This window comes from Taudactylus pleione, unplaced genomic scaffold, assembly GCF_031769625.1.
Source record: "Taudactylus pleione unplaced genomic scaffold, aTauple2 ptg000642l, whole genome shotgun sequence".
NCBI classification, from domain to species: domain Eukaryota; kingdom Metazoa; phylum Chordata; class Amphibia; order Anura; family Myobatrachidae; genus Taudactylus; species Taudactylus pleione.
In genome coordinates this window covers 5,563,150-5,707,328 of record NW_028285044.1, presented here as the reverse complement: position 1 = coordinate 5,707,328, position 144,179 = coordinate 5,563,150, and the positions used below count along the sequence as shown (strand labels likewise).

General features: G+C 43.8%; 2 protein-coding genes across 2 annotated transcripts; both read right to left on the bottom strand.

The window, feature by feature from the left end:
• Positions 1-9,864: 9,864 nt before the first annotated feature.
• On the bottom strand, positions 9,865-30,292 carry DNAL4 (dynein axonemal light chain 4). The gene is made up of 4 exons (XM_088455053.1): positions 30,102-30,292; positions 18,351-18,534; positions 16,322-16,405; positions 9,865-11,379 (listed from the first exon to the last, which is right to left on the bottom strand). Exons 2-4 carry the CDS (start codon positions 18,420-18,422, stop codon positions 11,215-11,217), a joined length of 321 nt encoding a protein of 106 aa, XP_088311179.1. The 5' UTR covers positions 18,423-18,534; positions 30,102-30,292; the 3' UTR covers positions 9,865-11,214.
• Positions 30,293-62,469: 32,177 nt separating this feature from the next.
• On the bottom strand, positions 62,470-120,477 carry NPTXR (neuronal pentraxin receptor). The gene is made up of 5 exons (XM_088455069.1): positions 119,710-120,477; positions 73,758-73,989; positions 70,861-71,102; positions 64,218-64,397; positions 62,470-64,113 (listed from the first exon to the last, which is right to left on the bottom strand). The coding sequence occupies exons 1-5, from the start codon at positions 120,268-120,270 to the stop codon at positions 63,889-63,891; spliced, it is 1,440 nt and encodes a 479-aa protein (XP_088311195.1). The 5' UTR covers positions 120,271-120,477; the 3' UTR covers positions 62,470-63,888.
• Between the last annotated feature and the right edge of the window lie 23,702 nt (positions 120,478-144,179).

The following is a 144,179-nucleotide window of genomic DNA, read 5'->3' as shown; positions in this document are numbered from 1 at the left end:
AGATAAGGACCATATGTATGTAGTAACCGGTGAGTGAACCTTTGTAGGGCCCAAGTGTTAAAGTGTGACTCAATTGTACAGTAAAAAAAAACCAAGGTTGGATGTAACTGTCTCAAAATTAGAGAGCTCGTCTTATGGGCTAAATTTCATATTATGCTAGTTTGAATCTTGTATCCTTTAATACTCTTTGCCAAGTGACACAACTATTATGTGAACTATTAAAATGCTGCAGGTGTTTGAGTGTGCCTGATTTCCAAAAGAGAGACTCTGGAACCAAGAGAGAGGAACTAGTGATCAGAGGTGATGGATGGGGCGGCAGGGATGGTGGGCGGTGATGGGTCTCTAGCACCATCGCCGCAGCTAAGCAGGACTGTGGGTGGGTAAAAAACTGTGTGGACAAATCATTTCCTATTGGTTCACATGATTATACCAACAAACTTTTTGCTGAGGCCCTACACACAGCCTACTCTAAGGTAGCAGATGGAGGTGGGAGGTAACCGGTGGCGAGATGTGCTTAGGAATAAGTATTATAGTGCTAAGATGCAAGTGTTATGCCGGGTACACTAGACGATATGTCGTCCAATCCAGCCGGATCGGACGACATGTGGGCAGCATCGTTTAGTGTGTACCCTTAATGTTACAGACGATGCGCACTACCACGCATAATCAGCGACATCGCAGGTCTGACGGGCGACATTGTTAGCGGGGGCCATGCTCTCGCCCCTGGCATCGGCATCACTAACAAGGTCGCTAGACATTAGACATCAGCCTTTAGATAGTAAGAATCTAGATTAGAATGATGGGATAGGAATATATCACACTAATGAGCACATGGATTATAAAAATGTTATGACGTTGAAGAGAATATAAGTAATGAAAAGAGCATTGAATAATGATAAAGAGCAGATAATTGTACCTCTTGGCAGCCCTGCCAGTTATAGCACAAGAAAGCGTTAAATGTAGGTAGCATTGAAAAATTATGCATACACCACCCCACTGTGCAGCAGTTAACAGCTGAATGATATTTTGAAAATAACAGAACAAAAATGAAAAAGATTCTAGCGATAAGAAGAGGATAAAAGGAGAGTTATGGCAAAACTTACCCTTGTTAACTCTCCTTCTTTGAAATCCATAGGGACCACAGCGGAGACAATGGGGTGTAGGTGGGACCTGGAGAACCGACACCAACAGCAAAAGCTTTCAATCCCAGGATGCTCGGGACCTTTCCCCTATACCCCGCCCACAGCCTGAGGGCAACTCAGTTTTGTGTGAACATCCGGTAGAGGAGCAATTCTGCACTGGAACCAGATGGACAGAGTGGAGACGTGCAATTTCAGAGATGCCAGTCAGAGTCCAAGATCCAATCCAGCCTGAAGAAAGGCAAGTATTCTAGAAACCTTAAAAACTTGAGGATCATAGTTTCTAGGAGCACAACACTGGAAATATGTATGCCATATTCGGTGATAAATTCTGGCGAGGCCGGTTTATGTGGTCTGAGCATGGTCTGGACCACAGAGCTAGAAAGTCCCTTAGCCCTTAGGAGGGATGTCTCAAGAGCCAAGCTGTTAAAGACAGATGGGCCAGGTCCGGATGTAGACAGGGAACCTGAGACAACAGGTCTGGTCGAAGTTGAAGAGGAGCGTCTATGGAGAGACTTTGAAGATCAGAGTACAAATGGCATCTGGGCCAAGCCGTAGCTACCAACAGGACTTTGCCCCCTTCCTGTTTGAACTTACGAAGAACCCGAGGAAGAAGGGATATTGGAGGGAAGAGGTACGCCAAATGGAAGGTCCACCTCGCAGATAATGCGTCCACGAAGGCTGCGTTGGGATCCCTTGTCCTGGCTAAAAACACTGGAAGTTTTTGATTGTGTCTTGAGTCCAAGGGGTCCACATCTGGTAGACCCCATTTGTCCACCAGGAGTTGAAAGACTTATGGATGTAGAGACCACTCTCCTGCATGCACGCCGTGACAGCTGACAAAATCCACTTCCCAATTGAGAATTCCTGGGATGAACGCTGCAGAGATGGCTGGGAGATGGCGTTCATTCCATGTGAGAATGCGGGACACTTCTGCCATTGATGTCCGACTTCGAGTGCTTTCTTGGGGATTGAGGTAGTCCACTGCGGTGGCGTTGTCTGACTGTACTTGTACTGGCCTGCCCTGAAGAATATCCTCAGCCAGAGTGAGAGTTCTGTAGATGGCTTGGAGTTCCAGGACGTTGATTGGTAAGACCGCCTCGGCTGGAGTCTAGTGGCCTTGGAAGGAGTGCTGGCTGGTCACTGCGCCCCATCAACGGAGGCTTGTGTCCACGGTGAGGAGTGCTCAGTCTGGGATCCAAAAGGGACATCCCTTGTCTAAGTGTGCCATCTATAGCCACCAGGCTAGGGACAGGCGAACCTCTGGGGAGAGGCCCATCATCTGGGATCTGAGCAGATGGGGCAGCCCGTTCCACCTGGAGAGGATCAGGTGCTGTAGGGGCTGGGAATGAAGCTGAGCAAACTCCACCATGTTGAAGGTGGACACCATGGATCCCAGGGTCTGCTTTGCAGAGTGAATTGACACTTGGTGACTGTGTAGTAGTCTACACACCTGGTGTTGTAATACCGAGATTTTGTCTGCTGTTAGGGAGATTCTCTGAACCTGAGCACCAGGAGGGCTCCCATTCTTTGAGAAGGTGTCAAGGAAGACTTTATCCAGTTGATCAGCCAACCGTGCGTTTGTAGAAAGGCAATGGTTACCTGTAGATGGCGGAGAAGAGTTTATGGGGAGCTGCCAACAGGAAGAGGTCATCTAAGTATGGGAACAGTAGGATCCCTTGACAACGAAGATAGGCTGCCATAACTGCCATGATCTTGGTAAAGACCCGAGGAGTTGTTGAAAGGCCAAAAGGCAGAGCCTGAAATTGGTAATGTTGCTGTATAGCAAACCAGAGATATTGTGGAGAAGGTACATGTAGGTAAATGTCCTGAATGTCCAGAGACACCATAACATCCCCAGGCTCCATAGCCAGGATAATAGAGTGGAGGGTTTCCAGAACCTGGGCACCCTGATAAACTTGTTCAGAGACTTAAGGTTGAGGATAGGCTGATGAGACCCGTTGGGCTTCTGAACCAAGAAAAGGGTAGAATAATAGCCATTCCCTCACTGTGAGGAGGGGACCAGAATTATTACTTCTGAGAGCAGTAAGGACTGAATGGCCTTTTGGAGCAGCAGGGCCTTGCTTGGGTCCGATGGGGGACCTGTGTAAAAGAACTGCTGGGGGGTCACCTCAGGAAGGAGAGGGCATATCCGTGGGAGACCAATTTTCTTACCCAGGCATCTGATGTGGTCTGACGCCAAAACTGAGTGAATTGAAGAAGTTGGCCTCCCACCCTGGGAGCCCCCAGGGAGGCAGGCTGAAGGCTTGTCCTCAGATTTGGTAGGTGGACGTCTAGTAGCTTGATGCCTGATGCCTTGGAAAGGACTGACCTTTAGCTTTTCCTTGAGGATGAAAGGACCGAAAGGCTGACATCCGAGGCTTCGCATTAGTGGGTAGTAATGCCGTCTTGGAAGCTGCCAAGGTAGTCACAATTTTGTCTAATTCTGGGCCAAACAGGATATCCCCAGAATAAGGCAGAGACTCTAATGCCTTTTTAAAGTCCGAAACTGCCTTCCATGAACGGAGCCAAACAATACGGCGGGTTACTACAGAAGTGGCAGATGCCGGAAGCTAGGAGAGCTGTATCCATAGCTGCTTCACCTAAATAGGAGGCTGCATCACTAATGTGAGATATGTAGGAGAGCTGTTCCCTCGAAGCATCAGAGGGAAATGTCTCTTCTAGGGCCTCTGCCCAACTCTTAATGGCTTTTGCCACCCAGGCTGTAGCCCTAGCAGGATGAGTAATAGCTCCTGTAAGAGAGAATATAGATTTTAGACAAGCATCCATCCTACTATCCGTAGTCTCCTTCAAGGAGCTTGCAGTATCGATAGGTAAGGTAGCATTCTTGACCAGACTGGTCACGTGGGAATCCACTGCAGGGGGAACTTCCCATTTAGTGCAATCAGTAGCGGGAAGAGGATAAAAGGAACTTAAATGTTTAGGAAGCTGAAATCTTTTACTGGGCATATTCCATGCCTCACTCATATGATCAGATAGCTGATCAGAGTGAGGAAACTCTGGTAAAACTACCCTTTGTCGCTTAAATACTGTCTCTTTTGCCTTAGGATCAGGTTCTGTCTCTTCTACTTGAAGAATAGATTTTACAGCTCTCACAAGTGAAGGTATATTCAATTTAGAGGAGGGTTCCTTGTCTCCTGAGAGGGAGTCAGAGTGAGATAGGTCTGCATTTTCTACCTCCCCAGATGATAATTCAGAATATGATAGCTGGGTGGACTGGGAAGATAACACAGCACGCTTAGCAGGTTTACTAGGTAAGGGTCTCTCCTTTTGCAGCTTTTGTTGAAAGGCTGTAGTGGTATCCACCAGACTCTGCACTGAGGTAAAAAGTACCTGCTGTGGCCATCCCATAGGGGGAGCTAACACAGGGACCGTTAGGTGGTCCGCAATTTTTGCCAGCACTGTGAAAAAGTAGCCCAGCATGGGTCCTGGAAAGAGGACACGAGGGCTGATGGGCCCGGGGCATTATCACAAGATGCACAAAGACCATCCTGAATGAGGTCCTCTGAAGCTAAGCCTGCTGAGCAGGACTTACAAGACACCACAGTGGGACCAGCAGGTTGCTTGTTATTCTTGCCTCTGCCAGACATAATGTAACACACAATCTGACACAGTGAAAAGGGTAACTTCACCGCACTGATCTTTTAGTTGAAATCAAAGAACAATTAATATAAGGGGATGCTATAGCCACCATTAATATCAATATCAGTATTAAATTATCAAATAAATTAAATGGTGGTGGTGGTGCCACCTAGAGTAGGACTAGGAATTAAAAAAAAAGTATGGATTAGTAGAGAATCCAGACAGAAGACTCTATACTGGTGCACTCATTTAGCGCAATTAATAGTTTAAAACATAATGTTTATTGATATCTGAAATGGTATAAAAAGGACTTACAAAAACATAACAAAGAATTGACAATGGATGTGATAGGAAGTGAACCAGCTCCAGCTGGTTCCCCCGTGACCAAGCCCACGAGGCGAAACGCGCGTCGGTACAGTTCCAGGGTGATCCTGTGACTGCGCAGCACAGGACACTACACATCAGGTCATGTACTCTCTTGCAGTGTACTTATAACAATTAGTTTCTATTGCAATACCGGCTAGCATGCAGTATGATGAATAGTATTCCTCCTTCCATCACAGATATGCACTGCGTGCTAAACTCGGTTTTATAGGGTTACTCTTTGAATTACCAAGTAATGCACTGTTAATTTATAATTCTTTTGATGAACCCAATTTCCTGTATCAGGTTTATTATATATTTTTTCACCAATCCTTAAAGTGGGGAATTGATTCTTCTATACAAGTACCATTGTAGAGCAATTAAGATTTTCTACTAAGAATAGTCCAAGATTTCTTAATTGACTATTTTAACCTCCTCATCTTGGCTTACATAACATTATATGGTCTCTATTTTCTATGTGCTGATCACATTTGATAACACCTTATGTAATTATTGAATCTTTAGGTGACCAAGGATTTTCACCACCGTATTATACGTACTGTTATAATTAGATTTTTCCTTTACTATTGTATGCTTCATCTGACATACCAAGATTGCGTATCAAGTAGTCCATTTGCCAGTATATCTCTTGTAAGGTATTTGTGTTCTATCAACTGACTAAACTACTCAAACATAATCAGGATATCTGAGCAAAGAATGTTTTTGTTGCCAGTATGTTACATACTACATGAATGGTATTACGTGAACAATATGTGATCATCCTTGATTTCTAATGGCACTTTATTGCGTTTATCTTGTTATCACTAATTGAACTATACTAAATTTGGCTAAGAATATTCAGCTGCTTCTCCTAATATTGGATTTATATGTGGAAAGTTATATGATGTTCAAACTGCGCTGACGGTAATGTTCATCAAGAAAGGATGATGGTCGTTCAATGTACACCAGTGATGCGTGTGATGTTTTTGTGATAATTTATTGAAGTCATTTATCTTCATTAATACTTTCATTCCAAGTGGTTCTCATACCAACCCTATAGTTCTCTCATTGATTGTCCAATTCCTAAGGGTATGACTACCAACAGCAGAAACTGGGGTTGACGACGTGAACCTCTTCTTGACTATTTTTCTTGGGACTACTACACCAGCAGATCTCTCACTCCTTCTCCTTTACGTATGAGTATGAGACTGAGCAGCAGAGCCTGGTTGTGGAATCTTCAGCCCCCACTTTACTGTAGCTTTGCTACCCTACCATTACCCTGATTGGAAAACAATAAAGTACACTGCCAATCCAACATCCTTTTGAATACCATTAATAACATATACTGACTTGATGTTTTTTGTCAACAGTATATGTTTCATGTTGTATTGTATGTCTTATGTTTTTCTATATTTCGCCTATTCTATCTAGGTTAATAAACCTAAGATTGATTTGTTCACTTCCTATCACATCCATTGTCAATTCTTTGTTATGTTTTTGTAATTCCTTTTTATACCATTTCAGATATCAATAAACGTTATGTTTTAAACTATTCATTGAGCTAAATGAGTGCACCAGTATAGAGTCTTCTGTCTGGATTCTCTACGAATCCATACTTTTTTTGAAATTCACAGTGCAGTGAGCAACTCAGATGTATGTGCAATATGGCACAGTGTATTGCGCAACAGCAATAGTATGTGATAGCCCTCACAAATATAAGGAGATGTGCGGTACAATTAACCCCCTATACCTAAGTATGCCAGGGTTATAGTAGAATAAAGGGAAAGGTATAAGCTGACAGTAATAGGGAAAAAAGAAAAAAAAAAAGAAAAAACAAACATACAGCAGCTCTAGCACAAGTCACATACAAATGCAGAATATACAATATAACTGCAGTGGGCACTAAAATCAACTACACAAACAGCAGTGGTTGGTAGGATATAGCGCTGTACAAACCTGGCCCTTGGGAGAGGTATACAAGGAGACTGGACCCAGCATTCCCAGAGACCTGATGCAAAAAATGGCTGCCGTGAGTCTCAGAGGGGGCAGAAGATGAGGGAGGTGCAGCTCAGGGAGCAGAAAGACCGCAGTGGAATGGCACCCTGAGCTGGAGGAGGGGATGCAGGGAGAGCACCGTATCCTCTATGCTGACATTAACCACCGGGTCCCCTGGCCTTAAATCGTGCCCTGCGCCAGTGTTTGTATTGCTCTGGTGGTCTAGTCTAGTCCCAGACGAACCGGTGTCCACATCAGCGAAACCGGTCTGTCTCCCAAGATCGGAGGCAAGACTATGCAATAGACGCGGTCCTCGCAAGCGGGGATCCGCCATACCTGTCCAGTTGAGTCTCGGCTACAGGCTGGGGTCCAGGGAGTCTTGCTAGCTAGGTCCCCCTCAGAGCCCCACCGGGAGTACCTAGCCGAGGGCTGGTGTCACGAAGCCGTGGAGGGGTGATGGAGCAGCAGTGCAGTCATCCAAAGGACTGTTTTGTGCTAATGCTCAGCAGTAAAATAAATGATCAAATCATAAAAATAAGCTTGGGCTGCTTAATAGCAGCCCCACTGTTAAAACGGTGAACCAGCGCCTGTCTGACACCAACTAAACCGAGTTGCCCTCAGGCTGTGGGCAGGGTATAGGGGGAAGGATCAGAGCATCCTGGGATTGAAAAGCTTTGCTGTTGGTGTCCGGTTCTCCAAGTTCCACCTACACCCCATTGTCTCCCCTGTGGACCCTGAAGAAGAAATGTGGGTTTGCTTAATTTAACATAATGGGGTTTATTTAACAAGGTGTGACTTTTCAAAATCTTTTATTTTCAGTGATGTTTGTGCAGGATATACTTTAAAAAAAAATAAATTGCTGCTTTAAATGCTGACACAAAAATCACACCTAATAAATAAACTCCATGAGAGTGGCTGATCTATAATGGGTGCAGGCAGGGTTGGACCGGCCCACAGGGATACAGGGGAAATCCCTGGTGGGCCCCACTGCCTGAGGGTCCACCCCCCTCTTCTAGGGGCTGGTTCCAAACTGTTGATATGTTACATTATACTGCATTTCCAGGATTATGGTGTATTCCCTACAATGCATTGTAGTTATCAATTTGGTACATTATCATGTAAAACAGTATTTACTATATATATTTATAAAGGGACCCAGCCCATGCACTCTTTAATGGTCATCCAAGCTCCTGTGGTGGCTGGTCACAGCCCCTTTGGAGCCTAGTCACACCCCATAAGCATAGGCCCCTACCACTTCATTCCCCCAGTGGGCCCTTCATACCCCTGTCCGACACTGGATGCATGGGGGTAGGGTCTGCACCATGCACCTAGAACAGACTTACACTGTGCCGTGCGGCAGCCTCACAACCTACACCAGCTGCCGTTGGTGTTATTTATCAGACAATGTCTTCAAAAAGATGTTGCCTGCACAGGAGACAGCAAAGACTATGGCATTGTGCCAGAACCTTTGTTATCTGCTGCCCATGTGCCATCTTTCCTAAGACATCGCCAGAAACATGGCCCTGACAGTACCAGGTATGGGGGGGAAGAGGGGGGGGGGGGCGCTGCCTGCTGCAAGGGGGAAGAGATCTATTAACAATAACAGATTTATTAAAATAAGGTGTATTTGAAAGCTACTACTCAAAGTAGCATATTCTTTATGTAAATTTAAAATAATAAGAACTATAACACTTAACACTATAACACTGTATAAAATAACACTTTTGAAACTCCTATATCATATACCAAATTTATATACACTGTTACTCCCTCTTAATTCAATGTACAGTGTAATATTAACACGGTTGTCTACTTTTGGACAACTCTGTCTTCAGCAAGTACGGCTAGCGCCTCATGTTGAGCAATCACCTAAATAACTACAGCTAAATAACAATTCTTGTCAACTTTTTACCCATGATGCCCAGAAGATAACGCAGGAGAGGCCAAGGGTTGTGATGCCATAAATCACATCATTATGCCCATACCCCGCTGCACAGTGCCTCCCTTCACGGCATTGTGAAGTGGGGGGCGATGCATCGTTGATGAAATTCTCTACAAATCATGTCAATGAGCCACCAGACACCCACTTTTCTGGGGAAGTGGGTGTCCATGAGAGGCTGGTCTCTCTGGAGTCGCTCAGAAGATAAGTGTGGATAAACCAGATTACAAAGAGCTGTCTGTGCCGATACACTGATCCTGTCCTAGCTATTCAGGCAGTTATGGGCACCCAATTAAATTACCTGTTGCAAATCTCCTGTCCAGTCACAATCACTTTTACTGCTGTCAGATGCAACAGTACAAGAATCAGAGTAGCTACAGATGTGCATTGACGACAGAGATGCTAGTTTATAGCTGGGTACACACTATATGATGTATTGTACGATATATTGTGCCATCGCTGATCGAAACGATATATTGTAAACATCATATAGTGTGTATGCTTGATCCGTCGTTTTCGACGGTTGTTCATTGTATCATGCCATCTGCTGTCCTGCACTTCAGGTGGAACGACTGAATGCAGTGCTGTTACATGCAGCATATAACTAACTATACATCGCGCCTTTGTATGTCGTATTGTGCAGAGCATACAGCGTGCACGATGTAAGGTTACATTGCGGCGGCGCTGAATTGCACCATCCTATTGGTAGGTCTCTTTACTGTATTTATCATCAATACCATATAAATAAATATAAAAAATAGGATTTATACTTGTATACAAGGTATTATCCTTATAACTGGAAATAAATGTACACATCAGCAGATGCATTCTTTAAAAAAATCTAAGGAAGTTTATTAGTGACAAGTAGAGTAACGATTTATAACCAGAGTAACATAAAAAACAGCATACTTGAAGTTCCAGCAGAGTATAAAATCCTTCCGCGAAACATGGCTTCATGTTTCTGCCACTGAACGAGAGGAATTAAGAACTAGTGCCTGGCAGGCTTCTCTGTGGTATCCGAAATCTCCTGATCTATTATTTATGGCTTGTGGATAGTCTATAATGCACATGTACGTCAAATGGACAAAGGGGAAGCTAGTGATGGAGAGAATAAAATGCAGCCGGAGGGATGAGGGAATGATAAATAGAACAAAAATCACAATCATAATGATCACACAAAAATTGTGATGGAGGAAAAAATCCTTGAAAGAACGCATACGTGAATATTTTACTAAGGTGTAACTATGATGAACAGTAAAACTCTGCCTAGCAACCAAATCTGAAACAGTTCTAAATATTATTATCTAACCTATAGGTACTAAAACGAGGTACAAAATTCAGAAGCCCACCATTTGTGACCTCCCTAACACAGCATTCAATACAAATGATTTGATCTCCATCAGTGCAACGGATTTGCATATAGCTTAACACCAACTAATTCTGAGATCACAGCAAAGTTTATTTTCCCTTTACATGCTGGAACTCAGCAAATGTCTGGATGAAAGGTCCACTTTAATTACAAAGAGCCTATGTGGGTGTATGAGAGAGAAAAATAGATCAGTAGGAGGAGAAACAATATATTTAAGTAATAAAACAAAACATCTCTCCATGGGGAGATTGCAGGACTTTTGTTGAGAGAAGAGGAGAACAATGAGTCATACATGCCATAATGTGTAATATAGAGAATAGAAAGAAGGCGAAATGTCAAGGAAACCTTATGAGAGAGAGATGTTCCTCTAATACTCGGTGGGAAAAGAAGATGAGGGATGACGTGAATACAAAATATATTCGGGAAACCAGAGCTGCGGTGCCAGTAGGACGGTAAACCCTGTGCATACTTTATTACTGGATACAAAAGCCTCTGAGGGTCACGGGGTCGGAAAAGGTATTTGACGGTTGTTCCTATTCTTCATTTAGTGTAATTGCTTGTTCCAAAGCTCTGAAGGATCTATCTAGTAACAAACTGCAAGAGCCGGATCTATTCCCTTTTAATTCCACGCCAGAGGTGACTGCAAATCTATTGCAAACCCCTTTGATTCCCAATAAGTTTAGAGGAGACACCCAGACACCCCAAAAGATAAATAGAGAGCCCAGCTGGAGACTCTTTCCTGAGCGAGGCCTTGTAGCAGCACATCCTGAGTAGAAGTAGAATGGGTGCGTCTGGAATAGGGTCCTTCATGAACATTTCCAGACGCAAATAGCCAGGCTGCCCCCAAAGAACATGTACAGAAGGTTCTTGACTTCATGAGTGATCTCAAAACCAAAGCCCTCTCCAATCACGACATGCCATGAGGACCCAAACTTCTTGTCCATTGTCTCTTTAATCATCTTTGCAGCACTCTAAGAGAATAGAGATTGAACATGTCAGAATATCCCAATTCTCAGCTGATAAACATACAAGGTTGGATGAATGACAAATGCACTACAGGGGATATAAACAAAAACTGTAGTTTTCATGGATAGATTTCTCAGGTCACTCACAACCTGTATATTATATCAGCTGAGCAGATGGAGTTGCACAGCAGAAAAACAAGTTTGAACATCACAAATCATACAATGTATAGAACAAAATGAGATTAAAACTAAAACAAAGTTTAAAAGGCATAGCAATTTTAAAATACATTTAAACTAACAAAAATATGCTCTGCTGATAAGTAGAAGACACTGATGGCTAACAAGTGGACTGCATGTAGTCTTTCATTTCTCCATCTGTGGCCGTTCTGCAAACATAGGATTTATGAGGTGGAGGGGGTCATAGAGGATGGTCTGTAATGCCCAAGCGGTGCTAATGTCTCATCACTTGTAGCGATGTAGGGCTATGTGCCATCAGTTTCTAATAAGCTACAGGTTCTCAAACTCAGTCCTCAGGACCCTAAACAGTGCATGTTTGCCAGGTTTCCTTACAGAATCACAAGTGAAATAATTAGCTCCACCTGTGGATCTTTTAAAATGTGTCAGTGAGTAATGAATACACCTGTGCACCTGCTGGGTGACCTGGAAAAATGTGACCTGTGTGGGGTCCTGAGGACAGAGTTTGAGAAACACTGCAATAAGCTGATGGCAGCAGCCAAACAAAAACTGCTTGTGCAACCAACATCAAGTCAAATGAAGAGAGAATGGGTAATGCTGTTGTACAATGACAGCCATAATGATGGCTTATTGATGGGACTGCTGTACATTTTGCTGGTCACTACTACAACTACTGCTTTAGGGACACATTTTATTGTATACTGCCACCACTACTGGTGGCACACTGCTGAATACTACAATGACAGTTCACATTACTGTGGAATACTCATAGAGGGACATCTAAATGGGCAACACCACTCATATTACTGGGCACTAGTACTAGTGGTGGGATAACGACATTACTAGTGGAATAATAACTGGGGACTATTATAGCAGATGGCATATTACTGGGTAATATTACTATGATGACATTATTTGGCATTACAATTACTGTACATACTACATGCCATCACTGCTACTTCTGGCACACACTAGCTAGTGGTTAGGAAGTGCCTACATGCGAATTCTCGTGGTTGCTCATAGTAACTGAAGGCTGATATTAGGTAAATATATTCTTATTTATTTTTGTAATCCATTACATTTTCTGGTAAAGCAATTAAAAAACACAACACTGTGCAAACCTTTGGGACCCACCAAACAAAGGGAGCTACACATCGCGTAAACACAACGTTAATAATTGTGAATAAGCAATTTACTATGGTTGACAAAAATGGCAGTTTGTACAAGTTTATTGGTAGAATGAATGGCCGTAGTCTGGCTTTCTCCCTAAGCTTCAACTACTCTCTTTTCACTGTAAACATTAGGTAGATTTTTTGGTTTCAGCACAGGAGTATTCCAGGGTTCCCATGCATCAGCTAAATAGGAGTAAGACAGTAGGATTTGAACCCTAAATGTCCCTTACTTTTTTGGGGAATCCTGGGCACCATTGAATAAAATGCAAACTGAAAGCAGTGAAACTGTGCCTGAAAAAGCCTATAAAAGTGCATAAATTCTTGTGAGCTATAATATAATTAAAAACATATTTACAATTTTTTTCTGGCTGAAATAGCCCCTCTTAGCTTTTATAATGATGTCCTCTTAAACTTTGTCTTTATTATGTAAAACCTCAAGCAATAATTTGATCTATACAGGAAATCTGCTTTCTTCTTCATGACTCCCATGCCTGCACAATAAATAGCCAAGCCACGCCACACGTTTGCCCTACTTAACAAGAAAATATGGGCACCTTCTCTTAGGAGCAACGTAATGCTTATTTTGTGCAGCTGCACCTGAAAGCCACAGCTAACCATTCTCTATTCTGAGCTGCTATTCCCTATTCTGAGTGAAATTCAGGGTGCACCCTTCTTCCTGCCCCAGACTCCCAGGAGTATATTCACTGAAGGTTGTTTTGTTAAGTGTTCGTAAATGTATGCTTTAACCCCAGAAACACATCATCAAGTTGATCGATTTTAAATTGACTTTTAGTAAATATACCCCCTATGCTCTCATTTTGTCTTTTAGCCTGCTAGATTAGCACACTCTGGGACCAATCTGTACACTTAGCTTGCTTTCCCCTGCTCTTTTCTGTACCGCTGCCCGTAATGCTTAACCCATTCGTCCACCTCTGATGAAGAGGTGGAGGAGTGGGTTCAGCTAAACTCTACGACTTCCACAGATGTGTCCTCATACACTGTTGCTCAAGTCACAGCAAATAGCCATCTCGGTGAGCCTGCTTCCCCAGGGACTCGGCCATGCATATTTCTTGCTCAAAATATGCGTCTTATTCGCATAAATAAAACCATCTGAGAGCAACAGAACTGCATTACTAGATTACACTGATCAATTTGATGTGCGACATTTATGTGTGCAACAGAGTCTGTGTAAATGCACTGATGCTGCTTTTTTATACGTCAAGTTCCATTGAGATTCATCTGCGACTTTATACGTGTTTAAAACTAATTCATGTTTTGTTAAAGTCGCAGTAATTAAAGGATATGTGCTAAGCGCTACACCTCTGTGGTATATGCAATATGTTAATTATGGAATAAGCTGAATTATATATCACACTACAACAATGTATGAAGAGTGTTTTAATTACTGATATGGAGTCACAATGCTCCTGAGGAAAAAAAGATAAAAATAAAGTAAAAAGTCAGAATGGAATAAAATAAATTTGAGTTCCACAATGGAACAAGTGGTGATCCTATTAATGTCCTTTAGAGTGGGTAATGGTAAGGGTGTTTAGTAGGCTTCTTTAGGGTGCCACACTATCCGTAGTATCCTTACAACTGCTTGTTCCCAATCTACACATGTAGTGCATACCATGAGTGACCCACCCTAATCTAGTTGTCCCACAAGGTGGTGTTTAGTAATAAGTGTGCCCTTTGAGGGGGCTACTTTCCGTATGGTCACTTGTACCTACGTCACCTATGTCCATTTGTGTACGTGCTTTTATTAAGGTGGTGAGGACCCAAATTAAGGTAAATTTACCGTATGGAGAGATGTCATACGTTACCCTTGCACTCTTATCATATATACACAGTCTAAAGTTCAGTCTACAGCCGCGGCGTCCCGCGCTGTGACTTACCCATATAGTCTGATGTGTTATTCCTGCACAAATGTGCGGTAGCACTACATCGGCAGAACAGTCAGACCCCTTCCTGCTGGTCTGGGACCGCCGTGATTGTCAGCACCGATTGTGCTGGTTGTTAAAAGTACCGCCGGGTCCCAGCCTTAGAGCAGATTGCCTGGTGAGCAGTTTAGTGTGTCACGCTCAGTTCGCCAGGTAGCATCGTCTGAAAGGAGTGTTATGGATGTCACATGCCCAACGCGTTTCGGCCTATCACAGCCTTTGTCAAGGATGGCGATGTGCTGGAGAGGATGTCCTTTATTTTGCTCTTAACCAGTAGAAATATTGTGGGTGTGGTTGGAGGAAGGACTGTATAACCAAACCATCCCATTGGATTGAAATTAATCATTACATGCAGTTAAGATTGTTTGTGCTTCCATTCATCCTGGCTGTAACATAAACTTATTTATGTATATATGTCATCCCAAGCCTGTAGATATCCCTTTATGCAGAGTTGCTATTTTTGTTCTGCGACTCTGTACACAATTTATTTACAAGGTATATATCTGCCATATCAAGTATGAATGCTATCTACTCTTTATGACACTTTGTTTCTTTATTGAACTGTATTATGTAGGTGGCATTAAATTGATAGACTGAAAAGGAACCAATGTGTTAAATAATACATAATTATAATTCTAACCATATGGGAAGAAGTATGTCATTTGAGATGAGATAAAAAAGGGGGGCTATATGTTGCTCTTATCTGGTTATATATAGTGAGGTATGGGTAGTGTTAATACCGGCAGCCAGCTTCCCGACTGTCATATCCCGGCGAGGGATGAAATGCCGGGCATCTAGATGTAGACGCCTGACATTTCCCCGACGCCAGGAGACCGGCGCCCAGCATCCCGATCGAAGGGATGCCGGGCGCCGCGAGGGGACAGCCGCGGGGGGGGGGGTGAAACGTTAGGTTTAGGGCACCCGGGGGGGACTTTGGGTTAGGCACCCCCCTGGGAGGGTTAGGCTAGGGGGAGGGAGGGTTAGGGTTAGGCAACCCCGGGGGGACTTAGGGTTAGGCACCCCCCCCGGGGGACTTAGGGTTAGGCAACGGGGAAGGGGGGGTTAGGCACTTAGAGGGGAGATTAGGGATAGGCACTTGGGGGGGAGGTTAGGGGGTTAGGTTAGGTTAGTTAGTACTCACCTACCCACGATCAGGATTTCCAGCGCTGTTGGGCTTCCGCTGCCGGGAACTCTGCTGTTGTCGGCCAGGCGCTGCTGGGAATTTCATACAGATTCCATATATATATTAAAACATATACAAGTGCTCGTGTGTATATATATATATATATATATATACACACATACATACATACACATACACACACACATATACACGAGCACTTGTATATGTTTTCTCCACAAAAATACAGTACCTAACTCTGGCTGCCCCCGCCATCGGTCCAAACATTGTGTATAAAGTTGTTGCCAAAGAACTGTAGTTCAATCTGCATGTGTTGTGTTATCTTCCACACAGCAAGCTGCAGGTAGATTGCAGGTTTCCGGCAATACACGGTGGCAATGTTTCCATGAATGGCAAAGGCACCTGGTGGCGGGTAGTACTTTCTCTTACCTATTTATAGTATACACTTCATTTTTACTTTTTTGCAGAAATGCCCTTTAAGCACATTGCGCAGAAGTTACCTCATTATTACTGGCAAACTTTTCACAGGCTGTAACACAAAGCTCCATGGTTTCTACACGCATCTCTTCTGGCATGTCTGTGTGCTGCAGGGAGAAAACACCAGCTGTTAGAATGAGCCTTTGGCCAGAGAACCCTGTTATTATATACTACAGCTTGTCATTAAAATGACACCACTCGCTTTCATTAACATAGACCCTAGGGGTGCAAGTGGGTCCCAAGAGGTGGTCTGTGTATTTTTTTATTAACATTTGCTGCCTAGTGTATAAGGATTCACATATAAGGGGATCCATTGTTAAAAAAAACATTGAACACACTTTTTATGATTATTGCTAATATTTATTATATGTATACATTTCAGTGTTAATATTTAAAAAAAATAATGAAACCATATAATTTTATGGCACCTTAAGCTTCATGTCAACCCATCTGTCTCTGATTAGAGAAATATTAAACACTGCATGGATCCACGTCAACTAATATTGTCCACCCAGTGACAGATCCCAACACTTGACCTGAGTGCTGAACTGCAAACATGGCAGAATAAATGACACAGATTTGGTTGCTTGCAAACAGGATGAATGAATGGATCATGCACGGGTAGATGCTGTCATACATAGATTTACCAACGTGAGGTTTTTTATTTAAAAAACTACCAAATATGTAGACCACTCTTCTACTTATATGGTTATTAGAAGAATGAAGGATTGCTTGCTATATGTGATTACACTATACCTTGTTAGTAAATAACTCAAGGAATTAACCTAAATGCCAAGCAAGGGATAACTCACCTAACTTGCTGGCTGTAACTGGATAGCTTGTTGTTAAAATGTAAAAATGATTGTTCATTTAAGCCAGCGAGATATCAAAACAGTACCAATTCCTAGGAAATGCCCATACTGGGCATCCTCAGTTTGGCTCCTTGTGAGTATTGCAGCAGGTGAAAACATGGAGTGTTTATTTTGAACTCTCACTGAACGGTCATTGTGACCTTTATCATAATTTCTCTATTCACCTAACTTGGGGCAGAGTCAATTTTCTGTAGTAGTTTAAGAACCCATATAACTTATTCCTTTATAAAATGCATCTAAACTTTTAAGTAGCAATATTGCTATGCCGTCACATTGTCGACAATGACAATGTCAGCATTCATAATGTTGACACCAGAATGTCAACAGTTATGTCGACATGGTTAACATGTCAACATCATAAATGCAGACACATGGAAAATGTTGACATTGATAGAATGTCAACATTAGGGCTAGGTTTATGGATTAGTGTCCGGGATAGATTTACATTGTTGTCATTCTAACCATGTTGACATTTCATCAGTGTCAACATGATGAACACATTGACATGTTCACTGTCAACATAATGACCATGTCGACATTATGAACGTCAAACTAATATACGCAATCCGTAATATCTTTAGGACAAAATAACCACGCAATGAGATAGGGATTTAAATTGGGTACCCATGTAGGGATTAACAGCAGCGCATGCTGGTCACACACTGCAGGTGCGGGCATCTGACCCAAGATGCTGTAATCCTGGCACATAGATCAATGCGACTCTTAGAAGCAAGAGACTTTGGTACAGAAACAGGTATACAACATCACAAAACGCCACACGTGCTGCACAGGATCACTTTCAGAAACTACCCTTCTTATCAGGGAGAAGATGCTGTACAGAGAAATAGCCAAACATTATCCCATGGAATTATCTGGCAACTAGGTTCTCATTTTCCATTCATCCTACCAGCAACTACAACATTAAGAATCATATTAAGTTATTTTTATACTTTGTTTTCCCTTCAACCTTATGCAGAATGGTTTAATAAAATACATGTTATGCAACACTGTCTATGAGGGTTCCTGGAAAACTATGTGATCAAGGAAAGCAACGTTATACAATCCAGCATGTTGGTATCAGGGACAACATAGTGTAAAAGTAAAATGCCTCACTCGGCATACGGCAGTACTCTATAATGAGCACTGGAGACAGGGCACAGGACAGACTTATTAGCATTACCCGTATTAAAGGGAAGCTGTGCATCCTCTTGTAGTCTGCCTCATCCTTCTTGCCCTCTCCAGGATCTGCCATGACTCTTTCTCCTCAAGTGCCAGCAATCAGTATATACTTTTAGGTTGTGCAAAACAGAACATATAGGGTGGGTACGGAAGAACCAGCAGGGGCCGTGGACGCGTTCAATTTCCTAAAGAAACACAATTTTTTTTTTAACATAGCACAAATCACACTTTGTTCATATGGTATTACTTCCTTTTTTTCTTTTATTTAAAAAAGCCTTGATCTTGCTAACAAACATCGCAGCACGTCCTGTACCAGAATTACACACAGCAAGAAGGACAAATGAAATCAAAGGTTGCAAATGCTTGCCGCTAAATGAATGTACTTTATAGCCATCAATGTGCAGTATGTGTTTCATTTTACTACCAAACAATGCCAGCCTAAACATTAAAGAACACGGCTCTTCTTTGTATCACTAGGGCAACCAGTAGATTGTAGAATTTTCCCTTTGAAAAAACTCCTATGAAAGAAACCTTTTCAATTTTACAGGACAGCGCATTTCTCCGGAGAATGGTACCAGTATTAATGTAAAGAGGAGTTGTCACCCTAAATATATCCACCTCAACTTAAAAGCATAGATTGAAAGAAAGGAAAAATAAAACCTTTTTTTTCCCCTGTAGTTGTAAAGCCCATTCAGGCTAGCGTATTCTCTACTTTCACAAAATGGTGGCTAGCGGCTTACTTTGTTACCGGTTATCTAAGCTGCTTCTGATCCTATAAATATATAAAGCAAGTTACTATCCCAGTAAAAAATAAAAAAAAAACACAACTAAATTTAAAGTTTAATGAGTGTTATTGTACATTTACATATTGGACAACACTGTACACGTAAAACATGGTGCTTTATTAGAAAACTATTGTTTGGTGATCATAAACAGCCCTACCAGTAATCATTATAAGTATGTTACTAGGAGACACTGTTCTACTGAAGATGCTCAAAAAATTACCAGTGTGGAGCACTGTCACCCAAAGCGATGAATAAGGTATTGACTTAAGTTAAGCGCAAGCAAAGTGACAGCCTGAAAGTGTATGGGTGTGGATTACAGACTGTTAGCTGCACTATGTTACCAATTACACTTTTTCAAATTATCCGCTAACTCCAACTCACACTAATGCAGATATGACAGAAATTATTATTATTTTTTTTTTTTTTTTTAAAACAAAAAAACCTTCTACTTATATTTTTTACTGACCATTTACACAATACTATGCCTGTACCTCTATATTTGTATGAGGAGGGTACGTGATTATCTTTAACAAAATAAATTAGAGTGTAATAAAAAAAAAACAGAAAAAAACATTGTAAATGTGGACCATGCAATAACCTTGTAATAAATATTTAATGTATTAGTGTATTAGACTTTTTATTTCACATAGCAAATACACCTCTACAAAACATTTTGAATAAAAGTTATGTTTCCCTCTCAAATGGTAGCCATCAATGCTGAAAAATGTTAAAACACAGGAATGGGATGCTGCATCACTGTCCTTTTTAATGCACATTGTCTTGGATGGATAGATAGATAGATAGATAGATAGATAGATAGATAGATAGATAGATAGATAGATATCCACACAGAAGTGTAACAGTACAATCATATATTTCTCCCCTTTGACCTTTGGACACTACTATAATTTGAAAATGTATAAAACATGCATTATTTGATGAAGAAGGCATCTTTGCATTATATCAGTGGTTCTCAGAGTCGGTCCTCAGGACCCCACACAGTTCACAGTTTCCAGGTCACCCAGCAGGAGCACAGGTGTATTCATTACTCACTGACACAATTTAAAGGTTCCACAGGTGCAGCTATATATTTCTCTTCTGATTCTGTGAGAAGACCTGGAAAACATGCAGCGTTTGGGGTCCTGAGGACTGAGTTTGAGAACCTGCGCATTATACAATTCAAATTTGATGTTGGCCTTAATGACAGGGGCAGTGGGTGTCGTTCCCTGCACAACCCTCCTGTCAGGAAACATAAATACACTGTCTAGTAGAGTTTATTTCTCTAACAATTATACTTTAATAACAGTTAACATGGAGATATTGTTTAAATCTGTCTTTACGAGCGCCACTTCTTGGGAACCGCCAACAGGCCATATCCTGAGGATTCCCATCAGTGGAAAGAGGTGGGATAATTGCTGATATCGCCAATAGATTAACTCACCTGCAAATGATTAAAAAAATCCTCAAAATAAGACCAGTTTGGGAAATTAACTTAAGTTGAGAAACATGTAACTAATAAATGCCTACTTACATATTTACTAGCGTCTCAAAATCCCATAGGACACGTCATTTTTGTTATAAAGAGTTGCACTGTTTACAAGCATTTACAGCATATCATCATTGTTACTGACTGTCCCTAAGTCCCCTTGTTTCAAAAGATTAGTCCCTATTTGTCAATGCTGATAAACAACCCAGCACAGTCCCTTACAATTTTATATATAAATAAATATAGTTTGACCATTATTAAAGACATGTATTTAAAATGCAAAAATTACATTCTAGAGAAGAACACTGTATATGTCATGATAGGGATTGTAGTCTCCCAACATACATCTAGAGAACACTGTACATGAACACTGTAGGGATTGTAGTTCCTCATCATACAAGTAGAGAACACTGTACATGTCATGATAGGGATTGTAGTCCTCCATCATACATCTAGAGAACACTGTAGGGTGTGTAGTTCCTCATCATACATCTAAAGAACACTGTACATGTCATGATAGGGATTGTAGTCCCCCATCATACATCTAGAGAACACTGTACATGAACACCGTAGGGATTGTAGTTCCGCATCATACATCTAGGGGTAAGTTTACTAAGAATCAAGTCTGGGAGAGTTTGCAAACTCTGGAGAGTTTGGGCTTTTTTTCCCCACTCGCAAATTTATTAATGTAAAACTCGGGAGAGAGATCCCCTTTGCTACAGGAAAATACTGGAGAGTTAGTGAACGCTCTTCAATTCACCATCGGCAAAACTTGAGAACCTTTTCACTAGTGAAGATAGGATTCGGGGATTTACCAAGCAGAGAGTTTCTAAACTCTCATGAGAAGGGTGAACTCTCCTGTAAAAACTTGTGAAAAAAATTCACCTGCCTGAGATCTGTGAGTTTGGCAGAAACATACACAGATCACTGTGATCCTTGTAGGTTTCTGCCTGTAAATAGAAAAAAAAAGTTTTTTACAAAAAATTACATAGGGTCTACCCCCCTTTACAGCCCCAGACTTGCCAGGCAGTCCTGGTTTCTAAAATTACGGGGTACAAAATGTGTAGGGTTCCACCGTAAATTAGAAACCAACACCTGGCTGCAGGGCCAGTCCTGGTTTAAAATATAGGGGGAAAAAAAATGTGTAGAGTACCCCCTATATTTAAACCCAGCACCGGACCCAAAACGGCTGGGCTGTAGTGCCACAGCCCGGAGACCCTATTACCGGGGCTCCGAGGCCAAAGCATTATCAGCCCAAGCCGCTTAGGCCAAGCCGGGGATCTCAGGGGAAGTGGGGACCCCCCCAAGGAGGGTCTCCCCCCCCGAAACCCCAGGATTGGACTGAAGTCCAGGGCTCTTCCCCGCACCCCTGGAGCGTTGGGTACGGGGGTATTAAAGTGAAAAATAGAATGTAACTATTGTATTTTAAAGTGGGAATACAGGTGCCAGCATGCCTGCCCTTTGGCACTTGTGGAACTGCAAGTGCCAGCAAGCGGCCGGCACCCGTACCCCCATCTTTAAATTAAATAGTTAAAGAAAGACAAAAACACACACACCGTGACAAGTATAACTTTATTTCATACCCCTACCCACTCACACGTACTTACCTGCTGCCTGATGTTTCTGTCCTCTGTCCTCTTCTATTCTCCAGTAGAATCCTTAAGGAATAGCATCCCCGAGACTTGGCAAAAAAAAAAAAAAAAAAGAAATACCCGAGCCACGGACCAGTATCTGTATGTGTGTTGCCACACATAAAGATAACTCGCGAATGCCAGCTGACGGGACTGCACGGGGTTTGCACGTCCCGCCAGCCAATCAGTGGCCACTAACTGTAGAGCGGCCGAATGGCTTCGGCTACAGTTAAGGTGCATACACACTAGACGATATGCTCCCTGAGCGATATCGTCTAGTGTGTCCCCGGCAGGCTGTGCTCAATGTCGTTTATGACATTGAGCACAGCCGCTGAACGATATCATTAACGATATCGTTCAGCGCCGGGCTCTCTCCCCCATTCCCTGACATGCAGCAACCTGACGAGATCGTCAGGTTGGCCTGCATGTCAGCCCGATGAACGATGATGACGAACGACCCGCGGGAACGCGCGTCGTCGTCATCGTTCATCTTTTTGGGCTTAAAAATGGACGATAAAGTGGACGACTGAACGATAACGATAAGCAGGTAAGTATGTGTGAATGGGTTTTGGGGAGGGAGGACCCCTTCTTGGGGGGCTCCCCACTTCCCCTGAGATCCCCGGCTTGTCCTGAGCGGCTTGGGCTGATAATGCTTCGGCCCTGGAGATCTGGTAATATGGTCTCTGGGCTGTTGTATTACAGCCCGGGTGTGGTGCTGGTTTTAAATTTTTAAAATAGAATTGGCTGGCAAGTCCGGGGCTGGTTAAGCTTTAGTGGGAGGGGGGACCCTGTGTCATTTAAAAAAAAAAGAAACATTTAACCCGTTTTTTTTACAGTAACAACACAAGCAGCTCACACATCTCACTGATGGATTCAGTATGATTTACCGCCGGCTGCAAGGTCGGCGGTTCAAATCCCGACAGCGGCATCAGTGAAAATCCCGATCGTCGAAAGGTAAGTACTCACTAACCTATTCTACCCCCTAAGCCTAACCATCCCTTAGGGGTGCCTAACCTTCCCCCTAAGTGCCTAACCCTAATCCCCCCTCTAAGTGCCTAAACCTAACCCCCCCTTCCCCGCCGCCTAAGCCCCCCGGGGGGTGCCTAACCCTAACCTCCCCCCCGGGGGTGCCAAACCCTAACCCCCCCCTTCCCCTAGCCTAAACCTAAACTCCCTGGGAGGGGTGCCTAACCCAAAGTCCCCCCCAGGAACCCTAAACCCAACCCTCCCCCGGCGGCTGTCCGTGCCAGTCGCCCGGCTTACCTTCGGTCGGTAAGCCGGGCGTCGGGCTCCCGGCGTAGGGAAAATGACAGGCGTCGGGATTTCTACGCCTGTCATTTAACCCTTGCCGGGATTTTACAGTCGGGAAGCCAGCGGTTGGAATTCCGTCCATCGGCTTCCCCTCACTGATATGTGCAGGCTGCTGGCTCGGCAGAGTTTTGCAGAGAGAAGACACTGCAATCTCGGGTGAGTAATCTTCTGCAAAACCTGCTACTTGGGGGAGATATCTCGTTCTGCTTCACCATCGGACATCTCACTCTCAGCTAGACTCACTTCTTGGTAAATTTGAGAGTTTCAGGAGCCTCAAATAACCCGAGTTTCGGCGAAGCTAATCGAGTTGAAAAAAAAGCAAACTCTCCCAGACTCGATTCTTAGTAAATTTACCCCCTAGAGAACACTGTACATGCAATAGTAAGGATTGTGGTCCCCCATCATACACCTAGAGAACATTGTACATGAACACTGTAGGGATTGTAGTTCCTCATCATACATCTAGAGAACACTGTACATGAACACTGTAGGGATTGTAGTTCCTCATCATACATCTAGAGAACACAGGGCCTGATTCAGACCCACTCGCGAGCGGCTGTCCGCTCGCAAGTGGGTCGATGTTCTGCACTGAGCATGCGCACGACGGAGGGAGCTCCGTCGTGCGCATGCGCCAGATGCGACGAGCGAAGGACTTTCCTTCGCTCGTTGTGTCTGATCAAAGGGGGCGTGCTGTCGATGTTGATTGACAGCACGCCCCCTTTGGTGGGCGTGCCTCCCTGACGGGGGTGTTCCTAAGGGAACGCCTACCGTCAGAAGCCGGCCCACTGACATCACTAGTGATGTCAGTGGGAGTGATTTTGGCTCTGATAGAGCCAAAATCACTCCGGGCCTTGCGGTTGAAAACCTCAACCGCAGGCTCTGGCTCGCAGTTTCGATGGTCGCGATGGTCAAGACCATCGCGGCCATCAAACTGCACGCTCGTATAGGCTGTGGGTGGTGACCCACAGCTATACGAGCGTCCAGGAGGACGCTCCACAGTTATGGAAGACGGCCCTCATTCAGAGCGTGCGCTCTGCTCAGAGCGTATGGCTCTGAATGAGGGCCACTGTACTATACATGTAATGATAGGGATTGTAGATCCCCATCATCCATCTAGAGAACACTGTACATGTAATGATAGGGATTGTAGTTCCCCATCATCCATCTAGAGAACACGGCACATGTATTGATTTGGAATGTAGTTCACATGCATACATCTAGAGACCAATGTACATGTATTAATGGGGACTGTAGTTCACCATCATACATCTAGAGCAGGGGTAGCCAACCCTGGTGCTCGAGAGCTACCAACAGTGCATGTTTTCCAGGTCTCCTCACAGAATCACAAGTTAAATAATTATCTCCACCTGTGGATCTTTTCAAATAGTGAGTAATGAATACACCTGTGCTCCTGCTAGGTGGTCTGGAAAACATGAACAGTTAGTAGCTCTTGAGGACAGAGGTTGGCTACCCCTGATCTAGATAACACTGAACAAGTCATGATAGGGATTGTAGTTCATCATCGTCCAACTAAAGAACACTGTGCATGGCATGATAGAGATAGTAGTTCCCCATTGTCCATCTAGAGTACACTGTACATGGTATGTTTTGGGGGATTGCAGTTCCACGTCATTCATCTAGAGAACACTGTAAATGTAATAAAAGGGATTGTAGTTCCCCAAAGTCCATCTAGAGAACACTGTAAATGTCATGATAGGTATTGTACAGTATTTCCCCATTGTCAATCTAGAGCTGGGGGCGGCTTATTGCCCACCCCTAATCTAGAGAATACGGTGCATGGCATGATAAGGATTAAGGTACACCATCATCCATCTAGAGAACACTGTAAATTCTCCTTTTACTTTTGATTTATAAGGGTTTCAAAATAAAAATAAAATCATTGGGGGAGATTCAAAGGGTTTTGCAAGCCCCCCACTAGGCATCTATATGAATAGGCGACCAACGAAGCAATTCAATTTTTGCTCTGCTCGGACGCCTATAGCCGCGAGCGGTAGGACACATTTCTTCTCGCAGCCTCCCGAGATCCGAGAAGACGTTTAAGCAAAGTCCATTGTTTTGGGCGCCCTTACCATTTCTTTACAAGGGTTTAGCCACTTTGCACGGTCAAACCCATTGCTTTTAGACATGTTAAATACTAATGACCACCTGAACGAGGAAACAATTGCACCGTCGGGTGCCTATTCGTATAGAAGCCCAGCGGTGGGCTGGAAATATTGAATCGCCACCATTATGTTCAGAGATTACATTTTATATCTGCAATTGGGCTGGACCTATTTGCAATAGCACCTCTCCTTGTGTATCAACACCTATTTCCCTATAGATTGTAAGCTTGTGAGCAGGGCCCTCTTACCCTTATGTATGTCATGTATGTATGTCTTTTACAACCCAGTATAATGTTAATCTTGATTCAAATTGTAAAGCGCAACGGAATTTGCTGCGCTATATAAGAAACTGTTAATAATAAATAATAATATATCACATGACTACGTTTAAGTAGGTCAACATTTCAAGGTCACAGACTCAAACATTTAAAACAGATTTCCGGAAAAAAAATAAACATGGTTTAAATTTTCTAAAACTTTGTTTATTCCTTGATGTTTTAGGTTTGCCCATGCCAAATTTCAAGTTGGAATCTTAAAATTATCTCACATGTTTAGTAATTTTTGTTTGCAGTTAAGTGAAAATTTCTGATTTTGTACTATATTCGAATTCAGATATCCATTTTTTGTGCTTCTCTGTAATTGAAAAAATAAAAACCTGATAAATTGTTTGTGCAATAGTATTAATCATCATGGTATATTGTTTCAACAAATTTAAAAACAGGAAGATCCCAGGCTCTCTTTTAAGCATTGCTAATACAGTACTTTGGAAAAGTGGAGGTGTTGACAATAGCACTTTATCAGATTATAGCTATCATTTATTGGGATATAGTCATGTTGTCGACAATTACCATGTCAACAGTCATTTGACTGTCAACGCGGTTTAAGTAAGGGAAACATCCTTCACTTTTTTATGTCCTATCAGATGTACCCAATGCATCTGTATTCCTTCTCACTGTGCACTCTCCATAAACTAATGCCTTAACTTAACAATGGTGATTAGCAGCACAAGTATGCAGGTAACTAGCCAATCAACAACTATTTTTCCTTCTGCACCTTTGTACTGTATATACCTGTTTTACGTTCTGGCTTCCTTCAGTGATTTCACCCAAACATTTACATCAACAGCACTGTACACAACTGCATCCAAGACACAGTCCAGAGAGGAGATGTGTCATTTGCTGTGGCAATATAAATAAACAACTCTACATAGATCATATAAAATCTTTGCTGAACTAACAAGAGGAAGCTAAAGCACTATGGGCCTGATTTAGAGTTGTATGCAATGCCGATGATTTCGCAAATGGAGCAATTTTTTTGCCAGTGCACATGCGTCCGAGAGGCACTGTGCATGTGTTAAGGTGTATTGCCATAGTCGCACGGTGAGTCTTTCTTTGCAGTGTGACTGACAGGCAGGGAGCGTTTGGGGGAGGCAACGGGGAGTGTCAGCTAAAATCGCAGGCTTGTCTCAACTGTTTCGAGGGCGTGTCACATCCTACATCTGCGATCACGTACGCAGGAAACCACACCCAGGTTCTCAGACTCACTCAAGGAGTCAATGTTTGCATGATCTGTGTCTGACGCTGCGTGTGTGTATGTAATTGCGTACAGCTGCGATGGCTCCGGTGGACGTCTCAGTACAAGTCCCGGCGGCTGTGCCATTAGCATATTTTCGCAAATCTTCAGCTGAAAATTTGCAGCTACGGCAGCAATAGCGTACAACTTAGAATCAAGCCCTATAGGTAGTACAATTTGCTGGAGTTAAGCAGTTAGCTGTTTATTCATTATTAAACACTATGGCCATGCACAAATGAAGGATCTTACTTGCTGACAGACAGACCCAGCGTTCCTGCTAGGCTGTTCCCGCGCTGCCCGATCTTAAAAGGCTAAAATGCACCATGCCCTTATAGAAGCGCCCCGGCATCCCTGCTGTGCCTCTTCCTGTCCCCGTCCCACCCCACAGGCCTCAGCGTGCCACGGGGGTTAAAATTTGTGGGAGCAGTGAGCAGAGGGCAAATAGATGCATGTATTTGCAGTACATGGAGAGCTTGGGGTCAGCTCAGCATCTCAGTGAGTGCTGGGCATGCCCCCTAGAATGTTCCTCCAGCACAGACAGAAGTGCCCTGCCCGATCATGAAGTTAGGATTAACACTGATATCTAACGGAGCAATTCATCATTGCTTCGATGCCAGGAAAGGTACTCCAAAATGCAGCTGTCCTGCGAACCCAAACACTAACACTTTCTGTCTCAGCAGTGTTACTGGGTATGAGCACTGTGTGGGGAGAAATCCGCATGGGTCCCTCTTTGCAATCTGGACCTTCCTCTCTTTAGGACGGTGCTAGACTCAGTGGGCTAATGTAATTTGAAGATAGAGTTATTTCCGTTTTTGGAGCTTTATAACTACTAAAAATACTAAGCCCTTATTATAGGAGATATACTTATCCAATAGTGATTGGGGATGGTATAGCACATTTGGTCTTCACTGCATGCAGGAGATATCTGTGATATTGTCTGCAATACTACATACTATACCGCTGATGCTACCAAAACCCTTATCCCACACTCATCATCTCCAGCCGCTACTACTGTAGCCTCCTCCTCTCTGCCCTCTACCTTACTCACCTTTCCCCATTAAATCTGTCATAAATACTACTATCTGTATAACTGCTCGGTGTGGGCTTCCTCCCACTGTAACCTGCCTCACTGGCCTCCCATCCCTCTCACTATCCAGCTCAAACTCTGCACATCATTTGCAAAGCATTAAATCACTCTGCCCCCTCCAACCTCATTTCTGCCCAGACTCTCTCTGTCCTTCCTCCGATTGCTCATCTCCAAAATTTCTCCTATTCAGCCACCCTACTCCATTGGCAAGTCAAACTTTCCACAAGGAAAATAAGGAGGCTTTTATAGGCTGTTGGATTTTCATGTTTCTAAAAAATAAATAAATTAATTAATTAATAAAATACACCTTTAAAGTTTTCTGGTGCCGTTTAAAATCACATACCTCTGGGCCTGATTCATTACCGATCGCGACTGCGATTACGCACGTAATCAGCCAATTGTTGTGTTCCGTGCATGCGTATGCATCGCAGTGCGCGAACACTCCACTGCGACCGGGACTGTGATCGCAGTGACTACTCAGACACATCGCAGAGTGAATGACAGGAAGCAACGTTTGGGGGGAGTGACGAGAGGGTGGTCGGCGAAACGCAGACGTGCCAGTGCTTTCACTGCGTGCGATGAGGTTAGCAATTTCTGAGTAAGGTCAGGCCTTAGCAAGTGTGCATGATGCTGAAATGGTACTCGATGTTACCGATGGCTTCGCAGTCTTGCTAAATATTATAGCAAGACTGCGAAGCCATGTATTAGGTAAAGGGGGCGTTCTTATGTTAGGCTACGTATGGCATTGCGATTGCAATCGTTAGCATATCTTTGCAGTGAGACTGTGTGAGTAATCCCTATTGCGATCCTTACTGAATCAGGCCCTCTGTTAACATTCCTCAGATGTTGTACCAATACAGGACTTTACTATGGCGGTGCCCTGCGGCAGCTATACTGAGCCAGTTTGGGGGGGGTCCTGCGCTCTGGATTTGAACCCTAGTATGTTAGGGACCTACCCTAAAGAGGTTACCTGGATATGGTGGGTAGGCCTATAACCTTGGCCATGATTATGCTAAAAACCTCTATTGATTGCAAAATGTTATTGCATTTATATATTATCAATAATTTGGAGTTGTGCACCTGATATTTGTCTGTTTCTGTGCACAATAATATACTGTCAGTAATGTAGTTTTTGTTTATTTATCCTAATGTTCTCTGAGGTAAAGGCCACTGTGTGAAATGTGGGTACAAAAAAGCAACCTTACAGCATACGTCCATGCCATCATACAGCTGTGGTGCTCATCATACGTCCATGCCATCATACAGCTGGGGTGCCCATCATACGTCCATGCCATCATACAGCTGGGGTGCCCATCATATGTCCATGCCATCATACAGCTGGGGTGCCCGTCATACAGCTGGGATAATCATCATACGTCCATGCCATCATACTGCTGGGGTGCTTATCATAGGTTACCACTATCCCAATCGTACAGACTCCTTCACAAACTGACAAAATACTAGTGCTAAGACCACATGAATCCAGAGCTCAGCAAACCACGAACTCAGCCCACGGGTGCTATGGGCTATGGATGAGCAATTTTCTAAACAAAGGATATCGTGGATCGTCCAAATAGCCCAAAATTACTGCCCTGCACAAGTGCACATGCCTGTAACTTTCCCATTCCGTCTCCACCGTTGTCCAATTCTATCACTTCCACCACTTCAATGCTAACTCTCTTCCTTTCTCTATTATCTCATTCACTTTTTTTGTTGTCTAGGTCTATTCTTTTCCACTCTCCCATTTCTTCCCATACCTCATGAACTCCGCCGCCGCTTACAGACGGTACAGCAATGATATACCGGAGCCCCGTGCGGTCCACATCGATCTCTCACTTCACACAGCGTCCCTCCGCTTTCCGTTGCTATGCCGCGGCCCAGGCCTCCCCTGGCAACCGCAAGCAAACCCGGAAGCGGAGCCACCGAGTTGTAGGCCACGCCCCATCACTCCATACACCGCCTACGATTGGCATAGTAAAGGGGCCTTACTTGTGACGTGTCCGGGCTTGCACGTTAGTTGCCCGGGAGACGAGACTGCGGTAGCTGACTATGTTACTGCCTGTTCATCTCCATAGCAGCTCACCAAACATGAAACTGCGCAATACAAGGGACGGACATTTGTTTAATGACCTCTGTCTACATTGTTTATGTCACGACTATATCCTTCAGTCACTTATTTGTTTTGTATAAGCTACTCTCTATCAACATTGCAGGTTTTAGCTTTTTGCCATATATGTGACTATAGATAGATAGATAATATAGATAGAGAGCTATTTTTCAGCAGGAACCTCTCATTAACTATGACATAATGTTCTGGGGAAAAATGTACTTACCATAAGATACGCTTTATTTTAAAGGCCCCTTTGAGTGCGTTTTTTTCTATATGCGTATATGATATATATACAGTGGCGTAAGTAGGGGGGATCGGGCAGGGTGCGTGCCCTGGGTGCCATGGGAGAGCCCTAGTGCATAGGTCGGCTATTCGGGCAGCTATTTCATGTGGCCATAGCGAGCAACCGGTTGCACGTCATTTCTCTGCAAGGGGACACAATCTGGCATCATTACGGTACATGATCATTGATCATGTACCTGATTCTCTACGTGGTGGGGACCGCTCACGCAATTTATTAAAATGTGAATCCTCCTGGATATTTAGATTACAATCCTTGGCTCCGCGGGGCCTTAATGAAAACTTGGGCCTCCATTGCTTTTTGTGATTTAGTACTTTTAGTGGCATTTGAATGTGGTGGATCGTATATAGAGTTTTGATGCTCTCTCTTTCTATCATTACATCTATACTGGTATACATTCATGATTAACATGATGGTTGATCCCGTTTATTTGAAGGGATCGTGCAATCATGTGATTCATGAATGTGGATTCTATGTTTGTCTCCTTAATGTGTCAATGGGGTCTGGTTATTGGGACTCTTTTTATGTGCTTTAGATATAATTATTTAGTTGGATATGTTTAATCGTCATATATTTACTATTCCATTTACTATATGTGAGTGATGTGTATTTAGTATATTTATGTAATATATGTGGCATCGGGGACCATCATGTATGTATATGTGTTTTAATATTTTGCATTTAGAGTCCGGCATCTGAGTGTTGCCAAGGCAACGGTGATGCTGACGGGCTGCTCCACCATGCCGGATCCGACGCTGCTTGTGCGCCGAGAGGAGGGCGTTGTGTGATGATGCCATTGAGATGCACCCCGGCCTGGGCGGCGGCGTGGCGCGGACTTGATGCAACGATGTGTAAGTATAAATGTGTGTGTTTTATGTGTTTGTATTGTTCTTACCTTGATGAAGGGGCAATAAAGGGGCCCCGAAACGTCGGTGGTTTTCACTACGTACCTGTGCTGCTTGCATTTTTTCAGAGTGCCGCCTGCTGGGACTGTTTGTATGAAGCCTTGTTTGGCTTTTTCGGAGGGCACCTGCACTTTTGTTCATACTATTGGAGTGCCACCCTAAGGGACCTGTTATATTGTTGATGCAGTTATTCAGGAACTGCTGATACTGGGTTTGGGCACCCTTGAGTCTTTGTATCACATTTGTTATATATCATTGGAGGTATTAATTTTCCTGCTGGAGCAGTGAACACTTTCTGCTAATAGACCCTTGAGTCTTTGTATCACATTTGTTATATATCATTGGAGGTATTAATTTTCCTGCTGGAGCAGTGAACACTTTCTGCTAATAGTGTTCCCTCTAGCTCCGGCGGGAGGCAGAGCGCCGGAGCTAGAGAGGGCATGCCCGTGCGCGCGCCGAAGTTGCGCGCGCGACCGAGAAGGGTGCGTGGTCATCGGAAAAGGGGGCATGTCTATAAGAGGCGTCCCCTTTTCGTCACTCTTGGGGGCGTGCCCGGCACTTACGGACACGCCGGGCAGCCCCCAAGCCCTGCCCGGTGGTGACCGGGTCACCGCATGTTTCTCCACCCGCGGGACACTGCGTCCCGCGGGTGAGAACGGCTCCCGCAGGCTGTGAGGGCAGGGCGCTTTTTGCCCTCCTCCTGGAGGGCAGGGTGCTTTTTGCCCTCCAGAAGGAGGGCAGGGCGCAGCGCCCCGCTAAAACAGCCTAGCGGGAACGCTATGATAATATGGCAGAGAGTTTGCATGATGGAGATGAGCCTTATGAGGCCATTAACATGGCTTTATTGACACAAGGGAGTACATAAATTTTTTCTGATTCGGATGCTGAAGCCATTTTATATCAAAAACAGTTTTGTGATGATGAAGCCACAAAATCGCTCCAATTTTTATATCGTGACTGGTTAAAAGTGAAGCAAAAAGAACTGGACTTTCATTACGATGGTCTCGCGCTGAGTGATTATTTCAAGCAGAAACGCATTCCCCGTGGATTCCGGGTTAGAAATTGTCCTACCATAGGACGACACAATACCAATTTCTGCAAGAGATGGATAAGTATTTTGAATAAGTGTAGTTATGATCTCATGCTACATGTTATTGAGGAAGCGACACGTGAGTTGGCAATAGTAAGAGAAAAAATTTCTAAATTTGAACAAGAACATAAACCTACGTTTGAACCTGACACCGCTACACCCTGGTTAGAAAAGCTTGCCAAACAAGTAGCCACATATAAACATGAACTGATACAGTTCAAAAAGTCCAAAATGGCCAAAGTGTCTCTGGACTATGAGCAGAACAGAGTGTACAACTGGGTCAATAATGGACGGAGTGAACCACTCCGTATGGATAGGCGTGGATTCCGCAAGCCATTTGACAGTTCTGATGGTTCACAATATAATACCAGCGATTCAGATGGCACAAGAGCTGGCGGTATTAACAGCAATCGCAGGATCCCTTTAGGGAGAGCAACCGATTTGGAGTCCCCCCCAAGAGAACGAGGAGATACACCCGTAGGGGTGGGCAACACACGCAGTCGTGGTCAAAGGAGAGTGGGGAGGCCACCATTATTACGGAGACGACAGTAATTAACATCTCATCCCGCATACTTTTACCCTTGGAGGAGAGGGTTTTGAGCCATGGACTATCTTATATTCCATCGACTAGATTTGATCCCATAAAGTGGGAAATAGTAAAATACCGTCTTACTAGACAGTTGAAACTCCACGAGCACTACAAGGGTAATAGAACGAAGTCGCAACCATCGGCCCCTCCAATTGATCCATTACCTACAAATTTACGGAGATTACAACCGAGATCACATTTTGATCCCATTTCTAACAATGCTGCTATCAAGACCTATATTAGGATGTTGGATCAAGATGTGGCATCGATCACTAGAAATTCAGTGAATGATCATTCTTCCAGTAATCTTTCTTCTGGCGAATGGGGAGCCCTGCGTGATCTGTCAAATTATCAGGATGTGGTATTTCGCCCCGCAGATAAGGGCGGGGCAATTGTGGTTCAGAACTTATCTGACTATATGAGTGAGATTGATAGTCAACTTTCGGATTCCACAGTCTACAAATTGCTTGATTATGATCCCACGGAATTGTTTTGTAAGCAGCTTTATGAGAAATTGGGTGCTGCTGTTTCAGAAGGGTTGATTTCTGAGAAATTGTGTGAGGCATTGATTCCTAAGTATCCTATTATGGCTTTTTATATACCTTACCCAAAATACATAAACGCCTGGACAATCCCCCTGGCAGACCCATTATATCTGCCAGGGGGGTCTTTGTTCCAGTTGGTTTCTGTATTTTTGGATGATATTCTTCAACCTTGCGTTCAGGAACATCCCAGGATTTTACTAAATACAACTTCTTTCCTTAATGAAGTGCTCAGGTTACCCCCTATTCCACAGGGGAGTTTCCTGTGTAGCATTGAGATAAGTAGTCTCTATACTGTGATCCCTAACACGGAGGGTCTCAGAGCTGTTAGGAAGTTGATAAACAACAGCACTGTCTATTGTGGTCCTAATGTTGATCTTGTGATAGATCTGTTGGAGATGATTCTCACTAGAAATGTCTTTATGTACAACAACAAGATCTATCTGCAGCTGATTGGCGTAGCGATGGGGTCGAATGTGGCCCCATCCTACGCCAATGCATATATGTTTGAAGCCGAACAGGCCATTTTTTTCCAAAATGTCTGTGTGTCTGGCGATATTTTTTATTACGCGAGATACATAGACGACATATTTCTGATCTGGACCGGCTCGGAGGCTGCTTTCAGATCATTTATGGACGATCACAATAGATCGGACAACTCTATAAAATTTACATTTAATATTGATGCTAGTGTTGTCAATTATTTGGATGTTAGCTTGCAGTTGTATGATGGGAGACTTAATACTAAATTGTTTAGCAAACCGACAGATAGAAACACCCTGCTGCATTTTGGCAGTTGTCATCCAAGATCACTGAAGTACGGTTTGCCATATTCGCAATTTATTAGAGCCAGAAGGATATGCAGTGACGAAAATATGGCACTGGTTGAAATTAATAAAATGATCAATAAATTCCTTAATAGAGGTTATCCTTCTGATATTTTAGCACAGGTGAAAAATAAGGCATTATCAATACCCAGGGAAGATTTGCTGAAATCGAATAAAGTAAGGAAGGATACTAAACAAAAACTACCTTGGGTTAATCATTTTCACAGTCTTAGCAATCCAGTTAAGAATTCAGCTAAGAGACTGTGGCCGATTGTTGGCACAGACCCTGAACTGAATCTACAAGATACCATGATCATGCCTTGCTACACCAGGGGACGCAACCTAAGAAATTGGATTGTGAAACCTGATGTGAGTAACATGAATGCTATTGGTAGTAAGAGTTTTTTACTCCCGAAATTGGGGTGTTTTAAATGCCTTGGATGCATGACATGTCGGTCCCTGATTGTGGGAGATAGCTTTTGCCATCCGTACAGTGGACGTAGATTTAAAATAAAACATCGTGTGACATGTACTACCAAATTCATTATTTATGTCATTACCTGTCCATGCGGACTCATGTATGTCGGCAAGACCGACAGGACATTGAGGGAATGCATGGCACTGCATCGGTCGGCCATTCGGGCAGCTATTTCATCTGGCCATAGCGAGCAACCGGTTGCACGTCATTTCTCTGCAAGGGGACACAATCTGGCATCATTACGGTACATGATCATTGATCATGTACCTGATTCTCTACGTGGTTGGGACCGCTCACGCAATTTATTAAGATGTGAATCCTCCTGGATATTTAGATTACAATCCTTGGCTCCGCGGGGCCTTAATGAAAACTTGGGCCTCCATTGCTTTTTGTGATTTAGTACTTTTAGTGGCATTTGAATGTTGTGGATTGTATATAGAGTTTTGATGCTCTCTCTTTCTATCATTACATCTATACTGGTATACATTCATGGTTAACATGATGGTTGATCCCGTTTATTTGAAGGGATCGTGCAATCATGTGATTCATGAATGTGGATTCTATCTTTGTCTCCTTAATGTGTCAATGGGGTCTGGTTATTGGGACTCTTTTTATGTGCTTTAGATATAATTATTTAGTTGGATATGTTTAATCGTCATGTATTTACTATTCCATTTACTATATGTGAGTGATGTGTATTTAGTATATTTATGTAATATATGTGGCATCGGGGACCATCATGTATGCATGTGTTTTAATATTTTGCATTTAGAGTCCGGCGTCTGAGTTGCCAAGGCAACGGTGATGCTGACGGGCTGCTCCACCATGCCGGATCCGGCGCGGACTTGATGCAACGATGTGTAAGTATAAATGTGTGTGTTTTATGTGTTTGTATTGTTCTTACCTTGATGAAGGGGCAATAAAGAGACCCCGAAACGTCGGTGGTTTTCACTACGTACCTGTGCTGTTTGCATTTTTTCAGAGTGCCGCCTGCTGGGACTGTTTGTATGAAGCCTTGTTTGGCTTTTTTGGAGGGCACCTGCACTTTTGTTCATACTATTGGAGTGCCACCCTAAGGGACCTGTTATATATATATATATATATATATATATATATATAAAAAAAGTATATATAATAAATATATATAATTGTTTTTCTACAGCTCCACCCACAGTTCCTGAACCTGATTTTCATGTAAACTAGCCAAAGATGTATATATATATGTGTGTGTACCTGTAATGAGGGGGAGTGGCCTCACAAGGAGGTGAGACCTGGTGGTTCGGGCTGTGACTTATAATGGTGCATACACATGGTCAGATATTGTATCACAGATAGAAATTACAGCGCTCTAAATCTTTCGGTTAGAATCTCTCCAGGCGCTCCACTTATAGAGATATCCCAATCTCTTTAAAGAACATAAATTATATATACACAATTGTGGTGCGCTCAGAGATCTTCCTAATGAATGTTGTGCATCTTACTGTATTAGGGTGAGAAAATGTAGGCACAAGTCCAAAAAAGTAAATCTGGGTAGGGTGTTCTTTATAGGAATTGACTGTAAGTCCAAGGTAAACTTATCCCTATGTCCCTCAGTGGTGAGCGGCCAGTTTATTGGTTATATGTTCTCACAGATTACACTCATCTCCCCACACTGGTCTTAATGGACCTTCCTAACTATATCATATCTACTCATTGTGACTCATTTGACCCCATACAGCATACGAAAACCATGATGTCATTGGTGTCTGACTTTCATCACTGAAGGTAGAAACATAACCATCATAACCTTTGATTAACAGTCAGACCCCCCTATAGAGAGATGGGAACAGTATGGCTCAATATAAGTATTTGAGTCACAATGAGTAGATATGATATAGTTAGGAAGGCGTAGCACTGATATCAGAACACCCTGCCTACAGACATCACAAGTTACTATTCTGGGATTATCCACAAACTATATATTTATTGCTCCCTAAGGAGTGTTTTGGATTTTGGGACACAATCAGTGACACTTTCCCGGTTAGGGATAAGTTTACCTTGGACTTACAGTCAATTCCTATAAAGAACACCCTACCCACAGATTGACTTTTTTGGACTTGTGTATACATTTTCTCACCCTAATACAGTAAGATACACAACATTCATTAGGAAGATCTCTGAGCGCACCACAATTGTGTATATATAATACATGGTCAGATATGTCAGATGAACAGTTTTACCAACAATTTGTACGATTGAACGATTTTAGACTGTATTAAAATGAATGGAATTGTCCAAATCTGACTGCAAACACATCAGATGTCAGATATCGTTACCTGACAAGCGGGAGGCTCACATGTCAGATTTTCTTTCAGATTTGAACGATTGAATGATTTTTAAAATCGTTATCGTTCAGATCTGACAGAAAATCTGACCGTGTGTATGCACCATAGCGGGGTATGCCGCTCACGCGAGCCACAGCAGGTGGCCTCATTTCTCTGCAAAACACATGTATCAAGTTCATTCTTTACATTGAAATCAATGAGTCTGGAGGGGGGGTGGGGAGGATTGAAGAGGATTCCTACCACCCAGTTGATTACATCTTTAAGAAGGCTCCTTTAAGCCAAAACGCGTTGGTGGACAGCAGTAGGGAGGTAGTTGTTTTTTAGATCCGGACATCCATTGTGGACTTCCGATCCTGGGAGGTACCTGCATATTGTTACTAAGCTGTTAATGGTGTGATTTATACACATCTATATCTGGTACGCTGCCTCACCTGTAGGTGGTTTTTTTATGTTTTATCCACATTTTAATAATAGAATTAAGTTCACAATTAGAGTTTTCTTTGTCTTTCCCCACCTCATATGTGAAATTGGTGAAAAAACAAATACTACGAGGGAATAAAGGGAAAACCAGAAACTTACCATATATATTAAGAGAAGTGAATAATCATTGGTTATTTTTGTAACTTCTGTAAGAATGATCAAATTAATTTAACAGTTGCTTAATATTACAGAAGTATACATACTATATATACATAGTATGTACCATCCTTCAAGAGATCAGCGCATAGATTTTATCACTTATTACCTTTATATCTAAGTTACACCTACTCAGCCAGACGCAAGTGGTGATGTGGTTGAAATATGTACGAGATATGAATAATACACACAGTAGTTGCTCTAAGTTGTGTATACACAGCTATGGAGCATGTGCAATATGAAAAATCGTGCCCACCACTATGGATACGCACCCCTCTTTCCCCTAAAGAAGGAGAGCTTGACCAACGAAGAACAAGAGGCGCTAGAAGATACCACTGACCCCAGCCCACCCCCAACCCCTGCCAGAGGTAATACACTTAATAAATACAGTAATATCAACATTGAGCTTTACCAATGTTTGAAATAATCCAAGAGAAAAGCAATATAATTCTTCCACAATAAATCACTCAACTGAAGCCTGGTTAATGGTGATGGAAAATACTGTCTCAGGAGTTGTTCCCAAATATTCCATGAATCAGGGGCGTATCTATAGCGGATGCAAGGTTTTGCACAGGCGCAGTAGGGAAATCATTGGGAAAATGGCTACCACGCCATATCCCCGGTGACCTGTGCATACGCAGTAGATTCTGGGCTATAACTAGAGTCTAGTGCTTGGAGTTTGCTGCACTCAGTGTGGTGCTGGCCACCGTTTAGATAGGCGGGAGCCCAGTATTGAGACTGCACACGGGCCCCCTCCTCTCGATACGCCCCAGCCATGAATGCTTGATTAAGTTCAGATCTGAAGACTGAGAATGATATGACAAATATATAACATCAGTGTAATGTTAAACCATTGGGCTGCAACGCATGTCCTTTGGAAGGGGTAATTTTCATTACAGAAGATATCCCTCCATCAGGAAAGAAACACTGCAACATGGGGTGAAGATAATCACTCAGCACCATAAAGTAGTAATAACCAATGATCAAAAGGGATGACTGCACCTGAACTATGCCAGGAAAATGTGCCCCACAACATTGAAGAGCCATTATAACCACAAGTGCTGTAGAATTTTTCAGGTTGGTGCCACACATGCACTTTTTCAACTGACCACTAGTCTATTGCAGTTATAATTACACTATTGAACTAGCAAACGTACTTTGCCAGATTGAAGGAGTCGGTTATACATGCAACTCAAATAACATATCTCTGCAGAACTCTCGTTAGATCTCTTATAATGAAATTGCCGACTTGTGCTACAGTATAACATTTACTGTCAATCAATCTGAAGTATGCCTTCCATATCAACTCAAGCCACAGATATCCAAATCTTCATTATGCATGCCTGCACTCTGTTGATGTTCTTTCTTTGGAGTTTTATCCTGATATCATCTGAGACACCATTGCCCATGAATCATTAGCAAGTTAATGTGTTTTGTCCACTTAAGCTCCTAGCAAATGTTTTCGCAACAATCATCCGCTTTCAGTCACTTAGGTCTCCTTTTGCAGTCAAGCTAGTCTTAATAATTGGAATTAAATAAATCAAGTTCTTTTATAGATGACCCTGACTATGATTGGCCAAACGCTTAGCATATCCAGTGTCGCGCCCTGTGGTGCTTTTCTTGTTCTGTCATCTCTCCTATTAACCTGCTATTTCGCCATGCCCCGTCCTAGGAGGTCTGCTCCTGGCCCGGCGTCTGGCTGACTTCTCCCAGCCACTTAGGGTCTTGCCTGTCCGCACACCTGAGCGCCGGCCTTCCCCTCCCCCTCAGTCCACTCCTTCCCCTGGTCAGAGCTTGTCTCCACCGCCTGGCCCTTTGGCCTCTCTGGCTACCGCTGCACCATAGGACGCGACCGCTCCCGAGGCTGCCACTGGTTACTCTGCCCTGGCCCCTGCCGCAGCTTCAGTCAGCCCCACCCCTTTTGCATCCCCTGATCCATCCAGGTCCCCCGCGCTTGGGGGGTCCATCCTGCCTCCCCCTATGTGGTCCCACGGCCCTGCTTATGCGGCAGGCCCGGTGGCCATTACTACTGTGGCAGCCATTTTGGGTCTCACTTTCTTAGTGGGATCCAGCCCCAACATACATCCCCCTGCTGTTTTTTCAGCTGTGCAGGCAGCTGGGCCATCCCGGCTTCCTGTCACACTGGCCCCTGGTAGTGTTTTTGCCTCTCCTTCTCCACAGCCTGTCCCTTTACTGCCAGCTTTTTTGCCTCACAGTTCTTTTTTCAACCCTCACCAGGTCTCCCCTGTTTCTCTTTCCTCCTAGCCTCAGGCTTCTTGGAGCTCTGGCTCTGCTCCCCCTGTTTTTTCCTTTGTTTCAGCTGCAGTGGCTTAATTAGGGCAGGGCGAGCGGGGCACATGCCCTGGGCGTCGTAGGACAGGTGGTGCAGGGGGGCGCCGCCGGCCACGGTCCTGCCCGGCCCGCCCTAATTAGGCAGTGTAGCGCTGACTGCAGTGTGTGCGGTCAGCGCTACACATTTACACAGGACTGGCGCTAGGCTTCCCTTTGCCCAGTGCTGATCCTGTGCTGCACTGCCAAGCACCTTCCCTCCCCCTGAGCGCTTACCCAATAGCGCCAGGAGGAGGGTGGGAGGCGGGCTCAGGCTGTTTAGTTTAACACACACATCACCGCCAGCGCGGCGGCGATGTGTGTGTTAACCAGCCGCCAATGAGAGTCAGACAGACTCTCATTGACTGCTGCAGCGCCCACTGCAATAGCCAGGCTGGAGCTCACTCTTACTCCTCACAGCATTGAGGTCGAGGGTTCAATTCCCACCACGACCCTAACTGTGCGGAGTTTGTATATTCTCCCTGTGCTTGCGTGGGTTTCCTCTGGGTACTCCGGTGTCCTCCCACACTCCAAAAATATACTGGTAGGTTAATTGGCTCCCAGCAAAAATTAACATAGTGTATATGTGTGTGTGTGTGAGCGTGTGTTAGGGAATACAGATTGTAAGCTCCACTGGGGCAGGGACTGATGTGAATGTGAGTGCTAAATATTCTCTGTGAAGCGCTGTGGAATATGTGTGCGCAATATAAATAACTGGTAATAAATAAATGAGCTCCGCCTTCCGGCTCCTGAAATGGGTAATGGGCGAGACGTCGTGACGTCTCTCCCATAATACAGAGCGAGCCAGCCCGGGAGGACTGATGTGTGGCGGCAGGAGCAGTGGCCGGAGCCGGAGCGTGGATTCAGGTAAGTGTATTTTTTTTTTTAAAACTTGTGTGGCTGCATTGCGGGGGCATTATTTTTGGTGGGGGGCACTACTGGGGACTACAACTGGGGGGAAACTACTACTGAGGGCACTGCATCAGGAGGGGGAACCTCTATAGGGGACTACTACTGGGGGGTGGACTACTACTGGGGGCACTGCATCGGGAGGGGGAACCTCTATTGGGGACTACTACTGGGGGGGGGAAATACTACTGGGGGCACTATATAAGGGGCTTACTACTAGGGGCACAAGGGAAACTACTACTGGGGAAACTATATAAGGGGCTTACTACTAGGGGCACAAGGGAAACTACTACTGGGGACACTATATAAGGGGCTTACTACTAGGGGACCACTACTGGGGGCACTAAATAGGGAGGACCACTACAGGGGGCACTGTATAAGGGCACTGCATAAGAGGGATCACTACTGGGGGCCTGCATAAGGGGGACCACTACTAGGGGCACTGCATGGGGGGACTACTGCTGGGGGCAATATATAAGGGACTTACTACTAGGGGCATTGCACTGGCGGGGCCACTACTGGGGGCACTATATAGGGAGGACCACTACATGGGGCACTGTATAAGGAGCACTGGATAGGGCAGGATCACTGCTGGGGGCCTGCATAAGGGGGACCACTACTGGGGGCACTGCATGGGGGTATTACTGGGAGCACTATATAAAGAGCATTACATATAGGGTACCACTACTGGGGGCACTGCATAGAGGGGACTACTACTGGGGGCACTATATAAAGGGCACTGCATAAGGGGGTACCACTACTGGGGGCACTGCATTGGGGGTACTGCTACTGGGGGCACTATTTAAGGGGGACCACAACTGGGGGCACTTCATAGGGGGGACCACTTCATGGGGCACTGCATAAGGGGGGCCACTACTGGGGGCACTGAATAAGGGGAACTGATGAGGGGCTGCATAATGGGACCACTACTGGGGGCATTGCATACTGGGGGTACTGTATAAGTGGATCTAATGGGGGGCTGCATAAGGGGTACCACTACTGGGGGTACTGTATAAGGGCCTGCATAAGAGGGACCACAACTGGGGACATTGCATACTGGGGGTACTGTATAAGGGGCACTACTGGGGTTAAGGTGCATATGGGAAGGAATGTTCAGAGTGACGATAAAGTGGTGTTTCAAGTTGACATGCCCCATTTTTAAGTGACCACGCCCATTTTTCGCCCATATGTCGAGACAATCGTGAGTTCCACCGGAAAGTTGAAGTGACAAGTCCGTATACTCCAATTTTGCCCTCCTGTAGCTGTAGCTGTTTGTGGCTCCGTTCTAATCCACGTTCTGGCTCTTGCGGCACAGAATACAAAATTGGAGTATACGGACTTGTCTCTTCAACGTTCCGGTGGAACTCATGATTGTCTCGACATAGAGTGCAAAGGGGGCCCCCATACTGCACATATACTCCATGAGTACTCACAGATGTCTGTTCCAAATGAGGTCCGGCCGTCTAGTTAATTAGCCCTGAATATGAGCTGATTGCGGACATTTATTTAATTTAGTTGAATAGTCATCATATATTCTATTTGCCTTAAGACTCTATAAATTATTCTTATTTTCAATCTCCGATTAAGTTCAAAAACAGCTGAAGGCACTCTCATTTTTAGGAGCCAACATACTTATATAACCAAAAACACAGAGGGGCTGATGCAGGACGCTCGCAAGCGGGTCGATGGTGCTGAATTGCGCATGCGCACGACGGAATTGCGCATGCACGAGACCCGAATAACGACGGCCAAGCCGTCGTTATGGGTCTCGCACCAAAGGGGGCGTGCTGTCGATGGTGACTGACAGCACGCCCCCTTTGGTGGGCGTGCCGGGGGCGTGGCTGCCAGACGGAGGCGTTCCCATGGGAACGCCTACCGTCTGGGTCCGGCCCCACTGACATCACTAGTGATGTCAGTGGGAGTGATTTTGGCTCTGATAGAGCCAAAATCACTCCAGGGCTTGCGGTCACCGAGACCCTACCGCAGGGTCTCGTCGCAAGCCCGATGGTCGCGATGGTCTTGACCATCGTGACCATCATCATGGACGCTCGCTATAGCTGTGGGTGGTAACCCACAGCTATGCGAGCGTCCATGAGGCCGCTCCAAGTTGAGGGAGGAGGGCCCTGATTCAGAGCGAGCGCTCTGGTCAGAGCGTTCGGCTCTGAATCAGGCCCAGAGACCGCTGTTTGAGGGCTGAAGTTATGTTTGTTACATGGTGAGATTGCTTAACAACTCCGCAGATATCAGGATTTCCCTGTCTTATCCAGCTAAATCAACTGGCTGTATCAACTGTTACCCTGACAGGGAGGCTGCTACCTTTCTTTTAGATGGTTTCCAGTTTGGTTTTGGTTTGCCTACTGACGGTCCACTTAAGGTTAGAGCGCCCAGCAATTTACATTCTGCCAGGGAGTTTCCTGCAGTTTTACAAGCTAAGGTTGATTCTGAGGTTTCGCTGGGAAGGATGGAGGGCCTGTTCCCTTGTCCTCCCTAACGGAATCTGTGCATCTCGCCTTTGAGGGTGGTCCCTAGGCAAACACCGGGGAAGTATTGTCTCATTCAGCATTTATCCTACCCCCATGGTAGTTCAGTTAGTGATGCTATACCGGAGTCAGCTTGCAGCGTGGTCTATCAGTCCTTCAATGAAGCTTTCGGTCTGAGACGTAGTTTTGGTCCGGGCGATTTGCTGGCAAAGCTAGATATTGAATCTGCATTTTGCTTGTTACCTTTACACCCTGATGCAATGCAATATATGGGTTTTCAGTCAGGAGGCAGTTTCTTTGTGGATTAATGTCTGCCTATGGGTTGTGCGGTCTACTGTGCCTATTTTGAGAAAGTTAATTTTTACACTGGTATGTATGAGTATTGTGCGTACGCATCTGAGCGTCCGTGTATATAAGTATATATACATTTATGTGTGTGCGTTATGTGCATCAGAGTATGTGTGTGTTGTGCATACGCAGTTTAGCGCATCAGATTGTGCGATGCAAAGTAGCGTCGTGGAAACGCATCATCACACCATCGATGACCAGATCATCAGATAATAATTGTGGACCTCTTTCAGAGGCGGTCGCTAGGGCGCGATCGATCGCAACGAGCGTTGTTTTGTCATGTGCGCATGCGTGTAGTCGGCATTGCGCGTGCGCAAGCCAGTTCTTGAAAGCTATATGGAGTCTGTCGTCAGTCACTACTTGGTCGTAGCTCTAATTGACAGATAGTTCCGTTTGTGGGTGGTAACGGGAAGGTGCAATGTGAACGAGGGCATGGCGCTGCGAACGCAGGCGTGTCCATCATAAAAAGGGAGATTTAAAGGTGTGCATAAATTACTGAGCAGGTCATCGCACACGTCATACCGCAGCCTTTAAGATGCTACTTCTCATAGTGCTTGAGTTAGCCCAGGGTCTACCTCAAGCACTGCGACTGCAGGCGATGGTTTCTGCCTCTGCCGATGTATGGAGTCAATTAACAAAGTAACAGGTAACATTACATTGGTTGGTCTCGGTATATATTTATATTACATTTGTTTTCAAAACCATTTAAAATACATTTAATAATCATAATTCCCTTTTTTTGCTTCAAATGTTAATACATGTTTTTGTAGATGTTTTTTTTAGATTTTTTTAGGTTTGTGGTACTGCACATCCCAGCATGCTTTGTTTTTTTGTTTTTTTATTAATAAAGCCCATAGCCAGATTTCTTACACCAAACATCAAAAAACACATGCAAAATTTACATTAGAAGAATAGACAAAAAAAACCAAAGTGATTGCACGTTGCTTGCATCCGCATCGAAATAGGCAAAAGAACCATAGAAAGTGCAGATGTGAAAACTTGGTCACATAGCTTTGCGCCAGCGACTGACAAATTTCTGTGACTGTAGTCCTCGCTCACCCCTTTTCGATCTCAGGAGGTGTGTTTTCATTGTGATGGGAGTTTCCTCGCCTACGATGTGCGCTGCGATTTTGCTCTTCATTTGCATTTTCTCGCTCTTTTATGATGCGATCGATCGCGCCCTAGTGACCACCTCTGAATGAGGGCCCGTGTGTGATCATATTCAATTATTTGACTTCGACAGTCCACCCTTTGATCGCAAACATAAAACTATCACCTTCTATTTTTAACCTACTTAGTCATCCATAACAAATTATTATTCAATGTTCTAGACGGTGTGACACAATTTGGTCACTGAACCGTCAATAATGCATTTCGAGAAACCCTTATACGCACTCAGCGGATCTATAGGGGACCATTGGTAAGATATGGGACCTCATCGAACCTATAAAGGAAGTTTGGGAGAACTGAGACTACATTATCTAGGATGTTTAACGGAACATTTACAATATTTTATCATACATGACCAAACCTATTCACATGTTATTTATCTGATGGCACATTCAATTTCAGGATTGTAAAGCAGTTCTTTATTAACCTTAGTACCTATACCACCATCATTCACTACCATCATAATTTAATTTTCACGATTTACCCTGGTGTTACATTTTCCACTTTTTACCAAAGTAAGAACACATCTGACACATAAGTCAATTACTAAGATGACAACAAGTATAAGAATAAGAAGCTTACCTACACTAGCAACCATCTCCTGTACCCACTCTCCCAGACCGGCGAACCACTTTACAGGGTTTAACCATGAAAACCATTTCTCTACTTTTACCCCTGTCTCATACAGCAAAGCATTATGGTTCTTCCGAAACTCCCACTTCAGTTGTAGGATTTCATCCAGTTTCCGGTCTATCACCTCTTTGGGATCATTAGTATTATTGGTGATGTACGTGCAACACTTGACACTAAATTGGGTGGCCAAAGTCACACAATATTCACCAGTAACAGCTGTCAGGTAGTTTAACAGTAGCCTATGTTGTACCAATTCCTGTTTGTAAACCTGTAGCTCCTTACCAGTATACTTGAAAGTGTCATCATACATCTCGGTGATGTTGTCTATTAATTTAGCCAAGTCTTGGATATATCTAAAATGTAATGCTACCAAAATTTGGAAGCCAGTTGTTTTGCTAATCAACTGTGTGGCTATATGTTCTTCACCAGGTATCATATTTCTTTTGTCACGATGTTCATACTGTGTGTGTATGTATGGAGGTGGTGCAATTTTATGGATACCAATCATTTCATCATGTGTAAGGGTCATCATTTCTGGTACCACCCTTCTAAGATAACATAAACCTTCAGAACTCGGAAAGAGCCACTTGTACGCTTTCCTTCCACATATAATATACACATCATCTGGGAGAATGTAAGGAATCGAATGCATCATTATCATAGAACACATTATTCTGACAAAGGATCCTGCTCCTATATCTCTCATCTGACTGGTACATGTTTCTGGCTGTATAACATTTGCACAGTATCCTAATGCTACTCTGCCAACCACTAATTTGTTGTAACTATGCGTGTACCGATACCGGAAGTATCTCCCACTTGATAAAATACTGCATACAAGTTCAGAATCGAGAGCCTCATTATCTGCTCGGTGTGAAAAAGTCATTATCTGATTGTTCCCGGTCACCTCCCAATTTCCTGGTTTTCTGAAATTTGTGACATTTAAGCATACCAGGGATCTATCTACGTGGCACTGGTGGAGCTTAAGACTAGGGGGTCTAGATATATTAAATTTCTTGTCCACCGTTCTTCCCCCATATAATTCAAGTACCTCAGCTAACTTTAATGGGTATGGCACTAATCCTGAGTTACTATGTCCTTGAGATACTTGTGAGCACACCCATCATTCAGTCTGGTTTAAGACCTTACCCACTAAGGAATGGTAATCCTCTAAAGGATGCCCGCCCACATACAAATTACTCTTGGACTGGCATCATTGGATGCATTTCTCATTGACTAGGGATCCACAGTACACGCAAATACAATATTCATTAGACAATAATCCCTCACACCATCTCTGAGTTTCATGATTAACAGATCTCTTAACCATTCCTATACTGAATTTGACCATATACCGCCCTGATTGTTTTATCGCTCTCTCTCCTGACCCCACTCCATCGACATAACAGTTGGCCTCCCTCTCTGCCATCTGTCCTCCGTCACAGAAACAGGAAATCTCGAAACAAATAAGGATGAGGAGAACCCTGGAAGGAAGCAAACACACAAACCCAGCCCGCCACTCCATTGCTGCAATAGTGATCTGCAAAATTTCTATAGTTCAGGTGTTCCACTGCAGACTCTAGCTCTCCCGAAACAGGCTCGCAATTGACAGGTCCATGTTATCTGTCTCGCCTCCGCTTTGTATCTACTTCGGATAGTTGACCTTTCTGCAGTGTGTGGAATGGACCCAGGTATCTCTTTCCGCTGCCTTCAACGATGTGGTACTTGTCATCAACACCAGATACGGACCTTCCCACCGATCTGTCAAACAACCTGAGCGTAAGAAATTTCAGATCATAACATATTCTCCAGGTTCAACATCATGACAGTTTGTTTCTGACATGTTACAACATTTTCAATTTCTGTTGCTGCTGTTTTAGCTGTTTACTCATTTTTATAAGATATTTCACAGTAACCTCATTATTACACTTCAAATCATCATGTGGACTTACAACAAATGAGGTTGTCTCCCAAACAGTATCTCAAAGGGGGACAGATTAAGAGGAGATCTAGGAGTGGTTCTGATACTATGGAGGACTAGCGGTAAGGCTTCTGGCCATCCTAATCCAGTTTCAGCCATGATTTTACTCAGTTTATTTTTAATAGTACCGTTCACACTCTCCACCTTCGCACTGGCTTGCGGTCGGTAGGGGGTGTGAAGTTTACTATTAATACCCAAAAGCTTGCACATGTTCTGGAAAACATCACCAGTGAAATGAGTACCCCTATCACTTTCTATGATTCTAGGGATACCATATTTGCATACAAATTCTTGAACAATCTTTTTAGCAGTAAAAACCGCAGTATTAGTGGCAGCTGGATATGCCTCTACCCAGTTAGAAAATACATCAGTACAAACTAATACATACTTGAGATTCCTGCAAGGTGGTAATTGAATGAAATCAAGTTGTATTACCTGAAAAGGATCGTCTGTCGGAGGGATTTGGGATGGTTCGGTAGTGATTGTCTTCCCGACATTTCTCCTCAAGTCAGAAAGGACATTGCTATCTTTCCAGCTTGAGAAGAAAAGCCTGGTGAACACCAATATGCTCTGACCAACTTGCACATACCTTCTTTTCCTAGGTGAGTCAGACCGTGCGTTGCCTCAGCCAAGCTTGGGTAATATGCCTTGGGAGCAACAGGCCTACCTTGTCCATCTCTCCAGAGTCCGGAGGACTCCTGAACACATCCCTTCGATCTCCAGACTGCCTTTTCCTGTAGGGAACACAAGTTTTGCATCTCAATTCATTTCTGCGTGTCTATTGTCTGGAAGACCATCACCTTATCAGTTGTTAAGTTTATGCGTAACCCTGCTGCCCATTTGGCAGCTTCATCTGCTCTGTTATTGCCCACTGACACCGGGTCTTCTTAACATGTGTGGGCTTTACATTTGATGACAGCTACTGCCTTTGGTAGCTGGATTGCTGTCAGTAGTCATTTTATGTGATGTGAGTGTACGACTTGTGTGCCTGCTGCTGTCATAAAATTTATAAGTTGCCAAAGAGCCCAAAAATTGTGTACTACCCCGAAGGCGTACCTGGATTCAGTGTAGATATTAGCGGATTTACCTTCTGCCAGCTCACACACTCTCCTTAATGCCACCAGTTCAGCCACCTGGGTTGAGTGAGGTGGACCAAGTGGTTCAGCTTCTACAAAATCCTCATCATTTACAACAGCATAACCTGTGCATAATTCTCCTGTGTCAGTTTGTCTATGACAACTCCCATCCGGGGAAAACGTCAAATCTACATTTTCTAATGGTGTGTCACGTATGTCTGGTCTTGCAGTAAAAGTTTGATTCAAATACTCCATACAATCATGTGTGTCAGTATACCTGCAAAACTACCTTCAACCAGAGACTCACCTTCCTCCACCCTTTGTGCATCTCGAGGCACATATGGTAAGTACGTTGCTGAATTTAATGTATTGCACCTTTTAATGGTAATATTTGCAGGTGCCATCAGAGCTAGTTCCCATTTCGTGAACCTAGCTGAAGAGACATGTCTGGTTTGGGCAGAATTCAACAGGGCAGATACTGCATGCAGTGTATGGACAGTTGTATCATGCCCTAATACTACATCCTCACTCTTATTTACCAGAAGAGCAGTTGCAGCTACACTTCTTAAACACATTTGGAGTGATTTTGCTATAGTGTCCAGTTGTGCACTGTAGTATGCTACAGGTCTGCTAGCATCACCATGTTTTTGTGTGAGGACACCTGCTGCGCAGCCATCATCTTCCGTACAAAATAACTGAAAGGGTTTTTCAGAATCTGGTATTCCCAGGGCAGGTGCTCTTGTCAGACTATCCTTAAGGTTAAGGAAAGCCTGCTCTGTGTCCTCAGTGTGTATGACACGGTCGGATTTTGAGGATGAAACTAATTCCTGCAATGGTAAAGCCAAAATAGAAAAACCTGGGATCCACGTCCTGCAGTATCCACACATGCCCAAGAAGGTATCGATTTGCTGTTGGTTTTGCAGCAGTGTCATGGTCTGTATGGCTTGTATTCTGTCAGTTGTCAAGTGTCGTAGCCCCTGGGTTAGACAGTGTCCCAAGTATTTGACCCTAGTCTGGCATGGCTGTAATTTGTCCTTTGCAACCTTGTGCCCTGTTTGTGAGAGATGAAGTAACAACAGTTTAGTATAATCTAAACATGACATAAACGAATCAGAGCACAACAACAAATCATCTACATATTGGATGAGGACACGCCCATTGCTTGGTTGAAGAGATTGCAAACAGTCATGTAAAGCCTGAGAGAAAATACTGGGGCTATCTATGAAACCCTGGGGAAATCGTGTCCATGTATATTGTACCCCTATGTAGAAAAATGCAAACAGATATTGACAGTCAGGGTGAAGAGGAACAGAGAAAAATGCAGAATATAGATCAATGACAGTGAAGTGGGTTGCAGTTGGTGGAATTTGCATGAGGATGACAGCTGGATTGGGCACTACGGGGAATTGGCTCTCAACAACTTTGTTAACACCCCTAAGATCCTGTACTAATCTATAGCCCCTAATATTGTGACACTGTAAGTGGAAATGTAGTGTAATATTCATACACTTATTGTGACATGGTAAGTAGCAGTGCAGTGTAATATTCAACACATATTGTGACACTGTAAGTGGAAATGCAGTGTAATATACAAAAAATATTGTGACACTAAGTGGTAGCACAGTGTAATATTCAACATGTATTGTGATACTAAGTGGTAGCGCAGTGTAATATTCAACAGGTATTGTAATTGTGACACTAAGTTGTAGCACACTGTAATATTCATACATGTATTGTGACACTGTAAGTGGAAACGCAGTGTAATATACATAAAAAAATGACACTATGTGGAAACGCAGTGTAATATTCATACACGTAATGTGACACTGTAAGTGGTAGTGCAGTGTAATATTCAACATGTATTGTGACACTGTAAGTGGAAACGCAGTGTAATATAAAAAAATATATATTGTCACACTGTAAGTGATAGCGTAGCATAATATTCATACTGTATTATGACACTGTAAGTGGAAATGCAGTGTAATATTCATACAAGTATTGTGACACTGTAAGTGGTAGTGCAGTGTAATATTCAACACCTGTTGTGATTTTACACTGTAAGTTGTAGCACAGAGTAATATTCATACACGTATTGTGACACTAAAAGTGGATAAGCAGTATAATACTCGTACACGTATTGTGACACTGTAAGTGGAAACAGTGTAATATACATAAAAAATATTGTGACACTATGGGCCAAATGTAATAGGTAGTCTGTTTTAGTAACAGTACAAACTCGCACTTTCTCGCACTTTTAAAAAGTGCGAGTTTGTACTGAAACTCGCAAATTCAATAGCCTGCGAACTTTTCAGCTCGAGGCAACTGCATTTGCGAGTTTAGGCAAGTTTCGGACTATGTAAACTGACACCTTTTAATGCGAGTAGCATTAAAAGGTGCGAGTTTTAGAGAAGCCATCACAGATCAGTGAGATCCGTGATGGCTTCTGTGTGTGTGTAAAAAAAAAAAATGTGCACCCCCTCCCCAAAAGCATAACCAGCCCCGGGCTTTATAAAGCCTGTTCTGGTTCTAAAAATACAGGGGCCAAAATGCATAGGGGGCCCCTGTATATTAAGAACCAGCACAGGGCTTTGTTGAGCTGGTTCTGGAAAATCAGGGGACAAAACGAGTAGGGGTCCCCTGAAATTTCCAGAACCAGCACCGAACTCTTTCTAGCGGGGGGGTATTGCCACAGCCAGGGAAAACCTTTCACCGGTTTCCCCGGCCAAAGCATTATCCCTGACCGCTAGTCAGTCCAGGCCAGGGATCCCTGGGGAGTTGAGGACCCCCCCAATAAAGGGGTCCCCCTCTCCAGGGCACCCCAGGCCTAGACTGATAGCCCGGGGCTATCCCCGGCACCCTATGCCCGTGGGTGCCGGGTTGATAGTGTTAGTGTAAAGTGTAAAAATAAAGTTTCCATATTGTCTTTAGTTGTAGAACCACAAGTACCAGCAAGCCTCACCTGCATGCTGGTATTTGGAGAACCACAAATACCAGCATGTTGGGCATTACGGGCCCACTGGCACTTGTAGTTCCACAACTAAAGAAATACGTAAATAAACAAACATACACCGTGAAAGTAAAATTTTAATAAAACATACATACACACTCACACTCACACATACTCACCTAGTATCCGAAGTAATCCATAGGGGTGTACCTGAAAAAAAAAAACATACTCACCTCTCCTATGGATTACTTCGGATACTAGGTGAGTATGTGTGAGTGTGAGTGTGCATGTATGTTTTATTAAAATTTTACTTTCACGGTGTATGTTTGTTTATTTACGTATTTCTTTAGTTGTGGAACTACAAGTGCCAGCGGGCCCGTAATGCCCGCATGCTGGTATTTGTGGTTCTCCAAATACCAGCATGCAGGTGAGACTTGCTGGTACTTGTGGTTCTACAACTAAAGACAATATGGAAACTTTATTTTTACACTTTACACTAACACTATCAACCCGGCACCCACGGGCATAGGGTGCAGGGGATAGCCCCGGGCTATCAGTCTAGGCCTGGGGTGCCCTGGAGAGCGGGACCCCTTTATTGGGGGGGTCCTCAACTCCCCAGGGATCCCTGGCCTGGACTGACTAGCGGTCAGGGATAATGCTTTGGCCGGGGAAACCGGTGAAAGGTTTTCCCTGGCTGTGGCAATACCCCCCCGCTAGAAAGAGTTCGGTGCTGGTTCTGGAAATTTCAGGGGACCCCTACTCGTTTTGTCCCCTGATTTTCCAGAACCAGCTCAACAAAGCCCTGTGCTGGTTCTTAATATACAGGGGCCCCCTACGCATTTTGGCCCCTGTATTTTTAGAACCAGAACAGGCTTTATAAAGCCCGGGGCTGGTTATGCTTTTAGGGAGGGGGTGCACGTCATTTTTTTTTTTTTATTTAAAAACATTTTACATAAGTACACACAGAAACATGTACATATCTCATGGATATGTACATGTTTCTGTGTTAATCTGACCTGCTCAGGATGTACTCACTAGCCTGAAGCAGGTCTATTATTTGGGGACTTTTGGTAATCTTTTTTTTGTGAGTCTGAAACAGATACTCTATTACATTGGGCGAGTTGATTGTTTTCAATGTGAAAACATCTGGATGCGAGTTTGAGAATGGGGAGTTTTAGTAACTCTGAAAAATGCGAGTTTTAGTGAACAGAGGGCCTAATTCAGACCCGCTCGCGAGCGCAGGACGCTCGCGAGTGGGTCGATGGTGCCCTAATGCGCATGTGCACAACGGAGGGAGCTCCGTCGTGCGCATGTGCGAGATACGCATAGCGACAGCCAAGCTGTCGCTCGGGGTCTCGCACCAAAGGGGGCGTGCTGTCGATGGTGAGTCACAGCATGCCCCCTTTGGTGGGCGTGGCGGGGGCGTGGCTGCCAGACGGAGGCATTCCCATGGGAACGCCTACCGTCTGGGTCCGGCCCCACTGACATCAGTAGTGATGTCAGTGGGAGTGATTTTGGCTCTGATAGAGCCAAAATCACTCCAGGGCTTGCGGCAGCGAGACCCTACCGCAGGGTCTCGTTGCAAGCCCGATGGTCTTGACCATCGAGACCATCATCATGGACGCTCGCTATAGCTGTGGGTGGTAACCCACAGCTATGCGAGCGTCCAAGAGGCCGCTCCAAGTTGAGGTAGGAGGGCGCTGATTCAGAGCGAGTGCTTTGGTCAGAGCGTCCGGCTCTGAATCAGGCCCAGACACCCTATTACATTGGAGAGTTGTGAAAAATTGCGAGTTTAGCACCAAACTCGCAATTTACCAAAACAGACACCCTATTACATTTGGCCCTATAAGTGGAATTGCAGTGTAACATTCATACACGTATTGTGACACTGTAAGTGGTAGGGCAGTGTAATATTCAATATGTATTGTGACACTGTAAGTGGAAACGCAGTGTAATATAAAAAAATATATATTGTAAGTGATAGCGTAGCTTAATATTCATACATGTATTATGACACTGTAAGTGGAAATGCAGTGTAATATTCATACAAGTATTGTGACACTGTAAGTGGTAGCGCAGTGTAATATTCAACACCTATTGTAATTTTGACACTGTAAGTGGTAGCACAGAGTAATATTCATACATGTATTGTGACACTGAAAGTGGATAAGCAGTATAATACTCATACACGTATTGTGACACTGTAAGTGGAAACAGTGTAATATACATAAAAAAATATTGTGACACTATAAGTGGAATTGCAGTGTAACATTCATACACGTATTGTGACACTGTAAGTGGTAGGGCAGTGTAATATTCATGCACATATTGTGACACTGTAAGTGGAAATGCAGTATAATATGCATTAAAAAAATATTGTGACACTGTAAGTGGAACCACAGTGTATTATTAATAAAAAAATATTGTGACACTGTGAGGTGAACCACAGTGTATTATTCATAAAAAATATTGTGTCCCTGTAAGTGGTAGCGCAGTGTATTATTCAAAAAAAATATTGTGACACTAAGTGGTAGTGCTGTATAATATTCATAAAAAATATTGTGACACTGTAGGTCATTGATACTGCAGTGTAATATTTAAAATTGCTATTTATTGACATGTGTGCTGTACCCCACTTCATTCGTGTTTGTTGATATGAAGAATGATCAGTTGAAAGGAGAGCAGGAACCACATTGCTGCCAGTGCCACCAGTCATGATGATACTAGTCTGTCTACATCATCTACTAAAGCCAATGCCCAAGGGCATGCAGAGCTTAAGTCAGGGCATCTAAAATTTAAGAAGCAATCTTTTACAGTTGTAGAGAAAAAACATCCAACGGAAAGTTAGCTGTAGAAAGACATAAAATTGGCAACATGCTGACATAGAAATCGAGGATGCTTCTGTGGAAGTGCACCAGGATGAGGAGGATATTTGTGTATCTGATGCTAACAAGGATGTTGATGTAAATCAGGCCCCAGTGGTGTTAGGAACTGCAGTTAGCAGATCATCTTGGTGGTAGTTCCCAGTCATACAGTAGTTGTTACTGGGATATTGCATCATGTCCTGTCCTTGTTCTGGCTATTTGCAGGTAGCTGGAAATTCTGTCTTGTCTGTGTTTAGATCATAGCCTGCCATTCATGTCTGTTTTGTATCATGTGCTCACTAATTACCTAGCTGTCTGTGTGCAGAGCAGGTGCACACAAGCCTTTTGATTAGGAATTGCTCTCTCCAGGTATTGGTTCTGATTGGACCCTGCTTCTGTTAAATTTCAGCCAGCCCTTCACTCCATGCCGGTTATACTATGTCATTACCAGTGTATGTTTGCTGTGTTCAGTTCTTAAGTGCTTGCCGGTCTACTGAGTTCTTCTGTTATTGAATCTGGATCCTGTCACCATTCAGCTCTGCAGTATTATACCACAGTCCTGTCTGTCTGCATTCAGCTTGTTATCTTCAGCCTCGCTGCCTCCAGTATGTGTTACTGCAGCATCAGAATCCACCTGTCTGCTGTTTATGACCCTGCCTACACCATCTCAGCTGCTCGTGTCAACCTGGCAGCACAGGCCGCATTACAGTGTCAGCTGCTCATGTCAACCCGGCGGCACAGGCCGCACTGCAGCATCAGCTGCTTGTGTCAACCCTGCGGCACAGGCTGCACTCCAATGATGTTAGTGCACTATATGGTGCACCAACACCAGTGACTTTGTCTCAGCTGCACCTCTTTTTGCCAAGAACTACCCGGCTCTCAAAGCCGCACCTCGGCTGTCCCAACTGCACCTCAGCCTGTAGGCTGTTTCTTGTCAAGAACTACCTGGCTCTCAAAGCCGCATCTTTGCTGTCTCAGCTGCACCTCAGTCCATAGGCTGCTTACTCAGCCCAGTATCACCTGGCTCTCCAAGCCATGTCCTGGCTGTCTAAGCCGCACCACAGTCTCTAGGCCATATCTAGTATCCTGTGTTTATTTTGTGTCCAGTCCTTGTCTGTTTTTCTGTGAGTCTTGTCATAGTCCAGTCTTGTTATGTCTAATCTAGTCCTGTTTTGTTATCCTGCTATTCACATTACAGTCCTGGTCATTCCTGCCCTAGTCCCAAGACATACCCAGACCATTATTTGTTGCTGCTAGTGTACTCTATCTATTCTTGTAGTGTCATTTACTGCAACCACACTCCAGCTGGCCCTAGTAGTGTAAGGACTGCCACTCCTCCATCATACCTTGCCCTGGTCAGCGTTCCTGCGATCTCTCCTGTGTAACAGAATTGTAACAAGTGGAAACAGTTGTTGTCCATGATAAGGAAAAGCCCATTGTCATGCCTGGGCATAAAACAAAAAAATCCACTTCTTATGTGTGGAATCATGTCTACCCATATCCGGACAACAATTGTCAAGCCATCTGTACTTATTGTCATGCCAGAGTAAGTAGAGGTATGGACCTTAACCATCTAGGAACCTCCTCCCTGTTATGTCACCTACAGCACATACATCAAAAGTGTTTGCAAAATTCAGAAATTTTGGCTGAAAAATTAACAACAATCAGTCCAGCATCAGCTATCTCCCTTCTCTCTGCTAGACCCAAGCACCTGGCATCTTCACCACCAACATCTTCATCAACAATATCCTCAATCATGATCGGAACTAGTCCTGCATCCAATTTGATAAGGCTAACTCAGTCTGGTACATTGCTGCCTGACATTTTTAATTTTATAGTTTATTAAACTGCCATCCTGTCTGCCACTGCAGTGCCATTCTCTTTCCTAGATGTGCCATGTTGGTAACTGAACTGCCACAGCTGCTGAAATCTTCTACATGCGGTTGCTGAATGCCAAAAATGGCCAAAAACTTTTATGGCCACAGACAGCACCCCCTGTTTGCCTCTTTCATTAAAAAAAAAAATTCTGAACCACCAAGTTAATTGGCTGGGCAAAACATGGTAGATTTTTCAAATTTACCCAGTTTTTTTCATTGCTTCCAACCCCAAGGTAGGATAAAGATACATGAAGGATTGAAACAGCGTTGGTAACAGAGAGCTGTGAGTCAGCCCTGGAGTACACTATAGAGACTTATGACATGGACAGTTGGTGAAGGTATGCAAGATTTCTAAACACAGGTGTTGAAGTCCAGACTCTTTTTTTGATACCTGTTATAGGGGTTTTTCCTGCATGCCTTCATCTATTTTTTAATTGTTAATTGGACTTTATATGTGGATATTTTACTGGTCAAATCATTCCCTGCCTTTGTTTTTTTTTTTATAGTTTTTTGGAATAAAACAGTGTTTTTTATACACCTTCTTGTATGAGATTTCCTATTTGATACCCTTGGGTAAATAAAAGAAACCGCTATGTGCTGATCCCCACTACCATTCACGTGAGTTGGAGTATGCTTCATTGAGTTATCTGGTGATGTTCAAGTAATTAAAGATACCTTTATATGTTTACCATATACCACTTTCAAGTGTTTTGGATACGCAGAATCTAATTAAAGTTTGGTTGCGAGGATCTATCCTTTTAATTTATACTATAGAAACATCTGCAAAAGCTGCTCCACGTTTTTTGCGATTCCAAGCACAAAGGGGAATCTATCATTTGTACCATTTACAATAGTTCACATGGGTACCTTGTTTTCCATTTTTTACATGTATGGACTTTCATTGAGAAAATTGTGACCAAGTGGAAGAAACTTTATCTAGTTGTGTCCTGTGAAAACGTTTGGTATAAGTATCATCATTGCAATTGTTATTTAATTTTATCTGTATCGCCTTTGCTCCCCTTTCCCTTTGATTATTTGTTATAAATAACAGTTCAGCTCAGCTCAATAAATGCCTACCTCCTTTGTATGTAGGTGACTCTAAGCGGAATAACTGGATAATGTAGATGGTGGGTGTCATGAGAGAGACAGAAATATAAGCAGCAGCACAGAGCATCTTCCTGCCAGGATGTGTGCAATAAAGTGCAAAAAAGTTTAATACAAAAATTAGTGTATATTGGTCACATTACATACATATTACAGTACATACATATTTACATGTTACATACAGTGTGTAAAGCAGGCTAAGGTAACCTGAGGCATGACACCTATTGTTGACAAATAACTTCCAGTAGGCCCGGCAAACATCACGGATGCTGGAGTTCTAGTTCAACCGGAGAACTACAGGCTGCTTTCCTCTGTGTAAACAGCAAGTCTTGGTCCCATTATCCCTAACAACCTCCCTGAGTACAAAGTAAACATCTGTTTACAGTATGTACGAATAGCACATCCACAAGCAAGGCCACTGCATTATGAGATGTATTAAAAAAACCTCCTACAGATCAAAGATGTCTTTCATGAATTGAACAACTTGATCCTACTTTCCTCTGATGTAAACAGCAAGTCTTGGTCCCATTATCCCTAACAACCTCCCTGAGCACAAAATAAACATCTGTTATAGTGTAAACAAATATAGTAGGCGGCGCCTATAAACACAAATCAGGGAGTGTAGTATTAAATATCCTTTAATAAAATCTCATGTAGCTGAGTGTAAATGAACATTCAAGAGCATAAATAAAACTCCTTGGAGTGTAAGAAGTCTAGACACAACATATACTAAATAGAGCATAAACTCCTATTGCGATGACAAACAAATACAATAAAAACATTTTTCTCTAATAGTTCTCGGCTGATGAGTATGAATCTGAATTCCAATGCATCTGTAGAAACATATATTCAGCCAGGTGTAAAAAAGGCCCAATTGACAACAATGTGTCTGATGGCTAAGAATAAGCAAATATTGTAGCAATGGATGAAAAGATGAATCTCCCAGTAAACTAAATAGCTGACAGTGTTCCACAGTGCTCTTTTGATTTACAATTCCAATAGGTATCTGTATTGTAGTGCCGTATGGGAAACACTCAATGCTCTGCTGTACTCACTCTCCTCTGGTCAGTCCCGCCGCTCCAGCGGCTATCAAATGCTGATAGCTCCGACTTTGGCAGTGTGAGCCTGGTGACAGCACACAGCGATGCCGTCCCTCCGTTGGAAGCTCCATTCGCAGCCCTCCTAGTGTGTCACCTCCAGGGGGCTGCTTTGCTGGTCACATGGACCTTTTGAGGAAACGGACCACCTTTTGAGAGCCAAGTCCAGTCGCTGACCACACATACCATCGGGGATCACTTTCACAGACTCCTCCGGCCTGCACACTTACAGCAGCTGATGCCCCATGTGACCCGCACAGCCCCCTGGAGGTGACACGCTAGGAGGGCTGCGAACGGAGCTTCCACCGGAGGGACGGCATAGCTGTCATGAGGCTCACACTGCCGGAGTCGGAGCTATCAGCATTCGATAACCGCTGGAGCGGCGGGACTGACCAGAGGAGAGTGAGTACAGCGGAGCATTGAGTGTTTCTCATACCGCACTACAATACAGCTACCTATTGAAATTGTACATCAAAAGAGCACTGTGGAACACTGTCAGCTATTTAGTTTACTGGGCCGTTCATCTTTTCATCCATTGCTACAACAGTTGCTTATTCTTAGCCATCAGACACATTGTTGTCAATTGGGCCTTTTTTACACCTGGCTGAATATATGTTTCTACAGATGCATTGGAATTTAGATTCATACTCATCAGCCGAGAACTATTAGAGAAAAATGTTTTTATTGTATTTGTTTGTTTGTCATCGCAATATTATAATAGGAGTTTATGTTCTATTTAGTATATGTTGTGTATAGACTTCTTACACTCCCAGGAGTTTTATTTATGCTCTTGAATGTTCATTTACACTCAGCTACATGAGATTTTATTAAAGGATATTTAATACTACACTCCCTGATTTGTATTTATAGACACCACCTACTATTTTTGTTTGTATTTTTGTTATAGTTGGAAATCTGGCAACACTTCCAGTGGGTGTGCTGCTATTTTACACAAGGAGGGGAGCCAACCACACACCATCACTGGCGCTTGGGTTATACCTTTTTACAAGTTTATCTGTTATAGTGTGTACTATTTAACAGCAACTCTATAAGCAAGGCCACCACATTTCTATTAGATGTATAAAAAGCCTCCTCCAGATCAAAGATGTCTTTTATGAACTGAGGAACTTGTTCCTACATTGATCTTCCCTCATATGTTATCTAAAGAATCAAAACATTAAAATAACTAAATTAACAACTAATATTTCTGTCCTTTCCCTATCTTCAGTCCATAAACATATTCCAACTCCCTCGGGCCTCTGACCTAGTTCTTGATTAATGAAAACATTCTTAGTTTTTAAACTTCCTATGGAGTTAATTAAACTGCCATCCTGTCTACCACTGCAGTGCTATTCTGTGCCATGTTGGAAGCTAAACTGCCACATGTTAGTGCCGCCCACTGCTGTCGCTTAGCTTAGTCAGCCAGCTAGTTAGATGCAACCTTTTGGCCTAAACTGGATGAAATCAATATTGTGTGCTGTGAGGTGGTCAAAATTGACTGGAAATAATTGGAAATAAATTTTATTGAGGTTAATAATACTGTAGGAACAAAAACAGGCCCAAATAATGTGATTTTAGCTGTTTTTATGATTTTTTAGAAAACATACAGATCTAAAACCAAAACACGCAAGGGCGGTTTTGCCAAAACCAAATCCAGATCCAAAACATGAAGGAGATACAGATCCAAAACCAAAATATGGGGGTCGGCGCTCATCCCTAATATGAAGTGCTACAATGTAGCAGCAGCAGCTTTTTTTGTACAAAAAGTTATGTTGTGCTTTCTATACAGATTCAGCACACAGATATAAGTGTCGCATATCAAATTAATCAGTGCAGTCTCCCGTGAAGCTGTTTTTCACATCCAATTGTGACTAAGATGCATTTTGGGGTGAACATGCCTCAAAAAAGATGTTCGGCACAAGCAGAATCGTATGGGATGTAACTGCTCACTCGCACCAGGCATCTCACAACACATGGCATATTGAGGCTAAGTGTACAAGAACAAATATGTATATTGCGCAACAAGATTGTGCGGTAACTGGGGCATATGGTAGGATCTTTATCCTCTATCGGAAGCACCATTATATGTGCTTCTAAGGACAGAGCCGAGAAGGATCTCATGTCCAAGATATCATTGAAGACATTCAGTAAGTTAAGGAGGAGTATATCAGAAAATGTCTTAAACTGTTAGTAGAGGAGAAGCCATCACTTCAAGGACTTTAAACAATGGAGGTTTACTGAATGGGTTCCAAGATGACCTGTATAGTAAAGGGAGTCTCTAGACAGTAACAGCCGAGGTATCACCATTATTGATAATAGGAAAATAGTCTGTAATAGCCTCCTTCAACTGGGATTTACAGTACAGATCTTGGAGAAGTTGCTTATGAAGGTGCTAATTCTGAGGTGGGAGCAAAGCAACAACAGCAAATAACTTTGTATCTGGACAAACCATGTTGTAAAGCAAAGTAGGCAAAAATGTATTTTTTTGCATGCAGGATAAATACTGATATCTTTTGAAGCCCACAAATGCAGGACAGCTTTACTTTCGCACTGCAATTTAGATTTACGTTTGGACACATTTACACCTGGCTCACCCCCAGTGTAACATGGTTTTACCCAAGTGGCAAGTTGCTTTCTCTTTTTGCTTTGCTTCTAACTCAGAATTCGCTCCTTCAGTCTACAATTCCAGTGTTGGGGTAGGGGTTTCGAGGCATGAAGATGAAGGGAAAGTGCTGCATGAGTCTGTAATATGCCCTATGGAAGCAACCAGTGGTGGATTTTACCCCCTCCCCCAACAAATTCAGCCAATTCCAGAAAAGCCAGTGAGTCTGTGCACTGGCTTCACTGGCAGTGCATTCCCATATAAGCGCTGCCTTCCAAACAGACACAGGACAGGCAGTCCCGAAGGAAGATTTTTTTCTTGGGACTTCCAGGCCAGGCCAAGATTAACAGAGATAGTGCTTCAAATAGGAAGCCACTCTCCAGTCTTTCTGACAGGGCTTATAGGGGCTGCAGCCGATGCAGTGCCAAGAAGCCGGTGTTTGTGCACATTGGACGTTCCCACCACTGTTGTGTGCATGCACTGGTCCCGGTTACTGCTAGATCCATTGTGCAGGCACCGGGACTGTCTCCAGAGTCCGGATTGCAGCATGGCAGCCCCCCTCATCCAATAAGGTAGCAGCCGCTGCTGGAAATAACTGTCAAAAGGTCTAAGTGAGCATGCTCTAGAAGTTAATAATCGATAAAGAAGTAGGTATTGTGCCAAGAATAAAAAAGTAAAATCCCTCTCTGGTGGGTGGAGGAGCCAGGTGTCCAACAACAGGTAACTGGAGAATACTCCTAATTCTTCTGGTCTTCTTAAAGGAGGATCGAGGAGCTCTTGGAGATGTGTCATATCAACACTGCTAATTTTATTAATGCAGCAATTGTTTTCTTTGAAATAATAAAAACATTTTATTTTTCAGTACCATTTAAAATCTTTTCAAATAGACCACATTTTTTTCTCCGAGTAAACAAACACAACTCCATCTTTATTTTCCACACTGATATTTTACAAAATAGACACAATTAAGTTCACAAATGTACCAAAAGAACAAGCAAAGTGAGAAATATGAGGAATGAAGGGAGAGAAAAAAGCAAAAAAAAGTTGAGTGAGCATGGGCAGAAATTAACATTTGTCCCATAAGAGTAGTGTTAAATGGAAATCTTTGAAGCTACGGCAATAAATATATAGGGAATGGGGGAGGAGTTTTAGGAATGGGGGACATGGCAGTGATATCTGATGTCACAGTGTGTCAAAGTTGTGATTGCACAATACAGAACCACAGAGGTTGCATGTTGCAGTTTATAGCCCCGTGAACTTTGTTCATATGTTGGGGGAAATCACAGATCGGTCTGTAATGACCATTAATAACTGTGTTCCCATATACAGGTTTACATCTTACAGCAGCAATTTTCAAAAATAAATATAACAATATGTATTCTGCACTGACCTAAAACATGTCATGACTTATAAATACCTATATAATGTAAATAAACCAACTAGCTATATTTACATCTTCCTAACCTAAAGGGAACAACAGCTTTTATACTCCCCAGGATGGGGCGGGGGAAAGCAATGGACTGCCCAAGTCAGTAGCAGACAGGAGGACATATATATAAAAGAAGAAAAATACATTATACTCAACTTTATGTTCTAATGCCCGATCCTCACTCCCCAATGAGATGGAATGTGGAAAAAGAAGTGAGGATTGGCATGTGCCATCAGAATCCTGTATTTTGCATGGCAAATCTTCCCAGCCGCCAGAGCCTCATCCTCACAGCTATAGCCACACTGATATACATGTTGTTATCTGGCAACTCTGCTATTGAGTTCTATTAAATACCAGGGAAGAGAGAGGCGTAGAGTTAGAAGTTGCATTAAAATGTTGTTTAGTGTGAAAAAAATATTTTAAATTAAATTGTAACTTTTTATAACCTATGATTTTCAAATAAAAATAAATTATTTATATATATATGTATATAATTAGATTCCTATTAAGATATGTTTATACAAAATGTAAATTGATCAATTGTATTTGTCATATTGTAATACTGTAGTGTACCTATGACAGTTTTGTGCTTTACTTTTCCAGGTATTAATCATTTTCCAAGTATTAGCTACCTAGCCACAGAATCCCCTAGTTATAGTAAAGATACAGGATATGTAAAGGTTTATCGGAAAATATCCAAGTACTGTATCAGATAGCCTATTTCACTCTAAACCTGTTAATTGACCCCAAACACAGACACAGTTTTTATATATATCATGATAAATAACATAAGCTGGTGTTTTTTTCACACCCATAGTTTGGGAAGCTGTGAAATCCTGCAATGGTGACACTGAGGGGAAGGTAAGGGTGTGAGAGATGTGGATGCTGGTGTATGTTTCAGTGACCCAAACGTTCTTCGCAGCTCTCAAATGGACTCTTTGTTGCTCCACCGAAGACATCAACCTGACGGTCATCCCATTGGACAAGGTTGCCAGACAGAGGCATTGTGCAGTTGGCCATTCCTTCTATTTCATTGTGGGTCAAAACCCGGTCCCACATGTTGAATTGTGCCAACTCTCCCACAAACGCCTGAGTTGCATCAAAACGCCCACCTACAGCGTCCTGCAGAAAGGGAAACACTCATTCAAGCTGGTGCGTTGTTTTCAGTTGGACTAATCATTTTCCCTGGGTATGATTTTAAAAATCCAAGATTACCGAACACCTACCTGTTCTTGTCCAAAGATGATGACTCCATTAGGTTTGATTGGGTGCCATGCAGAGAGATTCTCATTCGATCCTTTCTTTTTACCATCCTGGAATGCTGTCCACATTCCATCTCTTGTGGTCCAGGCTACACAAATATGATGCCACATGCCGTCCTTTAGGCTCACTGGCAATTGAGTAACCTGCCAAGTAATGATTCAAGACCGTACATTTCAGGTAATGAATTGTATCAAAACAAAATCTTTTACTGATTCTGACAACATGGATGAAAAGAATAGGAGGGATGGTGGTTAAATAGTAAAGCAGAATTTTATTGTTGTGTTGCTCTATAAAAATGTGTCACCAGTTAGACCACACCTGGTGCAAACCTACAGTCCTGCTAAATTAGCGCTTTTAGAATTTTTAATAAGAAAAAATATTAATTAGCTTTTCTTCTATTAGAATGAGGCAGGAAGATGGTTTGTTCAAGATAAAAGGGATTTGTATAGTATATTTAGTGGCATATTATTTATTTGTTAAGAAGAATAAGTCAGAGCCACTTTAACATATTTGGGTACAGAAATGTCATAGGTGGTCTCTTGCATACCTGTTTACACAATGAGTTACTTTATCCCAATAGAATGAATCTGAACATGACATAAAAATATACTTTTACTTTTGATAAACAAAGCAGTATAAATAGCGGTACTCTCTTATGTACATAAATTATGTTATCATTTGCTTAACTGTATTTATATAATAACCAAAATCTCAATGTAGACCAGGGGTTCCCAACCACGGTCCTCAAGACACACTAACAGTCCAGGTTTTAAGGCTAGCCATACTTGAGCACAAGTGACTTAATTAGTAGCTCAGTTATTTTAATTTATCCATCTGTGCACAATCATGGATATCACTTAAACCAGGACTGTTAGTGTGCCTTGAGGACCGAGGTTGGGAATCACTGATATAGACAATCTCAAATTCAAACGAGAAACTCCAATACATATATAATAAAGTTTACAATAAAGTTTATTGAATATTTATGATGGACAAATTACCATTTGTTTATATTGTGGTGAGGATGCACCTATTGTTAAAACTAGGGATGTGCAGGTTCGGATAGGTTCGAGTTTGCACGTTGAGTTCGGATTTTTCCCTCTGAAAAATCCGAACTCAACGTGCAAACTCTAACCTATCCGAGCCTGCACATCCCTAGTTAAAACCCTTGTAAAATTTTCTTTGCTTACAGTTAAAGCATAGCTAGAACTGGTATGCACTTCTTTTGGGACTTGGACTAATGTTAGGTCTACTGGTAAATTGTAGGATTGATTTAGGATATGAGCAAATGTAGGAACTATGCAAGTTTTAGAGATGTTTCTCCTCCTGAATTTTTTTTAATTTTGTGATCACATAGCTACAGCAATTAACTTGCAGGCAGAAATAGGATTTTAAATATAAAATGGAAATACACCAGAATAGGTGCATTCAAGGCAGTTGGGACTAGGCGAATCTGATTGTCACCCCTATGCAGTAACGTAAAAAAAAGTGGGTAAGGGTTATCCTAGCACCACAACCTTATACAAGTGAGAAAGTATGTGTGTGGGTGTGTGTCTGTGTGTCTGTCTGTTTGTCCTTTATGCACGGGCAGCGTTTTGTACCTAGCTCCACCAAATTTGGCATGGTGGTGTAGTTTTACCAGGATTAGGTTTTTGTCTATGTTTGAAGTTCATCAGGGCCATGGAGGTCTACATGGTGCCCACCAAGTAGGCCGTGGTGGCTCTGTAATGAAATTTTTGTTTAAGCAAGCTCGCTCAGGATGTCTTCCAGTGCCTAAAACTGCACTGATCTGAAGACACATGCTGGTATTGACCAATGGGGGCCAGGCAAAGCTCTAATGGAAGAGTAGTGAGTCGGAGGATCAACTGTCACACTACACATGCACTGGCAATAACTAATTTCCTCCATAGCACATTTTCATATACCATGGTCTGTGCATTATCCAACTGAGGGGAGCATGTATTATAGCTGCTTAGTCTCTTTACTGAGGTGAAGCAGGAAGCACTACCGATGAGATGTACACTACCATTCAAAAGTTTGGGGTCACTTAGAAATTTCCTTAGTTTTGAAAGAAAAGCACTGTTTTTTTTCAATGAAGATAACATTAAATTAATCAGAAATACGCTCTATACATTGTTAATGTGGTAAATGGCTATACTAGCTGAAAACATCTGGTTTTTAAAGGAATATCTACATAGGTGTATAGAGGCCCATTTCCAGCAACCATCACACCAGTGTTCTAATGGTACATTGTGTTTGCTAAGCGCGTTAGAAGACTAATGGATGATTAGAAAACCCTTGACAACCCTTGTGCAATTATGTTAGCACAGCTGAAAATGGGTTTGCTCATTAGAGAAGCTATAAAACTGGCCTTCTTTTGATCTAGTTGAGTATCTGGAGTACCTCATTTGTGGGTTCGATTATACTCTCCAAATGGCCGGAATAAGAGAACTTTCACGTGAAACTCGACAGTCTATTCTTGTTCTTAGAAATAAAGGCTATTCCATGTGAGAAATTGCCAAGAAACTGAACATTTCCTACGGTGTGTACTACTCCCTTCAGAGAACTGCACAAACAGGACCTCATTCAGAGTCAGTCGAAGCGGTCGCACGGTCGTACGCCGCCGATGTTCGCTATACTGCGCATGCGTAAAGTTTGCAATGCGCGTGCGCAAACTAGCCGCTATGATCAGAAATTTCTCTCTCCTTGAACACAGCCAGGTCGGTAGTTTGAGAGACAGATTGAGGCGTTTGTGGGTGGTAACAGGGGAAGGTGCTTGAAAACGGGGGAGTGGAGATCCGAACGCAGGTGTGCCTAAGTATGTGAACAGCGTTTTATGGGAGTGCATACGGTTTATGAGGGTGCATAATTAACAAAGTAACGTCATGGCACATGTGACATGGGAGGTTTTTACACTGACATGATCGTAGAACTTAAGAGAGGGTATGGTCAACCTTAAGCTCTACGACCAGTTCCGATGGTTCCCAATGGTCTCGATTAATCCTTATATGCCCGGAGATGACGTGCAATGCGTACGAGAAGGGGGCGTATTTTTTTTTTAATTCCGGCCGCTTCCTCCCCTTGGTCGGCCAGCTACCGATCCGAACTTAGGGACGTAACTTGCGAGGGAATCATTTGCATATCCGGCCCCTTTTCCCGTACGACCGTGCGGCCGCTTCGACCGACTCTGAATGAGGTCCACAGCCTCTAACCAGAGTAGAAAGAGAAGTGGGATGCCCCGGTGCACAACTGTGCAAGAAGACACGTACATTAGAGTCTCTAGTTTGAGAAATAGACGCCTCACAAGTACTCAACTGGCAGCTTAATTAAAAGGTACCCACGAAACTCCAGTGTCAATGTCTACAGTGAAGAGGCAACTCCGGGATGCTGGCCTTCTAGGCAGAGTGGCCATGAAAAAGCCATATCTGAGACTAGCCAATAAAAGGAAAAGATTAATATGAGCAAATGAACACAGACATTGGACAGAGGAAGATTGGAAAAAAGTGTTATGGACAGACGAATCGAAGTTTGAGGTGTTTGGATCACACAGAAGAACATTTGTGAGATGCAGAACAAGTGAAAAGATGCTGGAAGAGTGTCTGACGCCATCTGTCAAGCATGGTGGAAGTAATGTGATGGTCTGGGGGTGCTTTGGTGCTGGTAAAATGGGAGATTTGTACAAGGTAAAAGGGATTTTCAATAAGGAAGGCTATCACTCCATTTTGCAATGCCATGCCAAACCCTGTGGACAGCGCTTGATTGGAGCCACTTTCCTCCTCCAACAGGACAAAGACCCAAAGCACACCTCCAAATTATGCAAGAACTATTTAGGGTAGAACCAGGCAGCTGGTATTCTGTCTGTAATGGAGTGGCCAGCGCAGTCACCAGATCTCAACCCCATTGAGCTGTTGTGGGAGCAGCTTGACAGTATGGTATGCAAGAAGTGCCCATCAAGCCAATCCAACTTGTAGGAGGTGCTTCAGGAAGCGTGGGGTGAAACTTCTTCAGATTACTTCAACAAATTAACAGCTAGAATGCCAAAGGTCTGCAGTGCTGTAATTGCTGCAAAAGGAGCATTCTTTGACGAAAGCAAAGTTTGAAGGACAAAATTATTATTTCAAATAAAAATCACTATTTCTAACCATGCAATGTCTTGACTATATGTTCTATTCATTTTGCAACTCATTTGTTAAATACAAGTAAATTTTCATGTAAAACACGAAATTGGATGACCCCAAACTATTGAACGGTAGTGTATGAACATACCATCTGCCGGAGTGGGGAAGTAAAAACTCCCCCCCCTCCAACAATCCCTGCTTGAGCACACATTGCATCAGCCTAGTGTTGACGCCATGTGTCTCCCTTCCCGGCCGGCTACAATGGGCATGCGCGGTGTCTCGCAAGCATCACAAGATCTCGCTTGTAGTTTCCGGAGCCGACAGTCGCTGCAGCAGGAACAGTACTGTCCCATTTGTGGTGGTAGGGCAATGACAGCTTCAGCTGTCGGAACTATCAGTGGCACTGACCGTTCATACATAGCCCAGTACATCGGCAATGCTATCTTGTAGATAGCATTGCCAATAAAGACAGGGGAGCATGGCGCCCCTGTCATTTACTGCCGAACCCCATTTAATACATGGGGGGAGAACTCCTCCCCCATATCGCCAGTTAATATATCTCCCCATGAATTTCTAAAACTGCCAGGAACCACCAGTTTCCTCGGCACAATTAATTTTTGAAGATCAGTGCACCAATCATGCTGCTTAGAAAACTGGATGCTCCAAAGCTTTGCAATGGTACAAGACTTTGCATAGAAACTCTCAAAGCCCATGTCATGGAAGCCACTATCATAACAGGATGTGGGACAGGAGAAAATGTGTTCATTTCTCGCATCCCACTCATACCAACAGACATGCCATTTGAATTCAAGAGATTGCAATTTCCAATGCGACTCTGATTTGCAATGACAATCAATAAGGCCCAAGGCCAATCTTTGAAGGTAACAGGTATTGACCTGCAAACTCCTTGCTTTTCCCATGGGCAGTTGTAGGTGGCATGTTCAAGAGAATGGGCTTCCAACAGTCTTTTCATTCTGGCTCCTCATGGAAAAACAAACAACATTGTTTATAACTCAGTGTTGAGGTAACAGTGTCTAAATACTCTATATAAATGTATAGATAGGTCCTTTTCACGGCTAAAACCATGTTAGCAAACAGTGGGATCCTTTTCAGGATCAATGGAATGGGGTTATAGGCAAGGACAATGTAAAAAATTAAGACAGCAGATGTACTTCAAGGTCCATTCTTCAACCTGGGCATCACCGAGTATCCTAGCTAAGGAAGGCCCAATCCAGATGAGGTTCCATCATAGTCTGCATCCTGATAAGCCCGGGAGGTTTCCACCAAGGAGGAAGATGTGTGATATGCCTGTTTATCATCTTCTGGTAGGAGCATTTAAATTTAATTGTTTATTACATATGGAATTCTTCTTAATTAATATGTTTATTTTTAAATAAGAGGTAGTCTGCAGTATGTAGTGTCTTCCTCATTCTATCTTTCATAGATTCCATGACAACAATGTTTTGGAGCTTATACTGAGGAAAAATCCTTTGTGGAGAGAGGATTGATTCATCTGCTTGTCATTCTTTTAATTCTAGTAAGTGTACATCTAAAAGGGGACTGTCACTCCCCTTATAGACAAGGAAAAAGGGATACAGCACTCACTATGATACGTATGCTGCCACGTGTGGTGGTGTATTCTTCAACTACTACACTATATTATCATTTGTCTTATATGCTGAAAGAATTGCTTTTGTCATAGAGAAGAAGTGAAAAACAGTAACCTATTTAAGGATATTGACTTTTATTGGGACTTCCTTATTTGTGTATTTAGATGGTTGCAGCACTAGATTAAGGCTTAAATGCTTTTTTCTTTGGAAATAGGTTTTTTATTTTCCTAAGACACTAAAAGAGTGTGTGCCAGATTCAGAAAGGATTGCAGTTGCTAATACGCACGCAATCTTTGGACAATTGTTGCGTACTTCGCATGCGTATGCATTGCAGTGCGTGTGTGCGAACTTCCCATTGCGATCAGGACTGCGATTGCTGTGGCTATGCAGACCTATCGCAGAGTGATTGACAGGAAGTGCTGTTTGTGGGTGGTAACGGGGAGGTGGTCGCCTGAACGCAAGCGTGCCAATGCATTTCAACGCCGTTGCATGGGTGTGTATAAATTATCCACTGCTAAGCCCTACGCAGTCTGAGGCCTGATAGCGTGCGCTGAAGTTAGCAATTTCTGAGTAATGCCTGACCTTGTGCAAGTGTGCGTGAGGCTGTGATGGTACTCGATTGTACCGATGGTTTCACAGTCCTGCTAAACATTACGGATGTGCGTAAGATAAAGTTGGCGTCCTAATGTTGTGCTGAGATTACATTGCGATTGCAATGGATTAGCATACTATCACAGTGAGACTGTGTGGGTAATCGCTATTGCATTCGCATCTACGTTCCTTGCTGAATCAGGCCCTCAGATAGTAAAACTTTTAGCACCTTTACTATCCAGGCTTCCTTACTAGAAGGTATAATGGTGGGCTTCCTCTAGACTTACCTTATCATTGATGAGAAGTTCCATTGGATTATGACCCCACTCCAGAAGCACAATCTCATTAGGCTGGCCATTGACAGAGTAAGAGAAAGGAGTCCCTGACCCTGAGGTTGTTTTGGATTTCAGCCACAAGCACAGAGTGAAAGCATAAAGCTCTGGTAACGTCTTCCTCATCCGTCCATACATGTAGTTGGTGCGGACTGAAAAGCTAAGCTTGAAGTTCTCGGGGTGGTAACCTGGATATCCTGTAAAACAAATTTTAATAAAAACAACTGTTAGTAGAAAATTGTACATAGGAAAATTATTTTTTATCAATTATTATATAATTAATGTTATTATATAGATTATTTCTTGTGTACTTAATGTAGGATGGTTCAGTGCATAGTATCTGAATGTAGTTACCCTGCTATTTATAAAGCACTGGTATTTCCAAAATACTGTGAAGACTTTGGGCCTGATGCTGAGTTGAATGTACACCTGTAGTGAGATTGTATTTTGCATGTTCTAGCACTGTGCGAGCTCCATAACAAATACGAGCTATGCAGAGCTGGCTGGAAATGTACAGGCTGGTGCACGTGTGCCCTGATGACGATGATAAGTAGCACACCAAGCATATTGTTAGGGGAGGTGGCCCACAAAGATGCCTACACCTCTGTATATGGATGGGGTGGGGTACGGGATGCTGACGCTCTGGATCCCGGCAGTGATACCAACACCTGTTGGTAGGTGTCCTAACTCTTTTCCTCTCCCTACCCCTAACCCTCCTTCCCCAGGGTCTAAACCTAACCTCCCCCCTAGTGCCTAAAGCTAACCTAAAGCTAACCTCCCCCTGCCCGCACCCTAAACCTAACCCTCCCACCCTAGTGCCTAACCCTAACCTCTCCCTAGTATCTAACCCTAACCCTCCCCTCTAAGCCCACTACTTACCTTCAGGATGCCAGTGCCAGGATTATGACCGCATCCCAATATGGATCAATATGTGCATGTATTGCATAGGTGGATCATATAGTAAATTATGTTCACTTCTGCATCACATCCTTTATTTACCAAATATGAGCCGTTATTCCTCAAATCTAATATCTCCTTAGGATACTTTTGTATAATTATCATTTTAAGTGAAGATTCATATGTTGTTTGACCTCTGACTCTAGCAGTGTTTCTTTTACATTCTGAAGCAGTTTGTCATATTCCTTATCATTCCAATTATTTTTAATATACAAATAAAGCTTTAAAGCTTGGGTCAATGTATTTTATATAAAAACAACAGAGTATATCATAGGATGTTTCATTTTTACTTCACATTTCCATCTATGCTTTCAAATAAATGGACCAAACGTGCAAAAGACAACTAAGAAAAAATTAATGAGAAACATTTCTCACATTTTTTTCCATAATCAAATTTGGACAATTTAATTTAAGAAATAAAAAACTGTGGCACTGAGTCAGAGCTGGACGCTCTGACAGAGCGCTCGCTCTGAATCAGGGCCGTCCCTCTGAATTTAAAAGCGGCCTCCTGGCCGCTCGCATAGCTGTGGGTGACCACCCACAGCTATAGCGAGTGGCCAAAATGATGGTCGCGATGGTCAAGACCATCGCGACCATCGGGCTTGCGACGAGACCCTTGTGGTAGGGTCTCGTCTGCCGCAAGCCTGGAGTGCTTTTGGCTCTATCAGAGCCAAAAGCACTCCCACTGACATCACTAGTGATGTCAGTGGGGCCGGCCCCAGATGGTAGGCATTCCCATGGGAACGCCTCCGTCTGGGCAGCCACGCCCCCGGCACGCCCACCAAAGGGGGCGTGCTGTCAATCACCATCGACAGCACGCCCCCTTTGGTGCGAGACCCATAACGACGGCTTGGCCGTCGTTATTCGGGTCTCGCGCATACACACGACGGAGCCGCCTCCATCGTGCGCATGCGCACTTGGGCAACATCGACCCGCTTGCAAGCGCTCAGCGCTCGCGAGCGGGTCTGAATCAGGCCCACTATTAGCAGATAAGAGAACTACAGAGTGTAGCACTGGAAAGGGAAAGGACTGAGCAATGAAACAGCTGTGAATGGGAATAAGTGTATCGCGCTACAGAAATCTCTTGGGACATTTAGAAAACAGGTGCACAGTAGTACGGAGAAAGGTGCTATAGAGGGAGATGTACTAAGCCTTGGACAGAGACAGAGATACAGTTAGCATCTGATTGGTTGGAACTTTGGGGTCTATGTACTAAGCTTCAGAGAGAGATAAAGTGGATGGAGATAAAGTACCCACCAATAACCTCCTAACTGTAATTTTTCAAGCACAGCCTGTAAAGAGACAGTTAGGAGCTAATTGGTTGGTACTTTATCTCCATCCACTTTATCTCTCTCCAAAGCTTAGTACATAGACCCCTTTATTTCTGTACATCTACCCCATAACCTGTAGAAACCAATCAATGTCTGTCATTTTCTAGCACAAAACAGAAGAACATGTCTGGATGTTACAGACTGCAGCATCCTTTCTTCAGTTAGTGGCTTTATTTCTTTATGTGCCAAAATGCATAGACAAGAACCTACAAAAAACACCTGCTAGACATTAAGATATATCCAAAAATAGGCCTTGCTCTCTTGCATTTCATAATTCATATGTGAATAAATTCATGAGTGAATGTGCCATCGTTACTGAAGACAAACTATTCCTGAATCTTAAGATCATCATATATGCATATTATTACACTGTAGGTTCAGTTTATGATATAAGGGGAGATTTATTAAACTTCCTAAAGAGGACAAGTGGATTCTAGCTATCATTTATCCAGTTCATTCTATAAAATGATAGCTAGAATCTGATTGGTTGATATGGGGAATTCCTCCACTCACCCTCTTTAGGTTTGATAAATCTTCACCACAGTCCTATAATGTAATTCTTACCATGCTCCAACTCTGCTATGCGGTTCTGCAAGATACTGAGCTCCTTCTCTATGTCCTGCTTGTCTCTCTCCCCGGAAGCTGTTGCCTGTTCCTTCTCCAGCTCCAAGAGTTTGGCAAGAAGTTGGGCCTCTAGTTCAAGCAGTTTAGACTGTAGGGAGTCCCGTCCGTAGAGAGGCGAAGGAGAGGTGGATGTTGGAGAGGACACATTGTTCATTCGCTGCTGAATTTCCAACTATAAAAGACAGGAACAAATCTGATATACCTGGTAGTACATTGCTTTCTTTGTTCTGTTCAGGTAATATTTTCTGCATCTTTAAGAACAAGCATTCACTTCTGTATATCTGACAAACATATTGCTATATTACTTTGAGGATCTTTATTCTAGTATTACGGGTACAATGACATAGGCCCGTATTCAATTAGAGGCGAAAAAGTTTCGCTGATGTGATGTTTTCGCCACATTCCCGCTTATCGCCCTATTCAATTCCGGAACATTTTCGCATGTGCAAAAAGTCCATAGGCTAAAACAGACAAAAAAGTTTCTCCACCCAAAAGCTGGAGAAAAGATGTGCAAAATACCTATTTTTGTGTACAAATGTGGGAACTTGGGGCCTGATTCAGCTTGGTTCACAAGGCTGTGTTCACAAGCACTCGTTCGATGTTTGCATTCTGCGCATGCGTATGGATCGAACTAGCTACTGCGATCGGGTAAGGGATCGCAGTGAGTATGCAGACCCTTACCATATTGATTGACAGGAAGTGCCGTTTGTGGGTGGTGATGCCCCCAATCACTTAGGGGAACGCAGGTGTGCCAGTGCGTTTGAACGCCGTTACATGGGCATGCATAATTAAGCCCCTGCGTTGGCATATGCAGCCTGAGCTGTAGATACCGACAGGAAGCTTAGCAGTTTGTGAGTGAAGTCATGGTCTACCACAACAGTGCGTACGGGTCCGATGTTACTCGATGTTACTGCTGTTTTCGCACATTTATGAAGGCATTGCGGATGTAAGTATAGGGAAGTGGGCGATTCCATTCATTTGCATAAATTTGCAACGGCCAGAGGCATGCGAACGCAGCCTTGCGAACCAAGCTGAATCAGGCCCTTGGTTCAGAACCCTTGGGTCACCTCCCCTAATGACTATTTAGGCAAAAAAAAAAAAATGATCTTAATACCCCCTAAAAATGTCATGTAAATTTGGGGACAAAAATGTAAAACTAAAAAGTGATGGAAAATGTGTCTAAAGTACTGGGTCAGGTATTTTGGGGGCTGTATGGATGGGGCAAATGTTTTTAGGATTGCAGGAGGCAGCAGCAGGTGTTTTTCTTAAAGTATTTTAAAATGCACTTGATTAACACAAAGATATACTAGTACCCATTTTAATGTACTCCCAATTTAACTACAACTTTTTTATTACACCAAAAAATTGCTTTATCTAATTTTTCCACACTAATGAAAAAGTGCATATAACAGCCCTTTGACTCACTTTAGGTACACAAAATACTTTTATTAGAGCTATTAATACACTTCTTTATTAATTACCAGGGTCACTAGGCTTTATTTGGGGTACAGACAAATTTCCCCAAAATAAGATGTCCATTTCGCTAGTCTCCACATTCGTGGCATTCGCACACCTGTGTTTTCGCCTGTTTTGCAACTGAATAGGGCGATAAGCGGTAGCGTTCATTGTGAAAGTACACAATAACTTTATTTACAAACAGGCGACTGAGGCGAAAACATTGCATCGGCAAATGCTTTTCGACGCCTGCTACTTTTCGCCTCTAATTGAATCCGGCCCTAAGATGGTATATTGACTAGAAATAATATGAAATAGAGTATAAATGATCAGCTTGCTTGTCTTACTTGAAACAATTAACTCAAAGTATTAAACTGTTATGGCCAAGGTACTGTGACCCCTGTGTTCTCCGTGCCACTGATTGTAGTATACAAATGGCGTATCTACCATGGGTGCAGGATGTGCTGTGCTCATGGATCCACCATGCAGTCTTTACAATGGCCCATCACTAACTGCTGCCTTTGGATTTCCCCAACATGGTGTCCCATCCTCTCCCTGTGAAGCTCCAGCACAAAGCAATGTGTGAGGGGGAAATGACTGACACCCAATCATTGATAGATTGGGAGTGACAAACTGTGACTATTATATTGTAAAAAGCATTATTGCAGCAAAGTTAGTACATAAATAAAGTATAGAGTATCAAACAATAAGAATCATTCATATTTACTATAATCAATATAACTGACAATCTTTCCATCAGTCTTTAATGTTTATGAATATTTATGAATGGTCATTTTAAATAACAGGATTCTGATAAGTGGGTCTACACACTCACCCTGCCTAACTGGACCCTTCTCTCCACGGATCTCCCAGATATCATCATGCCAAAGTCTGCATGAATGAGCTGCATGTTTCTTAATGTACAGATGTGTCCACATGCATCTATCCTCCATGTGCTACAAGCATGACGTGTGAGCACCCTGCGATTCGGTAGCACAGAGCGTCTTTTCATGCAACTTTTTCCCTCATATTGCAAAGCGATATGAATAGGACACATAAGCAGCTTCTGCTGATTGAAATTATATGCGGCATGTTCTGTGTGCGACTACTGGGTATATCTGCATGCGAAATGCTACGTTAGAGTGTCAGTGGCTGTAACACTGTAGCGTAACATTTCGCATATAATTGTAATCAGCAGAAGCTGCTTGTGCGTTCTATTCAAATCATTTTGCGAATAAGATGTATTTTAAGGGTAAAAGTTGCACGAAAATAACACTCACGCTATCCGGTCGCACCATGGCATGGCGCGACTAGAAGGGCTGTGTAACGCACAAGGAGTCTAGATGTACGTGGACACATCTGTACATGTGGCAGCATACTACTGTATCTTAATGCATCTGCGGGGGGAAGGTATGTTTAAATTGTATGATACACTGTATGCGTTAATATGATGCAGTAGAGACACCAGACTTGATGATGATTGCCATTTCAATGTAGAATTTAAAGTAAATAAAGGAGTGAAACAATGTGGCTCCCAGAAAAACCCCATCGATCATAACCTGTGGTTTTAGTGGTCATTGTGGATAATAAACAATGTGGGTCACCCCACAAAGCCTCAACCAGCACCAGGCTATTACAGACTGGGCTGGTCACACTATTATAGTGAAACGCACTGAGTGGTCTTCATGTGACACACCTCAGCATTTAGCATGGGCCGGAATTCCCTAGGGGATTCAGTTCCTCCAAAATGTAGCCCCTTCCCCTTTATGAAAAAAATCTTTGTTGAAAACACTTGACCCCCCTTCCCTCCCCAACATCCCATTCCCTAGCCATTGGGTGTTGAAGTAATAGTGTTACATAATTAAATAAAAGCATTATTGTGGCACTTATGATCCCAGGAAGCACTGGCAACCATAAATTGCTTGGGTTTGTCAGTATGCCCATGGCTGCCAGAAAATGCTGACATTTGTGCAATATAGAAAACAAAAAAAAATTCATAAACATCCAACTTACGTAACTGTTACTTTAGTATGAATGCTACAATGTTTCACTATAAATTCACTATTATTATTACTATTATTGTTGTTGGTATATAAACTAGCATAAGTACAGTATACTCTGCTTTCCAGCTGTCCAGCACTGAAAATAGAGCATACATATAACAGAGACATATAAAGTATCCGAAAAAAACACAGATGTGAAAACAAAAGGTAGATGGCTATTACATGACAGGTTTAGAGAAAATCTGAGGAAGAATTACTTTACTGAAATGGCAGTAGACCTCTCTGGGGGCCCATGGGTACAGCGGTGGCATAACCACCTATATGGTGGTTATGTGGTTGTAATGCCCTCATGTGTGACCAGATCCCGGCACAGCCCTGCCTATTCTGGGTCTCTCTATATTCGGGAGAACTAGCTAATTACATTTATGGACAAATTCATTAGCTTACATTAATTGTGGGAGAGGTGAGAGTAAAAAAGTAAAATAATTGCAATATGATATTATTTCAGTGACTGATCCCCTCATAAGGCCAAACTGGCAGCTGTAACACTGGAGGTTTCTTTTGCCTTCCTCTGGAGCAATACAGTTATGGGCCTAATTCAGAGCCACAGGCGAGGCCGATGTTCATGTAGTTGAACGATTTCTTGCAACTGCGCATGCACGAAAATTCCTAGAAAGCATTACACAGAACGTGACTGGGAGGTGGCTTGAAAAGCGCATAAAAATGGCCCGTGTAATAAACATGTTATGGGAGTGTCATGTGCGTATCAGTGACAGCAGCTGTGTACACAGACACTCAGCCACTAACAAAGGAGGCCATAGTCAGATGGAGAAACTGCACATGCCATGGGGATGGTGCAAGTTTTGATGGTGTGATCAATTGTGGCATCTAAGGACCAATTGGTATTACTGCACGTACAGATGCTAAACAGTGGGCATCTCAGTCCTTGCACATGTGGCCACATGGATGTACACAAGGGAATGAGTTTGTAAGGGCATTTGCATAAAGTCAAAGACTGGTGGCTGCCAATAAACACTGCTACATGCGCTTCTGCGTCCACCTCTGTATCAGGCAATCTACAGTATGTGTGGGTTTTTTCATGTAATTTCCATGTGGGCATAGTTAGCTGAGGGTTTAAGCAGACGTGTCACATCCTGCACTGATAGAAGCTCCACATCTCAAGCAGATCTGCGGTTTACTTCTTTGGGCTCAATACGGTAAGTATGGGGCCCAAACATCAGCTGAGATGGTTTCCCTGCAAACCCCACTTAAAACTGTAAGTGTACTTCCCTTCCAAGGATTCTGTGTTCAAAGAATGGAGTATGGGGGTGTTGATTTGAGGGAGAAAGGTCTGTGTTAAACCAGCCCTTAATTCTTCTGCAGAGGAAGTTATTGCAGCATGTTTCCTGCTCGAGGAGAGGCACACCTTCCTTCTCTAGTAATGCTAGGAGGTGGTGGTGAGGGGGATCTACAGTCAGAGTCTCCACTGTATCAAACAGCACTGACATGCACAATCTAATAGATTACACTACTGCAGCTGAATGAACACTGAAATAAATAATTTTTTTATATTTATTGAACAAAACTCTACACACATTGTTGTGGGGTCTAGGGTAACATTCCTCAAATTGTTGTGCCGGGGTCAGGGTAACTCTCCTCACATTGTTGTACTGGGGTCAGGGTAACTCTCCTCACATTGTTGTGCCGTGGTCAGGGTAACTCTCCTCACATTGTTGTGCCGTGGTCAAGGTAACATTCCTTACATTTTTGTGCTGGGGTCTGGGTAACTCTCCTCACATTGTCATGGGGTCTAGGGTAACACAGGGTAACACTCCACACATTGTTGTGGGGTCTAGGGTAACATTCCGCACATTGTTGTGCCGGGGTAGGGTAACTCTCCTCACATTGTTGTGCCGTGGTCAAGGTAACTCTCCTCACATTGTTGTGCTGTGGTCAGGGTAACTCTCCTCACATTGTTGTGCCCTGGTCAAGGTAACTCTCCTCATATTGTTGTGCCGTGGTCAGGGTAACTCTCCTCACTTTGTTGTGGGGTCTAGGGTAACACAGGGTAACACTCCTCACATTGTTGTGGAGTCGAGGGTAACATTCATCACATTGTTGCGCCGGGGTAGGGTAACTCTCCTCACATTGTTGTGGGGTCTAGGGTAACATTCCGCATATTGTTATACGGTGGTCAGGGTAACTCTCCTCACATTGTTGTGGGGTCTAGGGTAACATTCCTCATATTTTTGTGCCGTGGTCAGGGTAACTTTCCTCACATTGTTGTGCCATAGACAGGGTAACTTTCCTCACATTGTTGTGCCGGGTCAGGGTAAATCTTCTCACATTGTAGTGGGGTCTAGGGTAACATTCCTCACATTGATGTCGGGTCTAGGGTAACTCTCTACACATTGTTGTGCCAGGGTCTAGGGTAACTCTCTATACATTGCTGTGGGATATAGGGTAACTTTTAACACGTTGTTGTGGGGTCTAGGATGAATTTTCCACACACTGTTATGTGGTCTACGGTAACTCCATTCTTCACACATTGTTGTGGGATCTAGGGTAACATTCCTCACATTGTTGTGCCAGGGTAGGGCAACTCTCCTCACATTGTTGTGGGGTCTAGGGTAACATTCCTCACAATGTTGTACTGGGGTAGGGTAACTCTTCACACATTGTTGTGTGATCTAAGGTTACTCCCAACAACAATGTTGTGGGACATAGGGTAACTTTACATATTGTTGTGCTGGGGTCTAGCGTAACTCTCCACACTTTGTTGGGGGATATAAGGTAACTCTCCACACATTGTTGTGGGATATAGGGTAACTCTCCACATATTGTTGTGCTGGGGTCTAGGGTTACTCTCTACACTTTGTTGTGGGATATAAGGTAACTCTACACACATGGTTGTGGGATATAGGGTAACTCTCCACACAATGTTGTGCTGGGGTCTAGGGTTACTCTCCACACTTTGTTGTGGGATATTAGGTACTATAACTCTCCATACATTGTTGTGGGATATCGGGCAATTCTTCACATATTGTTGTGCCGGGGTCTAGGGTAACTCTCCACACATTATTGTACCGGGGTCTAGGGTTAATCTCCACACTTTGTTGTGGGATATAGGGTAACTCTCCATACATTGTTGTGGGATAGAGGGTAGCTCTCTACACATTGTTGTGCCAGGGTCTAGGGTAACTCTCCACACATTTTTGTACCGAGGTCTAGGGTAACTCTCCACACATTGGTGTACCGAGGTCTAGGGTAACTCTCCACACATTGTTGTACAGGGGTCTAGGGTTACTCTCCACACCTTGTTGTGGGATATAGGGTAACTCTCCACACATTGTTGTGGGATAGAGGGTAACTCTCTACACATTGTTGTGGGATATAGGGTAACTCACTACACATTGTTGTGGCATCAAAGGTAGTGCTACCTATTCCTCTTATTCCAGTTCTAACACATAAAGGAATTATGGAGCACTTAGAGAGGTCAGACTACTCTGTGGTGGCCACTGTGCAATTATTACTACAATGAAATACTTTGATATTGATTTAGCTTTATACATTGAGAGCCTCTTTTCTTCTCTGGCAGAGAATAAGACAGGAGGAGATGACCAGTGCTATTTCTGGCTTTCCTGGAAATAAATCCCCAGACTTAGCAGGACTGGCAATAGACAGGTGCAAGCAGTGACTCTCTAATTATTTTGTATATACAATGTGTTTCAAGCCTGGGAGAGAGATAAAGTTGTGCAGTTGTCCAAAGCAACCAATCAGTTTCTAACTGTCACTCCAAATATTGTGCTAGATAAATTACAGTTAGAAACTGATTGGTTGCTTTGCGCAACTTCTCCATTTTATTGCTCTCCAAAGCTTGATACATCTCCCCTTTTGTGAGGGAGACTGTCATATTGCTGATGTTGAAACCTAGGAAGGGCACCACAAAATGTAATGCATACAGACATATATCATTGATTAATATGGAGGGTAAAACCATAGAAATATATTGAGCTATCAATTTAAAATAAAGTTATTATGTTCTTAATCCATAAGGAACAAACAGGCTTCCTGCCCAGTAGAGGAATACATGTTGTCACTATCAGGAAGCTATTTGCCAACAAGCAATTCCCACATGAAAATCTTAGTACCGGAACAATGATGTCTTTAGATGCTTGAAAGTGTTTGATTCAAGTTGTCCTCAAAGTTTACATCTTATCCTATGACCAACCAATCCAATCTCTCCTCTCTACTCAGTTGAGCAGTACCCAAAGCACAATGGGTGTAGCTACAGTCTACAGCTACAGTTGATTTGGCCACTCCTAATGTTTTTGCTATCTCTCTGATGGGTTTGTTTTGATTTTTCAGCCTAATGATAGCTTGCTTCACTGATAGTGACAGCTCTTTGGATCTCATATTGAGAGTCGACAGCAACTGATACCAAATGCAAATGTCACACCTAGAATCAACTCCAGACATTTTACCTGCTTAATTGATAATGAAATAACGAGGGAATAGCCCACACCTGTCCAGGAAATAGCTTTTGAGTTGATAGTCCCATTACTTTTGTCCCCTTAAAAAGTGGGAGGCACATATAGAAACCGTTGTAATTCCTACACCGTTCACCTGATTTGGATGTAATTACCCTCAAATTAAATCTGAAAGTCTGCAGTTAAAGCAGATCTTGCTTGTTTCATTTCAAAGCCATTGTGGTGGTGAATAGAGGCCAAAATATGAAAATTCTGTCAATGTCGCAATATTTATGCACCTGGTGCATCAGCTAAGGGACCCTAAGGAGCCACATCTGTTGCCAGGCCTAAAGCAACTTCTATGCATATTTATGAATTATTTTTTATATATTTGAACTGCTCCCATTGTAAAGGAAGACTTTGAAGGTTCACCCTCTATCCTCTACTCTTTGTCATGTTTATTGAACCTCTTGTGATTCTAAGTAGACAATCTATTGAGTAGTGTTGACTCTATATTGAAGGAGTGGATATCTCTATATGTAAATTATATACTGATGTACCCTCTGGACCTGTTGGATAAATTGAGGAACTTTGCAGGCTCAAGTGTGAATTGGAATATATCACTAATTTTACCAGTAGATTACTCCTTCTTTTTCCCTTGCCAATGTTACCTCTTTTAAAAATCTTGGAGTGTAGGTATGGCTGCCTATTCAGTACCAGGTTACATTGAATGGCCAGTCAGTCAGCTGGGTGGAATGAGCAGCTGTTGGGTTTGTTACTTAATAACTCTGACATATAGTAAAATAAAGAATTATATTTTATAAAAATGTATGCTTTTCTCAATGGCCAATGTCATATCCCTAAAAGACTATTTTGAATGATAGACACATGTGTCCTCCTTTATGTTTGGCTCCCTCGCTTCTACTCTTTTACCAAAATAGCTAAAATAACAATGCAGACCAAATGAGAAGAGTACAACTTTGCTGACTTGATTCATGCATTATTTGGTCTTATTTCTTATATATATATATATATATATATATATATATATATATATATATATATATATAAGATCAATCTGTTGAAAACCTAATAATGCAGATGTAATCTTCCTTTGAGGTCCTAGGGAACTCCATAGTTGGATGGTGGATTGTGGATGATGTTGGTTAGATTAACTCATGGCTAAGAGGGTTTATAATGATTGACAATCATTTTCCATGTTGTAGACTACATTATATCCCACTTTTTCTGTGTGGTTTCATTTTGAACTTTAGAGATTGTAAATATGCCATACGTTCATAGATGGGCAATGTTTGGGCCGAAATTTTTCCATCAAATATTTAAAGAGCTCTCCTTTTTAATCACTTGAGAAACTATGGGCAAGTAATTTTTTTTTTGTAAACTTGGGGTACTACTGTAAATCATTTTGTGGAATTTTATGTCCAAATGTGAAATGTGCGTAACAATTTGTGGCACAGACTCTTAGAGCAAGATTCCTAGAAAGTGATGCCTGGACCTTGAACTGACTTGAGCAATGATTCAAAAATCCTCAACAGCCTTTGGGTTTCACATCATACTTCAAGGGATTTGGAATCCGTAATGGTGCGGAAGCACCTGCAGTTTGAATGGCCACCACAGGAGGTGGAACTGGTTGTACCGGAGGTGGCTGAGCACGATGCATAAACTTTTGTAGGCACTGAATAATCTGGGCCTGGTCTTGTTCTTGCTTCTCGACTCTAGCGAGGAGGTTCTCCAGCAAGTCACAAGGTAATAGATTACCAGCGGCATCCATGTGTAGGCCAGAGTATTCTGTCACAACTCATGGATGAGTAGTGTATGCTAGCCCATATTTTGGAATTGGCGAGACCTAGTACTGAGGCATGGAGTGCTGGAGTATGATTTGGGAGCCTATACTCTGGCACAGGAGTGCGCCCAAGGACTTCCTTGTATAGACAGGGGCTTACATTTGGTGCCTCCTGTAGTCACAATTGGAAAGGTTTGGCCCTTTAAATATTACTCAGGATGGTGTGAACTCCCACTGGGAGGAGGAACAGGACTACACAGCAGCAGGCACTGGGGACTCACTGTTGCTGACCAGTGTCGCTGGACACGGTAAGTGCATGACGGTGTCTGGCATGCTATGACAAGGTACTGTAATTCTCTACAAATTGCTGTGGAATATAGGGTAACGATGCAATGTTGTGCCGGGCTTTAGGTTAACTGTCTACACATTGTTGTGGGGTCTAGGGTAACTCTCCACAAATTGTTGTGGGGTCTAGGGTTGTTGTCCTGGAGTCTACGGTAACTCTCCACACATTGTTGTGGGATAAAGGATAACTGTTTACACATTGTTGTGCTGGAGTCTAGGGTATCTCTCTACACATTGCTGTGGGATATAGGGTAACTCTCTACACATTTTTGTGCCAGGGTCTAGGGTAACTCTCTACACACTGCTGTGGGATATAGGGTAACTTTTCAAGCATTGTTGTGGGGTCTAGGATGAATTTTTTACACACTGTTGTGTGGTCTAGGGTAACTCCAGTCTTCACACATTGTTGTGGGGTCTAGGGTAACATTCCTCACATTGTTGTGTCAGGGTAGGTCAACTCTCCTCACATTGTTGTGGGGTCTAGGGTAACATTCCTCACATTGTTGTACCAGGGTAGGGTAACTCTTCACACATTGTTGTGGGACATAGGGTAACTTTACACATTGTTGTGCTGGGGTCTAGCGTAACTCTCCACACTTTGTTGTGGGATATAAGGCAACTCTCCACACATGGTTGTGGGATATATGGTAACTCTCCACACATTGCTGTACTGGGGTCTAGACTTACTCTCCACACTTTCTTGTGGGATATAAGGTAACTCTCCATACATTTTTGTGGGATATAGGGTAACTTTACACATTACTGTGCTGGGGTCTAGTGTTACTCTCCACACTTTGTTGTGGGATATAAGGTAACTTATTGTTGTGCTGGGGTCTAGGGTTACTCTCTACACTTTGTTGTGGGATATAAGGTAACTCTACATCTATATCATTGATTAATTTGGAGTGTAAAACCATAAAAATATGTTGAGCTATCAATTTAAAATAAAGTTATGTTCATAGAACTGATTCAAGAGGTTTCCACCTACAGCAAACCTATAGCAAACTTATAGCAAACTTTCACGTTGAGTGCTATATGCTCACAGGTACTCGGATGCCCTCTAATATTTAGCTTTAAGCAGTAGGAGCTTGTTATATCTGGGTATTGCAGAGCAGAAGAAGTGGACAGAATACAATTGGAAACAGACAGATGGAAAGGTGCTCACCAAGTACCGACAGGCATGATCTAGGCAGAGCAAGTCCAGGATAAAATCCGAGGGCAGGCAGTGAGTAAGGCAAAGTCAATTAAACAGTTTGAGGTCAAGCACAGGAACTGGGCAAGGCAAGAATCAGTAATCGGTCCATTGGTCACACAGGCTCATAAGTTGTGGAAACAGGCCCGTACATTAGTGGGGGCAGAAGGTATCGATCCTGATTTGTCTTTATGGCATTCTTCGGCTCTTAGAGAGCTGGCCCTATTAGATTGTAGCTCTTTGTGGTCTAGGAGGGGGTTCTCTCCATCGGACATTTGTATAGTGATGGGGTTTTAAAAAGTTTGACAATGTTAGGACTGAATTTGGGGTCCCGAATACTATGTTTTTCCGCTACTTACAGCTCCGGCATGCTTTAGCCGTCCAGTTTTCTTCTGGCCCTCCGCAATTTACACCTGATCCTGTTAGGGTTATGCTGCAAGCGACCAGTGGTAGGAGATTAATTCCTCGACTTTATTCCTACCTCCTTACTGCTAATTCCGATGATACCCTAGCACCACTTAGACTCAAATGGGTGGATGATTTGGGTCCATTAGATGATGATGAGTGGTCTCTACTGTTGAATAGTCATGTGACTGCCACCTCTGCAGTGCAATTTCAACAGATACAATTTTTTTTATTACACAGGGTGTATCTTACTCCCCTATTATTGAATAGATTTGGATCTAGAGCGTCTGATAGGTGTCCTAAATGTTCTATTCCCCAGTGCTCATTTTGGCATCTCCTCTGGGAGTGCTCTGCTGTCCAGGTGTTTTGGTCCCAAGTCACTGTGTCACCAACACGGAACGTGGTATCCCCATGTTGTCCCCTAAAATGTGTATTTTTGGATTGGGTCTTGTGGACAGGGCTAATCGTTCGACGGTCCACTATGTGATTAATGCGATGACTCTGGCAAAGGTCTGTATTGCCCGTACTTGGATGGCAGCTAGGAGCCCTACTTTTGCTGAATGGTGTGGGTTGATGAATGAAGTAGTGGGGCACGAACGTTTTTTATACACTAAGCGTAACTGTATTTTGAAATATGAGTGTATTTGGGGCCCATGGATCTCATCTTCCCATTATGTTAATGGAGGTGGGGAGATCTCAGATGCTGATGGATTAGCAACCAACGAGACGGCACAATAATGTTTTGATATTTTGAGTTATTTGTAATGATTTTTCTGCTACACTGAATAGCTGAGATTTCTTCTGTGCTGATATTTTGCTCTGTATTATTTATGTTTTGATGTCGATTGTGCATTAACGTATTAACGAGACTATGGGCTTTATTCAGAGGCGGCCGTACGGTCTACGACCGCACGGCCGCCTCGATGTTTGTCTACTGCGCATGCGGACGAGGGAGCCGGCTCCTTCGTGCGCATGCGTGAGACCCGCTATGACCGACAGCGCCGGTCATAGCGGGTCTCTTTCCAAAGGGGGCGAGCTGTCGATGTTGATTGACAGCTCGCCCCGTTTGGAAGGCGGGCCGGGGGGGTGGCAGCCCAAACGGAGGCATTCCCATGGGAATGCCTGCCATTTGGGGGAGGCCCCACTGACATCACTAGTGATGTCAGTGGAGAGCTTCCGGCTCTGACAGAGCCAGAAGCTCTCCGGGGCTTACGACAAGTGAGACCCTACCCTAGGGTCTTGTCATAAGCGGTCATTAGAGCTGTGGGTGTTAACCCACAGCCTAACGACCGAAACAGAGGTGGCCGGTCAGGATGCAAGCGGCCGCCCAGTTTCTGAGCGACCGCTTGCATCCTCCGACCGCCTCTGAATGAGGGCCAATATGTGAATGGCTGTTTATTATGTGGGTTTTCTTTTTTTTTGTGGGAGGGGGTTTCATAGGGGTGGGGGGATTTTATTTTATTTCTTGTGTTGAGATTTGATGTGTGTTAGAAAAAAATAAAAAAGTTTTATAAATAAACTCAATTTAAAAAAAAAAAAAAGAATCAGTTATCGGAATGAGGTCATGGCAGGAGACAGAAGCAGAATCCAAAGAAAGTCCAAGTCACAAAAATAAATCACAGGAAGACAGGTTCAGTACACTAGATCAGACTAAACTATCACCAGCACAGGTAAACAGGAGAGAAAACCTTAAAAATTCCAGAGAATCAACAGGAGAGAGTATGGAGGTTCAGGCCTGAATCACATGGTCAAACAGCTAAGCTGCATCAAATGTGCTATTCACTGAAGCAGAAGAGAAGCTGCATCTAGCAATGAGTACAGAAACTTGGAGAGCTGCAGCGCTGGTTGAATGATGCTAGCATCCACTGCATAAATGTTTGAAATCGGAGGTTTAGTCAAGGAGGTAATTTGTTATACACTTAAGTATCGTAAGAATAAAGTCCCGCTACAGCCTTGAGGGCTGGTATACTTGGCTAGCTGCGGCTGTAGAGCAGCCTTGAGGGCTGGTGATGGCCTGTGGGCCGTAGAATATGGACCGTGTAGCAGCCTAGGCAGGCTGTGACCTGAGGACCGAAGAATAAGACGTGGTCTTTGGACCGTGTAGCAGCCTAGGTAGGCTGCGGCCTGAGGGCTGAAGAATAAGATGCGGCCTTTGGGCCATGTAGCAGCCTAGGCAGGCTGTGGCCTGAGGGCCTTAAGAATGAGATCCAGCCTTTGGGCCGTGTAGCAGCCTAGGCAGGCTGTGGCCTGAGGGCCGAAGAATAAGATGCAGCCTTTTGGCCATGTAGCAGCCTAGGCAGGCTGTGGCCTGAGGGCCGTAGAATGAGATGCGGCCTTTGGGCTGTGTAGCAGCCTTGGCAGGCTGTGGCCTGAGGGCCGTAGAATAAGATGCAGCCTTTGGGCCGTGTAGTAGCCTTGGCAGGCTGTGGCCTGAGGGCCGTAGAATAAGATGCGGCCTTTGGAGCCGTGTAGTAGCCTTGACAGGCTGTGGCCTGTGCCGCCTGGATGACACAAGTGGTGGTACGCTGGAGTGCATATGCTGGATGCTGGAGTGCCGCCTGGATGACACAAGCGGTGGTACGCTGGAGTGTGTACGCTGGAGTGCAGCCTGTGCCGCCTAGATGACATAAATGGCAGATACGCTGGAGTGCGTACGCTGGATGCTGTAGTGTGGCCTGTGCCACCTTGATGACACAAACGGCAGGTATGCTGGAGAGCGTACGCTGGATGCTGGAGTGCGGCCTGTGCCGCCTGGATGACACAAACGGCAGGTAGTAGATTTGTGGACCGTGCTGCATGGATGACACAAACGGCAGATAGCAAAAGATGACAGAACTGGGTACTCGACTGGATACAGGAGACAACACCAAACCAGAAACACGTGAACGCTATCACCGGCAGTGTTCACACCAGGAGGAAATAGCAGCAGGAACCAATCCAGATTAATCCTGGCATGATGGACAGGAGGTAGGAGGAGTTTAAGCGAATGTTCGCCCGGCGTTCACCTCGCCCTGCATACGCAGTGCGGCGGCTTGTGATAGTAGCAACAAACCCAAGTACCTGCTATGAATCGTAACACAGTTTTAAAATTTCCCTGAACTTGTCTAATAATAATATTTGTTTTAACAACCATCTGCAGCTGAGCCATGCTGTACAGAGTCAGTTTGGGTCCATAGCAATGGTGCTTAAACTTCTCATAGACCCAAAACTGGAGATTTTCTGGGATATTTTATTTAAAACAAGAAGAAAATTTGTTTACATGTCTAGTTCTAGCACTGCACAAGGATTAGTATTAGCTCCTCATTCCAGTACGGTGTAATTTGTAGTCTTTTCCAGTACTATGAACAGATAATGGGCCTGATTCATTACGGATCGTTATTGCAATCGCGGTTGCGATTATGCACACGTGTCTGCTGCGAAAATCTGTTAATGACTGCAAATGCAAAGCCGTTGCACAGCCAGCATAGAGACGCCCACTACCGCTATCTCACAACTGTAATACCTTGCAGTCATGCGTATGCATCGGGAACATCAAGTAACATCGGACCCTCATGCACAATTACAATAGGTCTGACCTTACTCAGAAATTGCTAACCTCAAGCTGCGTATGCCGTAACAGTGGCTAATTTGTGCACGCCCATGCAACGGCGTTCACACAGACAGGTGCACCTGCGTTTCTCTGACCATGCCCCATCACCACCCCCAAACACTGACGTCCCGTCCCTTGATCTGCAATGCCAACTCAGTACGCACCATCAGCCGATCTGCGTATGCTGTTGCAGTTGCGATCCGTGATGAATCAGGCCCAATGTTGTCAACTACATATGGTACATGAAGTATTTGAATTGCATGTATATATATATATATATATATATATATATATCATATAGATATTTTCAGAAAAGGTGAGTTTGGAATCAACCCAGTTGCTTGATCCTACAGCAGCTTGCCTACATGCCTGTTATACTAAGTGGATGAGGGATGTGCTCAGATTGAGAGAGGAGCACTGGGAGGAGATGGTAGACGCATTTGTGGAGACAGTAATCCATGGAAGTGCTTGTAAAATTTAAACTAGATTTTTGTATTGTACATATTACAGTTCATGCAGGTTACATTACATATGGAGACTTCCTAGTGATATATATATATTATTAAGTGATCACTGTAAACAAGCACATTCCTGCATGTTGTGTAGATGTATGTAGTGATTTAACCATTCTGGTCAGAGATTACACACATATATATATATATATATATATATATATATATAGTGGCTCTGATCTGCCTACTATGCCGTGCTTACCACAGATGTGCCTCTTGGTGATAGTAGACAAACTAATTCCTGTTATTGATGCTGATTCATGCTAAGAGTACTGTGCCAGGAGTGGATAGATCCACAGGAGGACTGACATAAATACACATTGTATTGGCTTCTTTCTCAGCATTGAGACCTTTCCTATTTTATCGTGTAGCCTTGATAGTAATAATACTGTGAGGATACACTGTATTAGTGACTCTTGTTTAAGACTTTATCTGTCTGTTAATCAGGTAAATGTTTATACTTTATTAGAGACTAGATCATGCATTTACTTCCCATGTATTGTAACTTTGATAGTTATTTATATAATTTATTAAAGGTCTTTAATATGTTAGATACTGTAGCAATATATGCACATATACTGTAGTTGGAATTTTAAATTGTGTAGTAAAAAACACATATATAAGCAGGGCCATCTTAACGTATGGGCACACTGGGCAGCTGCCCAGGACCCCATGATTCTAGGGGCCTTTGAGCAGTGGCAGGTCAGACGGGGGTATTCTCTCGGTGTGCAGCCAATTGCTCCGTGCATATGGCAGCCAGCTGAAAGAAAGAGAAAGATGCTCTCTGATCGTTCTGATTGTGAATTGAACACAATCAGAGTGGCCAGGCAGCATTCTCTACCTGCCTGCAGCCACAGAGCCAGATTAAGGGGGGGGGGGGGCACAGGGGAAAGTCCCCCTTTATCATCCTCTCTCAGGGAGCCCCCCTTACTTTAATCACAGCTACTGCACTGTAAGATGTGGAGTCTGTAGTCCCCGCTTTACATTATGTTTTTTTATGTTTAAACATTGATTTTGATGAGTGTACCAATAAATCTAAAGGTTTAATTTTATTGAATTTTTACATTTTTATTCTTGTGAATAGGTGGGTAGGGGGCCAAGTGCATTATTTTGCCCAGGGCCTACAATGCTTTTAAGACGGCCCTGTATATAAGGTAGGAAAGGCTTGGCATTCTACCCTCATTCTTTTCCCTGCGATATCCTATTTACCAATGCTCTTTGTTTTCTGTCTCCTTCTCCTTCTGTCCCAAATTCATAATATACTACATAGAATGTTACACACAGCAGAGCGACAAAATCATAATGTACCTCCTAACACTGCTGCAAATTCATAATATGCTACATAACCATGAATTATGACATTTAGCGTTCCTGTTAGGCTTCACATTCATTATTTTATAGACTCAGTGGCGCCCTCCAGTGGCCGGCACCCTTCGGCGGCTGCCTAAGGTTGCCTAATGGTAGCACCGGTCCGGCCCTGATGGTTTCACAAGAGGAGACCAAAATCAGGTAGTTGAGCACCAGGCACGTCCTAAAGACGTGACCAGTCAGCTCTCGGGCAGCTCTCTAGGCTGTATGATGCCGGTATATAGCAGGGTAGGGAGAGAGCAGAAACTGTAGCCCAGCACACAGCAGCACCCTGGATCCGCACCTGGTTACAGGTACCAGGGCAGCGCTGGTACCACTCCCTCGGACTTGGGCCCTGGTAGTGGCACCACACACATACCCCTTATGGCCCATGGTACAGTTTCACTATGAACTGCTGTGTCTTTCCCTGCACCTCATCACTGCCTGCTGACTCTAGCTACAACAAATTGCTGTACCCTTTGCCCTGTACTTGTCACTCCATCCCTGTGGTTTTTTAAGACTTCTGTTTGTGCTTTGGACTGTTTACTGTTGTGCATTGTATAGCACTGCATACACCTTGTGGCGCCTTGTGAGCTTTTTATATTATTTTAGAATTATTTAAATACTTTTTTTGTTTGTGGTCATTTTTGTTTCCCTTGTTCGTTCTTTAGAATAATATTAAATATATTTATTATCTAGTAAAATAATTTATTGGGAAGTAAGAGACAAAGCAATTTATTTACTAAGGCTGGGTACACACCTAAACAACCGGCAATCGTACTGATGTGCAGGGCGATTTGCCTTCACCCTGGAAATCACATGATTGCCGGTACACACTACACAATTTAATGAACGACGGAGTGATTACTTGTCCGTCCTTCATTAATATGTAGGGTGCTGCATGCGATATTGTGTGCTTGATTGTGCAGCACAGCCAATCACACGATAATGCATGCGACTAGCGGGAGCGCAATTGTGCATACACACTAGGCGAGATACACGATTTGCCTTCACCCTGGACATCGCATGATTGCCGGTACACACTGCACAATTTAATGAACGACGGAGCAATTACTTGTCCGTCTTTCATTAATATGTAGGGCGCCGCATGCGGTATCGTGTGCTTGACTATGCAGCACAGCCAATCACACGATAATGCATGCGACCAGCGGGAGCACAATTGTGCATACACACTAGGCGAGATACACGATTTGTTGCCTCGATACGCCAAATCGTGCCGATATCGTCCTAGTGTGTATGCACCCTTAGCTGGGGCGTTAAAGCTGATCCTCTATCCAGTGAAGTAGATTTGCAGGCCCACACATGCTCTGTGCACTGGAAACCTGCACTTGGGCTCACAGTTTCACATTTGCTAAAAGAAAAAGTAGTAACATATAAAAAAAATAAAATTAATTGTCCTGCCCCTGCTGTCACCATCCTCACCCATTCTATCATTTATTATTAATACAATATCATTGTGGGCAGCTTCTCAATATTTAGCTGGCCCATTGGTGTGAGTAAACTTGAAACACCACCAGAGCAGTCTCTTTGGATTTCTGTATACATGAGCTGGCTAGCTATCTCGCACATGCGCAGTAAAACTGAAAGTTCCATTAGTGGTGTGCATACAGTGTTCTTTGTAATGATCATTCTAGCACATATAACTGTGCACAGAGCAATACAGCAGGTGCAAATGGATTGTAAGGGAGGGGGGTTCTAGATATGTAAAAATAATAATAAATAAAAAAAAATATATATATATATATATATTTAACACTAATGTAATGCAGAGGCGGATTTCCCGCTAGGCAACAAAGGCACCTGCCTAGGGCCCGGCGGGTCCCAGGAGGCCCTTGGCCAGGGTTGTACAGAGGATATTTCCAGCGGAACGCTAACTCCGTGAAAAGTGTCAGAGAGTGCACAGCGTGCTGCGCTGGCTGGCTGAAGACTACGGTGGGTGACAGATGTATAATCGCTGCGCTAACAGCAGAGTGCCGGGTGCCGGCTCCAGGACCAGGGGCTCATTCTAGCTCTGTGTGTTGCGCATGTGATGTATAGGCGGCGTATAGTCTGTGGCAGACAATGGGCCTTATTCAGCAGTGCACGATAGGCGCCGGACCCGTACTGCGCATGTGCAGTATGGGTCCTGCATGTTCGCACGCAATCTGGCAACAGATTGTCAGTCATTGATAGTCTGCTGCCGTTTATGGGCGGGAGAGGGTGGCGACGGCTTCTGTTTCCCCACGAGTCAATTAGGCCCATACTCAATATTTTTCGCCTGCCCGACTTTTCGCCTACATCGCGTGTTTTGCAGGCGAAAAAGTATTGTGCGCTTCCCCGCTTATCCCCGTATTCAATTTGAAAGGACGCGAAAACGGCACCCGGCGAACCTTAAACAGGCGAAAAGTGCTGTCAGATTTGGGGAATTCAGCCTGACACCTCCCAAAAGATGCACTGACATGGGGGATCACTATGGGTACCCCCGAATAGCCCTGCTTGCCACTTTAAATGGTCTCAATAGGTGCTATATAGCGTTTTTGCAGAAGTGGTGAAGAATATCATTTAGCAGTGTTTTTTGAAGAAAAGTACTAGTCCCAGCAAATTTGGGGTACTTGAAAATGGAGGGTAGCACATTTAAAGTTGCTAAAGTGTAATTAAAAAAATTGTGAAAATTCCACCTTCTGCAATCGAAAAAAAACCTTGTGCATACTTGGGGACCCACTGGAGTCTATTTCACTAGTTTTTAACTTTGTCCCCCAACTTTGGCCCTCATTCAGAGCCACTCGCAAACAGCAGTACGCTCGTTGCGTTCCGATGTTGACTAACCGCGCATGCGTCGGTGTTACACTGCGCATGTGCGTACGGCAGATTGCGAGCTTTTTTTCTCTCGTTCCTAAAATAGCGTACAGGAAGTGACATGTCAAATGTGATTGACAGAACAGGGCGTTTTTGGGTGTTGACGGGGGTGGAGATGGAAAAACGCAGGCGTGGCGAGGCGTTTTTGGGGCGTACATACATTAGCAGATGCGAACGTCAAATGTGTTCGGACCGTCACATACGTCACTGGAACATCCTCTTTCCCTTCAAAATGCTCGCACAGTTTAGGGTCTGGATTACTCGACCACATTGGCGATGGCCTTCTCCTCCGTCCCGGGACTCCATGATGTTGCAGCGATTAATCGCGGGTGGTCACAAAAGCAATTAGTGTTGTATTGAAAACCGGCTTGGTATGTGTTTGGAAAGCAGTTTATTGGGATAGCACAAAACCGTACGCAGGTGGAAATCATACCTGCTAATGTCAGGATTACACAATCAATTGGCGTACATTTTTTGGGGGTTTTTTTGGCCTCAATTTGTTGTTTATGGCCTATTGTGACAATAATGTCATCATGTTTTAATTAGCTCCCCTTTTTTTTTTTAATGTGGAATTTGCATCGTTATGTGATTTTTTAAACGTTCCTTCAAGAGGCCTTTTTTTTATACAAATGAAATGGTTTTTTGTGTCCTTTTTTGCCTTTAGGGCCAGGATTAAATGTAACCCATTTGTACAATAATGTCACAATACAATGTCAGATTTTTATCATAAATTTATTGTTTAAACACAAACCAATTGGCATAATATATATTTTTTTTTTTTCTGCCAAAGATACTTTTTATCAAAAATAAATAATTAATAACTGATAACATAAACGTACAAAAATAACTTAAAAACATTTCACAAGAAAGGAGAGGGAAGTTTTGACCAAAAAGGAATATGAGCCAAGCACAGAAGGAGTGTGGGAAAAGTCACCATTGCTGTCACCGTTTTTTCGCCCGTTTGGATGGGGGAGGGTGGGCGCCAGACCGGGTCCGGGATGCCATCGGGCTGGCCTGTCCAGAGGCAGATGTTGTGGCCTCTGGACTAGGCACAGGGCTAGGCACATTTGGAGGATTGGCTGATGTTGTGCCAGAGGTGGAGGATCCTGATGTTCCGGCAGGAAGGGAGGTCGGCTCCACCATGTGCTGGCGAACGAGCTGCTCCAGGGCATCGGCGATGCGGATGTTGGCCCTGGTATTTTCCGCCAGGGCCTGACCAATGGTCACGCTTGCCGCAGCATTTTGCTCCAGGGCCTCAGCCACCCGTATCAGACTGGCGTCCATCCTCTGCAGAATCTCCGTATGGAAATCCGATTTGAAATTGAGTTCTGTGAGGAGGCCCACTGCCTGCGAGGGGGCACGCCCTGGACTGGCTTCTGCAGGGTCCTCAGCCGGATGTACTGGTTCCTCCCCTGCAGAGCCAGCAGAAATTCTGCGGCCAAGGCTTCCCTCTGGAGCAGACTCATCCGCCTGTGTCTCTGTTTGAAAAATGAGAAAAGAGTCACATTAGAATCTACATATTGGCACAATAGCATTTCAGAGTTGGTGACATCACAATACTTACCTGGGCCAACATGAGGAGCCGCAAAGTCTGGCATGTCCGTATCCATGTTGGACACGCCAAACACCTCCACAGGCTGCACACACCCCTGTGCCAGCTCTTCTAAATCCGTCAACTCCAATGACACAGGGGTGGGACCCCCACTTGTCCCCCTTGCATGCCTAGCCCTGTCCGCGAGTTTTTGCTTTAGGCGATATTTGAAGTCGCCCCATCTGTGGGGAAAAATGGAAGCCATTATCCTTTGGTTTAAAATGGGGTTTGTTTTTAGGGGGGGCAAGGGTTTACTTACCGCCGTTTGACATCCCGGGCTAGACGGACATAATCACCCACTCTATTGACAGCAACGGCTACCTCTTCCCACATTCTCCACTTCTGGCTTAGACTCATATTCCTGTCTGCCTGTGGCAGGATGTCCACACACTTCTGGATCAAAACCTCCATCTCCTTTCTTGTGAAATGTGGCTGCCTTTTTTTTTTGCCCGCTTTGGCCGGAATACTGGGCCCAGCAGCCTCTTCCATGTCATCCTCCTCACCTATTTGTGTAAATTTACAGAATTCACAAAATCACAACTTGCCTAATCTTATGTTTCAAATTAATCGTTGATAGAAAATGCATGAAAGACTTACCGCCTGACTCTTGTGCATTTTTTCCCTGGTCTGTCGCCATGTCTGAGGTCCAAACAAGAAATACACCAGAATTTGAATGTGTTTTCGTGACGTATTTATACATGCGTCCTTATTTTGCGGCCGCATCATTGATTGTGCGGCCCTATGATCCCTCCTTAATTTGTGCGGGAAACGAAACACTATTTATGGCTTGGTGTGTCTCAAGTCGAGGTGGCATTTTTGGATTGTTGGAGGTTATCTTGGCTGGAGTTTATTGATTGCGTAGAAAGGAGTTGGAGGTTGGAGATTCGTTTGTTGGTTAGATTTGCGTTTTTTTTTCCGCTATCTTTGTTGGTTTATATTTTTGGGACCTCGTTTGTTGATTTGGTAAGTTTTGTGAAGTCTAACTTTTGTTCAATTGTTGTTTCATTGTGTTTCGTATATTTTGTAATTTTTGGATCCCTAATTTCTTCTATTTTAGATTTTGTTTATTTTCGACCCCAAAGACCTTTTGATTTTGCATCTTAGATATTTGCTCTTGGTAAGTCCAGTTTTTATCTTGTATTAGCGAACTAATTAGCGCATTTTTAGTAGTTACTCTTGTGACTTGTATTAGCAAACTAATTAGCGCATTTTTAGTAGTTACTCTTGTGACTTGTATTAGCGAACTAATTAGCGCATTTTTAGTAGTTACTCTTGTGACTTGTATTAGCGAACTAATTAGCGCATTTTTAGTAGTTACTCTTGTGACTTGTATTAGCGAACTAATTAGCGCATTTTTAGTAGTTACTCTTGTGACTTGTATTAGCGAACTAATTAGCGCATTTTTAGTAGTTACTCTTGTGACTTGTATTAGCGAACTAATTAGCGCATTTTAAACAGCTTAATAATCATTCTAACTTTTTGGTGGTTTAGCTTTCGCTTTTTGAGCCAACATTTCGACCCGTTTTGATGTACTGTGTTAAATGTCGCTTTGCGGTTTTGCTAAATGGGTGTTTGGCATATTTGAACTTTGGTCTAGCACAAAATGTATAAACAAAAATGCACAGAGTGAAATGTGTCAAGTAATTTTGTTGTTTATTTTCAGTTTGGACGTATCATGACAATACCCCGGCATGTAAGCAGCAATGGATGGTATCATCAAGCTAAGTTGTTTTAATATAGTTTTGGGGTGGGTCAAAAGCCTTACTTTGAAATCTTTGAATTTCAGGTTGATCTGGGGCGGATTGTTCTGGCCATGCTCCCGGAAGCCGACCAACCTCAATCTCATCCCAGGCGTAGGCATCGTAGGCATGCAAGGCCCCAGATATTTCGAACATGTGTCACCCTTTTTGGAATGCCCGATGATGAGGTTTTAAGACGCTACCGTCTACCTCCCAAAATCATCATAGACACTCTCTCATTAATAGAAAGTGATCTTGAGCGGCAAATTGACAGTCCAACAGCAATACCACCACTGACGCAATTTATGGCGGTGTTACATTTCTGTGCCTCAGGATCGTTTCAAACAACGGTGGGAATAGTGGCGGGCATCTCCCAATCCTCCTTTTCCCGGATCCTGAGGGCAGTGATGGAGGCACTTTTCAAGCACCTCCATCATTTTATTCAAATGCCTTTGGATATGGGTGCCCTTAGTGTGGCCAAGGCCAATTTTTACCAAATAGCTGGCTTCCCACACATCATAGGGGTTGTGGATGGTACTCACATACCACTTCAGCCTCCAGCACGGCTGGAGGCAATATTTAGAAACAGGAAACACTATCACTCCCTGAATGTAATGGTGGTATGTGATGCCTCCCTCCAGATCCTGTCCCTGAATGCTAAGTTACCAGGAAGTGCACATGACTCCTTCGTCATCCGGCAATCAGGGATATGGCAGAAATTAACCAACCTACAAGCTGGTGATGCGTGGCTTCTGGGTAAGTGGAGACCTTTAGTACATAACAATGTTAAGCTTGATACACAGTGTTCCTGATGTTGTCTCTTATTTTTCACAGGAGACAGTGGATACCCTTGCATGTCCTGGCTGCTCACTCCTTATTTGGCTCCCACACCAGGCCCACAAAGTGAGTATAATTCCGCACTTACAGCCACCAGGCAAGTGGTGGAGCGCTGTATCAGCCTTTTAAAAGGCCGATTCAGATGCCTCCACCGCTCTGGTGGCGAGCTCATGTATTTGCCGGATATGGTGTCGAAAATTGTGGTCCTGTGTGGGATATTTCACAACATCGCCATAAGGAGTGGTGTCCCAATGCAGCCAGAGGATGCCTTACCTGAGGATGGCCCCCCGAGGTTGGTCGGAGGTCAGTATGTGGGGGGGCCATACGCGATGATGTGGTGGCCAGATTTTTTAGGTAAGTTTGACCCAAACTACAGTGTTTATACCTAATGTGTTTGTGTTTGTTTGCGAACATCTAATTTATTTATTTTTTTTTCACCATCTTCTGTTTGTTCACATAATTTTTGCCACTCCAACGCTCACTACTTCCTGCTACCCTTACCAAACCTGGATCTGGTGATTTTGGCCATATATTCTGGAACCCATATCGCAACGCCATGTTTGTGGAATCATGTTGGCATGGTCCTTCGTCAACCAGTTCTTGATTGTTTTTTTTAATTAAATATTTTATTTGTATGTGTTGTATTTGAGATTATCACTGTTTTTTTTTTTTGGGACTGACCACTTTGATTTCTCATTTATGTTGTGAATAAATGTTTGGAGAGTGAAATGGTCTTCCTTTTTTTGGACGTTAACAGCAAGTGTAACCAGGTTAACACACCTTACATTTGACTAAGGGGTAATCCAGTACTGACACCAGTTGATGTAAACTGAAATATGTTTGCAGGTTCCCAACCCACACCAAAAGGAAGCCTGTCCAAACCTTTGGATTTTGAAGATTGGCCTAAGCAGCTTGCACACCAACTAGGAACCTGTAAAATGTCGAAATATCTAATTGACACTACACCCAAAAAGGGAAATGACATTGTTACTGTTATGTGTTTCTTGTGGCTGTTTAACATACAAATACAAAATACAATCTAACTTTTAAAAAAGGGAAATCCTTGCAGGAACAGTCTACTTATGTCAGGGAAAACTATTTTTGTTTTTGAAAAAAAGAATGAGCCAGAACGTATATTAGAACTACAAAATTTATTTACAAAACGAAAATAAACAAAAAAAACTACTGGCGAAGGATGCCAGACAGCCGGTCAAGGCCCACAAGAATGCCAATGACATGTTGGCGCATCTGGCCAACACAATCATCCACCTCTTGTCGACGCCTCTGTTCCTCTGTGGGTGAGAAAAGTGTGTGGATTAATAAAACAATAGGGAATCCACATTAAAAAAACAAAAACACAACGAAATCACTCCTAAACCGAAAAAAAAAAAACCAAAACCAAAAGGGGGTGCTGCCAAAAATACAAGGCCTATGTGCAAATTCACACAGGTGTGATATGTGTATGTTGAAATCAGCACGGAAGAGGTAAAGGCAAACTGCTAAATCACCAAAAGTAAACCAAACAAGCACGAATAAAGGCACGACACATGATTACATACAAACAGTTTGTGGTTAAAAAAAATGAGAAAGAAAAACATACCGGGAGCCAAAACGGGAGCTCCGGAAGTCCCTCCATGTTCCTCCTCGGAGGAGCCTTCATTCCCCAAAGAACGGGGAGGGGTAATGATGGACTCCGGGGAGGGGGTAATTGGAAGAGGGGTGGGTGGAGGAGAGGGGGAAGTGGGACGGAGGGGAAGGAGGCCCGACAGTTCCGGGAGAGGGTCTTGGAAGGCTGGGGAGGAGTGGGGTATAGGGGAAATATTTGGGGTGGAGTGTTGGCTGGGGGTTGGGGATAGTGGCCGGGAACGCCGTCTGGCCGGACGGTGACGGCGTAGTCTTGGCTGTCCTCCTAAAATATGTCAAACAAATTGAGGTTAGTTTCTGGGCAAATCCGGGGCCCAAATAAAAAAAAAAAAACCACCAACAAAAAACATGCAAAAAGGAGTAGAATGAAAAAAACAGAAATAGAGGGAAAACAAGCACACGCTGATATGAGGACAAATAATTAATAGGACAGACAGGAAAACATGCACATGCAGATATGAGGACAAATAATTAATAGGACAGACAGGAAAACATGCACACGCAGATATGAGGACAAATAATTAATAGGACAGACAGGAAAACATGCACACGCAGATATGAGGACAAATAATTAATAGGACAGACAGGAAAACATGCACACGCAGTTTGCCCCACAAACACAAACATGAAAACCACAATACATAACACTTACTTTCAAGGATCTGCATGCGAAAGCATGCCAGCAAGCGGGGCGTTCGCCGTTGCAGGTCTGACCACCTGCGCTCCAGCTGCCCGATGTTGCGGCGTGAACCCAAGGACCGCAGGCGGGACCGTGCCTCCGCATACGCGGAGCGCTTCTGCCGGTTGGTGATGGGTGGAGGCTGGCTGGTGATACGGCGATCCATCACCTCCGTAAGCACCAGCAGCTCGCGCCTGGTGAATGCGGAGGCTCTCATGATGGCAATGGAGTTTTTCATACAAAACATTTTTGATAAAGTGTGCAAAAAATTTCTGATTGGCTAATGTATTTTGGAAATTAACAGGAGCAATTTTATTGGTTAGTGTATGAGTCATGTGTTCAACAGGGCCAGAAATCTCTGGAGAGTTATGATAGGCTTGATGCAGTGACATGCGTTTGCAAATTTAAATAAAGAAATGAACCCCGGAAAATATGCGGGGATCCACAGCAATAGAACAATTGTTTAATTGTGGTTCACATGTTTTTTGAACAATAAAAGCGAATGTTCCATCCGTACGTATTCTGCGGGTAAACACAAACACGGACAAGAGTAAAGTTTCTTGCATTGTGTTGAAAAAAAAACAACAATTAAGCTAATTGATACATTGATTGGCATGATACGATTGATGGAGGTAGGCAGAATAAAGGAGCAGGTAATCGACATCTGACAAGGCCACTTCCGGTTTCACTTGTGTGTGCGTTCCCTTCAAGCCATTTCGGGGATGTACGCTCGCTATTTCGCACGCTCGTTAGTTAGAGGAGGGGTCGCCTGAGTTTAGTGAGGAATTTTAGATGCGAACGAAAATACGAGCGAGCCATTGAATTTAAATAATTTTGTACGTACGCCTAACGTACGTGCGCCCGCTTGCGAGTGGGTCTGAATGAGGGCCTTTGTTTTTTTTCGCCCCCAAATTGAAAGCCATTTTTTGGGGTGTCCTTAAGTCTTTTAAAACATTTTTTTGACACAGTTTAACTTTTGGGGACTGTCTTAAGGCTGCAGGGGGGTTCCCGCAATGTTGCACCCCAAAACCGCAATTCTGTACTTTTTTCCGCCTGCTATTCATAGGCGAAACTTTTTCGCCTATTACATTGCACTGACTTTTCGCCTAGGCGAGAAGTATTTCAAATTGAATACGACGATACTTTTTCGCCTGGCGAAATGACGTCATCGGCGAAACTTTTTCGCCGATCTCGGCTTCTCGCCTAAAATTGAATACGGGCCTTAGCGGCTGATGTTATCGCAGTTTATCTGATGCTGTGTCCTTGGATGCAGTTTGGATAAGTAATACATGCAGGAGGCATGATGCTTCCTGCTGCATTACCATAATTGCAAGGACGGAATTGCAAAGCTGCTTGCATGCAGATTTAACTTCCGTCCTGTGTTGAATCAGATCCAATGTGTGTTTTTCTGTGGCGAGTGCTTATTTTGTTTTCTGTGGAGAACAATGTGTGTGTGTTTTTTTTTTTCCTGAGGCAGACAATGGGCCTGATTCACTACAGATCGCAATATTGCGTACGCACACAGTTTCACTGCGATAGTATGCAAATCCATTGCGATCGCTATGCCGCCACAGCAGTACATAAGGACGCCCACTTTACCTTACACGCATCCGTAATGTTTAGCAAGACTGCGAAACCATCGGTACAATCGAGTACCATCGCAGCCTCACGCACACTTGCACAAGCCCTGACCTTACTCAGAAATTGCTAAACTCTGTGCACGCTATAAGTCCTCAGGTTGTGTATGGCATCGCAGTGGCTAATTTATGCACGCCCATGCAACGGCTTTCAAACTCACTGGCACGCTGCGTTTCTCCGACCATCCCCGTCACCACCCCCAAACGGCACTTTCTGTCAATCACTCAGTGATGGGTCTGCATAGCCACTGCGATCACAGTCCCGGTCGCAGTGGCCGGTTTGCGCACGCACACTGCGATGCAGATGCATGCGCAGTAATCAACTTGGCTGATTGCGAGCGTATAAGCAGTTGCGTTCCTTGCTGAATCAGCCCCAATGTGTGCATATTTTTTTTCCCGAGGTGCACAATATGTCTCAAATTGTTTGCGGGAAGGGGGCCCCAACCGGTATCTTGCCTAGGGCCCAATAAGGTCTAAATCCGGCTCTGATGTAATGGCTAGTTCAATGTTATAATTCTGAGCAATAGAGTAGGGACTTGCAGTAAGGTGGGGTCCCGTGACGGGGGCTGCAAGCTTAAATGCACTGATTAATTCATGAACCAAAACCCCACTGTTTATTATGTGTATTATTATTATTGTTAGTTATTATGGTGAGTGCAGAGCCCCTGTGATTTCTATTTAAACAATGTGGTCACATACCATGTTGCACCCAAAACTAGGAATGGTGAGTGTCGTGGATTAGTGCTTTACATATATATATATATATATATATATATATATATACATACATACATACATACAGTATATATATCATACTTGCCAACTCTCCCTAAAATAGTAGCAATCTCGCTGACTCCGTGAAGAGTCTAGCAATATCCCTGATTGCACCTTACCCCCATATATAGCTGTTATATAAAAGAAAAAACAGAGATATGCATTCAAATGGGATCATTAATATTATTTCCCTGCATTGGTTATAAGGCACAATGATCCCTATGGCTACATGCATTTTCTGAAAAGTATCAGTGTATTTTCATTAACATATTGATCTTACTAACTGCTTTGGGGCTATTTTACATTTGGATGTAAATCAATTTGATGGCACGCCTCTCAGATGTAGCAGTACACGTCCACTTTAACGTGGTGTTACCCAATGAGACAATATGTAACAATAGCAATCACTTGTATAATTGGCAAATGGTAAATATGACATAAAATGAAAGTAATGTTACTCTGTGTAAAAGTCCATTAAAACTCCATTGAACACTCAGTGGGGTAAATTTACTAAGATTCGAAATGGTCCCGATTTTCAAAGTGATTTATCTCACTGGACCTTGCCAAAATTCGGGTGATTTAATCCCTTTTCTTTTACCAAATTTACCAACAGGCGATTTGAGGCTAAAAGAGTTGGACGATGGTGAAGCAGAACGAGATATCTCTCCTGAATAACTCGTTTTGCAGGAGATTACTCACCCGAGATTGCAGTGTTTTCTTTCTGCAAATCTCTCCCGAGCTAGCAGCCAGCACATATCAGTGAGATATGTGCTTGCTGCTTGTGTGTTAATACTTGTAAAAAATAGAAAAGTTATGTTAAAAAAAATGACGTGAGGTCCCCCCCCAAAACCGTCAGGGCTGATGCTGCGGCTAGGGGGCCCGGTGAAAGGGCACCCCTGGCTATGGCATCAGTCACCCGTTAGAAAGGGTCCAGGGTTAGTTTTAAATATACGGTGGAACGCAAGTCATTTTTTTTCTCCGTATATTTAAAAGCAGCTCTGTCCCTGCTGCCTTGTGCTGGTTCTTACATTACAATGGAACCCTACACATTTTTTTCCCTGTAATGTTAAGAACCTGGACAGGCTGGCAAGCTCGGGGCTAGTTAGTGTTTTTGGGGGGACCTCACGTAATTTTTTTTAAAAATGATCCCTATTTTATCCATTTACAGAAAAAAACATACACAAATCACAATGATATATGTATGTTTCTGACCATCTCGCAGCTCAGGGGGTTGAGAGTTTGAATAGTGATTTTGACTGAGAGTTTGCACCTATCTCACCCGAGCTTGTCATCACGATTTTTGGTAAATTTGAGAGATGCATGTTTTAGGTGAAAAGTACTTCCGATTTGGCCCAATGGTGATAAGATTAGAGATTGCTATCTCACCCGAATTTTACGAGTGAGATGAGAGCAATCTCTCTCTAACTCACCTGACTTTGCCTTTAGTAAATTTGCAAACAGGTAAAAAATCAATAAATTACCCGAGATGGTCATCTTGAGCTATCTCGAATCTTAGTAAATTTACCCCAATATGTGAATGAAGATCCAATTTGATCTTTGCGTTCTTTTCTGTATCACAGTAATTTGTTAGAAGATTGGGAATCCGTGGTAATCTGTAAATATACCCGCTCACCAAAAGATGATCACCCAACAAATGGCCATATGCCAAGAATTAGTAATATCAATTTTTTTAGGCATAATTAGGTTCCTCTGTAGAGCAGTGACTTTAAGTTAGATTCCATTGCATAACTTGGGCAGAGTCAAGTTCCGCAGAAGCATGATCGGAACACCAACTTTCAATGAAATGCTGTGCGCTGGAAGTTCAGCTGCACTATCTTGTTGCTTTGTTGCTATTTACCCTGCAGTAACACTGAAAGGTTGCATGTAACATAAGCAGCGACTCTATGATATGTAGTATTTGTCTTGGTGCACCATATAGTGCATTGACATTTCTACTGCAACTTCTTAATATATAGTTGGATTTTCCTGCAAAATAGATCTTGAGATATATATACTGTATCTACAGTATGTATTTATATATGCATCCATATGTAACTATTTTGTATGTGCAATATTGTATATATATATATATATATATATATATATATATATATATATATATTAGAGATGAGCGGGTCCGGCTCTCAGAGAACCGGACCCACCTGAACTTCCAAATCTGAGGTGAGAACCGAGCTAGGCTCAGGGTTTCTCGCATGACTCAGATCTCAAAATGAGGCTAAACGTCATCCTTGCACTGTCGGATTATCGCGGGTTTTGTATTCTATAAAGGTCCCGGTGATCTGCACCATTTTCCCTCCGGGTGTGGATGGTGAACTGAACAGACGTGTTGCTGTCACTGTCTGTGTGTTGACCAACTTGTCCTGTTGGGATCTGGGGCTGAAGGCTGCTGCTGTGTTGTCCATAAAGGGGCTGGGGCTGCAGTATATAAAGGGGGCTTCAGTGGGTGCTGCGGCTGCTGTGTCACTTGTCCTGTCAATCAAGGGACTGCTGCTGTGTTATTATACATAAGGGCTGCTGTTGTTGTCCTGTCCATCAAGGGGTTAGGGCTGCAGTCCATAAAGGGGTGCTGCGTTGTCCAGGGTGGGGGTGCTCAGTCAATCAGGGGTGCTCTTCCCCAATGTAAAAAAAAACAAAAGTGCTTTTTTTTGTGTGTGTTAGCTACTTAGCTGCGCTATTATTGTTTGGTGACACTGCTGGCCATACGGCAGGGGTGCTTTGTTGTACATCAAAAAGGGGTGCTGTCTGTGTTGTTCATCAAGGGGCTGCTGCCTCATTCAGGGTTGCTCTTCCCCAGTGTGAATAAAATAAAAGTGAACTTAAATTATTAATATCAATTTATCAATCCACAAACATATATATATATATATATTTTTGGTGTGTATGCATTAGCAACTCACCTGCGCTATTATTGTACGGTGACACTGCCGCAATTTATAGTCAACATAATTGTGACTCTGCAGGTGGTCTGTACTTGTGACTCTGCTTTGTTGTCCATCAAAAATGGGTGCTATCTGTGTTGTTCATCAAAGGGTTGCTGCCTCATTCAGGGGTGCTCTTCCCCAGTGTCAAAAAAAGTATTGTTCCCATGACACTGCCGGTCAGACCGCAGTGTAAGTTTGTTGATATGGAGGACGTTCAAATGAGAGGAGAGCAGGAACCACATACCAGCTGCTGCCAGCAGTAATGATGACGATGCAAGGCCGTCAATGTCATCTATGAAGGACGATGGCCAAGGGCTTAAGTCAAAATCAAACAAGCAATGTTTTACAGTGTTAAAGAAAAAAAAATTAAAAGCTACAGTAAGTTAGCTGCACAGAAACAAAAAATGGCCATATGCCATTTACTACACGAAGTGGCAAGAAAAGGATAGGGCCTTGGCCTTTATTTATGACTGGTGGTTCTGCATCTTATGATGATGTAAGCCCTTCTCCCTGTAGAAGTGTAAAAAAAAAATTAAATCGCTAAGGCACATGAACCAACTGTGTGCTCAGTAAAGTCACAGATCCCCCAGGAGAGTCCAAGTATGTCTGTGGTTGCCATGTGTGAGCCTGACCTTTTCTAATACTGTACTTGAAGATCCTCCTTCCACCATTTGTGTGCCCTCTGCAAATGTGGGGATGTGCAGCACTAGTCAACATGCTGACGTAGAAATCGAGGATGCTTCTGTGGAATTGCACCAGGAGGATGAGGAGGATATTTCTGAAGTTGGCACTAACAAGGATGATGAGGATCTTGATGATGATGAGGATGTTGATGCCGAGGATGTTGTTTATGTAAATCAGGCAACAGTTGTTGCCCATGGTAGGAAAAAGGCAAAACCCATGCTGGGGCAAAAGACAAAAAAATCCACTTCTCATGTGTGGAATTATTTCCACCCAAATCCAGATAACAGTTGTCAAACCATCTGTAACCTTTGCCAAGAAAGAGTGAGTAGAGGTAAGGACCTTAACCATCTAGGAACCTCCTCCCTGTTATGTTACTTACACTGCATTCATCAAATTGAAACGTTTTTCAAATTCAGAAACTTTGGCTAAAAAAAACGTAACCATTAGTCCAGTGTCACCTAGCTGCTCCCTTCTCTCTGTTAGATCCAAGCACCTGCAATCTCCACCACCAACACCTGCATCATCATCAACATTTTCATTCGTGATCGGAAGTAGTCCTGCATGCAATTTCATAAGAATGACTGACTCCTCTCCTATCTGTAATTCCTCAGAAGGATCCTTGAGTGCTATGCCTGTTGCTGCTGCTGTAAGTGGATCTTCATCCCAGAAGGGGACCAGGAAGAAGAGTACTTTTAGTAGTTTAACAAAACAATTGACTGTCAAACAATCCTTTGCAATGGGGAATTGTGATTTCTGACAATGCCACCAATATTGTGCGAGCATTACATCCTGGCGAATTCAAACACGTCCCATGTTTTGCTCACACAATTAATTTGGTGGTGCAACATTTTTTTTAAAATGACAGGGCATGCAAGAGCTGCTCTCGGTGGCCCAAAAGATTTCGGGATATTTTTGACATTCAGCAACTGTGTGTCATAGATTGCAGCACCAGCAAGTACTGTTGAATTTGCCCTGCAATCAGCTTAAGCAAGAGGTAGAATTCTATCCTCTTTATGCTTCAGAAGATGGAGGAGCAGCAAAAGGCCATCCAAGGCTACACAATGGCCTATGACATAGGGAAAGGAGTGGGACTGCACCTTAGTCAAGAATGAGAGTGGAGAATAATTTCCATGTTGTGCAAGGTTCTCAAACCCTTTGAACTTGCCACATGTGAAGTTAGTTCAGACACTGCCAGCTTGAGTCAGGTCATTCCCCTAATCAGACTTTTGCAAAAGCAGCTGGAGAAACTGAAGGAGGAGCTGAAATGGTGTGATTCCGCTAAGTATGTCGGACTTGTAGATCAAGCCCTTCATTCGCTTCACCAGGATCCAAGGGTCATCAATCTCTTGAAATCAGATCACTATATTTTGGTGACCATACTTGATCCTAGGTTTAAGTCATACCTTGTGTCTTTCTTTCCAACGGACATAAATTTCAAAAGATGCAAAGAGCTGTTGGTGAAAAAAATTGTCACCTCAAGCGGCACGTGACACGGCAGCATCTCCTTCAGTTTCTGCGGCTGCCAGGAAAAAAACAAAATTTTCCTAAGAGACACACTGCTGGTAGTGATGCAGATCAGTCAGCAAAACCTAATGACATCTGGTTGGGTCTGAAAGAACTGCCTACAATGACATATCTACTGTGACTTTGTCTGATATGGTCACCATTCAGAGAATGGTTGATGATTATTTTAGGGATAGCATCCAAATAGGCATGTCAGACAGTAAGTTTCACTACTGGCAGGAAAAAGAGGCAATTTGGAGTCCCTTACACAAACTGCCTTTGCTTTACTTAAGTTGCGAACCCCCCAGTGTGTACACTGAAAGAGTTTTCAGCTCCCCAAAATGTGGAAAAGAGGATGTTCATCAAAATGAATTACAAATTCCATGAGGAAGACCTTTACCAGCAATTAAGTAAAAAAAATACAGAGGCGTCTGTAATGGTGGGGACAAATTAATATTGTGTGAAGACGAGGCTGTACACACTGATGGGGATGATGACGACGATGATGACATCTGATCTTACCTATGTTGTAAATGTAAAGCCAGTTTGTGTATGGGATCATTGCCACCAATGTCTTCTGTTAATTGGCAGCTTGTTTTGTGGGGATCCAAACAAACCATTCATTTCAGCCACAAGTGCCGGTCCCTATCACAGAAGTGATTGGTTTGTTAAACTGTGAATGTCCTGTTTCATATATACAACATATGGGTGGGTGGGAGGGCCCCAGGACAATTCCATCTCGCACCTCTTTTCTTTGCATTATGTGCTGTTTGGGGCATTGCTGCTTGACATTTTTAATTTTATGGTTTATTAATGTCCAGAAATTGTAATGACCACAGACAGCATTATCCTGCCCCTTACATTTTTTTAAAGACAATTCTGAACAACCAAATTGATGGGGTGGGTAAATATGAGCAGCAGCACAGAACCTCTTCCTGCCAGGATGTGTGCAATAAAGTGCAAATACGTTTAATACAAAAATTAGTTGCGTATATTGGTCACATACATACATACATATTTATATGGTACATACAGTGAGTAAAGCAGGCTGAGGTAACCTGAAGCACGCCACCTGTTGTTGACAAATAACTTCCAGTAGGCCCAGCAAACATCACAGATGCTTTCCTCTGATGTAAACAGCAAGTCTTGGTCTCATTATCCCCAACAACCTCCCTGAGTACAACTACAAAATAGTAAACGTCGGTTTACAGTATGTTCTAGCAGTACCTCCACAAGCAAGGCCATCTAATTTGAATTAGATGTATAAAAAATTAAAAACCTCCTCCAGATCAAAGATGTAATTTAGGAATTGAAGAACTTGATCCTAGATTGGTCTTCCCTCATAAATTGTTTCAAGAATCAAAACATTAAAACAAATAAATTAAAAACTGATCAATTCTTCCCTCCTATCCCTGTCTTCAGTCCATAAACATATTCCAACTCCGTCGAGCCCCTGACCTAGTTAAGGAAAACATTCTTGGTTTTTAAAATTCCTAGGGGCCGTTTATTAAACTGCCATCCTGTCTACCACTGCAATGCCAACTCTGTGCCATGTTGGAAGCTGAACTGTCACATGTTAGTGCCGCCCACTGCTGTAGCTTAGCTTAGTCAGCCAGCTAGCTGAATGCAACCTTTTGGCCCTAAACTAGATGAAAAAATCTATATTGTGAGCTGTGATGTGGTCAAAATTGACTGGAAATACATGTTATTGAGGTTAATAATACTGTAGGAACAAAAACAGGCCCACATTAAGTGATTTTAGCTGTTTTTATGATTTTTTTTTTAGAAAAAATACAGATCCAAAACCAAAACATGCAACACCAGATCCAAATACACAAGGAGATACAGATCCAAAACCAAAACACGGGGGCCGGCGCACATCTCTAATATATATACAGTATATTTCAATTTTATATACATATAGTCACTTTGGACCTGAGGAGCCTGTGCAAATTCCGATAAAAATTATTTTTGTCTCCATAGTTCATAAACAGTCTTTAAAAGTATATTTGTCCCAAAGTAAATACTTATGTACATCGTCATTTCTGGCTTGAGGAGCCTGCACACTGCTTGTGCCGAGTGTCAAGTGTTTGGCTTTTCCCTAATTGCTTCTCTCCCTGATGTCACGTTAAGATAATACATACCTCAGCTTCTTTTTAGGCGACTAAGGTATTGAAAACACAATCCAAAACCATCCCGTAGTTTTTGCGTGATGCCAAAATGAACAGGCAAAGAAAAATTCAGAAAAAGAAAATTTTGTCTCCATAGTTAATACACAGTCCCAAGGAGTACATTTCTTATAAAAAAAAAGTTCTGTGTACAGACACAACCATTACAACTTTATTTTATATATATATATATATATATATATATATATACAGTATGTGTGTGTGTGGGTGTGTACATGACATGTATATATATATATATATATAGTCCAATATACTGCACTCACACCTTAAAAAGTTATATGTTCAGGGTGTTCTCCAAACCCTTGGGTTCCAAAATATAAGAAATATCTGTGAATTTCTCAGATGAAGGCACTCACTTAAAAATTATTGATTTTATTGAGACATTTTTCTTCAAAAAACTTTTAAATGTTAAAGTCAGACACCATATTTGCTTGTGTCGACGTTTCGGTCCAATTTATGACCTTTTTCAAGACTAGTGTCTTTCAAATCACAAGTTTATAGATGTTGAAATCATATGTATGTTCAACATACTGTATCAGAATCGCTGCCTGGCACAATGAGGATATGGACATGTTAACATCACCTTATCCTTCATAGTGGCAGCATCAACAGCAACCTGCACAGCACACACATGGAGCTCAGAGCTCCGGAAGCAGCAGACAGCGCACACATGGAGCTCAGAGCTCCGGAAGCAGCAGAGCAGGTTGCTCTGCGAGCAGGTCTGAATCAGGCCAAGAGAGCACTGATGTAGGGATGGCCATCGACCAACAATTTAACCATCAATAGAAGATTGTTTTGCCATTGATTGTGGAGATCCAATGGTTCTCCACCAACAATGGCACAGAACCTTGCAATGTTTTTTTTACTCACTGGCGCCAAGACACCGAGCATAGCTCCGCCCCCTGACGTGACCCACGGAGACAGAGCTAAGAAAAGATACTCGCCCACCAATTTCTGCGTACTCAGAAACCCCCCTGCGTGATTCACTGCAGAGATATACAGAGACTTGCTCTTCCTCACACGTAAGCTTACAATTTTGTTTTATGGTGCCTCTGGCATAGGAAGACAAGGGGATTATATTACAAAGAGCTGACAAATCTGTCTTTCCGGTTTTCTAGAATGTTCCGGAGAGCCATTGTTGAGCGCCTGCCAGTGCGCTACTTCTTCTCCCCATTGTAATGTTGAGCTTCAGTGACTTTTCATTCCAAATTAATGAAACAGTGAAAAAAACAATAAGTATCTTTTCACCCAACTCTTTCAATACACAAAAATAAGGTATCATGAAGGTATCTTTTTACATATCCTGTTTGCATTACTCATACTGCTACAGACAGTGCCTCCTCACAGTACATTTAACCAGTCTCCTTATTTACAGCCAAGGGTCTGGTCTGCCTTTCTGTAACATCTTTTAATGATTCATCTCCATGGCGTCTCCAATCTTCCTCCTGTCCTCCTCTATACAGTTACTAGTTGGCATTCTGTGCCCATGAAACATCACATAGATTTGTATGGTTGATTCATAAATTCGCCAGCTGATTTTAATGAGTTAGAAGTTTCCATAGAGCTGTCAGCTCAGCCAAGCATTACACTCCAGCAATAAGCCACACACAGGAAAGAGGTAACTTGTGACTCTAGCGATGCTTAATTATTCAAGAGAGAATCAGGCAGAGAGAGAAAGGCGGAAGTAGTGCAGGAAGGAGAGGTTATAAAACAGAAAAACCATTAAGAAAAAATCTGTTATGAAACTATGGCTTTTATGTGACTAATATGTAATCAATGATCGTGGTCAGTGAATAGAGATCTGCCCGGGGATTAAAGAGTTAATTTGGAGCTCTGGTGCTTTAATATGTAATAATTTTATGATTAAACAATGCGTTATTACTGCCATCTAAATTGTAGGGTAGGGCATTTTGTTAGTGGCACATGAATACAATTGGACATTTTGTTCAAATATTATTATATAAATTACTGTATACTGTATATCATTCCGAGTGCTGGGGGATAACCTTTGCTATTTCTTGTATAGACTAGATATCATTCCGAGTGCTGGGGGATAACCTTTGCCATTTCTTGTATAGACTAGATTAGTGGCGTAACTTCATCCCAGTTGCCCGGAGGCAAGATAAGTGTTGGTGCCCCCCCCCAAAAAAAATAATTAAAAGTGCTACCGGAAAAGAAAAAAAATTAAATAAATTCTAATATATATATATATCAGAGTTTTACTGCTTTATGGTGCACACTGTCGCATTAAAGCGATTTTATGCTTGGTTACTAGCTAGCGTCACATTCTGACAACTAATGTTTTAAACTTCGCCAGCCTATTATACTGCTGGATGCCAACCCAGTGAAAGGGTTTAACACTGGGGAATTCTGCAAAAATCAGTCTGCGAAAAGATCTTATTTCAAACTCATGACAAACCCGACCCTATAGTCCTATATATATAGCACTGGAGATGTATCTGGTCTTATTATTACAAAAAAAACACATACTGTACATTAGCCCCCACAGAAAAAAACACATTGGCCCCAACAGAAAAAAAAAACACATACATTAGCCCCCACAGAAAAAATACATTACCTCACAGAAATCGATAAAACACACTGGTCCCCACAGAAAACAGACACATTGGCCCCCACAGAAAACAAACACACTGGCCCCCACAAGAAAAAATAAATAAAACATATTGGCCTCCACAGAAAAAAACAAACACATTGACCCCAACAGAAAATAAAAAAAGCACTTTAGACACCACAGGACAATATAAAAGACATTGGACCCCACAGGAAAAAAAATAAAACAAGCAAATTGGCCTGGATAGTGTGGATAATGTATGTCCCTGGGTTGGGGGGGCTGTGTCTAGAGGGCCGAGGGCAGGTAGGGTAGGGAGTGTATGTCCCTAGTTATGGGGGTGGGGGTGTCATAGGGTGGATAGTGTATGTAACCGGGGCTGGGGGTGTGGTAGTCAGTGCACATCTCTGGGGCCAGGGAGGGGGAGAGTATGTATGTCCCTGGGCTGGGGGGTACTGTATATATAGGGGGCCTGGGGTAGGATGGGTTAAAGGTATGTTCTGTAGGTGGGGGTAGTGGTTAGGGTGGGTCAGGGGGCAGGGTTGGTTTGCCTATTACCCCCCAACATAGCCAGCACTTGGTGCAGAAGCTCCACACACTCCGAGGTTACTGGGGGCAGAATGGAAGTAGTAGAAGCGGGAAACAGGGGGAAGTATGGGATTATTAGTGAGAAGCAGGGGGGCAGGATAGGAGGAGTAGTGGGAAGCAGGGGGGCAGGATAGGAGGAGTAATGGGAAGCAGGGGGGCAGGATAGGAGGAGTAGTGGGAAGCAGGGGGGCAGGATAGGAGGAGTAGTGGGAAGTAGGGGGGCAGTATAGGAGGAGTAGTGGGAAGCAGGGGAGCAGGATGGCAGGAGTAGTGGGAAGCAGGATGCAGGAGGAGTAGTGAGAAGGGACTCACCGGGAAGAAGTCCTCTATGCAGCTTCCAGGTCCTGGTCAGTGGTTCACTGCTCTGAGGCGTCACCTGATTGCTGAGTGCTAAGTCCAGGGCAGCAGCAGGGACACTGCGCTGGCCACTGACACCACGCTTTTTAGGAGGCCGCTAACACCACGCTCTATGAAGGCCGCTGACATCACGCTCTTTAGGAGGCTGGTGTCATGTTCTTATTCCTGCCGCTGGTGCACACTGCACAGGCGGCGGAAGGAGAGGTGCCCTGTTCTCACTGCTCCTGCGGGGGACTCAGTGTACTTCCAAAGAGGCATTGGGTGGTAATTGACAGGCAGCGGAGGCTGTGGGAGGGGATACAGGAGCTGGGAGTTTCCAGTTTGCGTTCCGCAGCGGAACGCAAATACTGGAAGCACAGCAGCCGGCCCTGGTACTACAGATTCATGAATCTGCCTGGGCTGACAGGCAGTGTCAACCGGCCCGACAGATTCATGATCAGCATTTAGCTCAGCGGCACCTGTCACAGCACTACAAGCAGGAGGACACGGAACTGGGGACAATAGAGAAGCAGAGCGGAGGTGCCCCCTTCAGGGCTGGTGCCCGGCGGCAGCTGACTCCATTGTCTCCCACAGTTCCGCCACTGGACTAGATATCATTCCAAGTGCTGGGGGATAACCTTTGCTATTTCTTGTATAGACTAACCCCTCCCTTTCATGCACCTGAGTGAAATTACTAAGGTGATTGAGCAGCTATCAATATGCATTGTAATACTGTATAATGATTCAGTATATTCATTTAACCCCTGTACTGCTGGTAGGAAGACCTTTAACCCCTGTACTGCTGAGATCACACCTTCGGCCTGATTCTGAGTCTCACCCAATACACATGTTCACGAAGTTGAGCATTTTTTCTCTTACTGTTGCACCGAGCATGTGTCCTGATTGTAGGCCTGATTCAGCTTGGATCGCAGTTGCTAATGCGCACGCAGTCGGCCAGTTGTTTTGCACTGCGCATGCGTACGCCTCGAAGTGCGCGTGCATGAACCAGCCGTTGAAACGCACTGGCATGCCTGTATTCACCCGACCACCCCCGTTACCAACCACAAACATCACTTCCTGTCAATCACTCTGTGATGGGTCTGTGTCGCCACTGCGATCGCAGTTCCAATTGCAGCGGCGACACAGACCCATCACAGAGTGATTGACAGGAAGTGCTATTTGTGGGTGGTAATGGGTGGTGGTTGGGTGAACGCATGTGTGCCAGTGCGTTTCAACAGCGTTGCAGGGGCATGCATAAATTAGCCACTGCGATACCATACACAGCCTGAGGCCTCATAGCGTGCGCTCAAGTTAGCAGTTCCTGAATGAGGTCTGACCTGCCTTAACTGTGCATATGGGTCCAATGTTGTTACTCAATGTTACAGATTAATTTGCGATGTTGCTAAAGTATACTGGTGTAAGGAGAAGTGGGTGTCCATATGTTAGGCTGCGATCGCAATGTGAATGCAATTATGTGCGTGTATTAGCAGAATAGCGATCCATGCTGATCAGGCCCTGTGTCCGTACAGAGTTGCAGTTACGATTTCAGATGCACGCACAGAGAAGTACACTGAAAATGTATCAGGTGTTTCTGGTAGGTGGCTATTCAGATGCACGGTGATGGCCCATCTTGTGAGTGCGTTGTGAGAGTGACGCGAATGTGTTGCTGAAGTGTTTGTGTACACAGATGCTTAATTGCTCATTTAGGAGATCTGTACCTAACATAGGGCTAGTGCAAGTTTAATTCAAAGATACACCAAGCGACGTTTACAGAAAATGGATGTCTCAGTCCTTCCTTGCACATTCGGATGCACAGATGTACACCAGGAAAGGGCTTTGTGGTGGCATTTGCATAAAGTTGCAGACGTACGACCGGTAAAAGACACGGGTGCGGTTGCGTCCAACCGCTGACTGACGCGGCTGGCCGGCCACCACAGCGTCAGCAGACTCTGGGCACTAGGGTGTGCTCAGAGTCTACTGCGCATGCGCAGATCGCTGGGGAAATGGCGCGGCTGTATGCCAGCTGTGACTTGAAGACCAGAGTTAAGAAACTCTTGACTAGGCAAACTGGGATGGGGAGGGGTATCTCACTGAGGTATATTCATCCCCCAAGATGACATACAGCACGATGTTTCTTCCTGGGGCCCAATTACTCAAATAGGGTGTGACCATGCTCTTATGCTTGGCCAAGCAACTCTCTAGCACCAGGGTCTGGACAATTTCTTGGCGGCCCCTGACATAAGTACTTCATTAGTTGAATGGAAGAGTGGGATGCAGCCATAGAAATGTATTGTAAACAACTGAAACATTTGTATTGGAAAGTGGACTGAATGGACTTGATGGATATTATGGTGTATATTTATTTACTAAAGTGTGGGTTTTTGGAAGTGAAGGTGTTGCTCAAAGCAACCAATCAGATTCTACTTAACATTTAAATAGCACCTTCTAGAAGATAATAGCTAGAATCGGATTGTTTGCTATGGGCAACATCTCCACTTCTAAAAACCTGCACTTTAGTAAATATACCCCTAAGAGAATAGTTATTTCCCATCACATTACACACAAAAAAGAGATTTAGGAAAGAATGAACTGTATGCATGCTACTCCCTTTAAATGATTAGTTTCCAATCCAACATCAATCCTCAAATACCCCCAACAAATCATGTTTTCAGGATTTATTTAACCTTGCATAGGTAAGTGTGTATATTTTGCTTGCTCAATATTTATCCCACCTTATTCCACAGGCAGAAATCCTGAAAACATGACCTGTTGGGGGTACTTGAGAACTGGAGTTGAAAACCACTAGTTTAAGTCAAGGTTTGTGTTAAAGAGGAAACATCTTTCAATGCTAGGAAATATTTAAAGGTTTTCTTGATTAAAAAGTAAAACACATATCGAATGAGGAACCATATTGTGTCACAGTCAAGCTTTTTTCATGGGCTGAAATATCAACTTCTTTCCAAAGAGAGATCTTGCCGCAAGCAAAATGCTCTTCACATACAACTGCAACATCTGCCAAAAAGGTACGGCACTACATTAATAAGGAAACTGACGCGGTGAGACCTTATGTCAGAAACTATTGAATTAGGTCCATGCAATGTTTTATAGGAAGTGAAAATAAAATGTTAGGGCACAGCTAAAGCAGAAACAAGTCGCATACACCCATTCTCCTGAGGTTTACATGTATATCAATGAAAACCCATTTTTAAGCTAGAAATTAAGAAGTTAAATACACTATCCCATAGTGTAACCAAACACTGATTAATGGCACTTAAGTCATATTTCATTTAAATTACCCTTATGGTCAAGGCCTTGGAATTTTATTTTCTAGAAGAGGTAGTCTTTCATTTTTTAATGTATAGTAATACAGTATACTGCCTTTATGTAGGTGACTGCGCACAACATGTTTTCTGTGCTTTTTAATGGGTCTTGAATAGTAGCTGAAAATAATAATAATAATAATAATAATAATAAAAAAGTTGCATCTGTTCACCAAATAAAATCAATGTGACTTTATAGTCAAAGTTGCCATATAATCCTATCACAAAAAACATTAAATTTAAAATAAAATTTTCATTTACTTTCTCTATTTTATATGCTACTATCATCTAAACGGGATATAGTCGGCATCCCGGCGCACACAATGCTGACGTTCAGAATCCCGGCTCTAGAATCCTGCCGACTGCAATCCCAACAGTGAGTATTAGGGTTAGGAGTCAGGGTTAGGCACTAGGGGGAGAGTTAGGGTTAGGCTGCAAGAAGTGTGGATTAGGGTTTGGCTACGGGAAAGGTGGCTTAGGGTTAGGGGTAGGGTTAGGAGTAGGGTTACAATACTTACTTGTATGCGTCGGGATTTCCAACCTTCGCTGCCGGGATTCTGACCGCCGGCATTATTAGTGCCGGGATCGCGTGCCCAGCTCATCTGAACTATCCAATTTTGTGATTCACTCACAATGTTGACCTACCCGATGCCTTGTAATAATGCATCCAATCATTTAATATTTGTCTTCCCATAACCTAGCCTCTGATGGTCAAATGGCGAGTTTCACCAATCTGACCAGACATGTTGATGACCATATGACTCAGACTCGTTCGGAGATCATGTGATTAAACTGTATCATGTGGTGTGCAAGCAGTGTGGTTAACCAATGACCACACAAATATGCAAATTGATGGTATATCACATTTTTCAACCAGATAGTACAAATCTGATTGATTGCAACTAGATGTTGATTGAAATTGGTTGATCCCAGAATACTTAGTAATTTTCACCCATATACAGGACAATGGTGAAGCAATGTGTTGAGAAACAAGACCTGACCAGCATTAGCAGGAAATCCTCTACATGCAATCTCTCATTTCACACTTCACAATCTCTCCAGTTTGTGTTCATATAGTAGAGAATGCTGCTCCTGCAACCCTGCTGTTTCTTTACCTCGGGGTAGAGGTGCTGTATATTAGAATGAAAATGCTCTGCATCATTTTACTCAATTGATTCTCCTGGTTGGAATGGAAAGAAGATTGTGTTCCTTTGAAAGAGGAAGTACCTCCTTAGGAGAATAAAGATTGAGAAGAAGTGCTAATGAGACAGCATAGAGAGCGTGCTGGAGGGAGGCCGGAAATGAGATGTGGAATTCATTATATTGATTCATGCATAATGTACTTACATACACCAGACAACACTAGCTTGGAACTGACACAAAACCAGGACCCCACCAGATAATAATCATACAAAGAAAATCTATTTTATGTCTGCTTACATGAAAACCTAAACCATAACATAAAAGGGCAGATATTAAATGAGGATGATAAAAAAAGATAATAAATTATTTGTTATATTACCCTTGTAAAATTTACATAAAGTAATGTATATAAAGCATGTAAATAGTACATCTTAGACGTTAGGGAGACCTTACTTATAAATGCTGCCAGTTCTTACATTGTGATCCATCTGGCAAGTCTGTAATTAATAGTTCCTGGTGTATATAGTCCTGAGCATGTCACAGTGTCTATATATATTATGTGGCGGTCCCCAGAAAATGAAATATGTGGATAATATATTACCTTCAAAGTCTACCTGTTGCATCTGTCTACAGTAACACACTTATTTACTTGGTTGCCTGTGTGCAAATTGTTCTTTGTGTCTGTTCACTGTAGGTTTATTCAGTCTTCTGGGTTAAGGTATTAATACACAGGAAGGCAAATTGAAATAATAATATAAATGTTTAATATTAATATATCTACTAATAGCATTTGAAAGCACAATAAAGATGACTGGATTTGCTGTCATCATCATCTATATTGTCTCACTTGAATACTGACATTGTTAATAGAAGAACCCATTACATATACTTCATTGTGTCCTATTGGCCAGTGTAAATAATATCACTTTAAGACTTATTTTCCTTATTGTGCCTTACCAAATCATATAATTATAATCCATAACTGTAATAAGCGAAATAACCATATGTATCAATTTACTAAGTTACTGCACAAGTCTGGCAAATCAGAAAATAGGGAGAGCTGAGAACACTAGAAAAAAATGGTGTTGGGTGAAGACCTTATGTCCCATTTCATGAACTGTGATCATGTAAAGCAGAATAATACAATTCATAAACAGCAAACAAACATACAATACACTATGCTCACTACATTGTATCTCTAATGTGTAGTAGGATCGGTTGCTTAAATATGCAGGGGTTTAATATGAATTCACTTTGGGAAATTTTATAGAACTGTTTTGGTGAAAATTTTACATGTAAAAAAACTTTTCCAATACATTACATTATTATTATTAAATATTATTATTATTATTAATATTATTAGATAACATTCACAATGCACATCACTGTCTAAATTAATATTTAATTATAATAGAGGGATGTACTCATATAAATGTCTGTAACACTGTATGTGTCTAATATAAATAACTTCATACACTAGTACAATACTGCGTATTACATTTCAAACATTTAGATTTTATATTTAATTATATTAGACATGTATTGTAAACATGTACAAAACATAGACAATTGTCTCTCAGCTCTTCTTCTAATCAACTGTGAATCAAATTGCATCTAAGCAAGCCCACTTAATTAAACCTAATATTTATATTTAAATCTCCACCTAAGTCTCAAGAGTCACCCTATAGCTCACGTCTGTATTATTAGCCCTAAATGGGACCCATGTGGGTTCCTGCTCACCTCAATCTTTTCAATACGATCTTTCAGTGTCCTGACCGCCTCCTCCAGTTCCTGCACAGCTTGTGGGGAATCCAGAGGCAGATCTCCCATGGCTCCTTCTTTGGGTCCCCATACGTCAGCTCCTTCCTGGTAACCCTTATCAAGCCCGTTCTCGCAGCGACTGAGCTTTCCGGTCAGCTCCCTGATGGCCTCCTGATCGGTGAGAATCTGCTTCTTCTGCTGCAGCACAGTCTGCCTCAGCTGTTCTGCTGTGTTCTGCAAAGAGAGCATCTCTTCTCCCGCAGCCTGTGGGGAATCTCTCTGCACATCAGATGGGCACTCCATGGCCAGAGGTGTGCACAAGAGCCTGCTGAAGCTTGGAGGAGCCTGGCTCTTGGATCCAGGAAGCTCCAGAAACGCATCCTTTGATCCATACAGCGTCTTAACACCGTGGAGAGCTCCTAAGCTCTTCTCCACTGGAGTAGCAGGAGCCGACTCATTTTCAGCACCAAGGACAGGTGCCTTGGATCCTGGGTGGACACTGGCTATAATGCATATGATGGCACCAAGGAATGCAAGCATTCCTGCCACCAGTAAAACAGCTAGAAACTTCAGGGTGACAGCTACAGTGGGACACTCCAATAAAGAAAAGAGATTCAGAGTCCTTGAGTTGGAGGAGTTGCTTTGCTACAGAAGACGTTATTCTCCTGGCTGCAGAGTGCTTGATCAGATGGATAGAACCTTGTGCAGCTCCCAGATCAAATTCTGCTCTCTCTCCAGTGCTCAGCCGTTGCTTGGTCTCTGACTTAGAAAGGGAGGAGAGGGCTAGACGTCATATCTCCCTCCCCCTCTACATTTTTATTCCCTTAGTGAGCTAGCACTGCTTGTTTTAACCCCTCACTGCTCTGCTTGTAAGTAAATATGGCTCAGTATACCTACAACATCTGAGAAAAATATTATATATGATAAACATACATTTAATCTATCTATCTATCTATCTATCTATCTATCTATCTATCTATCTATCTATCTATCTATCTATCTATCTATCTATCTATATCACATTATATATAACACAACATATCATACAACAACAAAATAAAGCCACTAACAATTGACAGATGTCTTTTTTGTCAGATAATTTTAGTATCATGATTCAATTATTATTATTTATTTTATATAAAGCATCTGGCATACTGCATAGCCAAGTGTGATTTCTGCATTGTGGCCATGTATTTTAAATGAGCTTTATTATTATATAATGGGATGCAATTTGTAATGAATTTAAATATGATTTCTGTACACATCATGAAAGTCTATAAACCTGGTATACTGATCCATTCCAGAATGGCTTTGTACAGTTCAGAGATTAGCGGCAAATAATGGCTATGCTATATAAAAAAAGCAAGTGGTAAATACCCCATGGGGATGGGAACCTCATTTAGACAGGGAAAATAAACATCACGGAAAAATGAATCTGTATGTCGCTGGCAACTTTCAATGAATTGACAGATTCTGTGTTGAACATGGTGTACGTACCTATTCCACTTTCACAATGTATGTATTATGTTTTCTGAAGAATAATCTATAATGTACAGTCTGTGGAGAGCAGAAAGGATGGTAGAGAAAGGTAAATAATAAAATAATTATTGTCAATGGGAAAAAACTGTGCCTTGAAAATGAATAACTGCCTAATAAAAAAATAACTATACTTTTGTGAATTTGTTCAGAACACAAGCAGTGCAGAGCATTTCCTATTCATTGGGGTTTTCATGTCCCCATTGAAATGATAAGGCTATAAAAATGAATGGTAGAAACTCTGGGCTTGATTCACTATAGAACGCAACTGCTCATGCAATAGCGATTACGCACGCAGTTCCACTGCGATAGTATGCTAATCCATTGTGATCGCTGGTAAAGGACGCCCACTTTACCTTGCACACATCCGTAATGTTTAGGAAGACTGCGAAAACATCTGTACAATCGAGTACCATCGCAGTCTCACACACACTTGCACAAGCCCTGACCTTACTCAGACATTGCTAACATCCATGCACACTATCAGGCCTCAAGCTGCGTAGGACATCGCAGTGGATAATTTATGCGTATGCCCCTACAACGGCGTTCAAACGCACTGGCATGCCTGTGTTCGGCCGACCACCCCCCAGTAGTACCCGCAAAGGGCACTTCCTGTCAATCACTCTGTGATGGCTCTGCATAGCCTCTGTGATCGCAGTCCCGATCACAATAGCTAATTCACGCACTGCGATTGCATTTGCATGCGCAGTACACAACAATCAGCTGATTGCGTGCGTATTGGCAACTGCATTCCTTGCTGAATCAGGCCCTCTATACAATAGAATAACATTTATAGAAACCAGCTGAATTGCAAGTCAACCAGAACCATTAAAGTAAAAGTTCTTCCAATGGACTCAAAGTGTCCTTATTATTAGTATTATTATTAAGAGGAGATCGCTGTGGTGGCGACTGGTGCACCTCGGCAGGCCAGGCTCCCAGTTCCAGCCCTATAGTAAATAAGTGCTGTGAGATTGGGAGAGGGGACCAGTTCTGTGAGGTGGGGAGAGGTGACCAGTGCTGTGATGGGAAGGGATGTGATAAGAAAAGGCTGTAGTTATGGGAGAGAGTAGCTGTGATGGGAGAGTGGAGCTGTGTTTGGAGAGAGGAGCTGTGATGGGAGAGGGGAGCTGTGTTGGGAATGAGGAGCTGTGATGGGAGAGAGGAGCTGTAATGGGAGAGGGGAGCTGTGTTGGGAGAGGGGAGCTGCTGTGTTGGGAGAGAGGGGTTGTGATGGGCACTATGATGGGAGAGGGGAGCTGAATTGGGTGAGGGGAGCTGCTGGGAGAGAGGAGCTGTGATGGGAGAGAGGAGCTGTTATAGGAGAGAGAAGCTGTGATGGGTTAAGGGAGCTTATGTGTTGGGAGATAAGAGCTGTGTTGGGAGACAGAGAGGAGAGCTGCATTGGGAGAGGGGAGCTCTGTTGGGAGGGGGATGATGGGAGAGGGAAACTGCATTGGGAAAGGGGAGCTGTGTTGGTAGAGAGGAGCTGTGCTGGGAGAGTGGAGCTGTAACGGAAGCTGTGATGGATAAGGGAGCTATGTTGGGAGAAGGTAGCTGCTGTGTTGGGTGAGAGGAGCTGTGATGGGAGAGAGGAGCTGTGATAGGAGAGATAAGATGTGATGGGTTAGGGGAGCTGCTGTGTTGGGAGATAAGAGCTGTGATGGGAGAGGGGAGCTGCGTTGGGATAGAAAAGCTGTGATGGGAGAGAAGAGCTGCGATAAAAGCTTCAATGGGAGAGGGGAGCTGCTTTGGGAGAGGGGAGGTGTGAAGAGAGAGAGGAGCCGTAATGGAAGCTGTGATGGGAAAGGGGAGCTGCATTGGGGGAGGGGAGCTGCTGTGTTGGAAGATAGGAGCTGTGATGTGAGGGGGGAGCTGTGAGGGGAGAGGGGAGCTGTGGTGGGAGAGGGGAGCTGCATTGGGAGAGGGGAGATGTGGTGAGGGGGAGCTGTGGTGGGAGAGGGGAGCTGTATTGGGAGAGAGGAGCTGTGATGGGAGAGGGGAACTGCATTGGAAGAGAGAAGGTGTGATGGGAGGGAGGAGCTGTGATGGGAGAGAGGGGCTTTTTTGGGAGTGGGATGATGGGAGAGGGGAACTGCGTTGAAAGAGGGGAGCTGCGTTGGGAAAAGGAGCTGTGTTGGGAGAAAAGAGGTGATGGGGGAGTGGAGCTGTAATGGAAGAAGGGATCTGCATTGGGAGAGGGGAGCTGTGGTGGGAGTGGGAAGCTATGTTAGGAGAGGAGATCTGCTGTGTTGGGAGTGAGGAGCTGTGATAGGAGTGGGAGCTGCATTGGGAGAGGGGAGCTGTGTTGGGAGAAAGGAGCTGTGTTGGGAGAGAGGAGCTGTGATGGGAGAGAGGAGCTGTAATGGAAGCTGCAATGGGAAAGGGGAGCTGCATTGGGAAAGGGGAGCTGCTGTGTTGGGAGAGAGGAGCTGTGATGTGAGCTGTGGTGAGAGAGGGGAGTTGTGGTAGATGAGAGGAGTTGTGGTGGGAGAGGGGAGCTGCATTGGGAGAGTGGAGCTGCATTGGTAGAGGGGAGCTGCGTTGGGAGAGGGGAGTTATGATGGGAGAGGGGAGCTGTGATGGGAGAGGAGCTGTGATGGGAGAGAGGAGCTGTGTTGGGAGAAGGAAGCTGTGATGGGAGAGAGAAGCTGTGCTGGGAGAGGGATGATGGGAGAGGGGAACTGCGTTGGGAGAGGGGAGCTGAGTTGGGAAAGGGAAGCTGTGTTGGGAGAGATGAGCTGTTATGGGAGAGGGGATCTGCATTGGAAGAGGGTAGCTGCTCTGTTGGGAATGAGGAGCTGTGATGGGAGAACGGAGCTGTGTTGGGAGAGAGGAACTGTGATGAGAGAGATGAGCTGTTTTAGGAGAAAGGAGCTGTGATGGGATAGAGCTGAGTTGGGAAAGAGGAGCTATATAGAATTATAGGAGTTATAGAATAGGGGATCTGTGATGAGAGAGGGGAGCTGCATTGGGAGAGGGGAGCTGTGTTGGGAGAGAGGTGCTGCGATGGAAGAGAGGAGCTGTGATGGGAGAGAGGAGCTGTAATGGAAGCTGCAATGGGAGAGGGGAGCTGTGATGGGATAGAGCTGAGTTGGGAAAGGGGAGCTGTTATAGAATAGGGGATCTGTGTTGGGAGAGGAGAGCTGCATTGGGAGAGGGGAGCTGTGTTGGGAGAGAGGAGCTGTGATGGGAGAGAGGAGCTGTAATGGAAGCTGCAATGGGAGAGGGGAGCTGCTGTGTTGTGAGAAAGGGGCTGTGATGAGAGAGAAGAGCTGTAATGGGAGCTGAGGTAGGAGATGGGATCTGCTGTGTTGGGAAAGAGGAGCTGCTCTGGGAGGGGAGCTGTGTTTGGAGAGAGGAAAATGGGAGAGGAGCTGTAATGGAGTCTGCAATGGGAGAAGGGAGCTGTGTTTGGAGAGGGTAGCTGCTGTGTTGGGAAATTGGAGCTGCTTTGGGAAAGGGTAACTGGGTTGGGAGAGCAGAGCTGTGTTGGGAGAGAGGAGCTGTGATGGAAGAGAGGAGCTGTGATGGAGATGCGATGCGAGAGGGGGCGGCATTGGGAGAAGGGACATGTGTTAGGAGAGAGGAGCTGTGATGGGAGAGAGGAGCTGTGATGAGAGCTGTGATGGGAGAGGGGAGCTTCTGTGTTTGGAGAGGGGAGCTGCTGTGTTGAGAGAGGGGAACTGCTTTCTTTGCAGAGGGGAGCTGCAGTGTTGGGAGAGAGTAGTTGTGATGGGAGAGGGGAGCTGTGATGGGAGAGGGGAGCTGCTTTGGGAGAGGAGAGGTTGCTGTGTTGGGAGAGGGGAGCTGCTGTGATGGGAGAGTGGAGCTGAGATGGAAGAGAGGTGCTGCGTTGGGAGAGAGGAGCTGTAATGGGAGAGAGGAGATGTGATGGGAGAGAGGAGCTGTGATGGGAGAGAGCAGCTGTAATGGGAGAGAGGAGCTGTGATGGGAGAGAGGAGCTGTGATGGGAGAGAGGAGCTGTAATGGGAGAGAGGAGATGTGATGGGAGAGAGGAGCTGTGATGGGAGAGAGGAGCTGTAATGGGAGAGGGTAGCTGTGTTGGAAGATGGAGAGGGGAGTTGCATTGGGAGAAGGGATCTGTATTGGGAGAGGGGATCTGTGATGGGAGAGCAGAGCTGTGTTGGGAGTGGGGTGATGGGAGCAGTGTTGGGAGATGGAGAGAGGGTTTGCGTTGAGAGAGGGGAGCAGTGTTGAGAGAGGGGAGCTGTGATGGGAGAGGGGAGCTGTGATGGGAGAGAGGAGTAGTAATGGGAGAGGGGAGGTGTGTTGGGAACGAGGAGCTGTGATTGTAGGGGGCAGCTGTGTTGGGAGATGGAGAGGGGAGCTGTGTTGGGAGAGGGAAGCTGTGATGGGAGAGAGGAGCTGTGTTGGGAGAGGGGTGATCGGAGAGGGGAGCAGTCATGGGAGATACAGTAGGAGCTGTGTTGGGAGACTTAGAGGGGAGTTGCATTGGGAGAGGGGATCTGTGTTGAGTGAGAGAAGCTGTGTTGAGAGAGGGGAGTTGCATTGGGAGAAAGGTGCTGTGATGGGAGAGAGGAGCTGTGATGGGAGAGAGGAGCTGTAATGGGAGAGGGGAGGTGTGTTGGGAACGAGGAGCTGTGAAGGAAGAGATGAGCTGTGATTGGAGGGGGTAGCTGTGTTGGGAGATGGAGAGGGGAGCTGTGTTGGGAGAGGGAAGCTGTGTTGGGAGAGATGAGCTGTGTTGGGAGAGAGGAGCTGTAATTGTAGAGGGCAACTGTGAGGAGGGGATTTGAGGGCAGAGGCGGGCTGGGCCGGGGGGCAGGGTGCCATGTGCCCCCCGGCCCGCAGCGCCAAGCGTGCCGCGGGCAGTCTGTGTCTCTGTGACACAGCTGCCTGCACCGTGTGTGTAGCGCTGACCAGACGGAGTTCGGTCAGCGCTACACAGTGACTGACAAACACACAGCCGCTGACGCCGGCAGCTGTGTGTTTGTTTTAAGTAGCAGCCAATGAGAGTCTGTCAGACTCTCATTGACTGTTGCTGTGCCCACTGCCGGAGCCACTCCATTTTCCGGCTCCTGCAGTGGGTAATGGGAGAGATCATGACGTCATGACGTCTCTCCCATAATGAAGAACGTGCCGGCCTGGGAGGACAGACGGAGGAGCGGATGGCGGCGGCAGGAGCGGGGATTCAGGTAAGTGTTTATTTTATTTTTTTATTACGTGTGTCTACTGGGGGTGGGCACCACAAGGGGGGAAACCACTACTGGGGGCCCTACAAGAGGTGAGACCACTATTGGGGGCACTACAGAGTGTGGGACTACTATTGGGGGCACTACAAGGGGGAGATCACTACTGGGGTAACTACAAGGGGGGGACTACTACTACTGGGGGCACTACAAGGGGGGGACTACTACTACTGGGGGCACTACAAGGGGGGACTACTACTACTAGGGACACTACAAAGGGGGGACTACTACTAGGGGCAGTACAAGGGGAGGGGACTACTACTAGGGGCTAGGGGCACTGCATAGGGGGAGGGGACTACTACTAGGGGTACTGTATAGAGGGGAGGGGACTACCACTGGGGGCACTGCATCGGGGAACCACTGCTGGGGGCTCTATATAAAGGGAAATACAGGGGGTACTGCATATGGGGGAGACTACAACTGGGGCCACTATATAAGGGGCACTGCATAAGGGTTACCACTATTGGGGGCACTGCATGGGGGTGGACTGCTACTGGGGGCACTGCATAGGGGGTACCACTACTGGGGGCACTATATAAGGGGCTTACTACTGGGGGCACAAGCGGCACTGCACAGGAGGGACCACTACTGGGGGCACTGTATAAGGGGCACTGCATGGGGGGATCACTACTGGGAGCACTACTGGAGGCCTGCATAAGGGGGTCCTCTCCTGAGGCACAGGAGGGCACTGCATATGGGCAACACTACAGGGGGCTGCCCCTAATCTTTATTTTTACTTTACATTAATCCCATATGGACCTGCCTCCTCCCTGGAACACTTGAGAGGGGGGGTGCCATAGCACGCACGTGCTCCAGACACCCTGGCTACACGCTACTCCTCTGCCAGGGCCGCCTGCATGCATTTGCCCCCCCCAGGCTAAAAGTTGCCAGCCAGCCCCTGTTTGAAGGGAATGTTATGATGTGCTGTGAGGGCTACTGTGCAGTGAGGTCTGCTACGCACAGTGAAGCAGTCATTCACCAATTATCTAATACACATACACCCAAGACTTCTGGATATTTGTGTGCTACCGTGTACTAAGTGGCTACCTATTGTTAGCATGTTCATCATAGACTTGCTGGTGATAATCCAATCAGGCCCTGAGAGCTGGAATCTTTTCACTGGGTGATAAAAGAAAAATTCTGAGTCTGGTTAGGGGTGCTATTTTGGCAAGACTGGCTATAGACTTTGGTTTCTATTGGTTACTGTTAGGTTCCATGCTGGAGGAGTAGTTGATTGTGGGGAACATCTTTTTGCATACTACAATGAACAGATCAAGACACAAGTGGGTGCCTGTCATAGGTGGGGTGACTGCTGCCTAGCTAGCAGAATATGGAGATGGACAGCGTTCTCTCCAAGGAAAAAACTGATGCAACTACTCCGTACCTGCTCAGGTCAGTTTCTCTAGAAATATTGGCCCTGATTCAGAGCCGGACGTTCTCTCAGAGCGCTCGCTCTGAATCAGGGCAGTTTTTTTTATTGTAGCCGGCCTCCTAGCCACTCGCTAAGCTGTGGGTGACCACCCACAGCTTTTGTGATCGGCCAGGTGATGGTCGCGATGGTCTCGACCATCGCGACCATCGGGCTTACAACGAGACCCTTGCTGTAGGGTCTCGTCTGCCCCAAGCCCCAGTGAGCTTCCGGCTCTAAAAGAGACAGAAGCACACTACTGACATCACTGGTGATGTCAGTAGGGCCGCCCCCAAATGGAAGGCGTTCCTTTGGGAACGCCTCCGTTTGCACAGCCACCCCCCTCCCGCCTACAAAACGGGGCGAGCTGTCAATCGACATCAACAGCCGCCCCGTCTTGTAGTGAGCCCAGGAGCGACGGAGCTGCTGTCGCTCGCTGGGGCTCGCGCATGCACACACTGGAGCCGGCTCTGGCGTGTGCATGCGCAGTGGGGGACCATCGACAGGCTTGCGAGAGCTGTGCGCTCGCGAGCGGGTCTGAATCAGGCCCATTGTTCACACTGTGTTTGGATTTGGCTATCTACCAGTTTTCAAGTATTGTGTGTTTAAGCTAAATAAATGACATTTGTTTTTGAAGTTGCCTAAAAGTCAATCCCTAAGGTATTCTGAGTTTGGATAAAAAATCTCGTTGTGTTTGTCTAGTTATCAACATTTGCTTCATCTCTCACAATTCTACATGCTCCAACATATCAACTTCGTTTCCGTTTCTCACAATTCTACCTTCTCCGCCATCAATGCCAACTATCTTCCTCATTACCCATCTTATCAGAGCTCTGCAACTTGACTTCACATTGTGTATGTTTGATAGCTTTCACAGCCAAGTGGTTCTCTCCTGGGAGCCACCAGCTCCATGGAAGTGACATTATAGGTTATTATTCTGCTAGGGGATCCAAACCTCTAATAATGTGTTTGTGCTTCTTCTGAATAAGAAAAAAGGGGGTTCAGTTCACAAGGAACTTCAACCTAGGAGCTCTATAGGAGTGCACTCTAACAACTAGAAGATTGTAAATAAAACATAACTTTTATTAATCTCTGTAAAAAAAAATTATTTAAAAAGACTTACACAGATATCAAGATATCCAACAAAAAGGAGTGAAAAGAGTGGGTACAGAGATCTTGGTTATAATAACCCAGAGTGAGTAGGCGAAATATGGAAAAAACATATAATGGACAATACACATTACACATGTATAACAATAGTAAAAAAAACACCAGATGAAAGATGTTAATAGGTTGTATTCAGTAAAATTATATAGTAACAGCCTAGTATGGTACTGCCTAGCTAGGGTCGTAATAGAGAGAATAAGACAGAAAAGTAACAGATCCGATATTAGGCTCTGATGCTCCTTTCACACTAAAAAGTGGAAGAAATGGAGTGAGAGATCTACTGATATGGTAACCCCTAAGAATGGTAGTCAAGTGGTCCTAGTCATCAACCCCAATTACTACTGTTGGTTGTCTTACCTTGTGGTATAGGACAACAAATGAGTGAATTATTAGGTTGGTATGAGAGCCACTGGGAAAGTATAGATTAGGTGCTTAGAAATATTGTTGGGGACCAAAAAGAAAAAGGTCAATCGCCTCTGATGGAAGTCATCATATTCCAGAGATATCGTAATCAGGATTGGTCTCTATTCCCTAGTGAGGGAATATGATGCGCCAGCAACCAAGTGTAATAGAAATAGGGTTACAAAGATGTATGAAGCAGAAGGGACTAAAGGTTCTGCAACCAGGCTCTGCTGCTCAGTCTCATACACAATTGTAGAGGAGGAGGAGTGATAGATATGCTGGTGCAGTAGTCCCGAGAAAACGCAGATAAGAAGAGGTTCCTGTCATCAACCCCAATTTCTGCTGTTGGTTGTCATACCATAAGGCCTCGGACAGCCAATAAGAGAATCCTCAGGTTGGTATCAGAGCCACATAGAAAAAAGAAATCAATGAAGATATGACACATAAAATTAGTCAGCCGTTACAAATTAAATAAGATTAGTTCAGAAAAATAATTGAAGGTGTGCAGTGGATAATGTACTTAACCTTTCATAATAAAACACGTGTATATGAAAATTTATCACTGTGATGTGGTCAATGTACATAGGAGCAACAAATCTTTTTTTTGCAGAGATTAATAAAAGTTATGTTTTATTTACAATCTTCTAGCTGTTAGAGTGCACTCCTATAGAGTTCCTAAGTTAAAGTTTCTTGTGAACTGATACCCACTTTTTTTCTTATCCCTACATTATAACTCTGAGTAGCACCACCACCCTGTACCATTAGTGTGTATGCAACACCATATTTAGCATCAGAGGTGGCCATGGGCTGGCTGGCAACTTTTAGCCTGGGGGGCAAATGCATGCAGGCGACCCTGGCAGAGGGGTAGCGTGTTGCCAGGGTGCCCGAAGAACATGTGTGCTATGGCGCCCCCCCCTCAAGTGTTCCAGGGAGTAGGCAGGTCCATATGGGATTAATGTAAAGTAAAATTAAAGATTAGGAACAGCCCCGTCGTGGTGCCCTTATGCTGTGCCCCAGGAGAGGATCGCCTTATGCAGGCCTCCAGTAGTGCCCCCAGTAGTGATCCCCCTATGCAGTGCCCCTTATACAGTGCCCCCAGTAGTGGTCCCCCCTGTGCAGTGCCCCTTGTGCCCCAATAGTAAGCCCCTTATATAGTGAACCCATTAGTGGTACCCCCTCTGCAGTGCTCCTTATATAGTACCCCCAGTAGCAGTCCACACCCCATGCAGTGCCCCCAATAGTGGTAACCCTTATGCAGTACCCCTTAAATAGTGGCCCCAGTTGTAGTCTCCCTCCTATGCAGTACCCCCAGTATTGCCCTTTTTATAGAGCCCCTGCAGTGGTCCCTCGATGCAGTGCCCCAAGTGGTAGTCTCCTCCCCCCTATGTAGTGCCCCTAGCAGTAGTCCCCTCCCCCCTATGCAGTGCCCCTAGTAGTTGTCCCCTCCCCTTGTAGTGCCCCTAGTAGTAGTCCCCCCCTTGAAGTGCCCCCAGTTATAATCCCCAGTAGTGGTCCCCCCTTGTAGTGCCCCCACCTGTAGTGCCCCCAGTAGTGATCTCCCCCTTGTAGTACCCCCAGTAGTGGTCTCCCTCTTGTAGTGCCCCCATTAGTAGTCCCTCCCTCTTGTAGTGCCCCCAGTCCAGTAGTGGTTCCCCCTTTGTAGTGCCACCAGTAGTCCCTCCGTCCTTGTAGTGCCCCCAGTAGTAGTAGTCCCCCCCTTGTATTGCCCCCATTAGTAGTAGTCCCACCCTTGCAGTGCCTCCAGTAGTGGTCTCCCCCCTTGTAGTGCCAGCCTCACCCCCCAGTAGACAAACGTAGTAAAAACAAACAAAAAAACCCACTTACCTGAATCCCCGCTCCCGCCGTCGCCATCCGCTCCTCCGTCTGTCCTTCCTGGGCATTATGGGAGAGACGACATATGACATCATGACGCCTCTCCCATTGCCCACTGCGGGAGCCGGAAGATGGAGCGGCTCCTGCAGTGGGCGCAGCAGCAGCTAATGAGAGTCTGACAGACTCTCATTGGCTGCTGATCAAAACAAACACACAGCTGCCGGAGCCGGCGGCTGTGTGTTTGTCACTTGTGTAGCGCTGACCGAACTCCGTCCGGTCAGCGCTACACATGCGGTGCAGTCTGTGTCACAGTGCACATGGCACCCTGCCCCCCGGCCCAGCCCGCCACTGGAGGTGGCCATAGCAAACCTTTTTTGCATCATATTTATAAAGATCTACCCAGAGTCAGTGCGGTGAACACATTTCCTCTTTCTCCCCTCCCCATTCTACGCTTCTTCTGAATACTCTGTTACCACTAAAGTGAGAGTTTTTAGAAGTGGAGATGTTGCCCATAGCAACCAATAAGATTCTAGCTATTATCTTCTGCTATTTAAATGTTAAGTAGAATCTGATTGGTTGCTATGGGCAACATCTCCACTTCTAAAAACTCTCACTTTAGTAAATGTACTCCTAAGAGTAATCACTATTGCTCTAGTAGGTGATTATGCTGAGTTTGATGACTATGTATCAAGAAAATATAAGCTCTAAAAATAGTTTGATGTGTTCTAGGTTTATGTTAGGCTTGGTTAAAGCCAACTGAGTCATAAGCTCAAGAAAAGTTTGTTATTGTTTGTTTTGATTTAAAAAAAAGCATTCTTCCTTAAGGTGGGTACACATTAGGGATGTGCACCGGCCACTTTTCGTGTTTTGTGTTTTGGATCTGGATCTTTCTTCGTGTTTTGGATCTGGATTGGTTTTGCCAAAACCACTCTTCCGTGTTTTGGGTTCTGGGTTTTGTGTTTTGGATCTGTATTTTTTTTTAAAAAAGCATAAAAACAGCTAAAATCACAGAATTTGTGGGTTTTTCTGCTCCTATGCTATTATTAACCTCAATAACCTTAATTTCCACTCATTTCCAGTCTATTCTGAACACCTCACACCTCACAATAATGTTTTATGTCCAAAAGGTTGCACCGAGGTAGCTGGATGACTATGCTAAGCGACACAAGTGGCCAGCACAAACACGTGGCCCATCTAGGAGTGACACTGCAGTGGCAGACAGGATGGCAGTTTGAAAAACTAGGCCCCAAACAGTACATAATGCAAAGAAAAAAAAGAGGTGCAAGATGGAATTGTCCTTGGGCCCTCCCACCCACCCTTATGTTGTATAAACAGGACATGCACACTTTGACAAACCAATCATTTCAGCGCCAGGGTCTGCCACACGACTGTGGCTGAAATGATTGGTTCGTTTGGGCCCCCACAAAACAAGCTGGCAATTAATCTGTCCCTGCACAAACTGGCTCTACGGATGCAAGATGTCGTACTCATCCTCCTCATCCACCGATTCCTCACCCTCTTCAGTGTTGTGTACATCCTCATCCTCACAGAGTATTAATTCGTCCCCGCTGGAATCCACCACCACAGGTCCCTCTGTAAGTTCTGGAGGCTGGTCTCCCTGGAAGAGTTGATAATTCATTTTTATGAACATCATCTTGTCCACATTTTGTGGAAGCAACCTTCTACGCCTTTCGCTGACAAGGTTCCCGGCTGCACTAAACACTCCTTTGGAGGACACACTGGAGGGGGGGGGTAACTCAGGTAAAATAGAGCCAGTTTGTACAGGGGCCTCCAAATTGCCTCTTTTTCCTGCCAGTACAGGTACGGACTGTCTGACATGCCTATTTGGATGCTGTCACCGATGTAATCCTCCACTATTCTGTCAATGGTGACAGTATCATATGCAGTGACAGTAGACATGTCAGAAATTGTTGCCAGGTCCTTCAGTCCGGACCAGATGTCCAAACTTGGTCCTGCCTGTCCTGCATCACCTCCAGTTGCGGGAGAAAATGAAGAAGGATCTGGTGACGTGTCACGTTCCGCTTCAGCTGACAGTGTTTTCACCAGCAGGTCTTTGCACCTCTGCAGGCTTGTGTCGGCCAGGAAAGAGAGACACCACATAGGCTTTAAACCTAGGATTGAGCACGGTGGCCAAAATGTAGTGGTCTGATTTCAACAGATTGACCACCCTGGAATCCAGGCAAAGCGAATGAAGGGCTTCATCCACAAGTCCCACATGCCGAGCGGAATCGCTCCGTCTTAGCTCCTCCTTCACTTTCTCCAGCTGCTTCTGCAAAAGCCTGATGAGGGTAATGACCTGACTCAAGCTGGCAGTGTCTGAACTAACTTCACGTGTGGCAAGTTCGAAAGGCTGGAGAACCTTGCACAACACGGAAATCATTCTCCACTGCGCTTGAGTCAGGTGCATACCCCCTCCTTTGCGCCTCTGTCGCTTTTCAGAAAATTCTGCACCACAAAGTTTATTGTGTGAGCAAAACATGGGACATGCTGGAATTTGCCCAGATGTAATGCCCGCACAATATTGGTGGCGTTGTCAGATATCACAAATCCCCAGGAGAGTCTAAGTGGGGTAAGCCACTGGGCGATGATTTCCCTCAGTTTCTCTAAGAGGTTGTCGGCGGTGTGCCTCTTACTGAAACCGGTGATACACAGCGTAGACTGCCTTGGAATCAGCTGGCGTTTCTGAGATGCTGCTACTGGTGATGCTGCTGTTGTTGCTGCGTAAGGTGATACATCTACCCAGTGGGCTGTCACAGTCATATAGTCCTTAGTCTGCCCTGTTCCACTTGTCCACATGTCCATGGTTAAGTGGACATTGGGTACAACCGCATTTTTAAGGACACTGAGGAAACTTTTTCTGACGTTGCTGTACAGTCTCAGTATCACCTGCCTAGTGAAGTGGAATCTAGACGCGATTTGGAACCGGGGACACACTACCTCCATCAATTGTCTAAATCCCACTGCACTAATGGCGGATACCGGATGCACATCTAACACCAACATAGCAGTCAAGGCCTCAGTTATACGTTTTGCTTCAGGATGACTGCTGTCGTACTTCATCCTCCTCGCTAAGGACTGTGGGAGGGTCAATTGTTTAGTAAAAGTAGTGGTGTTCCTACTTCCTCTCTGGTATGATGAATGACTCCCAGCAGCGGCAGCAGTAGGTGTAGCAATGCACTATCCTCCGGAGGAATCCCGGATAGGAGAGTCAGTCATGCCAATGACATGGCCTGCAGGACTACTTCCGATCCTGACTAAGGAGGAAATTGATGAGGAGGGAGTTGACGGTATGGTTTGCAGGCGCTTGGATACAACAGGACAAAGGGATTTCAGTGTATCTGGACTGCTTATGGTCTTAGCCGAAGTTTCTGAACTTGACAGTAACTTTTTATGAACGCGCTGCAGGTGACGTATAAGGGAGGATGTTCCTAGGTGGTTAATGTCCCTACCCCTACTTATTTCACCTTTACATATGGTACATATGGCAAGACAGTTGTTGTCCGGATTTGGACAGAAATATTGCCAGACCAAAGAGGTGGAATGTTTGGTCTTCTGCCCAGGCATGACCGTGATGGGCTTCTTCATCCCACAGACAACAACTGTCTCTCCTGGAGCCTGATTTAAACAAACCACATCACCATCAGAATCCTCCTCGCCAACTTCCTCCTCAGCGCCAGCTACACCAGTATCCTCATCCTGTTGTACTTCAACAGTGACATCTTCAATTTGCATATCAGCAAGTGGACTGTGGGTGCTCCTTTCAGCACTTGCAGAAATGGTGGAAAGAGCCACCTCTTCCCATCCAGTGCTGGGAAGGTCAGGCATCGCAACCGCCACCACACTTGGACTCTCCTTGGGAATTTGTGATATCTTCTTAGAACACACAGTTCTTCGCTGTGCTTTTGCCAGCTTAACTCGTTTGATTTTTTTAGCGGGATGAGGGCTTTCATTGTCATGTGAAGCTGAACCACTAGTCATGAACATAGGGAAAGACTTTAGCCGTTCCTTGCCACTCCGTGTCGCAAATGGCATATTGGCAAGTTTACGTTTCTCCTCAGATGATTTAAATGTTTTTTTTAAGGTAATTTTCCTGAACTTTGTAATTTGGGATTGTATATGCCCTCTAGTATGACATTGGGCATCGGCCTTGGCAGACTACGTTGATGGCATGTTATCGTCTATGTCAGTGTTGGCTAACCTTGACACTCCAGCTGTTGTGGAACTATATATCCCAGCATGCCCTGCCACAGTTTTAGCATGCCCTAATAGCAAAACTGTAGCAGTGCATGCTGGGTTATGTAGTTCCATAACAGCTGGAGTGTCAAGGTCAGCCAACACTGGTCTATTTCATGACTAGTGGAAGCAGCTTCAGCACTAGGAGGAAGTGGTTCTTGATCTTTCCCTATTTTATTTTGACTAGTGGCAGCAGCTTCAGCACTAGGAGAAAGTGGTTCTTGATCTTTCCCTATTTTATTTTTATCGGAGAAAGTTTGGTCCTCCAGTTATGTTATATTGATATATATGTGCGGAAAATAAACACAGAAAATAATTTTTTATTTTTGTTGGAGACTAGTGCACTTTGTGAGTTACACCACCCTTTAAGATATGAGCCAGCCAGCTCTTTACTTATGGGACACAGGCGCACGCTTGGCGCTGCTCCTTTGTTGATGCACGTGGAGCTACAGTGCACACAATTCACAAGACAGAAAAAAAAGGACTTTTTATTTTTTGTGGAGTGCACTTTGAGGGTTACACCACCCTTTAACAGACAGACGCACGCTTGGCGCTGCTGCTTTGAGGATGCACGTACAGTGCAGACAATTTACAAACACAGAAGAAAATGTTTTATTTTTGTTGGAGTGCACTTTGGGGGTTACACCACCCTTTAACAGACAGACGCACGCTTGGCGCTGCTGCTTTGAGGATGCACGTACAGTGCAGACAATTCACAAACACAGAAGAAAATGTTTTTTTTGTTGGAGTGCACTTTGGGGGTTACACCACCCTTTAACAGTCAGACGCACGCTTGGCGCTGCTACTTTGAGGATGCACGTACAGTGCACACAATTCGCAAACACAGAAAAAATAAATATATTTTTTGGAGTGCACTTTGGGGGTTACAGCACCCTTTAACAGATGAGCCAACCAGCCCTTTACTTATGACACAGGCGCACGCTTGGTGCTGCTCCTTTGTTGATGCACGTGCAGGCACAGTGCACACAATTCACAAACACAGAAAATATTTTTTTATTTTGTTTGGAGTGCACTTTGGGGGTTACAGCAGCCTTTAATGGTCAAGCCAGCTGGCCCTTTACTTATGACACAGGCGCACGCCTGACGCTACTTTGTTGATGCACGTGCGGCTACTGTGCACACAATTCACAAACACAGAAAATTATTTTTTATTTTGTTTGGAGTGCACTTTGGGGGTTACAGCACCCTTTAATGGTCAAGCCAGCCGGCCCTTTACTTATGACACAGGCGCACGCTTGACGCTACTTTGTTGATGCACATGCGGCTACTGTGCACACAATTCACAAACACAAAGAAATATATATTTTTATCTTTTTTGGAGTCCACTTTGGGGGTTACACCACCCTTTAAGAGATGAGCCAGCTGGCCCTTTACTTATGACACAGGCGCACGCTTAGCGCTACTTTGTTGATGCACGTGCGGCTACTGCGTACACAATTCACAAACACAATAAAAAAAATCGCCACATCGTGGGTCAGTTGGGTACACAGACACTCTAGAGTATCAGCATTGTTTTATGGCACCCCTAAGCCAAAAGTTTGTTATTGAGAAATTCAGAAAAACATGTAGTGAAGTAGTAAAGTGAAGTAAATTGTGCTCATCTGTCATCCTTAGGTTCAGTTATGTGGTGGTGGATAGGTTTGCGCTTCTGTTTGTCCACATATTTACATTACATTGACCATAAATAATTTGATTTGGTGCTGGACCACCAACCTGAGGCACCCCTGCAAGTGTGTCTAGGCACCCCAGGGTGCCGCAGCACACAGTTTGGGAACAACTGCACTAGGTATAATATTCCTTCTCAAATGGAAGTAGAAAACATTCATCTAAAAATGTCTACAAAATTATATAATCATAATATAATCATAATAATTATATAGTTCTACGATCATATCAACTTTCTCCAGTATAATTTTTGTCAAATTTAAACACTACACTTCCATCATATTTTTTTACAATCTGTTTTAAATTTAATAAAACATATATTTTAGCACTAATGACAAACTATGAGTGTACATTATACTGCACACCCTCTTATGTAGTCTATGGGGTGAGTCCAATTATCCACCAAGGGCATGAGTTGCCATTGCCATGGCGTTAGAATGCCGACAAAGGCACCTGAATTCGCACAATTTTGCTCTGAGCACTTTTGTGTGAGTTCGGGCTGCTGTAAAGTGCGGTTGTTGATGCAATGACTCGCATCCGCAAGATCATCACAGCTAATTGGATTGAGCACTATGATGGTTGATCTTCCTAAATAGCTGTGCACATAGACAAGCAGCTACTTCCAAGGCCATGCAAAGTTTTGGTCTATTTGGACCAAAAAAATCTGGCAATATCACAAACAGTTTCAAATATACAATTATACCCCCATTTATGCTCATTTTAATATCTCTAAATAAACCTTTTGCTGGGTAACAAAGCCTGCGAGTATGTCCTCTCTATCCTTTTATCTTATTTAAATGGTCCGGATCTGTGAAACAGATCTTTAATGTGCATGTTGCTGCAAATGTAAACACAGTAATATGCTTAATATTTGTCAAAGCTAGATAATTGGCTGAGACAAGATCAGTTTAAATTTGAAGCGTGCATGACGCATCTTGCGAATGGCAGCTAGACTCCATTTTAGAAACAAGAATCTGCAAGACGCCATTTTGCGACCAGCGTCACTTTAAGTTACAACTCATGAGCTAAGAACAGATGGCAATGTTTTTGATAATCTACCAAGGGCAATTAGAAGAACAGCCTCTTGAGAAAAAGTAAATAGAATAGACAATGCACCAGAAACTGTGAGTGTTTTACATACAAATTGGGAATCCCTGTATGCAGACAAGTATAGTTGTGGCAATTGTAATATAATCCAGGCAATTGATCTACACAATTGGATTTGTCTGAATCCTAAACAGGTTTTAGTTTCACACCCAGACAGAATGGCCCTAGCTTCACAGCTGAAGGTAACACATTTGCATTGCAGTCTGAAACTGTGAGTGAGGAATGATATGTGTGTGTATGTATGTATATATATATATATATATATATATAAATATGTTAAGTCCATCATGGATGGAATCTCATGCATAAACACCGCACATTACGCACAATTGAGCTGCTAAATAACGCTCAGTAGCGAATGCACAATTATTAGCATCATGTGATTGCATCTTTCACCATTTCACATACACACATTATGCTTAACACCCTGAATGAAAACACCATTTAGTAGCTAAATGCGCACACATCTGTCCCCAGTTAACTAGCGTCTTTATATCAAACCCCGTAGTCTCACACATTACATATTCACTTACAAGGTTTCATTAGTGTTAAGGTATAAGATTTAAGTTTGTTCAGTTAATATAAACGCTGTGAAATAAAGATATTTGGTAACTAAGGTATTATACATGCTAAACAAGCCATGTTTGGTTTTGTACTGATGCGTACTCTTTCCACAGTATTCCGGTGATATCGGTGGGGAGATCGCATCATTCATTCTCGAGTTATGGACCGCAGAGACTTCAAGCAACAAAATGTATTAACTGTTATGATGTTGCAGGGGGCGGGTGGGCAGAGATCACCAGCTGTTAGAGGCTGGGTGAGTCTATTTGAACCAGCCTGTTAAATGCTCTGTAACAGATGCTTCTCCCCTGGGAACCAATGATATCAGCAACAAACTTCTCTATTGTCCTGTCTATTCTGGGGGGGTATAAACATGTGTGCTCAAACACTGGGTCTTTAGTCTTCATGCTGAATGCTGACGGACGAGGGGTTTCTTGCTGATACCTAACATCTGGACCAGAGGCGCTGCATATGTATACTGTACTTGGGTCTGTCCTTTGCGCTAAATTGTACACAGATCATAGCGTGTAACTGACTGTACTTTTACTTGAATAATACTTTGTGCTTTGGAACCACAGATTCCAGGTCTAAGTCTTTGTTTACTGTATGACTGCGTACGCAAATTAGCGTCATCCTTAGAAGGTATAGGCAGGATATTAGAAGGTATAGGAAGGTGTGTATAGAGGTTCTGATCCAATATCGTCAGATGGGGGCTCATCGAGGGAAAGTCACTTACCTACTCACACGGCACATACGGCTATCGATATCTCAGCAAAGGGTGTGGCCACATGCAGGGTTTTCCTGCAACCTCTTTGTGCTGGAAAATCACTATCCATTTTCGTGTGAGCAAAGGAAGCTGACTAGAATCCAGGGACAAGAGAGGAAAAAGTTTGTTTTCCTTTGTTGATAGAACCTAACGTTTAAAAGGGTGCCGCAGTATTGAGTCGCAGTTTTGCGCACAGCAAAGACGCACTTTTGTGTACGCAGTTAAAAAGTCATTATACGGTTGTGTGGTAGTCGCATTATTGTGTATGCGGCTGGTCGCACAATAGTGTATACGTACTTCCGGTTCTACTGCCACGTGTTTAAACAAAGCCGTCGAGGTTTACCTTTTTCAATTGTTATCAATATCTGGGTTAACATGTATTTTTCTGCGCAGGAAAAAAGTGTGTAACAGTGAATATTTGTTGGACAAAGTTAAGGGTATCGTATAATCCTTAAGGGCTTAGTCTAGCAGCTCGGTAAGTAGCTTTACCGTTCTATACACAGTAGCAGGTGTACATGTTGTCTTTGTTGTAGAGAGGTGCGTGGGAGTGGCCGACATATAAACTCCCATAGGTGTGGAAGTTGCCTTACTAAATCTTATCCGGGTGTGGAAGTTGCCTTTTTCAAATCTTATCCAGGTGTGTGGGTGTCGCCGACTTAAATCGTCCACAGGTAAGTGAAAGTATCTTGATTGTCTTTCACCATTTTAAATCTTTATTGAAAAGCGTAGGATTTAGGGGCCCATTTATTAAGGATCGCATTTTACAATGCGATCAGGGCATGCAGTACCGCCCATGATCGCATTGCAAAATGCGATCATACCGGCCAAATGTATGACCTGGCACATGCAGGGAGACGGGCTCCGAAAAGAGCCCGTCCCTGCGATGTGGCCGGAGCGCATTCCGGGCTACTGCGCATGAGCAGTCCCGAGGACTGCACATGAGCATCGCCCATTGCCGGCGGAGGGATCTGGAAGATCCCTCCGCCGGCTGAAATGCGGTAAGTGCCCATAGGACACAGCGGCTAACGCTATCTTCAGATAGCATTAGCTGCTGGGGTCAATATCGGGAATGCTTCGCATTCCCGATATTGATACATTTGGCAGCATCGCATCCCCCATAGAAACCTATGGGGGAGGCGGCTGCCGGAGGCAATGGAGGGATCGCAGCAGGTATCGGAGATACCTGCTGCGGTCCCTCCTTCATACATTCGGGGGATACTTAGTATTTGAGGTAAACCCCAGATAACAGGTGTTTTCGGGGAATTTACCTCAAATGCACTTTGATAAATGGGCCCCTTTGTCTCAGAATGGGAGCCATGCAAACAGTAGAGATGTTAGACAATGATGTGCTGCTAATGGAGGCACCGATCGGATCGGCCCATTGTATTATGCATACTTATGGTTTAATATGACGAGTAAGAATGTTAGACCGTTTCCCAGAATTGGTAGTTTTGATAAGGATGTATTGGATAATGTCCGGGATCACATCAGTTTGATGCGCTCCCGAGAGAAAAAGGTAAAATATTGTGAATGTTTAAAATTGTGACAGCATGAAGGGGATGCGTGGCTTAAAATTGTGCAAGCGACGCAAACTAGCGTTGCGAGCGCATTGCCAGAAAATACATCCGCGACGTTAAATTGCAATACGGGCGAGCCGCAAAATGGCGCGCACGTGCGGCAAGGTAGCATTGTGGAGAGTATTGCCAGCAGTTCACGCTCACCTCCCCCACCTTATGTGGATGGAGGTGCAAGTACAGTTACCAAAAGTACCCATAAAAATTTAACAAGCAATTTGTACCCTCTCTTAAGCAACCATAAAGAAAATGTTTACGATGTGGATGATGAGCCTATTGTAATGTCTGCCATTTCCCATGCTGTGCAAATGATAGATGCTGCATCACCACAATCACGGGTGGTGCCACCATCTCCATCGGTAACAGCAAGGGAAGTGTTAACAACCTCTGCACCCGTAGAGGAAGTTGTTCATACCATACGTAGCAGCAGCAGATTAAACCCCCAGCTAGGTAACCAGGTCAGAAGAGGTAGCAACGCTACCGGTCTGCATCCCATTCGGACGATAACTGTTCCGAATGGAAATGCAGATGCGAACGGTGTAGTGCCCACAAGGGAAGTAGTAATGCATTGTCCCTGGACAAGAGTAGAACTACATTCCATCATAAATGATTTCCCCGATCCCAAAAAGGAACTAGCCAAATGTCAAAGATTTTTGAGAAATTTGGGTAGTTCTCATGAGCCAACTAATAAAGATTGGCATGTGGTGTTAAGGGCCTGTCTGCCACGTAATACCGTCGTGACAAAATTTATCACGGATTGTGTATTGGATGGTGACGTTCCCTTAACAGACCAAGTAAACCAAGGTAACATTTCCCGCATTGTAACTCAATTGGGTATATATTTACCAGTAGTAGTTAACTGGAACAAAATTTTCACAATTAAGCAAAAGGAGAGTGAAACTGCAGAAGATTATTGTGACCGGGCTCTGCAAGCTATCACCCAGTACACTGGGATAGAAGATATTAAAGATAGCACTCACCACAGGGGAATGATAGTCACGGTACTCATGGACGGTCTGAAAGACGACTTAAAGACTCGGGTTCAGACCTCACAACCGGGCTGGAGGGGAGTCACAATAGATAACCTCATAGAGTCTGCCATAGAACATGATAAAAATATCACAAAGAAGAGACCCAGAGCGAAAAACTAATGGCTGTCAGTATCCAAGCTCTGGAAGGAATGACAATAACATCACAGCCAACCGACACACCTGCACCCACACACACACACCTGCACCTGAACAATTACACGTCCTCACCAATCCCACACCACAGCAAACACATCCTTACCCCACATATCATACACAACCACAGGCCTCATACTACCCACAAACTTCATACCTCCCACAATACCCTTATTCTTCACATCCTTACCCATACCCACCATCTTTTCCTCTTGCTCAACTCCCACAACAATCCTTTCATCCAACCCGTTCGAAAATATGTTTTAACTGTCACCAAGTGGGACACGTAAGTAAGAACTGCAAAGTGAAGAACACCACACAGGAACACGAGTTTCCCATGGGTTCACAGTAGGGGTGTGCACCGGCCACTTTTCGTGTTTTGTGTTTTGGTTTTGGATCTGGATCTTTCTTCGTGTTTTGGATCTGGATTGGTTTTGCCAAAACCACCCTTCCGTGTTTTGTGTTCTGGGTTTTGTGTTTTGGATCTGTTTTTATTTTAAAAAAAAAGCATAAAAACAGCTTAAATCACAGAATTTATAGGTTTTTCTGCTCCTATGCAATTATTAACCTCAATAACCTTCAATTCCACTCATTTCCAGTCTATTCTGAATACCTCACAATATTGTTTTTATGGCCAAAAGATTGCACCGAGGTAGCTGGATGACTATGCTAAGCGACACGAGTGGGCGGCACAAACACGTGGCCCATCTAGGAGTGACACTGCAGTGGCAGACAGGATGGCAGTTTGAAAAACTAGGCCCCAAACAGTACATACTGCAAAGAAAAAAAAGAGGTGAAAGATGGAATTGTCCTTGGGCCCTCCCACCCACCCTTATGTTGTATAAATAGGACATGCACACTTTAACAAACCAATCATTTCAGCACCAGGGTCTGCCACATGACTGTGGCTGAAATGATTGGTTCGTTTGGGCCCCCACAAAACAAGCTGGTAATTAATGTGTCCCTGCACAAACTGGCTCTACGGAGGCAAGATGTCGTCCTCTTCCTCCTCATCCACCGATTCCTTGGATAAAACAGGAAAAAGGGATTTAGGTGTCCCTGGACTGCTTACGGTCTTAGCCAAAGTTTCTGAACTTGACAGTAACTTTTTATGAACGCGCTGCAGGTGCCGTATAAGGGAGGATGTTCCTAGGTGGTTAACGTCCCTACCCCTACTTATTTCACCTTTACATATGGTACATATGGCAAGACAGTTGTTGTCCGGATTTGGATAGAAATATTGCCAGACCAAAGAGGTGGAATGTTTGGTCTTCTGCCCAGGCATGACCGTGATGGGCGTTTTCATCCCACAGACAACAACTGTCTCTCCGGAGCCTGATTTAAACAAACCACATCACCATCAGAATCCTCCTCGCCAACTTCCTCCTCAGCGCCAGCTACACCAGTATCCTCATCCTGTTGTACTTCAACAGTGACATCTTCAATTTGCATATCAGCAAGTGGACTGTGGGTGCTCCTTTCAGCACTTGCAGGGGGCGTGCAAATGGTGGAAAGAGCCACCTCTTCCCGTCCCGTGCTGGGAAGGTCAGGCATCGCAACCGCCACCACACTTGGACTCTCCTTGGGGATCTTTGATATCTTCTTAGAATGCACAGTTCTTTGCTGTGCTTTTGCCAGCTTAACTCGTTTGATTTTTTTAGCGGGAGGAGGGCTTCCATCGTCATGTGAAGCTGAACCACTAGTCATGAACATACTAGTCATACTAGTATGACACACACT

Excerpts from the sequence above, each read along its gene's own strand:
- DNAL4 (XM_088455053.1), bottom strand. The coding sequence starts at position 18,422 with ATGGCAGATCCTGGAGAGGGCAAGAAGGATGAGGCAGACTACAAGAGG. Across the intron at positions 16,406-18,350 it reads ACAGCTTCCCTTTAATACGG|CACACAGACATGCCAGAAGA; the intron begins GTAATGCTAATA and ends TTCTCCCTGCAG. Across the intron at positions 11,380-16,321 it reads AGTTTGCCAGTAATAATGAG|AGTGCTGCAAAGATGATTAA; the intron begins GTAACTTCTGCG and ends CTATTCTCTTAG.
- NPTXR (XM_088455069.1), bottom strand. The coding sequence starts at position 120,270 with ATGCTTGCATTCCTTGGTGCCATCATATGCATTATAGCCAGTGTCCAC. Across the intron at positions 73,990-119,709 it reads ATCGTATTGAAAAGATTGAG|TTGGAAATTCAGCAGCGAAT; the intron begins GTGAGCAGGAAC and ends TGTCTTTTATAG. Across the intron at positions 71,103-73,757 it reads CATAGCAGAGTTGGAGCATG|GATATCCAGGTTACCACCCC; the intron begins GTAAGAATTACA and ends TTTGTTTTACAG.